The 144179-nt window shown below is 31.4% G+C and overlaps 1 protein-coding gene and 3 pseudogenes across 5 annotated transcripts; 2 read left to right on the forward strand and 2 right to left on the reverse strand.

Moving 5' to 3' along the window:
• Positions 1 to 3793: 3793 nt before the first annotated feature.
• On the forward strand, positions 3794 to 97443 carry CALCRL (calcitonin receptor like receptor). 5 transcript variants are annotated; one of them, XM_039856371.1, is made up of 16 exons: positions 3794 to 4030; positions 21674 to 21741; positions 57322 to 57412; positions 57594 to 57681; positions 58942 to 59034; positions 61244 to 61376; positions 63253 to 63363; positions 63459 to 63571; positions 64992 to 65083; positions 79370 to 79496; positions 82273 to 82426; positions 83659 to 83719; positions 83801 to 83867; positions 88295 to 88513; positions 88675 to 88716; positions 95569 to 97443. In XM_039856371.1, the coding sequence occupies exons 5-16, from the start codon at positions 58981 to 58983 to the stop codon at positions 95794 to 95796; spliced, it is 1401 nt and encodes a 466-aa protein (XP_039712305.1). In that variant the 5' UTR covers positions 3794 to 4030; positions 21674 to 21741; positions 57322 to 57412; positions 57594 to 57681; positions 58942 to 58980; the 3' UTR covers positions 95797 to 97443. The 5 variants fall into 5 exon arrangements, with proteins under 5 accessions (XP_039712305.1, XP_039712306.1, XP_039712304.1 ...); XM_039856372.1 differs by lacking the exon at positions 57594 to 57681 and having other exon boundaries at positions 21653 to 21741; XM_039856370.1 differs by lacking the exon at positions 57594 to 57681.
• Positions 38808 to 55797, reverse strand: LOC120597591 (heterogeneous nuclear ribonucleoprotein A1-like; annotated as a pseudogene).
• LOC120597755 (uncharacterized) lies at positions 74068 to 74186 on the reverse strand (annotated as a pseudogene).
• A 21447-nt stretch (positions 97444 to 118890) lies between the features above and the next one.
• On the forward strand, positions 118891 to 119009 carry LOC120597747 (uncharacterized; annotated as a pseudogene).
• The last annotated feature ends 25170 nt before the right edge of the window (positions 119010 to 144179 follow it).

Consider the following 144179-nt stretch of genomic DNA (forward strand, 5'->3'; position numbering starts at 1 on the left):
TTGAAATTTCAAGCAAAGTATGAGACAATCATTTAATCAAATGCTACTTAGGTCAAAATTCATAAACTCAAAAGTTTATTTCACAATCCAGATTGATATTCATCAAATAAGTATTTCAAAATAAGTATTTCAGAGATGAAAAGGGAATCTTTTTCAACGCCAACTAAAACTAGCCTAGAAATAGGAAGACTATTTTAAACTTTTCTGGGAAAGGAGATTTGAATTTCCCAAAAGAATTATTCACTCATTCTCAATGTTTATGTACCACTTGTGAGTGCAGTATGGATAAGTATGGCTAGAGTGACCATATGTAATTTTTCATCCAAACAAGGACACTTTTGAGCATGGAAATATAAACTGGGACTGCCATAGCAAACTGGGGCATATGATCACTCTAATTAAGGGTTTTTACCCTGAGGAAGTTCGTTTTGTACCCTCATTTAAGTGAGCATTTATAAATTTGTTGTATTTAGAAATTAATTTTTAATTGGTCCATGACATATCATATTTGCCAGTGATAGCTTTTTATAATTCCAGTAACAGGTACTCCCTTTGGGGCAGAGAGGCTGAAACACTCGTGAATATCTATAAGGAAATAATAAGTTCCTTAGAAAAGGCAAATCTATAACTCAATATGAATCATTGAACAAAGTAGGCACATTTTTAGCCAATAGTTTCTGATATGTTGTTTGACTCTTTGGGGGAAACATATTATATAACACTAAAAGAAATACTATAAAGAGGCTAGTAAAATAGATTTATTTACCTATATATGGATCTGATATAATGTTACTCATTTCAAATTTAGTTTTCTGCTCTTTTCAAATTCATATTCATTGCAAATATTTTAAGATATTATGATTTCTCTCAAAGTGATAAATTATGTGCATGATTATAGTGAAAAATCAGCCCTTTTGTTTTAAAAATAGAAAACAGCACATTCACTCTCAACTAGATAGCAGGACACTTCGTATATTTTTTTAACTTCTACCATAACTAGTACAGTATCTAGCTCAAATTATAAACTTGATCACTACATATTACATAATTGAAAGTATTTTCAATCTGTTCTGGAAAAATATTATTATACACATGAAATACATAAGGCTGAATTAATGTATTGATTAATGCCACACTGTCTAAGAATCACCTCATTGATAATTGAAATATTTTTATTTTGTTTTATTGCATTTTTGCAAATATTTGCTTTCATGTTTTATTGTGTACTTGAGGAGTTTGTACTGTCCATCTTTTCACTCATATCAGCGACTCCTGGAAGTCTTCATGCCATTTATTTCATCTAGAGTTTATAAAATGGCAATTCTTAAGGATCTGATTAGTGGAATATGGTTTGCCTGTTATTTATAAATAAAACTTATAGATGATGCTGATAAAAATTATCCAAGAGTCTTCATGGATTATAACCATGTGCCTAATCAATAATTTTAATATAAATACTATAACTTCTCTAAGCTTTCCCAGTTAGTATAGTACTTGATTATGATAAGAAAGAGCATTCATTTACGATTTTAAGAATTTTATGACATAAATTCAAAGCATAGATTTGTTTTTCATTCGCTAGACTTTTCCATTGTTGGGCAAATGAAATCAGTCAATCTTTGGGAAAACATACTAACACTTTTGCAAACTTATTGGAAAAAGTTTTAATTTTTCATAACTTAAATCCAAAAGCTATATATTGATCTTTTTCTAGGGGATCAGGTATCTTTCAGATATTATACCAAGCATGGGAAATGAGAAGATATGAACAGTGATGATTCAGGTATTAAAATCTAGTATTTTAAGATAGGAGCACCAAGACCTAAAATATTTTATCAAAGATTACACTAGAAAGTATCAGAAGCAGGACTGGAATTTCATGTTCTGTGGTCCAATCCCAGTGCTTTCCACTTCTTTTTTAGTGGTTCCCTAAGCAGCGTGCTCTCTCCACAGCAGAATTTAGCAAAGCTTTCACTTGGGACTATCCACACTGGCATTCTGATTAAAGAGGCATTGTTTGTGGAGCCACTCATAATATGCATCATTGACTTTTTTTCTCATGTACTGAAGGAAATAGCTCAAAATAAAGCACATCTCAGCAGCTTCCCAAGGCAAAGCAAAACAAGTCCTAACTGGGAATACAATATTCCATAACATGGCAGTTTAACTCCTTAGTAATTTTCTATCTCCTAGTAACCAAATAGATATAACTCAGTTTCTTACAAGTCTTCTCTATAATTAATAGAGAATAGTATATATCCTATTTTTTATATCTTTGAATTTTTATTGACTTTGATCTGATTGATCTTAAAATCAAAGATTATGTAATAAGTTTCTTCCATGGATCCAGGTAATAAAAATGTCAACAGGAGCATAGTGCTTCAGAAACATGACGTCTCTTTAATTTATGTTGTCTTGTCCCCCTCTGTTAGTCTACAAGGAATGTGAGCATCTCATTTTGTTCTAGAATTACAGTAACTTACCAATTTCTCAGTGACACTGATCCTAATTTACTAAAAATGAATTATCACAATATCTTAATTATTTCTAAAGGTTACATAACTTGTTGATTCAAAGTCTTAGAGATATTAGTAATTTTATATATTATATGATCCATCTCTTTTAGTTTACAGATGAGACAACTGATGCTCAGATAAATTGACTTTTAATGCTATTTAGTTTTCAGGAATTAAAATCATTATTGTATCGTCACGCATTTACCATATTATCAAAAACTAGTGCATGTCGATTTTAAAACTTTCTTCCTTGATCATTTCCAATGATTTGTTAAACACATAGAAAATAAAATTATGCTTACTGTTGAATTGGACATCTGAAACTTACTGGATTTTGTTAACCAATGTCACCATAATAAAAATAAATAAATAAATAGATAGATAGATAGATAAATAAATAAATAAATAAACCTATGTTTTGGGACAAAACTTCAAAAAATTAATGTATGTTTCATATTTTAAATTGTTATATATACTATGCTAATTAATTACATGCATTTTTGTTAAGGCCATTTTAAGGCATAAATAAGTACAAATTATTTATTAATAGATCATAATTAAGTCAAATATTTACAAACATGTACAAATATTTTAAATTAATGAATATGCTCTCAAAAGGTTATTTACTCTAATATATAGTTATATACAATGAAAAATAATTCTATATGTGTATATGTATACACACGATGGTTTTGTTTATGAGAAATACATACTAATGTCATGAACAATTTTATTATTCCCTGGAAAACTGATCAGAGAATAGCTCTGATTTATTAGAGCTCTAAATTAATTAGTTGAATCACATAATTAATTACGATGGATACGTTTATTAATGTTCTATGTTCATTTATGAAGAAAGACATGTTAAATAAAAAATTTCCTTGGATACTTTGTAAAGTATGATTCAACACACACACACACACACACACACACACACACACACACACACACACACACACACACTAACTCATTTAATTCTTTGAACAGAATATTATATTCAGATTTCCTTCAAATCACAGGCAGCTCTGTTTGGCAAGTTCTAACAGAACTCAGTCAAGGTGAAATCCAGCCAGTTTTTGCTGCTAACAATGTATTCATACAGCATATGATCTGTCTGTTCAGGCTGCTTCTTGCTTTTGTCTCAGAATAAGAATGGAGTGCTGCTTTCCTAGGGTATGCTATTTGAGAAAGAAAGTAACTTAACACTAACTGCAGGCGGGGTCAGAGTGATGTAACAGGAAGCTCTGATGTTTCCCTTCTGCTGCTGAGCACATACAATGTGACAACACTTCCAATCTACTCAGAACAACCCTTTCTCTCCAGCAGAGTGTCACCTCCTGCTTAAGGATCATCAAGCTCTGCTCACTGGACCTCACCCTGCCTACAGGCTCACATTGCAAGGCTTAAACTCTTCCCCACCTTGCCAGGGGGTAAATATCTTCTGCCGGAATCTTAGAAAATCAAATTCCATCCTAAGAATAATTCACCAAGAATTTCCTTAGGAGCTGTGCTGGGTAAGTACATTATTTAAAATAAATGTATTTATTCTGAGTAGTACTTCATGCAGTTTGACCATGTTTCTACTACAGAGTTTAGTGACATTTAAATAATCTTGAAACATATCCTCATTTATTTCATATTAGAGGAACTACAGTATATTACCCCAAAATATATACAAAATCTTTTACTACTAGACAATATTATATACAGTGATAGTCTAGAAAATAAATCTAGCAAGTAATAAAAATCTAAACGGATTAAAAGGCGTACTGCTGAACAAATATCTTAATCAGGAAACAATACCTTTTAAAATTAGCTCTACCATTAGCTAAGCTTGAGTTTTGACAGCTGGAAAACATTTTTCTCCCTGGGAAGGCTCTTTAAACTTCCATATAATCAGTATTCCAAGAAAGAGGTGAAAGAATAACTGCTTATGGGGTCACAGAGTCTCACTTCTGTAGTTGAATGCTATGGAGTACATAAAGAAAAGTAATCACTTTGGATTTATTATATTTGTCTTCTATTTGTCTTTCGCCTCTATTTATTTATCTCTAACTATTGAACTAATGGAATTTTCATTGTCCGTTTTTGCCAGATGTGTTTAAACATCTCTTTTGCTAACTTTGAACTGTTTCCACAGTATAGGATAATGGGGTTGGTTACAAAGGGGAAAAAACAACTAGAGGTGAGAAAATATTGAGATTTCTATATTAACTCTAATTTCAAATCTCTGTGTTACTTCAATTTGTCTGGTATCCCTCTGCATTCTTTTGAGGGGATGATGTGATATTGAGATAACTGTCGATAAAGAAAAGTACAAAGTTTTCCCAAATGAGTGTGTCAGATTATTAAACAGAGAAATTAAAGTGTGTATTTTAAAAGAAAGAATTTTTAGGATAAAACTTACTGAAATGTAGAGATGAAACATCTGTTAATGAATGCTTCTTTCAACAGTACAGACTGTCCTGGACACTAAAAAACGATTGTCTACTTCATAAATTGTTGGTATAGAGCTATCATAACTTTGTTGCTAAGAAAAAGTACATGTCAGATGGGTTCAATTATATTGGTTGACATAATTTGCATATATTTTCTTACCTAAGTGAAATTATACTCTGAAAAATGTCCTTTAGTGGAGAAATCCTGTACTAATCACACATAATCCAGCACATTAACAGTGGATTGACTACAAACTCATTCCAAGTAACGCCTTGATAATTTTCTACTCATTCTTTCCCCAAAATTTCTCCAAGTAATTTCTTCAATTAAGTCTTATTTTTGTGATTCTTTAAAAATACTGTGGCTGATTTCCCACCTCTTTTCTATTATTAATTATATTAAATTCCCAGGCACATGGGTAGAAATGGAAAAAGTGTTTTTAGAATGTGACCTTGTAAATTGCCATTAGATAATTAGAAAAGGAAATGGAAAGAACATATTAAATGCCTAATTAAATGCCTTGGGTTAGTAACAAAAATTAAAATAGCATTATTTTTAATTTAGATTATCTTCTTAGGAGATATTATATTAACATCATGTTTTATAACAAGAAACATCCCAAACTTCTCTAATTTTATTTAATTGCTAATCAAAACCCCAAATTTTCTTGCAAATTTTAATTAAATTTTTATAACTCAATAGTATGGATTATCATCTTTATTTTTTTAATACTATTGAAAAACACTAGCCAATGAATATGAGGGTCATTAGGCAGGAAGTTATTATTTGAGGTAATAATGTCTGATATTAACATTTTAAATGTTTGAAAGTTTGAAATAAAAATCCATACTATTATAATCTGGTGTTTGCTTTTTTTAATGATAAGAGAATGTCAGAACATCAATGTATGCTTTCAGCCATAAAGAATTAATTTTTTTTTAGGTGATATTTCACTGTAGCATCATAAAATCAATGCACAGAGTCTAAGGCTAGTTCTAAATATGTAAAATATTTACATAGAATTGAGAAATTACATGAAAAATGTGAGCTGCAATATTCAATCATCTTTCAGAAATATGTTTGGTTATTGCTACAAGGTCTTTTTCAGAAATATGTCTAGCACATACCAAAATGTTATTATATTAGTTAAAATATGTAAATTTTTAGAATATATTAAAACCACTTACTTTGAAAAAATAGAATAACAAAAATAAAAAGAAATTAAAACTGGGTTTGTAATTTAAAATATTATATTAAAGAATAACCAAGGTATATATACTTTACTCACTGGTGATGAGGTTTAAATGGAGTCAACATCCTAGCCTACTTATGAGAACCTCTACATTCATATGCATTTTACCATTATTTTTTCATGCATAACAGAAGTTTGAATTTCAGTAAAAAATTCAAAATAATATTATGACAAAAAGTTTACCTCATATGCTTTGTTATGTGGAAAAATTCTTTAATAAACATAAAAAAACTCACAAGACATTAATTAATATCATTATTATATATGTCAAACTCAGATCAAATTATAACAATATATTATTTTCAATTTTTATCTACATGGTTAAAATTTGACAGTAACTAAATTTTTAAGGATTGTCTTAGAACTTCATAGAAAAATTAGCAAAATAATTTTTCAAGTATCAAAATATAAATTCACTAGGAAAAACTTATTTCCTACTCTGTATGACTTTGAATGCAATTTGAAAAAATAATTGTATTTTGAGATATAATGATCGCGGTGTCACTTTTCAGAAAACAAATATATTTAAAGAATATTGTTTGAAGTCTTTGGTTTTATTCCTTATCTTTGTTTAGGATTCAGAGAAACTTTTAACTCATAAACATAAACTGTTCATTGTGATGGTGTTAAAGAAAGATGCTGAAAGAGTCAAGTTTGTAGCACCTCTTACTTCTCTACCCAATCAGATTGTCAGAGAACACACTTAAAATGGAAAATCAATACACAGCTATTTAAAACATTTGTTTGTGTCTGGTTTTGAAGTCCATCCGTGAACTCTAAATGTTTGCAATCTCTCAGAGAAGCTCTCTTTTCTACCAAAGTACTTCTACCATGCTGCACCATTAAATAATTTCAAGAAGTCCTCTCATTTAATGTCAGAAAATATTCTGATGCAATTAGGTGGAAAATAAAAACTTATCAGAAATATAAGATCAAGTCTGCATACTAACCAGATATCTCAGTCATTTTTCTATTTAGTCAACATAGACAACCATTCCTGACCGAATGCTTTCATCAATAGGAGTTATGCAACTCAAAATATCTAGATAGTTTCCACACTTTCATTTTAGTTTAACTAATAAGTTGGTTTATAATTTTAAAGATATATAGTCTTAGTTTAAAGTATAAAACTGAAGAAATAATAAGTAAAATATATTTAATTGTAAAATGTGGAATATAAATATTGAGCCAGAGTGATTTGAAAAAAAAAAGCTTATAAAGTAGATATGTGACAATTAAATCAACAAATCCATTTATATAATAGAAAATATATTTTTATACATTCTATTGCAATTCCAATTTAAATGGAAAAGCCCTCAATAAAACTAGATAATTTTGATGTTTAATTAGGATTATAATATTGTTCATGAAATCAGATTAGATCAAATAATCCCTGAATTTTCCCATATTTGAGAAATCTCAAAATCAAATTAATTTATTTTTTTAATTTAACAAGTTATATGAAAAAAGAAATGAATTTAATATTTTAAAACACAAGTCTTACTATTATTAAAAAAATAAAATAGAGTCACTGGTAGCAAACTGAGTTAAATTCCATGTTTATGTTACTAGAATTATCAGACAATAAGTTGCAAATATTTTTCTAGAACATGTTTCTTCCTTTTTTCCTTAAATTATTTTGTTTATTTGAAAGATACAGTATTATGCAAAACTAACCCATCAATATATTATTGTTTTCAAAAGTGGTCACAACAGTGTATTCATTTTTAAAATGTAAAACAAAGTTTATCGTCTTATTCCCTCGTGGTTTTAAATTAAAGTACATTAAGTTTTTTACCTTACTACAATTAAAAGGACAAAGATCTGAAATCAACCCAACATAAATCTAAATAAATAAATAACACCTATAGTATTGAGGCTGTAGCTCTATACCTTATTGAGGTAGTTATATGAAACCCAGTTTTCAGAGAAATCTTATTCCCCTTAACATGAAACATTTTTTTAATTTAAAAAGTTAATATAGCATAAACTTTTATGTAAAACTAGTTATTTCTTTATTAGTTCTAGGTTCACCTGAGCTCAATTGTGTTTCTCATGAAACCATAGTGACCTCTGAGCATGTCATTTGGTATATTAAATAGGAATGATATGGTTAAAAAGCAACTAGATTGCTTATGAGTGCCTCTCTCTTTATTGTTTAGTCACATGGAAGATTATTAGCATATTCATGAGCACACAGGCTTAGTTATATCAATCAAAACTAAGATAAATTGGTCTCATATCCAGGTACTGATTTCATAAATTTTAAAAACGACTATTAATTTGAACCCCTGTCCATTGATTAAACTGAGATCAATTGCTATGCAGATATTTTGTGCATAAACTCAATTTTGCCTCCCTTCAAAGGATAATTTGAAGGGAAAATTAAAACTCTGGTAAATATTAGAGAAAAACAAATAATATCACAGAAAATAAGGAGGATTAAAACTATGAGAAGAGAATGTCATTAATAGAAAACTGATTTTTTTGTGTGTGTGGGGGGGTTTAATTCCATAGTTATTTTCAAATGTGAGGTAAAATAAGGGACTTGCTTTTACTTAGATAATGGAAATCTAATATCAGAGTAATAGGTTTAAATGTTTTATCAATCAATCTACATATCTCTTCTTTAAAAATTTACTTTCAATGAAAATTTGTGGTTTTAAATCTTCTTTAAAAACATGCCAATATACTTTATTAGCCAAGGCAAAAAATATAACTGATAACATTTTTGTTATAGAAATTTAGGTATAATTGTTTGAAGCAATGGAGTACACTTTAGACAGAACTCATATCATATGTAATAAAGACATTGCTACATTTTAAATGTGTTAAATGCAATTTCCTTAAACTCTCAGTAAACAAACTAAAATATCTGGGGACTTGTCAGATTTATTTGGGTATACATATTTATCCTCAGCTTTATCCACTGGGCCTTGACATTATTAGATGAAGGATGCATTATTGGACTTACATATCTTAATACATCTGAGGACAAAAAACTTTTTTTTTTTTTGCCTCAAACAGGAGAGTTTGTCTTCCTTACTCGAGCACTCTCTCCTGAAGTCAGAAGTAGGTGAACCTTCCATACTTACTCATACAAAAGAACCCCTTTTTAAAGGGTGGCTTGCTGCTGCTGAGATTATTTAGCTTATTTCTCTGAAGGTTTGCCATGTGCCATGTACATTATTAATTACTCATGTATAATCTGATTTAAGCTTCCCTAAAGCACTAGGGGATATTATCATTATCTTTGTTTGCAGTTGAGAAACTCCAAACTGAGGCACAGAGATCTTAAGTAACATGCCAAGGTCACATAGCTACCAAGTGACAGAGCCAGGACTTGAATCCTAGCCATCTGGCTCCAGAGCTCATGCTCCTAACCACCCACTTTCCAATTGGTGGCTAGTATCTAGTCATCCCTAGTGTGAATGAATGCTCTTCCCAGATCCTTAGGTTAAAGTACAGAATGTGCCATTGTATCGAAACAATGATAAAGTAAATAATCTCAGGTTCCCAGGTTAGTCCAGGAGTTTATGTGCTCAGCAAGAATTTTTTTTTTTTTTATGTTTTTGTTTCCCATTTCTTTCTTATCAATTGCAAAAAAAAAGAAAAAAGAAAAAAAACTAAAAAGAAAAAAGCAATTAAAAGTATAAACTATATTACCAAAGTGCATCTTAATGGACTTTGGATTCAGGTCATCCACATATGAACCCCAAATTCACCACTTATTAGTTCCCTTTTCTCACCTAGAAAATGGTAGTGATAATCAGAATGCTTATAAGATTTTTTGAGGAATCCACAAAATTATACATGGGAAATACTTGGCACAGCACTTGGCACTTGGTGTTCAGCAAATTTTAGTGCTTATTATAAATCTTTTGTGAACAGGGCTGAGGACACAACTTGCTTCTATGCAGAAGCTCATTCCACAATCAATATACAGACAGACAATTAGAATACATCCTGTTCATAAGACAGGGAGAGTGAGCAAGTGTGGTCTGTAACTAAGTTTTTAGAGTGATCACCCTTTTGCCATCATGTAATATATACTAGATTCTAATAAAACTGGTATTGTTAATCACCATTTCTATAGAACTTGAGCGTCTAAAAACTATTTTCATACTGACGATTTAAAAAGGTATGTTAAACATAAATTATTTTTTTCTTTTTTTACACATGAAATTAATGAAGTTCATGATGTGCCAAAGTCAAACAATTATCATTAACAAAGTTATGATTTTAACTTATGTCTACCGTGACCCTAAATCCTATTTGTTGTACTATTGAATATATTATATATTAGACCCCTTATTACTGATACTGTACAAAGTCGAATGAGAATAATGATCCACCAAATATAAATTCATTTTTTAACACAAGATAATAATAGGCTTATTTATGTTGTTTATTTGAATTTTATAGAACACAGCACATTAAAGAGAAATTTAGATATGTCTAGAAATTTTTAATTTTAACTACTGTAGCAGCTGCAGAACCTCAAAATTAAGGGAACATTAAAAATGATCGAATTAAATTCAATTTGTAGGATACCAAAATTTTGGTGGCTGTTTTTTTTTTGCGAAAATGTCTTTATTACAAGGACATCTTACTACTGCCTAATGGTAGATACTTATATTTTCTTATGTGTTATATTTCAAAAATATCATAAAGAGTACCTGTACAACAAGATGGTAAACATCCATTTAGGTTTTGGTTTAAGATAATTGATTCTAAAATTTTGCTTTTGAACATTTTACGAAGTAGGGCCCACACTTGGAATGTACTGAAAACTATAAACTCTTTCTCCAGAAAAATAAACACTATTTTGCATTTACAGAGTCACATTTGCATATAGCTGCATAAGTTTCATGGGATCTCCCTTTTTAATGGATCCATTAAGAGTGCCTAGTCTCTCATTTATGAACCTGTGCTAATTAATTTGAATAACCATTATTCTTTTAGAACGAGGTTATATGTATTTATTTTTCAGCTACCTCAGATACTTTGATAAGTATCTGAACTCTCAAAAAACAGACATGGACATCAGAAACAAAGGCCTATAAAATTATTTTCATCAACCAGAGGGCAACACTGCAGAGCCCTAGGGAAAAGCTACATAGAAGTAGAATCTGCAGTGGGTCATTTTTGCACTCTTCCCTTTTTGCACCCTTCTCTTCCCACTAAATCCCCTCCCCCACCCTTCCTCACCCTCACCTTCCTCCAAACCACATTCATAGGAGTTCCTTTCTGGCCTCAGGTGGTCAAAGTAGCATATTTTCCATTGTGTAATCCACAAAGGACCTTCCAGAATTGCTCTTCCTTCTACCAAATCAAAATCTGGTGTCGCCGTAGTATATTTTATTTGGGGAAATTTCTGTTCACATGAGAATTTAATCCTGTCAGAGAACAGTTGTATTTTGATTCATATCACTCTGCCATTATTGCTATTAGTGGGTGCTAGGATTAAACAGCATGACCCTCAGTTTAGCAAGTGCTCAAGAGGCGCAAACCCTAACCTGGATGATAAAGGTAAGCAAGACAGGACCCTGCTCTGGACAACATCAGCCCCACCTCAGTGCAGGGTAAGACAGTGCCGATTAAAGTATACTCTTAATCTATACTGCTGGCTGCCACTCGATTTTTCATCTTGTCATGAGATCAAGACTGAGTGCTTTCTCCAAGGTGTCTTCTAAAATTACAAAACCTGATAAATCAGATATTTTTATGTATATTTATTAAATTTGGAAACCTTGAATTGTAGGTAAAACAGGAAAAAAATATGAAATAAAGAACAATCTAGCAGATTCACTTAGGTCACAATTTTATGTGCTTTTGTTAAAATATTCTGAAATACCATCTTTTCAACTGCTTCTACTATAACTTTGACCTGTCATAATTTAATAAAGATTCCCTGGCATCTAAATTCATTGCAAATTTCATTCCTGTGTATCAGAAATTGTTCAATTTTAAGACAAAAATATGTAGTTAAAGAAAGTGATATTCTTAAGAAAAAAGCATTGAAGAATGTTTGGTCTCATTAATTTGAACAGAAGGCCTTCAAATGAGACGTGAGCAAGTATTAAGGTCTAAAACAAACTGATAGGGGCGATATCATTAAATGACTTTCCTAAATATTGTTTAACATTTTCATTAATTGAATTTCTAACAATAGTTAACTTTCTTAATTATAGATTTTCCAAAAGGGTTTCCTGTTCTGTAGTCTATATTATCAGCTCAAAAATTATTAGAAAAGACATAAAGTCTTTTTGATCATAAAATTAATATATGTTCAATTTGATGAACCAGATTCCAGACTACTTCCTTGAAAATAAATATAACAAAATTAACAGTTTTTCTATTTAACTTTTTATGTAACTCAAAATATTTTAAATATCCATCAATTGTGTAATTTTTCAAATTAATCCTGAAAGCTAAGTTTGTTTACCAAGTTCTCAGCTGTCATGACTCCAGTACCATAAAAGTCTGTGCATTTAGGATTTTAAGTTCTCAGCTATCTCAATTCTAGTACCATATGTACAATAAAAGGTTACATGTTCAAAACTTTTAACATTTCATGTAGTTTCTGAAGCTAGAAGCCTAAAAAAGCGGAATATATGCAGTGGATTCTTAACTTAGAAATAGACTCCAGTTCAATGTCTCTTTAGTAGATTTTATTAAGTCTACGATGTAGGTCTTGAAGTAGTATGTGCTTAAAAAAAAGGTTAGATTGTTACACTTAGACAACACTTTGTTCTTAATTACTCAAAATTGTTTAGACTTCAAGGATTGTCCTATATCCTGGTCTATGTATTTCTTCCAGACATAATTCATAATGTTATAATCATGGAAGGAAAACAGTCTGTAAATACAACATATAAACTACAACATATAAACTTTTCTATCTGAAGAGCTATCACCATATATCAGTTTCAATTTGAATGTCTTTGGAATTAAATTAAATTGTAATAAACAACAAAGATCATTGTGTATATTACTTTATTGCCATAAGATTATAATAGAAATTAATGAGGGAATTCTTATTTAAATGAATTAACTGAGTAACTTCCTAAGTTTCTCATGTCTCCTTTTCTCTACTCTTCATCACATATCCATCATTATAGTGCCTAAATATGAAAAAAATCTTTCTTATTTTCTTAAAAAATTCTACAGTTCCTGGATAACAGATTTTAGTGTCTCTTCTTCCTTTTGTTGTCTTCTGCCTCCAGACAAGTTTATTTTTTTTCCTAGTATTTCTGATATCAATCGACATAAATTTAAAGGAAGGAAAGCACATTATTTAAAAGAAGGATTAAAAATTATGTTTTTGTTTGTTTGTTTGTTTGTTTGTTTTAATAAGGATAGAGTGGTCTTTTCCCAGTTATCCATATGCCTAAGTCCCTAACCTTCCTGTAGTCTGTGCTCAGATACAAACTTTTCTATGGTGCTTATCCTAATCATTTTTTCAAAACTTACGCCTATACCATCACAATCCTCTTGCCCATACTCATCTCTTTTAGTTTGTGCTAGCTTTTTCCTATAATACCAATCACCTTGCAACAAACCATCTACTATAATTGACATATCTTTTATGTTATGGTTTATTTTCTGTCCATACCACTAACATGTAAGCTCTACGAGTACAAGCATTTCTGCCTGTTTCTTCTTTTTTTTTTTTACACTAATATATCCTAAGCACCTAGATAAATGCCTGCACATGATAAGTGCTTAAAGTTTGCTTAATAAATGATTAAATGAATGAATATGTCTCTTTATATTAGTATCCATAGAAAACTGCATAGTGACTTCATGTGATTTTCTATGCAGTATATAATACATGCTAGAGCTGAATTTCTGAAGATGTTAGAATCACATTGCCAAAGAGAAAATATTCAGAAACTAATTACCATTTTATTATTCTTAGGTCAACCTAATATTTATCTCTTCACTGTTTTTTTGTAAAGGAAAATAAATTAGTAAAGATGTCTTCTGTAATGTATTTAGTGTTCAGGTTTCACTGAATTCCAAGGAATGACCTTTCAAACTAGGGTAAATGAGAAGGTTGCTCAGTATTTTAACACAAAATGTTGAAGAATTTTCCCAAATGGCCAAACAACGGCTGAAATTGGCAGAATTTCTTGTTGAAACTGGCAGACTTGCCAACTGTTGTCTCCCAACAAAAGCCTTATTCCTACTTATTGCCTTTCTGGACAATAGCACTAAAAAGTCTATAGAAGGAGAAAAAAAAATAAGAAAGTAAATAAATCTTATAAAAAAAACAATATGGTAGAAGACAAATTCTATATGATTGCCAAAAAGTTATACATCTGTTTGATAGTGATGAAGTACATGTTTGGTAATCTATAATTTATCAAGCTTTTTAAAGTGTTGGTTTATAAATATTTAATGATAATTCTAAAAATAATGCCAACTGTGTAGAGCCTTTCACCACTGTATAGTTTGAGAAATTTTCCATACTTAAAGCCAAAGGACTATCTTATAAATTGAAACATATATTTGACATTAAATAAAATCATGAGTTTTTTGAGAGACTCATGATGGATTTTCACAAAATATGTCTTCCAAACTGACACAACTCACAAGTCATAACAATATTTTTCTTTTCTAATTTAGATTCTCAATATGTTTGAGACTCATATGGTTAACTTCATCTACTTTTAAAACAGAGTGTTAATCATTCATTCACCTAGAAATATCATAGTTGATTGACATTTTTTTTTCTTCTGAGCCCAGATATATATATCATTCAGGGAAACAAAATTTTCCATTGAGAAAAAAAAACTAATTCTCAAAATATGTCCATTGTATTTGAGAAAATATGTATATGTATATAAAATGTGTCAAAGTTGTAATTTTACTGTCCTTCAACATATTACGTATTAACATACTGACTCGGTTTTCAGCCATAAGCAACAAACTAGTTGGATTAAACAACTCTCTGTCCTAAATGAAGTATTGTTCAAAACATAAAAGTAAATTATAGACTAGCTTCTTTAACTTTTGGAATTTATTTGATGTGGTCATTATTGAATAGTATACTTATAATAAAGTTATTATTACAAAACTCAAATGATAATAATGCCCTAACAAAAACTGTATTTTATTTTAAGAATTAGTCTACATTCATTTTTTGTATGTTTATATATAACATAGTAACCCCCAATATTCACATTTTCTTTGTCCCAAGTAGCTTAAAATAAAATAAAGCTGAAACTAATAATAATTTTGAAAAGACTAAAGAGTAAAAATATCTAATCTAGATGGGCTTGCAAAAACACTGGAAAAGGCTTTCAAAGTTTACATAATAAAAGCCTTGACAGAATTTTAAATTCAAGTACTTTGCACTAAAAGTGGAGTGCAAAAATGACTAATTTCTCATATGAACAGAGACACTTCGTACTTTCTCAAGCTAGTATTAACACCAACAGTGACAAATGGGTACTCCCAACAGTTCCATTGAGAAAAAGGCAATGCCAAAACATTTGTTTACTCTCATCTAGATTCAGCAGAAGCACCACATATTATTGAGAGCCTTTTCTAGTAGAATGCTACTTGCAGGATGAAAAAGCCTGAAGTCTGAATAATTGCCTGATACTAAATTAAATATTAAAAAATTCCTGTCAACTTAAAAAAATTTCACTAGTTATTATTACAATTGACTCTCCATTGCATAGTGAATTTAAGGGTATAGAATAAAATTCATATCTGTTTTAGTAGTTCTTCAGGTCTTATATATTCTGGATCACCTCGACTATGTTAATTATCTCTATTCCAAGAGATTGATAGTAACATCAGAGACATAACTAGCTGGCTAGCTTACAGCATGAAATATGACCATAAATAAATTTTGTAATTCATGATGTTGCCCACAAACTAATGTTATTGACAATTTTCTGATTAATCCTATTTTACTAATTCCTCTTACTAATTAGGTCCTCACTTTGTTTCTAAAAGAGCAGATATGTTCTCTGTGTTTACATGTATAATATCTTTTAATTGCATGTTTTTAAACATATAATTAAAATTTTTTACACATCCTAAATTTTTCTCCCTTGGGATAAAGCCAGAATACCTCATTTTATTATAGGTCTGGTGGCAGAATCTTGGTAAATGGCAAGGTGAAGGTTTTGGAGATTCCCCCAGAAGTTGATGAAACTAGAAATAAAAGGAACAAGCTTATGGAGTTAAGACCAATCAGGAAAACAGAGAACAGAGAACATTCAGAAAAATTCCCATCTAGGGAACACATATGACTATAAGAAATGTAATTAACTTAGTAATTGTTGCTTACTGAGTGAAAAGACTGATATAAAACCAGAGTGAGGAATGGGATTTGAAAGTAAAAGAAACCAGGAAAAAAAAAAAAAAAGGAGGGGGGTGAACAGAATAAAGAGAGGAAAGGAGAGGAAAGATGAAAGGAGAGGCTACAAAAGATGATAAATGGTCCAACAAGACATATTTTATTGCTAGAAAGGCTAGGAAATAAAAACCTTGTAATGAACTGCAGCAATTAAGATGTGGAGATACTTTGGCTCCAGGGCCATGGACTACAAGTTAGTATGCAAATGCCTTCCAGCTGCTCAGCCTAACATGTAGGATAGGAAAACTTTATCTGTCCTTCTATTTGGGGAATGGGGTTGAGAGCTAAGCCTATGGGTTATTCCTTCTGATAAGAGGTGAAGAGAGTTTATGAAGCAGTTGTGAGAAGCAAACACTATCTCCTGGGTAGTCATCATGCACTAAGGTTTGGACCTAATTCATCAAGATAATAACTTTAGAGTAAAGAGTTCATAGAGTCTGATATACTGGCAAGTCTTTGTCTAGTACAGTTTCTTTAAATGTAGCCCAGAAATTGGGCTACGCTGATCATACCATATTTAAGGCAGCAGAGCTATGTGGTAAAATGCAAATCCCTTTGCTCCTTTTAAATATGCTAAATCAGTCAAAGGCTGCTCAGCATACAGAGGGAGGTGATATTGTAATGATCCCTGTTTACCCTGAAGACAGCTGTTTCTTGATTGAACCCTGGATGTTATGAAAATAAGACAGAATAACATGATTAAGCTCAAATTTACAATAACAAAATAAAAGAGTGAATAGGCATATGTTTAAAACAAGTGATTCTCTTTCTAGTCAAATAATAAGCACATTCACACAGAACTATAAATAAATAACAAAACAAATATTACTTTCTTCTCTAATTCTGGCTTTGAGAATTATTAGTTTTGTGATTTGAGATCACATTTTCCCTGTCTGAATCATCCTAACTTAAATCTTAGGAACCTGGTAAAAAAATAAGATATAACTTTATTGACTCCTATTTCATTGGATTCAGGGGTAAATTTTCTCTCTCTCTCTCTCTCTCTCTCTCTCATACAATAATAATAATACACACACACACACACACAATAATAGAATATCACACACACACACACACACATTGATTCACAGGTTGTTCATCATTGGTGTTCCATAATTTCCTCCATATAACTAGGAAAATAACCTAAGTCAAATAGAATTCACACATCTAAATCATATTTGTAAAATTTTAAGAGTTTATAATTGTACATATGACTATGATTTAACTGTGAAATCTTAAAAGAGATCTAATTTTAATATTCTAACAAAAGTAAGTAAACTTTCAAACTGGATTATTTTGTGTGGTGCAGTTTCATCTCCTACCCAACCATGCTGACCTATCCCAAATATACTGCATTTTGATATTTTGATTTATAAATACATAACAAATATGATTCCAGAATAAGGAATAATATTCTTCATACTGTTCCAAAAAGCTTCGTATACATTTTAAAAATCTAATGCATATAGATAATATATAGCATAAATATACTATTTAAATAAATCAATGACTGTGTACCTAGAACCTTGCTTGTCCATCATGTTCCTCCCTGATTAAGTCACAGATACATCTCCAGAAGTATTGGAAACTTGTACTAATCATTCCCTTGCTTTACTTTATGGCCTTACCATACACATATGTATTTTTAAACAATATATTATTTAGTTTTGCTGTTTTATTTTTATTCTTTTGAGTAAAAATGGAAGATGGAATCATCCTCAATGAAAGTAGACTTGCTTCTTTCATTCAGCCTTATGTTTTGGAGATGCACTCCTGTTAATGTGTGCAGCTGTGGTTCTTTTCACTGTTGCTGCTTTTTATAATGAATGTAGCAAAATGTACTTATCCTTTCTCCTGCTGAGAGACATTTGGATTACTTCCACCCTTTTACTGTTACAACAATGAAGCACAGGGAACATATATTTTTTAAACATCTCCTGGTACACATGTGTCTGAGTTTCTTTATAAAATATACTTGTGAGTGGGACTTCAGGATCTTAGAATTTCAAAGCCCTTGTACCAATTTGTTTCCACCAACATTGTATGAGGTTTCCATTGCACCACATCCTTTCTGATACTTTGTATTAAGACTAAAATTTTTTCTTAATCTGGTGGGCATATGTAGTGACTCATTGTGGTTTTAATTTGCATTGCCCTGGTTGTGAGTCAAGGCAGATTTATGTGTAAAATTAATTAAAATTGCCCTCTGAAACATTTGTTTTTAATTGGATAGCATTGACATGATTTTGTAGAATTATGATTAAGCCATTTTTTGCTTATAATTATTTGAGAGAACTATCTCTTTTTGGTTAGATGGTCCAGGGAAAGGAGAGAATATGTTTTGTTCTCTTTTAGAACTGGGAATGTATGAATAGCATTTCTCATCATGGACAGGAACACAGATTGATAATACTCAGAATTATACCCCCAACTTTCCATTTCCTTTTATTCAAAAATTCCATCAAATACACATTGAAATCTCCTTTAAAAATAAAAAGAGAACAGGGAATGTTGTTAGCATTAAGAAGTGGAGAGCCAGGGGAGGGAGGGAGCAATTGGGGGGATTATTTTATGAACATTATAGATGTCTAACTAATGTACTGTATACTTGAAACTAATTTAAATAAATAAATTTATTAAAAATAAAATAAAATAAAGAGGAAGAAAATTAATAATTACATTCAGGCACATGTTTGCTTTTAAAAATATATATACAGACTATTTTTCAGACCAGTTTTTGGTTCCCAGTAAAACAGAACACAAGAAACAATGATTTCTCATACCCCACTGTCCTCACACCCACCCCACTGTCCCTATGAAGACCGCACTGTACCATGCACACCCCACTGTCCTCATGCATGCACAGGCTTCCTCATTCACCAACACCCCACGCCAGAGCCATACGCTTGTTACAATTGATGAACCTACATTGACACTTCATGATCACTCAAAATTCATAGTTTACATTAGTATTCACCCTCGGTGGTGTACATGCTATGGGTTTGAACAATGACATGTATTATGTGTTTTTTTATAATCTTTCAAATATTTAAAATAATTTATTAAGCTTATAAATCTCTTGAAAGAGATAGTGTCTACTATGGAAAAAATTATTTCTTATACATGAAATTATCATTGTAGGTGTTGAAATTTGGGTCTTTTAGATAATCCCTCATTTTGGAAGTCACTTGATTGTCCTTACCCAGCAGCTGAATTTGACTAATATATATCTTGAAGGTTCTTATTTCTTCCTAATAAATAGACTTAGGTTTGCAGTTTTTCCTTTTTTAGCTTAATTGCTGTGCTTCTCCAAGGCAGCATCACATCAAGGTTTATCTGTATTCTTATTTGTTGTATTTCTTTTCTGTGTTTTTAAGGTTTTGTCGATTTTGATTTCACTGTGTAATGACTTCAGCCAATAGTGCTACTTGAACAAAATTAGCTTTCTTTTGAGTTTTTTTCCCTAAGTATCTCTATCATTTTCATTAGGGCTTTATAATGTTTTTTTGGTATCCTCTTTTCTTGGATATTAATCTATTTTTGATCTGTTAATCTATATGTAGATACTGATATTTTTCAGAAGAAAGTAGAAGATCATAGTGATGTATACATTATTTAATTAACATGTGCAACACATACTAACCAAAATTAACTCTTCAACAATTTTCTGATAGCCAGAATAACTATTGACATGTTTATTTTCTAATTATTCCAAATCATTGAAAGGGTGGAAAGATTTTCTCACAGAATTTTTAGCTGTGATGACAAATAAAATCTCTAGAACCATGTAGGAAAATAAACAACATGTCATGTTATTCCTATTTCTAGCATTTTCTAGCAAGTTAGGAAAATACTCAAAATAAACTTCATCTTTGAACCTTCTGAAGTCCATATGTATGCCAGCAAAGACTGAGACTGACAAGAGATTTTTTCCTTTCCAAAATAGCTTGTAGAAAATCCAGATTCTAAATATAATGCAGAGTGTCTGTTGATGTAAAAATACACATCTCTTTAATATGACCAAATCATGATCCTAATTGTAACATATACTAGACAATTTATAATAATATATAATAAATTATTAAAATACATAAATTTGTAAAATTTTTACAAAGTAATTTTATACAGTAATTAAAAGCATTTTTTTTTATTCACAAAATGTTTGATTGCAGAGATTGCTTTTAACACCACTTTCTTAAGGCTTTTGGGTTTTCACTTAAAGATCCCTGTTAACTTCATAGAACTCCTTGGCAATAATTCAGGAATTATTGTTAGAAGCAGTAGCAAACTGATAATTCATAAGGGTAAATTTAATTAAAAGCATCTCAAACTCTAATATGAGCTAAAGAAGATAAATAATTTGCACATGCAATTTAGACATTTTTGAAGTTCTACAAGTCCAAATATTGTGCAAATGCAAAGCAAGATAAGCTATATCTTGCTTTCAACATTAGCGTGAGTCTGAAAAGATGCATGTAAAACACATTTATAAAGATGAAGTCTTTGGCAGTGGACAAATCTCACTTGTAGTAATGCCTTATACTTAAGGAGTGTTAAATCTCATTATCAACATAAACTAGCCTCTGGTTCCTTCTTTTTGACAAAGTCTTTGTCACTGTTTTACCCTCATTCACTCCACTTTGATCATGTTGGCCCTCTTCCTGTACTTTAAACCATTCATGTCATTTCCTCTTTAAATTCATTTAACCAAGACATCCCTTCTTCCAGGAACTATCCTGCTCTTGAACATTTCAGGGCATCTACCTCTTACTAATGCTAAGATTTTGAACTACAGGGACCCTCCTCCACGTTTGTGCCCCTTACAATCCTCGTTCTTATAAAATAAGATTCTAAGAACAAAGTCCTTGTTTGCTTCCAGGTTAACATAGTGGCAACCTAAATGTTACATCTCCTGTTACATCTCCTCCAAACTTCCCACTAAAATGCAACATTTAAAATACATATGTTTATGATTTTAACAAGAAAAAATGTACACGTCTATAATTATAAATTCTGTAAAATCCCACTATCTACTAATAAATAACATTTTAACCAAATTTACAGGAATGTTCTCTTGTCATCCAGGGTACTACAATGATACACCAACCTCTTGTGCTGCCACCTGTCAAAACTCTGGATGGTCCTACTTTCAGGTATTGCATATATTACAAAAGAATATTCATGACCTAATGAAAGTAACATGTTGAATTTCTAATGAAGTCAAGGATAATATGAACATGTTAACAATAGTGAGAAAGATTTCACAAAATGATATATAACTTTACTTTAAATAACTTCTGAATAAAGAAAAGCTTTGAAAGGCAATCTAACAAAATACTGATAGAGATAGACTTACGGACATCTGTCAAATTTACAAAGTCATTTCCTTGGGATCTTCAGGTATGGATTTAGCAACCATGTTTTATTCCATTGGCCAGAGGACTAGGAGTGTCAAATTAACTTGAATAGGTCCTATCAGATTTAGCAATTTGGTAATATTAGCCACAAACATCACACATATGCGCAGGTATATATACACACATCTGTAATTTCTGTGGCTAATCTTATTATAACTATAACTATATATATGATCCTATATATATGTAAAAGTAAGTTATGTTTAATGTTATAAAATAATAGTGCTCAGTTGTTCATTTGAACTAAATTCCTTTCCTCTGTAGAGTTCTTTGTTTTCTGATTCACATAGTCACCATTATATTTCTATAAATGGTTGTGAACCTTTCCCATAGTTGGAACATTAGAGGATATCATTTATAAATAAGGGAACAGGAAAATGGGGGTTGAGCTCTTTTAAAGATTTAAGTTGCTCTAGATACTATTTTTAGAACTCCGCTGCAAAGCAGCTTCAATTTAAATCCTTGGCATTAATTAAAAGCTTCAGGGGCATTGGTGTTTCCAAAAAACATTGCTTTGCAGTTGGTGGTGTCTTCTTATTTATATTTGGCATTATAGTCCCATGTTAGATATTAATTATGCAATTATTATTATACACCAGAGCCCCCTTTCCTACAAAATTAAAGTAAATTTTCTGTCCTAACTTATTTTTAGACTCCTAAGTGCTTAACAATTCAATCATATATTATCCTAATAAACTATAAGAGCATTAATGAAAGGAAAGGCTACTAAACTGTTTTATCTTAAATTCAAAGCTGAGTGACAGAATTCCTTCTGATTTTTAAATTCCCAAATTATTGTGTTGGGCCCCAAAATAGATCCTCTATAATTATTCTTGTCCCTTAGCATGTCTTTGGGAACTCATCATTGTTGTTCTATCCTTTATGTGTCAGCTTCCTTTGCACATTGCATTTCATATGACTCACTGTTCCTTAGAGCAAGGTTTGAATGCTCTAAATGCCTACTTATATCTGACAGCTGGGTTTCTCTTCCTGAACTTTTTTATGTGAAGTGGTGCCAGATCAATTTTTATAATGCCTCAATTGCTTAATGAGGACATATAGCAAAGAACATAAAAATGGAAGAAAATTAATTTACTAGGCCTCCACTATCTGTTTATATCAGTCATCTCCAAATTAAATTAAATTACACAATATTTTTAAAAAATATTTTCCCAACTTTTAAATTCTAATATAGATTGGATAGTTTGAAGGAGATAAATTGGAAGTGGCTTTAAAATGAAAGATTCAAATTTTAACTGCTTTCTAGACTGTGATTTCTTATTTGTAGAGTATTGATAAGATATTTTTGTGAGAAGTTAATTGCCCATTTTGTAATTTTAAAAATTTTATTTCTAAAAAGTAAAGTTTCAGGTGGACATATATTTAAATTTCAGCAAGAAAGAGATTAAAAAATTATCTCTAGGGAGATTAAAAAATATAACTGAAAACCAGGATTGCAGTTTGCTATCATATTAGTTTTACTGATACGTGGTTATTTTTTTTTTTTATGGTGACATTGGTTAATGAAATCCAGTAAGTTTCAAGTGTACAATTTAACAGTAAAGCATATATATATGCATATGTATGTATATGTATATATAATATATATTTTGCATTGTGTGTTCTCCACCCACAGTTAGATTTCTTTCTGTCACCACATATTTGATCCCTTTTACTCTATCTACCTCTCCCCTCCCCTCTACTCTCTAATAACCATGAGTCTATTGTCCATGTCCATGAGTTTCTGTTTGTTTGTCCTGTTTGTTTGTTAAGCACAAAACTGAGACTAAGGTAAGGGAACTCCTAGCATTAGAGCATCTACCACTGCTGTGGGATATGAGGCATATCACTAAACTCTCCTGAACTCATATCTTCTAAATCTGTAAAATGAGCAGTTTATAGTATAAGACTTCTCAGGTCCATTCCAGTTCTGAGATTCTGAACTGGACTGTAACTACTTTGAATTAAAGATAAGGGCTAAACATAAAATATCACCTGAAGTTCTTTGTAACAAATAATGCGATTTGTAATAGCTTAATTTCTCTAATTTAAAATATTTTTGCATTGTTTTATTTACATAAACATTCAGTAGACTCTGAAACTTGAAAGATGGATAAGAGTTGGGAAAGAAAAATAAACAAGGAGAATATCTCTGGCTAGACTGAATATTGACAATAGAAGGATTTGTTTCCAGTTATCACTAAAGTTTAATAATCTTACTGAAAATTCTTTCTGACTCCAAGACACTAAAAGTATTAACTTGTACATTTTTAGTAATTTTAATAGTTCCATATTCACAATGAAATCATAATTCAACTAATATCGAATCTCAGATATAAATTTTTTCCAAAATTGATGGACAATTGTCAATTTTTTTATTAAATAGTTCATCTTTTCTATCATTGATTTGAAACTTTGCTAAATTGTTATATTTACTAAATTATGTTAATGAAATTATTTTCAGTTCTAGAGTTCATTTATGTTATTTTTTGTTATTTTTCTTCAGTTAAACTTTGGAATTATTCATTACCGTGATTTCATTACACTTATAAATCATTTGGGGGACAATTAAGCATCTTTATACATCTTTAGTTTTGCATCCATTAATACAAATGTGCTTTTATTAAAAATTATTGTCTATAAATATCTATTAGGTATGGGGTAATGTGACTAGATATTGCATGTATCACATGAAAATGAGCTCCTGGTGCTACTTGTAAGCAAATAAATATAAAACTTTGCAAGCAATGGGTTGGAAGATACCAAAAGGTCTTCTCTTGCTATTAAAGATAATTATAAGGATGTTAAGAAAGATCCTTTGTCACTTAGGGTGTATGTGTAATGATTTATATATGTAACTTATGACTATTAATGAGTAGCTTACACTTATTTTTTGACAATGAAGTTTCATTTTTGATAATGAAGAATATTACACATTTGCAAAAACAAGATGTTGTTATTAGCTGTGGGAAAACATAGTATTTTTACAAGATGCATTGACTGGCCTATAAAATAAGCAATCAGTTAATCATGGAGTGTTTATCTTGAAGGGGTTTTTATCATATTTGAAAAGCCTGTTCAGTGAGATAAACCCATACTTAAAATTGAGAATCAGACTCCTCAGGCCAAATCCCTGTGAGTTCATTATACTCCAGATGAATTCTAGAGTATGGTCAATGTGATATAGATTTCCCCTATGTGGAAAAACCCTACATTAAACAAACCAACAAAAAAAAAAGCACTTTCCAAAAAAATCTTGTTTCACTTAGATATTTTATTATTGTTTCATTTGTCTGCTATCTCCCTGGCCCTTCCTTAAGCATGCTTTCAAAGCAAATTAATTCTCTTTTTATGGAATACATCAATTTTGACAAAAGTTTCCCTCTTCCCCAAATATGCCGACCCTAGCATGAATGAGACAAACTGAAATTACCAATCAGGCTATGTCACAATTAATTTATACCTACAAGGGTTATAAATCTGCTTGTTCTTAACTTCCAGACAACCTTTCCTAAACTGCCGATATATGTACCTTTGTGAAATTACCTAATTTCCTGTCTACGTTACTCCATCAGTCATAATATTAATGGCCAGATGCGCAAGCCTTCCCACCTTGTGGCTTATACCAATAGTACATAGAGTCCTGTTAATATATTTAATGATACATTATTTATGTGTTTACTAGTTATTAAAAACAAATGAAGCCATATTTACATTTATTCATTCTTGTTAAAGTGAGCAAATGTCTACCTAAAGTAGTAGAGAAATGAATAGAACCTAGAAAGAAAGAAAGGGTGTGGCATATGCGGAAAGCGTCATTTACTGTATTTTATGGGCAGTTCCCACTGTCGCTAAAAGTTCTTTGCTCACCTGGACTGCTGGAGACATAAGACAAAGTAAAATCCAACACAGATACCTGTTGCTTTTAATATGATGCATCTAAAGCATTCCTGAAGATGAGAAACAGACCATGAATTTAAAGGAAGCTAAAGCTATGATTCAATAAGCCTGGCAAATAGACTTGGCAACAATTAGTTAACTTAAGCAAGACTTTAGACCCACTCTTATTGTGGTAAGCTGTTTTACATGACACCAAAACCTCCAGATGAAAAGTCAACACTTCTGTCAAATGTTTTGTCTATATGACAACAGAGATCACCTTAAGAAAAATTTGAATAAACAATAAACATCAATTTCCATTGTAAAGAATTACTTCATTGGGCATATTCATGCTTTTAAAATTAAATTTGGCTATTGTTAATTAGGCTTAAAGCAGGAGAACACCTATCTATGAAGAAAAAATTATGGCCATTCTGAATTTATTATTTTTTATTTTCTCACATATAAATTCATTTTCTCATTTACTATTTAATTAGTAACAAACTCTTATCTTTAAATCATTTGGGATTCCATTTTATGGAGCATGCTAATCTTAGTTACTTATTTCCTGAAAAAATTTATTATTCCTTATTTCCTCTCAATTTTTCCCAAAGCCTTTGGATATTCGATAAAGGATCCAGAAAACAGTGCTGTGACACGTAAGCTGCCATATCACTGGGAACCATAATACACACATTCAATAAAATCACAAACTATTTTAGAATGAATTTTCCCATCCTAAGAGTAAGTTTTATGAATCATAGCAGACCTTAGAATTTATCCTTACAGCCAGACCATAAAAATATTCATCAACAATAGTCTATTAAGAGAGGTTATGTTTTCTTTGCAAGGGAAAAAATGATATTGAGTGGTTTCATAACATCTCAGATTCTATAAGACATTTGATAGCATGTTTGGCAGAAAATTATATATAAATACATACAAACATAGATACATTCATACACAGATGTATTTTGAAGCACATTTGTTTAACTTAAAATGCATTTTGAGAAAAAAATCTATTCAATAAAAATTAAGAGAATGAAGTACTTTTGTTCACATAGATGTATTAAGTTAAAAAGAATAAGATTATATTTTCTTGTTTCACATTTTGTCGTAGCTTGTTTGGAAAGGACTATGTCTTTGTAGTCAGAGCAATTCTATTACATTCTATTATTACTGTCTATTATTGTCTTTAGCTGTCTTGAAGGTCAAATTTGTCTTTGAAAAATTTTAGTAGTGAACAGGTTAAAGCCAATTTTTTCTCTTATTATCCTTTCTAAATATTGTAATGTGAATTGTAATTTTTATTCTACTACAGCTCTATAACTTGGAAGTCTTTGGTGCCACTCCTTGGCACAAAGCTTTAAAAAGCCTTATATTCAATCTTCTAATATATTAGCTTTATAGCTTTGTAGAACTAGAAGAATTAGTATGGTTTTTTTATACAACCCCACATATTTGAAATAAAAAATGGAGAAGTGACAAATAAAAAGATATTAAAAGAAATAAAATAATAACCTAGTGTCACAACCAAAATTAGTATCTATTTCTTTTTAATATGCTTGCATTGATTATTGTATAAAATGGCCAAAATCACCAATCATGCCTTAGAACATATCTATAAGCAACATTCCAATTTTTTGCATTAATTTAATTTTTCTCCACATTCTCTGTAGATTTTCTTATATATTGAACTTGAAACCTAACAAAACATTCTCTGATATTTAATATTCTCACTATTAAACAGATTTGATAATCTCCAATGCTCACAAAAAGAATATAGTCACAAACTATTAAATCTAAATTTCAAGAAACCATCCCATTTTGGATTCATGTTCAATCCAATGTCCACTGATTGCATCGTTATTTTCTAACTAACAGCACATAATATGCTGATGTATCTTAAATTTCAGGATAGTTCTTACAATAAGATCTCTCATGCAATTTCAGTGCAACCCTTGTTTAAATAAGCAGTATGATTGATAATTCTATTGGGGGAAAAAATGGCCTTATCAGATAACTTTCTGAAAACACTTTCTGTATCCTGACATGTTTGAGGGTGCCATCTCTTTATGTAGCAAGTTGTACCTATTTAGCACCAAGGCCTTAAGAAAATGACTAGTCAGTAAGTTTTATATTGAAAAAGAACTGAAATAAATGTATTTTGTTATACAAGATGAAGCTGGACTCATGGCATCAAGCTGACTTCAAACATTGGTGAAGTAGACAAAAAGACGAAGCACAGACTTTCATTAAATGTAACTCATTTTAGTCTTTGACTCTTAAATCTGCCCAAACCCATATGTAAATACATATTTTATAAAAATACTGATTTTCAATTGAAATCTCTGTAAGAAAGAACACCTGACTATTTGTGGGTATAATTCTGTGATGGTACTTTGTCTTGAGGATGCTGTTGGCTCATTTTACATGATTTTACATATCTAGGGTAAGTTTCCAAAGACAGCATAAGGTAACCCCAGGAATTTAAATTAGGGGAACATTTTAGTCTCTCCTCTACCTCTGACCAGTTGCATGAATGCGGTCAAGACATTTCACTTCTCTGGTCCTGAATGTCCTCACTTATAAAATAAAGGTTTTGTTCCAAGATGATCTTGTTGATACCATGAACAAATGATATTTAAACAAAATAATAAACAGGAAATGCATTAACTGGTTTTCATCAAATAAAAGCTATTATTACCACTATTAATGAACTATTGGTTTCTTCTAATTTTAATTGTTGTAGATGGCATTGAGTTAAGCCTTGGGTTCTGATGTTCATTTCAAATGTTCTGTTTCTACCAGAATTGTATGCAAAAAATATGGGTACTTACTGTGTGTATAATTAATTTCAAGATAAAATACTAAGTGGAAAGTGTTTTCTGTGATCAATTCTCCTAAACTGTCAACTGGTCCCATGTACATGGCTTATCCAAGAGATGCCTCACTATACATCTTCCAAAAATCATTTTGTATACTATTTTGCTAATTCTAAAAAAGATGCTTTTGGAGTCAGAAAGATCTCAAGTCTTATGTGATTACTCATAAAATGAGCAATTTCAAGAAGTTGCATAGTATTATTCAATATGGTCCAATTTTTGTCCTGAAGAATACTTTAAATGCTCTTGATATAAACAAACAAACAAACAAACAAACAAAAAACCAAACTGAATGTAAAAGAACACTGAGGTGTATTTATTTTAATATCTTCTTAGGATCTGGCATGATGGTGGGATCACAGTAAGCAAATGCTCCACAAAAAAAAAAATATGAGCCTTTCAGCGATGGCTTTGCTCTATGGGGGTATGTGTTTCACCTACACTTCAAAATACTACTGATAAATATCTATATAGCCAGTGACTGTTTGGGGGAGTGAAATACATCTGGGTCCAGAGATAGTTCTGGTTAAGGGTATATGTTTAGGAATCAGAGAGTCTCAGGTTGGAATTTTAGCTTGCTTACTTTACATACTGAATATGATTGCATGTTTATACTGCCTAGGACAGTGTTCGGCACACAATAAACACTTAATGAATGGTATCTATTACTATTTAAATGATTTTTTCATTGTAATTTCAGTTCTTATAAATAACACCAAATTAAACTTTGGTTTATAATAATTTACACTATCTATTTTTGATATTTTTGCAATAAATTTCTGAATGCTACCTTGATGAATTCCTGACAATTTCTGCTCTCCTTTTATTCATTAGTGGAAACAGGATGAGAACTTTGTCCAAATACCCCTCCTTTTTCCCATTTCCTATTACCCTCCCACTGACATCTATATGCTTGAAATAATATGTAAAAGAACTCTGAAAGTTGCTGAAGAAGGAAATAGGAGGTGGTTTTGTTTTGTTTATTTTGTTTTGCGGGAATCTAACGTATAATGATGAGGACACAAAGACTCAGAGGGTAACATGATGCTTATATTTTACTGGACTTTTGAACTAGTTTGGACTTCTAAGGAGCTGAAGATGAAGGGGATATTTTCTTGAAAGAATTAGCAAACTCTGGACAGGACAAGTTAAAGGACACTTTCCACCAATTCTGCACAGAATACAGCAAGACCTTAGTACCACAAAGAGTTGAAGACTTTGAGAGGATCAAGAGATAGTGTTTTTGTGATATAATTTTTAGGATAAAGGAGTAAGAAATGGCAAGAGTAAGGTCACTTCCAGTGATTCTAAGGGCAGAGGGCATAGACAAAAGAGGTCAGAGTGCTAGGGAAAGAATACTATGCTTTGATCGTACTAAAGTGACTTCCTGGTGAAGCATCCCTTTGGAGATTTCAAGAGAACTTGGGACTTTATATAAAGAATGCTGGAGTCCTATATACTAAGGTGCAGATAAAATCAGAAATTTGTAAGCTATTGATAATATGATTTGATACCCCGAGGCTTCTGAGCCTAATAAGATTTCAGTCACAGGAATAATTATAGAAGAGTTTATTTAGATAAAATTAAGGTAAATATTTAAATAGTATAGAACCAAGAGTAGGTTTCAAAATATATGAATTTATGAAAATAGGAAGTAAACTGTGGGATTATCTAGCTGATTTAAAGTATCTTTTGCTTTCACATGAGTTGCCTGGCAATAAGAAGGTACATGATATTTCCTAATAAAGTTTTTTCAGGTGGGAAAAAGCGAATATAGTTACTTCCACATGGGAGATCTTGCTGCTAATTTATGTAATCCTAAAAATTAATCTATTCATGGTTTATATAGTTCTACCTAAGAAGAGAAATGTGTAAATTCTTGTCAATCAGCTTTGGCAGATAACCTTTATGGTTATCTAAGGGCTTTGAACCCCTTAATTCAATCCTTTCTTAAAACCTATGCAAAGCATTCAATATTCCGATACGTTATCTATTAAAAATAAATTCCTGGACATGTACTGTTACTCTATGTATAAATAACCCAAGACTAGATATTAGAAATTTTCCTTCTTTCATCTTCTTTCTGAATACTAGCCTTACCTCATACCACTACTCTGATATCCCTTCCATTCACATCTCAAAATTCTCTTTTTCTTTTTACTCAAGGTACCACTCACACACATATACTCCTGAAATTAAGATTTATACTATCTCCCATTGAGTTTAGACTCCCATTTAAGTTGTAATTTTTTTACTTTGGCCTGCCCTCAGCTTTATCGTTGATATAGGCAAATACGTGAACGCTGGCAAAGGCTTCATGCTCTACAGTGATCTTCACCAAACAGACAGTTGCCTCTCCCTTCTTTTCTCTTAAAAAAATTCAAAAGAAGAAATGTGATGAATGACTATTAGTCTATTTGAGCTATACTTTCGACCAGTTTTATTATGATGTTATTTTTGCACTTTGCAAAAACAATAGTTTAATAAGAGATTTTTCCAAGATATACATTATGAATAGTATGTTATAATCTCATGAAAGAATTTTAATCTCTTCCAGAACTAGTTCATTAAATGATCCTTTTAATCAAACCAATTCTTGATACAAAAGTCAAAAATTTCTCTTTTATATTCACTATCTGGGAAAGATATAATCTTTTAAAAACACGAAATATCAACAGATTTGATTAACTTCAACCACTATGTGAAAATGATTTTTAATGTTCTTATTCTGAAAGCTGACTTACAAATGTTAGCATCTATTTCATTTTATAGATTTTGGAGTAATTTCTAATAAGAATACACAGTTTGGTATGATAGTAGCAACTGAAGGTTCAATGATTTGTAGGGTAAACAGTGGCTGAGTTTGTATATAAGCCAGCCTCTGCTTCCAAAAACTAATAATCATAGCATTTTTTAAACTGCTATATTTAATGGTTTAATATTATGTTATTCATTTTCATAATGCCATCAGACAGATATCATAGATCCTTTAGTGGTAAATTTATACCCCTAGTTAAAAAAAAAATCTAAGGAAAGCCTTTTTAATGTATTTAAATTTAACCTCACATGCAGTAAATATTTGCTTTAATTAAAATAAATTGCTCTTTTGCAAATTAAAATGTTTCTTTGTTTTAATTTTTAATAAATGAAATGGCTCATTTATTAATTAGAAAAAGTTTTATAATTTCTACAATACCATTTATAAAATTCTAGGATATTCTCTCCAGGTATGACTTTAGAGTCAAGCTCTGAGACCTGACTCAAATCAGCACTATTAGTTTGCTAGGGATGCCATAAAAAGAAAAAAAAAAACTACTACAGTCTAGGTGGCTTAAACAGCATAACTAAAATTTCTCACAGTTCTGGTGGTTGGGAGTCCATGACCAAGGTGTTAGCGGGTTTGGTTTCTCTTGAGGTCTCTCTTCTTTGCTTGCAAATGTCTACCCTCTCACTGTGTGCACACGTGGACCTTTTTTCTGTGTGTAAGTATTCCTGGTATCTCTTCTTCTTTTCATAAAGACATCAGTACTATTGGATTAGGGCCTCACAGTTATGATCTCATTTAACCTTAATTATCTCTTTAAAGTTTCTTTCTCCAAATATAGTCTTACTGGGGGTTAGAAATTCAACATATGAATTTTGGGGGAAAATAATTTAATCCATAATCCATAACTTCTAAGAAATTATTTCAAAGAAGAAGATGAAGTTAAATAGGTAAGAGTTATTTGAAAAATTTAAAGTTATCACAATTAATAATTGAGTTTGATTTCCTAAGTAAAAAACTAATCATTCATATCTTCCATAAGTCAGTAACTCCCAAATTTAAATTAGTAAGAGCTCCTTACATACCAGCCTTTCAGTGAGAATATCTTAGAAACGATTCATAATCAATATCTTAGAAACGATTCATAATCAAAAACTGTTGTAAGTTGAATGTCAAATTGATGTCAGAAACACCACCAGTGTCCTGTCACAAACACTATTAAATGCCACAGCAGTTTATAAAAACTTTTCTATAGTAGTAAGTATATTTTTTGGATTTCTACTTTTTCTCAGATTCTCCCAAAGAATTTGTTTCTCTTTCTTTTGTGCTTCAACATTTTTCAAGTGTGCCTCTTTTTTTTTTTTTTTTTTATTATTCTACTTTGTTTGCTGACCATGGCCTGAAGACAGATTTGCTAGCCGACAGACACATTTTGAGAACTTGGTTATGCTCATTGTTCTCTAGAGTTTCATTAAAACCTCTTTTCATGTCAAAAGTTCAAAGGCAAGCATGTAGGTATAGCCTTTAGCCCAAATCCCAACATTTAGGAAGCATTTACCTAAGTGTTTATCTAGATTTTTCTAGTGTTGAATTGTCTCATATTTTATAATCTCGTATTCTATCATTTGGAGTTCTCACACTTTGACCAACAGAATGCAGAAAAACCTCTTTTCCAGGAACTTCAGTATATTGCTACTAGGGCTCTTGCTACTTTATTCTTTCTGAGTAGATTTGACTTGTGGGATTAACCCTCAACCACAGAGATCACTGAGACAGCACTAGTGTCTACTCGTAACCAAATCAATCAACAAACAAAATGTATTTCTTGTTTTCTGGGAAATGAAATTCCTGGATGATTTGGGAATAAGATACAAAAAGAATAAACACATTTCTCTGGCTGCCTTAAAACAAAAACAAAAACACCTACATTTACTTATTTCCTGGTGAGCCCAGCTCTCAATCCTCTGACTTTCAGAGAAAATAATGAATTTGGGCTAATGTGTGTATCAACTTTTTCTCTGTCGGGTAAGCACTTGTTGTTTCTGAATCTAGCTCTATATTAATTGAAATGTCTCTGCAGTCCTAGGAAAATCTGTCTTAAATGTTAAGGTTTCCATGGGTTTTTCTTCAACTTCTGTGCAGTCAATGTGTAGTTAGCATAAAGTTGGCAGATAACATACATATAGTATATAGGTTGCCAGTTAGATGCCATTTTTAATCAAGATTTACATATGTACTTTGAGTTTAGGCATTATTTATTATATTATGATAAAAGATTGTGTTTTAAATCTTTTACAGATTTAGCCACTAACAATTATGCCCACTCTTAATGCAAAATGGATTTAAATGTGTCCATTGTGACATGCTGCTGCCATTAATATATGAGCAGTGGGTTTAAAATGTGGTTATCTATTTAGAACTTTATTATTTAAAGTTACTTTTATATTTAAGAATGAATTATTCTTGAATAATGAGAAATTTGAGATCTCATTGCATAAAAATATACTAATTGACTTTCTTGGACAACTACAGTTATATGACTTTCCCATATACACATTCTAAAAAATCATAGTAGAAAAGAGAACTCTCCTCCTATAAATAAAATTTTCACAAAAATAAAATACTTACTGCACTGATATCCCAACATAGATATGGCACTTTTCTCCTGTTAGGTGACAATAAATGATACTCAATATGAAATTTGCATTATAATAACTAACATTTATTGAGTGCTTTCTAATGTTCTTGGCTTACTCCATACTAATTTTTCTTGTAATGCATCAGCCCTAAATACGATATAATTATCCCCATTTTATGTGGATATCAAGATAAGAGGGATAAATAATTTGCCCAAATTACATAGATACAGAAATAGTATCAGTTTAAATCAGAGCTCAAGAAATATAGACTCAACTGGTGACTAACTCCATGAAAAATAATCTTTCTCACTTCTCTCAAGATGTAAATGTGAGCAAAGCCACACTACGTTGCCTTCTCTGGTATTTTATATCTATTGACATGTAGGTCACAGTTTTTTTGTATCAGCTCTAGTGCTGTCAACACACAACTTATAGTTTGAATAAAGAAGAATATTTCAAGGTCAGGCTAATAAAAATTACTTTGGAGAGTTTTTTTTCTTTCTTTCTTTTTTTTTTTTTAATCAGAATTGCTGAAGGAAAGAATAAATTTTATTATTTGCTGGACACTTAGTCTTTCCTAAATCTATTTTTGTCTTTTCAGTATGTGAATAACAATGTCTTAACATTATAGCCCTATAACATTCTCTTGCTTTCCTCATACAGGGGGAGCATATACAATTTATTTAACTGGTAAAAAATATGATATAATATTTTTAGGTAGAGAAGCCATCAGACAGAGATAGCAATTACCTTATAAGATTTAAAATACAACAGCTGACAATAATCACATATAATAATATATGATGTTAAGGAAAACAGGATGAATGTTTGAATATCTTTGAAATTTGAAAATTTGAGATGTAAATATTATGTTACTTCTTTTTGCCCATGTTACTTCTCCTATATGAAATTCTCTCTCTTTCTTCCCCTCTCTTTCCCCCTGTCTCTGACAAATGCTTTGATCACAATAATATCTCCTTTGGTGGTGCAGAGAAAAATCCTGACACTGCACTAAGGTTATTTTCTGAATCAAAACAAATACGTTTAAAAAATGATTCAATGGAGAGAGGAAAATAACCTCTGTTGTAAATACTTTCCCAGGGATTCCAGGGATGTTATCCATCGTTAGTTGGTAAACGGAGTCAATTAAAGACATTCACATGTAAAACATTTCTTTACAAAAGAGTTCACAGTGACTGCTAGTCCTGGGAGAAAACTGAAGGCAGGAAGAAAAAGAGGGGAGAAAGAAAGACTTTAGACATTTAGCCAAGAGTAATTGTAAATATTTATGTGTTCTGAATTAATTTATTGGTGCTCTCTTTAAAATGTAATTGCTACTCAATTTTTTTAAAAAAGCAAATTCTGTATGTCCATGAAACATTTTAATTACAAAACTGTATAGAGCATAGAGGAAGAGAGAAAAGAATAAAAATGTTGAAGATAAACTGCATTTGTAAATCTTATTTTTGTCTTGGTCTAGCTGTTCTTTAGCTATCACTGACATATAATCATTTCATTCCACTATATAGTGATTAAATTACTTATTTACTAAAATTTTGTTGGTAGCTTTTTTGAGATGGGAGAATTTGTATATAAATTACAAAGAAAAAATATGAAAGCCATTCTGAATTATCACCAGAGCAAAAACAACACCATCCACAGTAGTTATTAATTTTTAATTTGTATTGAACAAAGGACTCCAGTGCAAGGTTATAGTGAATTCATTTACTTATTTCTGTGGTAGGCATTTGGATATGTGTATCATCCTTACTTTAAAAGAAAGATACAGAATACATGATACAAAGTTGTTAATATGATATTAGACATCTTTGGGTTTTATTTCTAGATTCTCTATTTTTTAATAATGTTTTAAATAAACTTTAAAACATACTGTCATGCTTAAGAGTGTTGCCCTACTCAGTTATTAAGGCATTGGGAGGAGAAAAGAAACTCACTATAGCTAAAAAACAAAATTAAAAAATGTTTTCTAAATATATAAATAAATATTAAAATAGCATTATATTGCAAATTATATTTTATTGCATGTATATTTTAAATAAATGAGTGAATAATTTTTTTAAATTTGGCCTTCAATATTTAAAATATTTGCATTAATATATATGTTTTGGATATAATAACAATGATCTTTTTCCCTCCAAACAATAGAATTAATGAACAAAAAGGGCCTTAAAAATCTACTCCAATATCCTTATTTTACAAGTTAAAAAAAAAAGCTGAGACCACAAAGATAAATGGTTTTGCTCAAATTATATAGAGCTTGTTTAGTGAGGGAACCAAGACAACATGTAGAGGTGGGAATATTAGAATCCTTAATGCACTATGCACAAGAATCCTACATAATACCTGTTGCTATATCCAGCCTGGAGGTTTCCTCTGTGATCCCCAGGTTTGGTTAAATTAAAACCCTGGGTTTATTCACATTTAATCTGATGCTATTTGAATTTACAAAATGCAACATTTTACCTAAATATATGCTTATTGCTAAAGAAAGCTTTAATATCAAGCAGTATATATTTATATCTCACTGTATCTCAGTCCTTACTTTATGCCCAAAGACTTCTCATTCTTTTGTTTTTAATGTGGGTTATTTTTTCTTTTAGAATAAAAAGCTCAATATCAGCACAGAGTTCCAGGATTAACAGGCAAAAATTGAGTACTAAAGTTTTGAATATGCACTATTTAAGAATTTAAAAATATAGTTCATTTGAAAATGGTTACAACTTTCCAATTTTGGTTGCCATATCATCACCTACCAATTTTTAAAAATTTTCTACGAAAGTATGAGAAAACATTTTCTTTGACTAAAGTGTTTATTTTACAAATGGAAGACAAACCATCTAAACTAAATACTCATTTACTTTTCCTAAACACTCATTAGTGTTGCTGTGATTAGTCCTTGTAAATCATTAAAACAATGTTAATTTTCATAACTATGGACACATATTTTGTAATAGATAATCATTTTATTTATTTATTCATTTCAAAACTTAGTGACACACCAGGCAATACCCTGGGGACCTTAAGATTAGTAAGGCAACGCCCTCGAATGCCCTCAAATAGCACTCACATTTAGTGCAGAAGATAAAAAAAAAAATAGACCTAATTCTAGTGTGATCATGTGCAGTTTAAGGAGCATTAATAAAGAGCATTCAGCCTATCTGTGGTATAGGAATAATGTGGCGGGAACACTAAGGAAATAAGGAGTTCAGAGAAGGGTTCTTGAGGACAGTAGGGCCAATGTTAAGTGCCAAAAAGACAGAAATTAGATCCCTCACAAAGCATAATTAGCATTATTAGACAAAATAGTTCTATTTTTTCCAAAATTCTGCTCTTTCTCACATCTGATGTTTAAATAATGTTGACTCTATCACTCCTTCCCTGAATAGGAAATAAACTGGAAAAACTGGTCCATCTTCCACTTATCTTTCTCTCTCTCACATGTAATCGCACGCGCGCACACAAGCACACTCCGCAAAAGGAGACAAAATTACATATTTTTTCAAACACTTATTAGCCACTTATTTTAACCAACCACAGCACTACAAAGCAATGCTTAGTTAAAAAGACCACAGGTATAAACAATAATTAATGTTAGGTTTCCCAATACTTTTTTTTTGTTTTTCCTCCTCTTTTTGTTTTTGCCAACTGGTATCCTCCATCATACAGAGGCAGAATCCTCCTATGATATTTTTCATGATGAACATATTTAACAGAAAATTAAGGTTTATTTTGTGACTTAAATATTCTATACATCTTCACTAAAGAATTTATTTCCAATTTTTAAAGGTACGTATTTCCTTATAATTTTTATAAAATAGAGAGTTAAATAAAGATGTATTCAATTTTACAGTACAAGAAATTATTTTTGAGCTTAAAATCATTTTATTTTTTGATATTAAATCATTTATTGATTACACATGATAATGAATGATACACAAGCTTCATTTCCATCTATAATTTTATCTGGTACCATAATTCAATTTAGATATATTGCAGAGGACGGGCCAACAATCATTAATTACCAAGTATATTCCATGACTGCTTGGGTGACCCTTGGGTCACAACACAGTAACTGTCAATTCAACTACACCAAGGTTTCTGAAGATAATGGCTTCTGTGCCCAAGCAGGTTGTAAATAAATTTCAAGTGGAACCTGGTATCACACTGAAAGAAATCTAATTTCACACTATTAGGGTAATTAACCAAGATGGCTTTAGAGTAGACTAACTTTACACAGCCCTTTTTTTTTAAAAAAAGACACATTTATTTAGCGTCGTGATCAGACTATTACATTTAGCAATCAACAGCATGGGTACGAAAAAAAAAAATCTACATTAAAACCCATTGTTGGAATGCTTACACTTTCCACAGAACAGAAACTAAAATAACCTGTTATACATAGTCACTAAAACAGTCCTTGAGTCTTTTGCCCATGTACACATGAGTATTGTCTAAAATATGTCTTCCTTGTAGCAGCCAGGCCCTGCCACCACTGTGCTTGGCTGAGTTCACAAATCTGTTGTAACCTGTAGTTTCCCTGACACTTTTCTGTCTCTCCTCTCCTGCTAAGCTTTGTTTCCTGGCAGTAATTAAAGCCACCTGCCACTGCGATAGCTACTGATGCTGCTGGAACAGCCATACCCACCTTGGTTTCATGATTTGGCAAAATGTTAGCCCCCACCACCAGAGCCAAGGGCCAGAGTTTCTGCCTCCAAAATTTCCTTTTATGGGTCCAAAATTTGAATATTGATTGTCATAATTGCCAAAATCATTATAGCTTCCGCCATCTCCAAAATTGCTTCTATCATTACCAAATCCATTATAGACATCCCCACTGCCACCATATCCTCCACCAGCCTCGGCTGCCACCAAAGCCACCTCGACCACTGAAGTTTCTTCCACAACCAAAGTTGTCATTCCCACCAAAACCACCTCCACGACCACCACTGAAGTTTCCAGAACCACTTCAGCCTCTTTGGCTGGATGAAGCACTAGTCATCTCTTGGTTAGATAGGGCTTTCCTTACTTCACAGTTGTGGCCATTCATAATATGATATTTCTGAATGACAATCTTGTCTACAGAGTCGTGATCATCAAAGGTTACAAAAGCAAAGCCTCTCTTTTTGCCATTGCCGTGGTCAGTCATGATTTCAATCACTTCAATTTTCCCATATTGTTAATAACATTTTGGGTGCTGTTCTTCAGTGTCTTCTTTAATACCACCAACAAAAATATTTTTCACAGTTAAGTGGGCAACAGGTCTTTTAGAATCTTCTCTTGAGACAACCCTCGTTGGTTCCACAACTCTCCCTTCCACTTTGTGTGGCCTTGCATTTGTGACTGTATCCGCCTTTTCCACAGTGGTATATATGACAGACCCAAAGCCTCTGGAGCACTTGATGTTTGGGTCTCTCATCACCACAATTCTGTGAGCAGTTCCCCATTGCTCATGGGTCGTTTCAAAGCTCAAACCTCCGATGAAGAGCTTCCGCAGCTGTTAGGGCTCTTTGGAAGACGCAGACCTGAGGACCACTGAAGGGTGACTTTAATGATGCTTACCCTGTGGTGTCTGCTGACAGAAAGCTAACATCATTTTACAGGATAAAGTTCTGTTTGTATTTTCTTTGTCATGTATAAGCATATCAGCTTTTTTTTTTTTCCCTGAGATGATGAGGGAGTGGTCCAGAATCAAGTGTTGTGGTAAAATCCAGCTGTTTGACAGCACCGTATTGGTACTAATTTATATTAAAAGGCAACATTATATTTTAAAACATAAATAATATTTTAATTATATTAATAACATTAACTTGTTTTGTTTTAATTATTTTGTGTTATGTATATATTATATCTGTATGTATTATGTTTTAATTACTTTGAACAACAAAATAAGCCTGACCAATATCTGCTGCAGGGTTTTCTTTCTCCTCAAAACATTTACATTTTATATCCTTTTATCATTTTATCTCTAATTAATAACCCCCTGCTATTTCAGGATAATGCATCTGATATCTTCAGGTCTCACTGGTTTTCTTATTCCAGGAATTGATTAAGCAAGTAAAAACCAACAGTTTTTACTTGCTTACTGGTTTTCTTATTCCAGGAATTGATTAAGCAAGTAAAAACCATCAATCCCTGGAATAAGAAAACCAGTGAGACCTGAACATGTATTTACATATACATACTGACATGTATTTACATATACTGACATGTATTTACATATACATACACACATACTATACATATATATATATACACACACACATATATATACATATATGTGTGTGTATATATATATGTAATCTATATATACATATATATGTAATATATATATACATATGTGTGTGTGTATATATATATGTATAGTATGTGTGTATGTATATGTAAATACATGTCAGTAGTGTTATGCACAGAGCAAAGTAATTTTAATAAAAGAACAAGTGATTTTGGAGACAGTGATCATTGTTACTCCCATCTGAATATGTCAAATCTCATACCTTTGGTGGATGATAAAGTCCTTTTTTTCAGAAAGCTGAGAGAGCTGGCATTGTTAAATATTCATATGTAATTTTACTCAGAATTACAAGTCTTGTCACTGGGACCAAATTAAGCAAACCAAGGCATTCCCTTTGTGCTACAGGGGAGAGAAAGACCACTTTTCTTGAGAACTTATCACTTTCCAGTTTGTGATAGGTGATTATGTAGGTTATTACATTTAACCCCCACAATATATTTAAAATACATGTATCATGCCCATCTGAAAGCTACAGAAACCAAGGTAAATGTTGCAGGTTAGATTTCTGCCTATATTCTCTTAGTAAATATAGCAGCTAGTATCCAAAACTGTTAGTGCAAAAAACTGTTCTCTGCCGTGCACCTTGCTTTTTACTGTTTTCCTGTCCTTTTTTTTCTTTTTCCAATACAAGTCCCCTACTGTTATTTTTTTTTTAATTGTCGTTAGCCACTGCCAATAGCAGCATACTGCTCAGGTAGAAGTATTGATTCCTGCCCCAGAAAGCTATGCATTACTTTTCTTGCCATAGCCTTCACCAAAGTGTCCATCAGGCTATGTTCATCTTTTATTTACTTTCATATTCTTCTTCTTTTTTTCCCCCTGAGATTGCCATTGTTAGTGATGTTCAGAGAGACTTTTGGTGGGAAAACACTTCCCAAAGGAATGACAGACATATACAGTACTACTGCCCCAATTACAGTTTGAGAAACATGTCCCAACAATGCATGGGATTCATTTTGAAGTGACCAATATAGAGCTCAGGATGCTGTGATGCTTTTCTTTTTATCAAAAAAAAAAATCAGAAGCTATTATACTGAAATCATTCCATATTGTTAATTTATTTTCTTTTAAGTTATTAAACTTTAGAAAAAAAAAACAGACATTTTCTGTAGTGACTTTTTTTGCTCTTTATTAGAAAAAATCTACTTTAGTGAACAGCTTTTTTCAGATTTAAATGGTGACTTTTTTGGAAAGTGTCTATTCTTTTGTTTCCTCAGGGTATTTTGCATTTTCATGAAAATGCACTTTCTTAAGATTCAGGGAGAGAGGAGACAGTCAGGTTAGGAAAATGTTTAACTGTTATTGTTAAGGCCTATTATACCATGACTAACGTGACAGGGCATTTTTTCTTTAACATATCCTGGTCTAGTTAAGGCTGATATTCAGAAAAAGTGCTTGGCACAACAATTTAGCAGGAAAGAAAGCTATTTAAAAATTTTTTTGGGAACATGTTTGTGAAACAGGAAAAAACATACAATTGAGTTGATAACAGCTCTCCATGATGGTTAGACTCACTGAAATGGATTTGCCATCTCTTTTCACAGGGAACGTGTTGTTCTTCAAAGCAGTAATTCTCACTCAAGCACAGTTTAATTCAGCAAGGAGCATCTTCCTGTGCAACTTTTTTGCACTGGAAAATCTATTTTTAAATTACAATCCGGAATTACTCATAGGAGTAAATAATTAAAAATAAACTACTTTGGATTGTAGTTTATTTGGATTCACCAAAATTAAAGCAGTTTGTAGAGTACATCATAGGACTGTGTGCCTAGCAAATCTCTCAAAGCATTTATTTCTAGGTTTCCACTTATTATTTCTCCAAAGAATCTCAAGTTTCTCTCAGGCCTACACCATTACCTTCATCACACAAGACTTGCTCATTTCTGTACCCATGCCTTTATGTTTCTAGTTCCTTGTCCCTAGAAAGCTCTATCTCGGTCTTCTATCAACATTCTTACTTATTTTGAATTCCTTAAATGCTAATGTTTTGAATTGTGCTCTAATTCAATTCACTTACACATCTCTTAGAATACTCATTTCCCATTATATATAGTATTTCTAGACAAAATGTCACCATTTAGTATTCTAATTTATGATGGTGGAAATGAACTTTCTATTTTGAGGCATCCTCTTACTGATTTCCAGAACTATCTAGACAAACACGTCTAGAAACTTTCTTTTTCAAAATGTCTGACCTGTATTCAGATGTTTTCCCAACACTTATTTTCTTCTGCTATATTTCATATATTAGTGTTTGGAACCTACCCGGATACTCATATTAAAATTTGAGGAATCTGCTTAGGTTTCTTAACACTCACTAAGTTCTCACATAATCATAGATTAAACCTTTTTAATATCTCTGACTTTTAGATATTCCTCTCCATCTCCATTGATGTTATTCTTAGTTCTAGGTTCCAGCTTTCATGATTTTCTTGTCTCACTTACTTAGACATCACTGCAGTATTTTAATTTGTCTCTCTACAATTGCCCTTGCTGTTACCTTTAAACATTCTACTTTCTAAAATGAAAATCTTATCATATCACTCTACTGCTTAATTCCCCTTGAACTTTTATTCATTTTTTTTTTTTTTTGCAATCAGATTAGTAAATATTTGGAATACATGCCATTTCTTCTCAGGATGGTACCTATGGCAGGCACTACTGATGCATTTACTCTCACCAAATGTAGACTCAACTTTAATACTGCTCAATACAGCAGTTCTGCCTGCCACCACCAGTAAATCAGAGCAGGCATTGTATGTGAAATTCTCCAACCTAGAGCATTAAATCAAAACTCCTCAATATAGTCTAGTTTGTTTCTTTTTCTTTTGCAGGTATCTGTCCAGTATTCCCAACACCATTTACTGAATAGATTGTCTTTACCTCATTGTGTATTCTTGCCTCCTTTGTCATGGACTAATTGACCATATAGGCATGGGGTCATTTCTAGGCTTTCTATGCTGTCTCATTGATCTAGTTGTCTGTTTTTATGCCAATACAATGCTGTTTTGATTACCACAGCATTGTACTATAGTTTGATATCAGGTATTGTAATATCTCCAGCTTTGTTCTTCTTGCTCAAGATTGCTATGGCTATTTGGGGTCTTTTGTGGTTCCTAAATAAATTTTAGAATTATTTGTTCTAGTTCTATGAAAAAATGCTATTGGTATTTTGATAGGGATTGCATTGAATCTATAGATTGCTTTGGGTAATATGGACATTTTAATGATGGTGATTCTTCCTAACTATGAGCATGGTATATGCTTCCATCTACTTGAATTTTCTTCAACTTCTTTCTTCAATATCTTATAATTTTCCCAATACTCGTCTTTTACCTCCTTGGTTAAATTTATTCCTAAGCATTTATCAATCATTTATTTATTTATTTATTTTGATGCAATTGTAAATGAGATTATTTTCTTAAATTTTCTGATACTTTGTTATTGGTGCATTAAAATACAACCAAATTCTGAATATTAACTTTGTATTCTGCTACTTTACTGACTTCATTTATCAATTCTAATAATTTGGAGTTTTTTTGGTGGAATCTTTAGGGTTTTCCATATATAGTATCATGTCATCTGTAAATAATGACAGTTTTACTTTTTTTCTTTTTAATTTGAATGGCTTTTATCTTTTTTTTTGTCTCTGATTGCTGTGGCTAAGACTTCCAATATGATAATGAATAAAAATGACAAAAGGACACATCCTTGTATCTGATCTTAAGGAAAATATTTTTAGCTTTTTCTTGTTGAATATGGTATTAGCTATGTGTTTATCATTTATGACCTTTATTATAGTGAGATATCTTCCGTTTATCACACTTTACTGAGTTTTTATTGTAAATGGATGATGAATTTTGTCAAATGCTTTTTCTGCATCTATTGATATGATCTTATGATTTATATCCTTCATTTTGTTTATGTAGTGTATGTTAATTGATTCATGGCTATTGAACTAGCCTTGCATCCTAGTAATAAATACCACTTGATCATAGTGTATGATCTCTTTAATGTATTGCTGAATTTGGTGTACTAATATTTTGTTGAGGATCTTTGCATCTGTGTTTATCAGAAACATTGGCCTATAATTTTCCTTTTTGTAACATCTTTCTCTGGTGTTGGTATCGGGATAATGTTGGCCTCATTCAATAAGCTTGGGAGCATTTCCTCCTCTTCAATTTTTTAGAACTGTTTGAGATAGGTAGGTGTTAATTCTTCTTTGGATGTTTGGTAAACTTCACCTGTGAAGCCATTTGGTCCAGGACTTTTGTTTGTCATAAATTTTTTGATTACTGATTCGATTTTGTTAGTAGTTATAGGCTTGTTCAGATTTTCTGTTTCTTCTTGACTCAGCCTTGGAAGATTGTATGTTTTAGGAATTTATCCATTTTTTTCTAGATTGTCCAATTTGTTGGCATATAATTGTTCACAGTATTTTCTTATAATCCTTTGTATTTCTATAGTGTCAGCTGTCATTTCTCTTTTATTTGATTTTATTTGACTGCTCTCTCTTTTTTCTTGATGAGTCTGTTAACTGTTCATTAATTTTGTTTATCTTTTCACCTTTTTACACTATTATAAAAGAATAAACTAAAAATGAATTGAAGACTTAAATGTAAGATCTGAAGCCATAAAATTCCTAAAAAAACACAGGCAGTGAACTCTCTGACATTGCTCTTAGTAATAATTTTTTTGATGTATTTCCTTGGGTAAGGAAAACAAAAGAAAAAAATAAACAAATGGGATGACATTAAACTAAAAATTTTGCACAACAAATGATACCATCAATAAAATTAAAAGACATCCTATTGATTGAGAAAAGATATTCACCAATGATACATTTGTTAAAGCGTTAATATCCAAAGTTTATAAAGAACTCCTACAACTTAACACCAGAAAACCCAAACAATCCAATTAAAAAATAGGTAGAAGACTTGAATAGACATTTCTCCAAAGAAGACATGCAGATCGCTAATAGACATATAAAAAGATGTTCAACATCACTAATCATCAGATAAATGCAAATTAAAACCACAATGAGATATCACCTCACACCTGTCAGAATGGCTATCATGAATAAATCAACAAATGGCAAGTGCTGGTGAGGATGTGGAGAAAAGAGAATCCTTGTGCATTAGTGGGATTGCAAATTAGTGCAACCACTACAGAAAACAATATGGAGGTTCCTCAAAAAATTAAAAATAGAACTACCTAAAAATAGACCTGGCAATTCCACTTCTGGGCATTTATCTGAAGAAATCCAAAACATTAATTTAAAAAGTTATATGTACCCCTATGTTCATTGCAGCATCATTTACAATAGCAAAATATGAAAGCAACGTATGTGCCCATCGACGGGCGATTAGATAAATAAGAAGTGATACATAGACACAATGGAATATTACTCGGCCATAAAAAAAAAAAAAGAATGAAATCTTACCATTTGAGACAACATGATGGACCTAGAGGGTATTATGCTAAGTTGTGTAAGTCAGACAGAGAAAGATAAATACCATATGATTTCAGTTATATGTGGAATCTAAAGAACAGAATAAAGGAACACACAAAACAGAAACAGACTTATAGATACAGAGAACAACCTGATAGTTGCCAGATGGGAGAAGGGTTGGGGGCCAGGTGATAAAGGTGAAGAAATTAAGTATTACAAATTGGTAGTTACAAAACAGTTATGGAGATGAAAAGTACACCATAAAGAATATAGTCAGTAATGTTGTAATAATTATGTATGGTACCAAATGTATACTAGACTTATTGGGGGGATGACTTTGTAAATTATATAAAAATTATATGTTGTACACTTGAAACTAATATAAAATAATATTGGATGTCAAGTGTAATTTTCAAAACAGACACCGAAGCATGGAAAAAAAAACTCCTCAATGTAACAAAAGACACCATCTTTAATTTGTTTCCTTCTCTCCCTGGAAAGCCGCATTTCATATGTATCTGTACCTTTCAGTCACCTCGCACTTTCAAATTATTGATTGTTTGATCTCCCTTTACATATCATATTCTCTTTCTTTTTTTTTCCTCATGCATATGTTTATACACACACACTTCTCCCATGAAAGTACATTATTCTATCAGATCAATCGGACACTAAAAAATATTTATTAACTACATATAACGCTTTATTATCCATATCCATACATGTCTTTCTCCCCTTACCATGTTTTGATTATGTCCAAAAGCAGAAATAATAGCATTTGGGATCAATGATATTTAACACAGCTTTTGGAATATAGAAGGTTCTAAATAAATATATTTAAATGAGTACATAAATAAACATTAAAAATATTATGATAAAATTATGTTTAATGGTTGTAAGAAATATTGTAAAGAAATAAATTTTAGTATTACCAACATTCTGCTTCTTTATAAAAATAATGAAAAATAGGGTTAATTTTATGTAAAATGTGTATTGATCCAAGACACACACACTGATTTTTCTTTCCTTCTTTCTTCCCTCCCTTTGTACTTCCCTTCCTTCCTTCCTTTCATCCTTCCTTTCTTCCAGCCTGTCTTCATCACTTTCTTCTCTCCATCCTTCCTTCACTTTTCTTTTACCTAGTAATAACTCCATAGAAGGGAAGTCATTAGGATATAAGATTTTTAACCCTGATTAATTTCTAAGAATGAGCTAAACTTCAATAATTTCTCCTTTTTGCTAATATTTCTATATCATTTTTTGTGGTTATTGCTTATAATAGCACAATTAAAATATGTCACAAATGGAACAAAAATATCTAATTTTTATAAATAAATTGCCTGTTTTCCACTCTATAAAAAATGAAATAGAACACTGTAGAAATGTAAAAAAAAGAAATCACTTTCAGGAATAAAAGAGATCCTATTTAAATCTAAGGGAAATTTTCTAAGTATACTACTGTACCTTTTGCTTCAACTATAGATAATGCTATAGATAATGGTTATTATATTTTTATAAACTAAAATTTATTTCTCAAAGGAAATACGATACTTTTCAGTATGAGTTGAAAAGTAGGTTCAATAGGCAAATTTCAAGGAAAATGTACTTTTTCTTACAAATCAAAACTGTTTCAAACATAAAATAGTTGCTATTTTGTTGTAATTGAGCACAAAATAATGCATTAAATTGAAAGAACAATTCAGAGTTTACATCCATGGCATGCTCCGTAAGCCAGGCAAGCTTTCTAGTTTTGTTTTAAAATGTGGACATTATTTGTCTGTTGACAAAGGTGAGAGAGGAAAAATTAGATGTTCTTTGCATAAATTTTCCCTTAGATACACATGTCCTTTTTTTTTGGCATTTATTTTTTTGAAAACAGATTTATTAAGATATAAATTACCTACCACTTAGATCACAAATTTAAAGTGTACGATTTAATGGTTTTAGTATATTCACAGGATTGTACAATTATTACTACAATCTAATTTTAGAACATTTACATCACCATACAAAAGATCCCTATACCCATTAGCAATAACTCACCCAGCCTTAAGCAATCACTAATATGGTTTCTGTCTCTAAAGATTTTTTTTATTCTGGACAGTTCATATAATGGAATTGTACAATCTGTGTCTTTTGTGACTGCCTTCTTTTACAAGATTTACAAGGTTTATCCATGTTGCACCATGTATTGGTACTACTTTATTTTTTACTGCCAAATATTCCATTGTGTGGATATACCACATATTGTCCGTTGATGAGCAATTGAGTTGTTCCTGCTTTTTGGCTGTTAAAAAATAATGCTGCTATAAACAGTCACACACAGTGTTTGTTGGGATGTATCTTTTCATTTCTGTTAGGTATATACCTAGAAATGGAATTGCTAAGTCATATGGTAACTCTATGTTTAACATTTGGAAGAACTGTTAATCTATTTTCCAAGCAGCTGCAACATTTTTGATTCTCACCAGTAAAGTATAAGGGTTACAATTTCACCATTGCCTTTCCTATATTTATTATTGTGTATCTTTTTTATTATAACTATCCTATTGGGTATGAAGTGCTATTTTATTGTAGTTTTGAATTTCATTTCCTTGTGACTAATGATGTTGAAGATATTTTGTGTGCTTACTGGTTATCTATATATTTTCTTTAGAGAAATGTCTGTATAGATCCTTTGCCTGTTTTTTAATTAGGTTGTTTATCTTTTTATTATCTAGTAGTAAAAGTTTTTATATATTCTAGATATAAGTCCTTTATCCAATACATGATTTGCAAATATTTTCTTCCATTCTGGGTTGCCTCTTCATTTTCTTCATAGTATCATGCTGCACAAAGTTTCTAATTTTGATGTAGTTCTATTTAATCTATTTTTATATGTCACTTGTGCTTTTGGCATCATATCTAAAATTGTCTAACCAAAATATTGTCTAACCAAAGTCACAAAAATTTATTCATATGTTTTCATCTAAGAGTTGCATTTACTTTTTGAGCTGGCTATAAAATCTTGCCACAGGCATGTAATAGTTGTGGATTATCCAAATGCATATACTTCTAATTTTTTTCATTTTTTTTTTAAACAATCATTTCATAAACTTTTGGAGGAGAAAAACGTTTCTGAACTCCTATTGGCTGGACTTGAAATATGCTTTGGGAATGAATAACAATTCTCCACTTTGGTAAAAAGGAAAATAATCTGTAGATATTTAGATAACAAAAGGGAAAAGAGATTAAAGTCATTCTATTTTTCATGTCAGGAAACTGAGGCCTGGCAAAGTGGTTAACCTAAGAATATTCAGGGTCTATAACGTAGGCAGACTACAACATGGAACCTTAGCAATCTTTACACTACACCACCATTTCTCAAAATTTTAGTTAGAAATGTTTTGGTTGCAAGAGACAAAACGCCAAATCAGTCCTGTTTAGGCATAAAATGTAACTTAATGGTTACATTGATGAGCAAGTCCATTATTGTAGCTGATTTCAGATGTGGCCAGATTCAAGAGCTCTAATAATGTCAGAGAATTCTCCACCAATGCTCAGCTCTCAACTGATTGCTTCTGCTTGACTTCATTTTTTAAAAAAACAGTTTTCTGCCATATGGTAGAAAGGAAGCATGGAGATGGCCCAATAATTGTGCCCTACTTGCTTTGCAGAAAGAGATCTTCCCTGATAACTCTTATTGAAATGTTCTAGGGAGAATTATGATGGTGTAATTTAGACCACTTTGCCATGCTTAAGTCAACTCAAATCAGAAGATTGTGCTAGTGTTACCAGGTTTAGTCACTTTCTACCCCAGTGACCAGGAAGGCAGTCTCACTTGAACCAGAGGGAAGAGATTCTCTACTGGAAAGAGTTCATTTTATGAGAACAGAGAAAGTGTGCTGGACTGACAGTATCAAGAATATTCTTGTGCTTCCCAAATGCTGAGATTTGCTAATAGGTGCTGTACAAAATTTTTTTGGAGAAAGATTGAAAGTTCCAAATAAGAAAAATATTATAACTTTGATGATGGACTACCACGTTAAAATTTCAGCAGAATTATATATTTTCTATTTTGTTGTCTGCAGAATAAAACATGTTTCCACATAGAATTTGACTCCTGACTTTGTGGAAAGAAAATAGGTGTAAAGCTCTTATTCCAAAGAGCTGGAAAGATATGCTTTGTTTCTATGCTCTTTGAGCAAGCAGTTCTTCCCATATTAGACCTCCTGGAGAGAGAGTGTAACATCAAGTACAAAGCACTTTTTTTTTTCAGGCTCCCTCCCACTATTTACTAATTGGGCTGAGATTTGGCCACATGCTTTTTTCAAATATAAAGAGGGTGACCAAAATTACCGGAAAATGGCTAATTATGCTTACAATGGGAAAATCATTTCCGTGAGTAAGTACCTCAGAGTAGACAATCAAGTCCCAAATTTAATCATAATATTATCTCTGTTTAATAGTTATTCAGCTACTCAGCCTTGAATGTTCATTAGATAAGTAAGCATAGAGTAAATATATATGTTTTTTGTTCCAATTTGGCATTAGTAAAGGCTATTAAAGTTAACCTAAAATTAAAGTAAAATTTGGGAGGTTTTATAGCTTGATTTTAATTGGATTAACATGTTATAGTTTTTTAAGGTGTGACCGTTTGATTATAACATATACAATTTGCTAGATCTTTAATTTATATAAGCTCAGTATTAGGAAATATGCAATTATACTAACTCCATTAACAGCATATTTGGAAAGAGACTTGTTATTATTCACTTTGCTTGATATTTTCATAACTGACTTAAAGGAAAAGAAAAAACATTCATATCATTTCTTCAGAAGGTAAAACTCCAGAGGTATATAACCACCACCTTGAAATATAGGGTTAATTTCACTTATAAAGCTATTGAAATTGTGGCAAACAACTTAAAACATGTATAAACTTACTTATATTTCTAAAAATTTTAATGTGATATAATAATAATGATAACAATAGCTAACACTTACTGAGTTCTAAAAAGTTTATGTACATTATTTCATTTATTTTCAGAATACCTTTCCAGTTTAGAAACTACTTTGCAAATGAGAAAAGTATTTTTACAAGAGTTGTTTAACTTGCAAATGTAAGGCTGAGCTGGTTTTAAAACTTGGGATGTCTAACTCATACTTGTAACCAGGACAAACACTGTCTCCACTCATAATTTGTAAGATCACACATTGTCCCTGAGTTATGCTAATTATTAAATATCGGTTGGATGCCACTTTATTTATTTTAATATCTCTCTGTAAAAAAGGAAAACTGTATCATTAATCAACGGGACAATATTTATAAATGTTTTCGTAGCATGTGAAATTTAATAGAATTAAACTCGGATGTCTCTTCAAAAATAAATATTTTCTGGAGGTTTTTATGAGAATTTTAATTGACTATTTAAAATTGACTATTAGATGTACTTTTATATACTAGGTCATTCATAAGATTTTGATGAATTAAATGTAATAATCTTTCCTACTATTTCATCAATTACCTTGTTGAGTTTATGCATTGTTGAATCATTTCTTAAGATGTCCTGTAATTTCTGGCATTCTATAATTTTCAAATTTTTACCTAGGTCATTTTTTGTTAAATGCAAAAGAGATAAAAACCCAATGTAGCCAAAATTCAGAAATTGTTGGTTTCCAATCCCAGGAGCATTAGGGTTATTCCAATGATGATAGCAATAAGTTTAGCTTGGCCTAAATGAACTGATCAGATTCCATTCTGAGAAGTCTGGCAAGGGGGCTTATGAAAAAGAAGTATGTTTGCTTTTCTAACTTCAGTTTTCTTCAGTGGAGAAGAAAGAACTAGACTTTTCCCAAATGGCCTTTCAAAAGTAAAAATAGCTCTAAGAAGAGGCAGTATATGAAGGGATGGAATCAAGATATGATTTTTTTGGCCTAGATACCTCTTCCTTGATTTTTGCTGTAACAAAAGAAAAATCATCTTGCCAAATGGTCCACTTTCCACTGTCTTAAAATCAAATGCAATTGGTAGTAGGAAACCTAGGGAAAGTCTACCTGAGCCAGAAAAAAAACAGTGTCAGGAATGATTTGGTTTCAAAGTTATGGATTTCAGTTACTTTGAACAAAACTATTTCTATATACTAACCTTTCTTACATAAAATTTGAACCTCTACTCAAGGCTTAAATTTATTTTACCCTACTCTCTTGTTTTATGAATGAGACACCTAAGAAATTATGTAACTTGTTCAACCTCATTCAATGAGACTATTGACTGAGGCCCAGGTCTTACATCTTGTCTTAAACATTTGTGATATAATCCCCTTTTAGAACCTCGTGAATGTGTCCCATGAACTGCGTTTAAAATAATGAAGTAAGTCTCTCAACTCGGCATAACATTCTGCCCTCCAACTTGATAAATATTTTATTGAAGGCAAGAAACTTAACTTATATTCTCTTCTATGTTCCTACACATCTAGGTGAAAGTAGATGTGTCATAAATAGGGTAACGTAACTAAATGAATTTCTAGATGTAAAATGCATTTTAAAGTTCTTGAAAGTGAGACAGTACATGTGGTTTTTATTTTGGTACCTTACCTGAATGATGAGTTTGAGTTGTCAAGCGATTTACTGATGTGATATATTATATATATAATCATGTGATTTAACACTTAAAACAATCTGGCAAGATGAGTTATGATAAAAATTCTAGGCAATATTGATTGAATCACTATCTATATACCTGTTTTCAGGCCAGGAAATAGGTTTATTGAGATTAAGTGTTGCAAGTACTGGAGTTTAAAGCTATGTTTCTCTGACTCCAGCACACATTTTCTAATAAGTATGTAATAGAAAACATGGAAATTAAAGATCAAATTCAGTGCTCATTTTCTAGTTGGTTAAACTAAGCAGAAAAGAGTTGTGTTGATTTTCTCAAAATCACACACCAATTTAGGAACAGCTAGAAAGAAATTCTGCTAGCTAATGTAATTGCCTTGCATTATAATGAAAATATTCTAAGGTTAAGAGGAAATACTGGCCAGTTGGGAAGGAAAAAGGAACCACTGAAATTTGAAGGGAAAATGTAACTTTTGATCACGTAAGAATTAGAGTTATTTTTATATCACAGCTATAACAAATTGCTGCAAATTTAATAGCTTAAAACAATATAAAAATACACATTGACTATCTCATTGTTCTATAGGTCAGAAGTCCTGTGAGTTTGGCTAGTTTTCAAATCTTACTAAGGCCCAAATCAAAGTGTTGGCAGAGCTGTGTTCCCTTTCAAGGTTCCTGGAGAGAAGCTACTTCCAGACTCATTCATGTTGCTGGCAGAATTCAATTACTGGAGGTTTTAGAGCTGAAGTTTTTATTTCCTTGCTGGCTGTTAGCTTGAGGGCAACCTTTATCTTCCAGGGCTTATCCCTGGGCCCCAATCAAGATGAACTAAATCTAAATTTCTTGGAGTAGAATCCAGGCAACAATCTTTTTTAAAAAAGGTGTCAGGAAATTATATTATGCTTGTGAGGGTGAATAACAGCCCAAAGCACCAGGTTTCCTCAATTTGATTAAATTCATTTTGTAAGTAATTTTCTCAAAACACACTTTCTGTATACCCCCTTTATGTCTCCAATCTGCTAGGGTTTGAAGTCATAAGATGGATATGATGCACATCCTATTCTTATTGTGCTCACAGTTTAGTGACACAAACACACACACAAAAGAATAATTACAACATTATATGATATGTTGTAAAATAGGTATTTGAATAACTTGCTCTGAGAGTTCTGAGACATTAATAGTCCCAAGGAACATTGCAGAATATTTTGCTTGATTTATACTTGATAGTCTTTTTTTTAAATTGTCTGGCCAGTACCTAGAGATAGAGGATAGATAAGTGTGCCCAGGTTTTGGTATGGCCCAGTGAGGATGATGTATTTATGTTGTACTTCTCAAATTTTAACAAGTGAAGAATTTCCTCAGGTCTTTACTAAAAATGCAGATTCTCAAGTTCTTCTCCGAAAGTTTCTGATTCAGAGTGTCCGTGGTGGGACATAGACATTTGAACATGTTCAGCAAGTTCTGGTGGTGATTCTGATGAGGTAATCCATGAACCCATGCTTTGAGGAACACTGGTTCATGCTACATCAGTGATTTGGTACCTGTTCATTCAATGAAAGTTCCAAGCGATATTATAAAAAAAAGATGTATAGTTTGAGTTTCTTACATCAGTAACAGATCTTTAGAAAAGAGAAGTCTATTTATATTTTGTTTTTCTTATTGTTTTATTTGTTGAAAGTGTTAGGGGCATTCTAGACCATGATGGGGGTGGGAAATTAAAACTTGATATTGGCATTTCTGTCTCAAAGATTCTATTGGAAGTAAAGACAGTACTTTGCAAGACTAGGTCCAGTATTAAGACAGATTTGCCAACAAATAAATAGTGAACAGAGAATAAAAGGAAACCAGGATCGTGTACTTTGACATTTTTCATAGTGGCGCAATCTATTCTACACAGTGTAGAATGACAAACGTTTCCATTTGCCAGAAAGGTGTGGAATATTGGGATTGGATAAGAGTATTTATTCTTTGTTTAGATCAGGAGAAATGTAGTTGTTTAATGTACTATAAACAAAGGCAAGAACTAGATAGAGAACAGCCTCACCTTGCTCACACAAAGATTCAAGATACTTTATGGCAAATTAGATATGTATGGGAAATGCTTCTGTTAGCCAACTTCACAGAGACCGGATAAATAAATGGACAAAATAATATGGCTTAGGGTCTGTAAAAATCCAAAATATTTTGGATATGGAGGAGTGGAAGATGAAATTAGCACTGGTATGCATTTATATGGTATATGTTTTTATGTTCTGATAAATTAGTATTTATTAAGTCACATTTATTTATAATTTTTATGTAGGCTAAAACATGGTTTTACACTGAAGTGAGCCACAAAGATCAGTTAAAATTTATGGACTTGGAAATGCAGATCTGTGAAAAATGTCTTGTGGTGAGGATCTATGGCGATTTAAAAAAATGAAGCCGAGATGATGATATAAAGCCCTGAGTGACTAGGAAGCTATATTTCAAAAGATATTTGAGGTTTTAAGACATTCTTTCTCAAAGTTCTTTCCATGATGAAGTAAATCATTTTTTTTTATGTTGGTGATACTTTGGGCAAGAAGCACAAAGACTATTTAGAAATCAGTTATTTTTTATTCCATATGTCTAGTAAAGAACATCATTTGTTTCTAGTAGTAGAATCAGATCTTCCAGTTTCATTTTGAGAAGTGAAAATAAAATAGTGCTTATAGGATTTGTGAGGCTAACAATTAGAAAGGGAAAATACCAGTAACTACTAATACTACTATTATGATTACAAATTCACTTATGAGTTTAAATTAGAGCTTGCTCTGTTTTGAAGTCCTTTTCTTACTAATCAAACCTAAGCACACCTGAAAAAATCCACTGGAAGATTTAGCCATTTAACTTGACCTCCTTTAATTGTATACTTGATCCCTTCTCAAAATTGAATGAGAACCACTATATTTTACAAGGTAACAAGTAACTCAGTTGTCAGTAAAGAATTTAACAAGATCTGAGAGATATTTACAATGATTTGCTTAACAGCTTTGGCCAGTTACTATCAAATGTATTTCAGTAAAAATAAATTTGGAATAAGTTAAATATAGAAGAAAGAATCACTTCCTGAACAAACATATTAGAGGCAGTAGGCAAAAAACCAATGAGCTAAACTGAGGAATACAATTAAACACGTCTCATGATAACAATCATGCCATCACATCTACCAATATGTGACTCAATATGAACTGACCTTCAGATGTATCTGCAATGGCATTATCTACATATCCAGTCATGATACCTCCATTATGGACCTAGAGAACCTTGCTGAAAGGAGTGATTCCTCCATAACTACCACTTACCACATATTTCTGCTGGCAGAGAAATTTGATAGTTTCTTTGTAGAGTAGACGACTCATGTGAATTGGATCACCACATACAATGGACATTGCTAGATCTCACAGAGAGTACAGGTGTCCACCATGTGTCTGAAACACTACCACCCACACTTCCTGCAGCATCCTTGATAACCCAGGGGCCGTAGGCCAGCTTCCTTGATTAGGACTGCTACAAGTTTGCACAGTGCAAACTACAACCTTGTTCCTAGGAACCCACTTTCTAGATCGCTAGGGAATAAGGTGAAGAAGGAAAGCTATAAAAGCGTAATTCTTTGCATTGATAAATATTTTATGAATTGAATAAAGTCCTCTTAAAATATTGGTGCCAGAATGATCTACTGAACACTTAGAGATACTCCACTAAGATACTTTTTGGGATTCTGATTTTGAAGTCTGCTAGATAAGAAGAAAATAACTGCTAATGTTTGGGTGAAAATTTTTTCAATATGTTGGGCTTGGGCTTTGGAGTATCAAATACTCCAAACATGTTTTTGAAGTATTTAATACTGACTCATGTGTAAATCATCAAAACATTATTTCATAAAAACCTGATTTCCAAATAGAATATCTTTGCATTCTTATTTGTATATTTCTGTATTATGTATATCCAATACAGAAAAATGTGAACTACTAATGTTTTAAATGTGGCTTAATCTTTATCACTTCCAAAGTCAATACAGTAAACTACACTTTGTTCATTATCCAAACAACCATAGAACTTAAAAATTGAATAGTTTCAGGACTTTATTTTGTTACGAAAGTAAATATGCTAATATAAGAACTTCTTTTCACTCAATTTTTATTGTCAATACAGATTCAAACACTATCTAAAGCCTTCTAATAGAAGAAATAACAGTTAATAGTTATGGTTAGTGTTCTTGATTGTAAGTTTAAAATCCTAAAGTACTTTATTACTTCATTTTTTCATTCATTTATTCATTCACTTATACAGCATAAATTAATTGCCAGTCACAAAGATTACAGAGATCAATTAGATATGGTTTCTGGCTTTGAGAAACCATACCGGCAAGGGAAATAGACATATGCAGCTAAGACTAGGAACACCACATTCCAATAAATGATTAGACAAAGAAAATTATTCAAAGGAAGATTAAACTATAGCTTATTTTTAAAATCTTGTTATCATATTTTAGTTCTTTGAAATTTACATAGATAAAATATTCAGTTAGATTGTTCAGTATCCCAAGTATTTTTGATAAGCAAAAATTGGTTTCTTCATTTAATGGAAAACAATAAATGTATGTGACAAAACGCAAACATATTGTAAGCAAAAGAGAATTTTAAAAATTGAAATAGCTTAATAAAAATATTTTAATAGTTCTTTTGAAAATATTAATTTATTGTGAAAATGATTTTGGCTCATTAAAATGATATATATTATCATATCGTTCAATATTTCAGGTAATGACCCCAGGATTTAAGAAGTTCTTCAGGACAAAGTTGAATATGACCCAAGAGAAAATGTGATTTGAGTCTGGAGACAATTGTGCATGTAAGTATTGGAAAATCAGATTTTCTTATGGTAAAATGTAATAAAAACTCAAATATCAACTCATCAGTTATTGAATTGCAAAAACTTTAATTCATTTTTCCCTTCTGTTACAACATGAATAATTTTTTAATATCTAAAATTAATACACTGATTCTAATTTTTTGGTTATATTTTTCTTAAGATCAATTAATAATAAAAACCTAGTATAGCAGATAGGAGAGAAGACGTTATTCAGAAGATTTACAATTAAAAAGAAAAGCTACATCCAGGTGAGTCATTGGTGAGGGCAAGCAATGGCATAGATTCTATATCCTAGTAAATGGCATGCTCTCATTGCATACAATAATAAAAACAATAAACAAAATATGTGGAAAAGGTTTTATAATTCTTATTCTAACATTTGCCTTATAATAAAAATCTTGACAAGGTTCCTAACAAAATTAAGTCTAAGTTAGTGGTTCATTGGCAAATATCTATTCATTAGAATTTTTTTATCTCCGTTGAAAAACATATTTTACACATTCAGATAAATATTATATTTTAGGACTATATGAGGATCATTCATATCTCATAAAAATACTGTCAAAGTAGGTTGCTTGTGGACCTTACAGGGAATAGGCAATGTATACTTTATCCCAGCAATGTTTGTCTCTTAGAACATTAAGAAATTAAGGGTTTTATATATATACATATATATATATATATAAAATATATATATATACACATGTATATAAATAAAATCCTTAATTTCTTAATGTTATATATATATATATACACACACACACACACATATATATATGGTACATATAAAAACCTTTTATATATATGGTGGCATTTTAGAGGTCATTTTTCACTAGCTCAGAATTATATCTATCATTAGAAATATTTAACAGAAAATATTTAACAGAAGTATTTTTATTTGGTACTGTCTATCTTATGTAACCTAATTTTAATAATGTAAATGACTTAGGGGGATTTTTTTTTAAATTTTCTGGTTAAAAAACAATTGAATCCTCAATGAAGAATAATCTCTATTAAATTATAAGGCCATTTTAATTAAATATGGATATTAATTCTCAATAAATTGGTCTAAGAGCAATATCCTCCTTAAATTATTGAAGACTCAGAAAATTAATAATGAGATTAATATTTATAAGAAATAAAGTTAAGCTTATAGTAAATATGCTATCAAAATTTGTGCTTTTATGTTCTCGTAAAACTCTTTATTATGATACTTTAATCATTTTATCCCAAGTTTGGTAAAGAAAAAGTAAACAAAATGTTTCTAATTACTAAAAATATATGTGCGAGTTTACCTGTTTGAAATGCTAGTTAAATTAAATTAAAATGTATTTAATTAAACTCTAGTATTTTAAGTCATGGTGCTCTTAGATTTGTAATACTTAAGATTATTAATCAAATCCTTAAAGTAAAATTATTGAGTAGTTTTAAAGAAATTTTTTGTTGAGAACCATGTATATTTATTTCATAAATATTAATAAACCATATTTTTTCATTTTCTATTGCAGTTTGGTTTATATTACGTAGCAAATTTCATTTTGGCATTAATGATGGAGAAAAAGTGTATGCTGTATTTTTTGTTTCTCTTACCTTTTTTTATGGTAAGCATAAACTTTTCAAACATATCTCCCTATGTATCATTATTTCTGTTTTAACTTCCAGTATATCTATAGTTGATAAAGGTGAATCACAACAAGCTAACATGCAGTTATTTGATGCATAAATTAAGTACATTTTTATATCCAATCAACACAACGATAATTTATTTTTTTTCAGTTTATATTTTAAGGTTTTTTATCCCTTAGCAAGTTCTATGGTGGTGCAGTTGGGTAGGGAGATGTCAAAGTGAGGAAGATAAAAATACAAATATGCAAGACATCAGAGGAAAGTAATTATCAGAGTTTAAAAAGAAATAGAATGTCTTTATAGTATAGTCATACACAGTAGATAAAATATTTTCAACCAGACTTGATTCTGAGTTAGAACTATTAAAAATGCAGATTTTTCTCCCATTCTGCCAATTGATTGACTTATATTGATTAAAAAGCAATTCAGAACCATGCACTAAATTTTAAATTAATTTCTTCATTTATTCATTCAAATAAGTATCAAGAGTCCATTTTCTGGCAGACACTGATGCTAAGTTTGAGGCAAGTGTGTACATGAGCATGTATACTCATGCACATCTCTGCATGTCTGTTCAGGGGATGTTGGGCTGGAGGTAGAGACTAAGGATGACTAAAATCAATTACTATACTGAAGGGGACATATGTCTTATACATTTCATTTTTATTTACAGAAATATTTTGCTCATATTTTTCTGTCTTACATTAAAACCGTGACTGTCTCTTTTTATATGTAAGAGAAACTGAGAGAAATAATCTCATCTAATTCTGTGCCAGCAAATAATTTTCCTGTGGTGTTTTCCAAGCAAACCCCACAAAGATTCAAAGAAACTCAAGAAAAATATAGAAAACCTAAACTGGAAAAAAGCAAGGCTACATTCTTGTCAGCATTTGTATTTGAAAACATTCTCAAGTCTAGGAGCGGTTCAAATTCTACACTTCTTAGATGTTATCTTGGGTAAACAGACTAAAATTCAAGAAACAGGACTCCTGTTTCTTCAGCTCACACTCTCTATTGAGTGTGCCAATGAGCTGCACCAGCCAACATTGGTTTCCAGCAGGTAATTCTGTAATAGATTACCAATCCAATGATTGTCAATTAAGAAACTGTGATTATTTCTCAGACAGTGTGTAAATGTAAGTTTTTTATTTAAGAATAAAAAATGATATTGATTTTATGCATTTCTATAAATTTTGTAAGAGCAGGAGAAAAAATATTAATGTTTTTGATGCTGTTAAATTTTATTTATTACTTGTGCAGTGCAACTGCTGCATAAATCTCTATTAGGAAATTCAAACCAATCAAGGAATGAAAGAGTAAATTTTAAATAGTGGTCAGTTGATGGTGAAGCTTGAGTGGTGCCACACAATGAGAGAATATTATTATTTAGATTATACCAAATTTAACTACCCGCTGGAGAACAGAAAACCAAGAATATGGAGACAAAATAAGAGTAGAAAGATAACTACTTATGGAAAATAGCCAATAGAAGTAATGCAAAAATGAAGAAGAAATAAAGTTGTAGACTTATACATGCTTCACATTATAAAATGGGGAAAATGTCATATAAAAGTGGAAGTGAAGCTTAAAGTAGTGCTACTAAATCGGAAGAACATAAATATATACCTTGTATTTGATGTGCATATCAAAACCTTTATTGACATGCACACAATAAAAATTCTATTTACCTACATCACAAATGAACTTGTTATTATTTTATCAAAATCAAATTATAAAAATGGCAACAATTTTGAACATTATCATGTGCCAGATACTCCCCTCCGTTATTGTGATACTACTTTATCCCATTTACAATAAGAAAGCAGAGGCTTATGGGTTCAATATCTTCCCTACATTCACAGAGCAGTTGAAAAAGCAGTGGTAGATTTTGAATATAGCTCAGTCTGCATTCCACAACACATGTGTAGGGCCAGCCTCTATAGAGAGCCAAATGTCGACTGTTTTCCCTACTCTGCCATTGGCAATGTCTTATTGGTTGCTTGAAATTGAACAAGATAGGGGATATTTACTGTGGATACTGGCAAACACTACCAATCAAGGATTTCCCTCTTGAGCCAGGTGACCAGGCAGGACATCACCACACTGACTATTTTCCACTGTGACAGATTGCCTACAATAGACATTTTCACAATTCTGAAGTTTTATTTTTTTCTAATTCCTTAGATTCTTGTCATAGCAGAATTACAAGAGAGCCCTTATAACCCAAATCAGTTGGGCGTTACTAGAAATAAAATCATGACGGCTCAATATGAATGTTACCAGAAAATTATGCAAGACCCCATTCAACAAACAGAAGGTAAATGACTTTAATTTTAAATGCATTTGATTTATTTTTAAAAGAAAACCACCCCATTACATCATTATGAGTTTCTTTGGTCCATTATTAAAAATGAGTTAGTTGCTAATTTTTCTGGTATATGGGCAGTTTTAATTATATATTTTGAAGACTATTTTATGACATAATTTATCTTTTTTATAAAATTCTAATAAAATTTTGTGCAACAGGGATGTTTTTATAACATTTTTATGGTATAAATATTTAAAATATCAAATATATGTCTTGAATTAAATAAGTGACAGTTGATCTTCAGTTTATGTAATTCTATTTTTTTAACAAGCTGCTTGATAGGAGTTTGCATAATAAAATGACAAACACAATTTACTTTTGCATAAACTATACTTTGAATAGTACATTTAGTAGCAGAGCTAGTGAAGTCTAAGTGCTTCTATTTCCATTAAGATTTAGCAAAAACAAAAAAAAAAATAAAAACAAAAATAAGCCCTGCCTTTAATCTGGAAATCCTCAAGACAGGATTATCTTCACAATATAAAATGCAAAATTTACAATAAAACAAAGCTAAATGTAAAGAGTTTAGATATTTCTAAATTTTTAAACTATCAGTACAAACAGATCTTAACATTTTAGGATATTTGATAGTATAATATATAATGTTTATGTAAATAAAATGTTAAAAGTAGATTATTATTTGTAACTGTCAAAATGAACTTGCTTGTGAGAATAGTATTTGTTGAATACTATTAAGATTCAGCTTCTCACTTAATTCCATAAAAATCTGTTATTAGCTTAAAACTATTGAATTAAATCCTTCCAGATCATCTAGATATATGTAAAAGTAGGTTTCAAATATAATTGTTTAACAGCAGGAATAGCTGCATGAGGGTATCATAATAATTTTTTGACAAACTAAATTTAGGATCACTGCATAATAGACTTTCCTATTAGAACTTTGCAATTTTGATTATTTTAGGAAGTCTTGCAATAAAAAATCTATATTTTAATGTAGTGTTTCCCGAGTCTATTTGACCACAGAAACTTTTTAATGGAACACTACTCATTTCTACTCTAATGCTATATAACACAGTTTGAAAAATTCTGGACCTTGCAATTTATTATACTGCCAATGTTGTCACTAATCAGATGGAATCTTCTGGAGCAGTAAATTGAAAAGAATTGTTTGAGAAGTTTTCTAAAATATCGGAAAATTTTTCTCTGATAGGCTACAAAATGTATTTTATTTAGTAATTTATGGAATCAAGCTATTTAAAAAAAATATTTGAATATCACAGGAAAGAAATGAGATTATCTGAGGTTTTTTTTTAAAAAAAAAAAAAGAATTATTTAGATATTTAGGCCAATCCTTATTTAGGTCCATATGGCCCTCGAGGGCCAGATTAATTCTGAGGTTGCTGTGCAAATCTATTAAAATAAACATCAAATGCAACATTCAGCTGAACTTTTCATGTATTTTCTCAGATATTTCTAAATTTAATTTAGGAATTAATTATTCTAATAATTATTTGGTGAAAAATTCAAGTAATTGCTGTACAGTCATGCACTTCATAATGGCATTCTAGTCAATGATGACCTGCATGTATGAAGGTGGCATATCATGGAGCCCAGGAGTATAGTAGGCTATATCATCTAGGTTTGTGTAAGTGCACTCTATGATGCTGGCACAAGACAAAATCACCTAACAATGCATCTCTCAGAAACGTATCTTCATTGTTAAGCAGTGCAGGACTAGATTTTATATGATGTCTTTATTTTCAGTAGACAGTCTTTATCCCATGTCAGTGTGAAACCATTAAGACTTTTTTCTTCATGTATACCTAGAAGGAGTTAGCATCCCTAATTTTTACTCTCCTCTAAGGCATTTACTGCAACAGAACCTGGGATGGCTGGCTGTGCTGGAATGATGTGGCAGCTGGAACAGAATCAATGCAGCATTGTCCTGATTACTTTCAGGACTTTGATCCTTCAGGTAATAGCAGAAATTTATGTATAATCTCCTTTATATCTATTTAATAAACTTAGGGTAACTAAATTACTGTTCTTTTTTTCTTTTTTAATTTTAAGAAAAAGTTACAAAGATCTGTGATCAAAACGGAAACTGGTTTAGACATCCAGATAGCAACAGAACATGGACAAATTACACCCAGTGTAATGTTGACATACAGGAGAAAGTGAAGGTACTTAACAATTATAATTAAAATTTAATTTACACTATTTTAAAAGTTAGTTACCAATACATTATTGGAGAAATTTTAGCTAGTGTTCCATTCTATTATAAAGCCTTTTCATAATATACTTTGAGAAGAACAGTAAGCAAAATATCTTTGTAGAAATAATAATTATTGATTCTGTTACAATAATGAAGTAATTCTGCTAGGTAATACTGTATTTACAAGTCAATGTCTCAGTATTGGAGTTTCAAATTTTCTACAGGAAAAAAAAACACTTTAGAAGTATAAGAAAAAGGAAAATTTTTATTTGTGGTGGACTTTCTAGAGTTATGTTCAGGAATTGTGCTCAAGTATACAAGAGGAAGACCAGCAGAGTTAAAACAGTTTCTATCTGTCCGTCAGCAGAAGGCTTTCATTCTGACTGGCTATTATTAGGTCACCCTCACTTGAAAGTCATGGTTACATTAAGTCAAGGTTAGTCACAGGTTGCCATAACCAAAAAGCTTTAATAGAAAATGCCTATGTATATTTGCATGTGTGTATATATAGAGGCAGTTTGTCACAGTGATTAAAACTGACTCCTGATATCTGACTTTGTGTTTCTGTCCCTTACCAGCTATGTGATCCTAACAAGCCATAAACTCATTGTGTATAAAATCGGGACCCAATAAACCCACCCTCAGGATTTTCATAAGAATTGACTTAATACAAGGAAATTTCTTAGCAAACTAATGACCATATAGTAAGCACTTGATAACTGTCAGCTATCATTATAATTATATTTTTTGGTTATTCAGAGTAGGGTTTGGAAAGAATGATAAAAATAAACATTAAATGGTAAATTACAAATAAATAGAATATAGACAAATAAAAATCATTAAGAAAAAATCAAAATAGGATAAAGTCAGAATATGTTTATACAGATTATAGGCTCTTATAAATTACTATATTGAGATTTGCCTCAGAGCCTCAAATTTGTCAAAGGAAAAAGAGAAACCCAGTGAGAAAGAAAGCCTTATCTGGCATATAAGTAAAGAACAATATGAAAATCATCAAATAGCATTTGATTAAAGGTGCGCAAAGTAAGAGTGAAAATTGTTAATGTCCTCCAAAATATAAAATTCAGGTTTTGTATATTATACAACTTAGGTCAATCAAATTATTCCTTTATATAGTTAATATATGAGTGCTAATTTCTTAAATAATAAAGGCATACAATTTATAAATTTTGATGGTCTTGGATAAATTCGCATAGATATTCTTCATTCCAGATGTATTCAGGCATGTATTGGTTTGCAAGCTAAATGATAAGGCTAATAGATCATGTCTTAAAATATATAATTTATTCTATTGAATTGGATCTTCTACACTTGTAGTATTATAATATCGATATGAACTTTAATTTTTTTATTCATATAAATTATAGACTGCACTGAATTTGTTTTACCTGACTATAATTGGACATGGATTATCTATTGCATCACTGCTTATTTCACTTGGCATATTCTTTTATTTCAAGTAAGTATATAGAAAATATTTTTTAAATTTACCATTGTCTTTGGCAAATGCGGTGTCATGTGTGTGTTTATATTATATGCTGATGAAATATGTGAAATATAGATTTGTAATGTTTAAAATAAATTGAATATTTAAAATAATTTGAAATATGTTAACCATATTTTGACTTTGTAAAATACGTAGAGAGGAGATTGATAATATATCGTAAGTCCAACTTTACGAAATTAGTAGACATGTAAGAATGAAGTCCTGTTTTAAGAAGGGAGCCAAAATCAATATGGAGCCAAAATCTGTATTTGCTTTGGAAACTGTCAAATATTATAGGCCTTCTTAATTTAATTTTTAACTTATTGGTCAATTTTTAGTATCAGTATACATTGTATATTATAAAAATTGGTATTTTGTGTGAATAATAGCAATGGCATTTAATATATATAACAATAATAATCTCAATATATTATAGTTAGGTTAGTTTTGTTGGTTAGAAGTTGTCATCATTAAAATGGTTAAATTATACCCTGAATTTTACTCAAAATTACAATTCCTTTTTTGGGAAGAGAGAAATTTGGCTACTATTTCTTGATTCAATGAATACTTTTTTTTTTAATTGATAGGAAAGTAAATTCCAAAACCTGCATATATTATTTTATGCATTATCACGGTTTTTATAATTTTGATCACCACCAATAATTATATAATGCAATGTGAAGAATGATTAGCTACATTTCCTTGAATCTATATCACCATTGCCTTCCTCCCCTTCTTCTTCCTCTTCATTTCTTCTCCTCTCCCCCTCCATCTTCACCCTCCTCTTCTCCTTCTCCTTCCTACCAAAAATCATCTTTGACCATTATTAACTTCAGAACCAAATGGAGTAGTAGCACATCAAAACAATCCAAACCAAGAAATTTTCAGGCAGTTCAATGTTAGGAACATATGTAACTGGAACACCAGCTTTTGGCCCATATTCCATCAAACATTCAGAGTTCATCAAATAATATACGAACCAAGAAACTTATCTCTTATGGGTTTTAGAGATTTTTAGAGATTGTGGGATTTAGAGATTGTATCAGAATTGCTACTTTTTTGGAAATCTACACCTTCTTAAGAATCTCCAACATTAGTTATTTTGCAGATTCCACATGGATACTTTTTTAATGATGCTTTTTATTTATTATATTATCTAGGGTTATAAAGTGATTTTAAAGTCATTAAAAACTCCACTCTGAATAAAGTTAATTAAACAATTGTGTACATTTTTAAATGCAACATATTTTCATTAGTCAATTCTGTAAAAAAAAGATCAAAATAAGTTGAAAATTTTTATCCTAAAATATGAAAAACATTCCTTAAAGATAAATTTACTATATTATATTTGACAAGTTACAAAAAGTGTACTGCTGAAAACAAACAAGCTGCCAGTTCTCAGTCACTGCCTTTATAATTAGTTATACCCTATCAGTCATTTCTATATATTTTATTAAAACTTCATGTCTTTGCTCTTGAATATACTCAGCTTATACAGGATTTTTGAAGTGAAAATTATCTTTGGAATAGGAAAACCTTTATTATGATTGTTTAATAGATTAAAAATATCTGTTCTAAAAAATGGAAAATTATTTTAGAATTGTCACTTTGGAAAATAATTTAAGTCCTCAGGTCCAGTGATATATTATTTATGCTAGTTAATAAAGTTAAATAATGTTGCTGATGCAAAAAATACTTATTGGTAAAATATGGCAGTAAAACTGGGTTAACATTTAACTTAGTAAATTTTAAGACACAAAATAAAGTTAAAATTATAAATTCTCTCTTAGTATAATAAAATGATCAGTGTAAGAAAGATATAGTTTACTTTTTTCTTTATTCCTGAAAATAAAATTTTTATAATTTAAAGATACAAAGTATCTAAATTTGAAAATATGACTCTTTTGACTCTTAGAACTAAATCGATACAACCAATTGCCCTAAAAATCTATGCAGTACTTTAGAACTCAGATTTTTAGTTCATGAAAATTACGTATCTACCACACATATAAACAAACTCAGAGAACTGATTTGTGTAACTAATATTAGCTAAGATTTTTTTTTTTTTTACCATGAAGACTTTCACAACTACCACTAAATATAAAGTAGACCAGCCTCTATCCTAAAGGCATAAATTAGAAATCATAAGAGTTATTTAAGACTTCTTGCAAATTTCTTGGAAAATGTTATGTTTTAAATATTTCTAATCTCAGGAAAAAAATGCAAACCTTAATTAAAAACAAACTATAATCTTGAGAAACTAGACTTGCACTTAAATTTATAATACTTTTTAAAAATCTAATACTTAAAGCCAGTTACTAATTTTTAAATAAGAACAATATATACACCTGTAATTCTAATATCTTATTGAGCGATTATTTGTATTTTTCTAATTCTATTTCATATGGACGTTTTTACACAGTTTTAATTGTAAAGTACTAATTATTTTAACTATTTTTATAAGTTAGCATTATAAAATGGATACTTTTGTTGTCACTATAGAGTTTTAAAACAACTGTTTAATTGGCTAAATAATATTTTTTTATTAAGTTGACAAAAGTTTATTAAATCATTCCTCTATTTTTGAGCATTAACACTGCTTAAAATGTTTCCTATTAATATAAAACACTGCAGAGGACATTTTCTGACATACTTTTCCCTATATTTCACACTATTGTTTTTAGGTTACATTCCCAGAGACATGGGATATCTTGGTCAAAGGATATATATCTTTTTATGGCTCTTGAAATACATCATCTCAGAAGTATCTCAAAATCAACATATTTGTAACAAATTAAGAACGCCTACCTCATCCTAACAGGAACCAATTTTTCTTCCAGAGTGACCCATCTTTACAAATAATACCACCAGCAATCTAGTTGCATTAGCCAGACATTTAAGAGTAATCTGTGACATCTTCTCAGTTTTCTTCCCTATTATTCTTTCCTCATACCCTGTGGATTTAACTTCTTAATATCCCTCCAATCTATCCAACTTGCTTCATCTTGACTGCTACCACTGCCAGTCTTGTCTAACCCAGCCTTAATAAGTCTACTTTCATCATCTTCATTCAACTTTGAACAATGCAGCCAGAATGTTTTCATAGATTTAGATTAAATTTGATTTTGTCATCCTTTGCTTTAAAGATTTTAAACTTCCTATTGTGATTTATTTAAAAAACAAAACCATCAGCATACCCTATAATTGAATATTCTGCCTATTCTCTCCCACCTCTTAAGTTCCTTAAATGTAGTCATCTTTCAGATCTAAATTTTAGCATCATTTTCTCAGGGATATCTTCCTGAATTCCTTATTGCAGTGTTTCTGAAACAGCAACTAGTTGCAGTAGACATGGAGTTAGACCACCATCTCTGCAGATTTAAAACTAATACAGCTAAGATGCTTCAGATAAAACAATCACTTATTTTGCATGTAATAACCCAAACTATTCGAACATATTAAATTTCTGAAGGACATGAAGCTAAGAAGTATAGCAATTATATCTCATGCCAAAATTAGTAGTCAAAAAGAGAAAAATAGTCTCCTAGAATTCCAAGCCCTATGGCACCAAATTTAAATTTAACAAGGATATAAATACAGTCCTGAACTAATTCCATAAAGTCAAATGTAAAACTAACAAAGTTTCTTCATGAGTCTATGATTAATTGAACAAATGTTTTCTGTGAACTAAGGCAATATAGTAAGACTGCCGAGTGAAAACAATGCTACAAGCTAGTATATACCAATAAATATAAAGTATTAAATTCCAAATCTCTAACCAGGCCAGTATTCACCCTGTCAAGTATGGAGTGACTTCGTAAGAGGAAAAGGGGGGATGTCATAAAAAACGGTATATCAGGATAGTAAAGAAAGTAAAGAAAATAATGTTCGCTGATCAGGGAATCAAGGTACCAAGAATGTTAAGCTAAAGGGGACACAATAGATGACTTCAAGAATCCAAATGACTATAATTGGAAATAAAGTTTGTGTAACATAAATATATGTGTTAGAAAATATATCTGGTTTAATTAAGAAAAATAAAAGACTCTAACAGCTAAACAAAATAGAATGAACTACCAATTGACCAATTGACCTTCCTGTCACTCAAGATTTTCAGACAGAAATTAGATGTCAGCCTATCAGGAATGTGGAAATGGGTGATCCTCATACCAGGTTTACAGCTGGATCTAATGACCTATAATGCTATTGCCAAGCCCAAGTCTATGAATGAGCAGTAATTTAATAAAGACATATATTGAAAGAATTCTTTAAAGTCAAAATGCATAATTTTAATTATCAGTTAAGTTAGCATTTGTGAAAGTATCTTACAAGCTAAAAGCAATCTGCACAGATAAACTATATTTATTACTGATTAAGAATTGAAAGGTAATCTGGTTTAATATTTTTATAACTGCATTTATATTATATTTAAAAGAGCAAATATTCCTCAACCAATACTCACAAGAAAATATAATATTTAATTGCAGGCTTAAAATTTTAAACCAGAATTAATTAATTTTCTCTATGGAAAAATACTTTTTAAAAATTGACATCATACACATAGACATACTAAGTATTTTAGTTTTAAAGATATACTCTACAGATTCATAACTCATTTTAAAATAAAGACTAAAAAATTGATTTCCCCAAATATTGTCCTCAAGTTTCACATAGAAATAGTCCTGTTCCCCCCCCGCCCCCCCAGAACAAAAGCAATTTTGGAAAAAACTAAGAGCACTATATGCGATAAATGCATGTATCTATTTGCTAAATTCCATGCTTTAAAAAAAGATGTGAAGCATGGTACATGGGCAAAACCTTGTTAAAGCAAATGAGCTCTTGACAATATACAGAATTTGGTTCTTGGCCTCTACACAAAAGAAAAACTTAAAGTTTTCAACTAATTACATGGATTGGAGTTTTTAAATAACTTGCCCCAAATCAGATTGTTTGTAGAGCTACAAAGCGCTGTGGAAAGACAAAGGAAATTGAATTGGAAGATTCCTCAGGTGATAATCTCATTAAAACATGTTGAAGAATGGATAGAATTTCAACAGATAGATACTGTAAACCATAATAAATGAAGAGATTATTCAGCCCAACATCTAATTTTACGTATGGTCTATGTGGCTGACTAAGTGATCTAGGGCTTCCTCCTGATCTGTGTTCTCTCTGTTTGGTTTAGTGATTTTATTGGACTTTAATTGTCTTTTTTTTTTTTTTTTTTTGCTTTAAAAATGAAGAATTTGAACAGAAAGAAGCAAAGCTACAAATTAATTTTTTCTCTCCTATTACACATTCTCAGGCTTTAGGTAAAACATGAGAAACCCTCTTCAACTAAGACCCAGGTAGAGCACTAAATACTTCCTTTTATATGTCTAGATGGTCTTCGGTATAGGAGAATGGTTGAGAGTATATTCTCTAAAAAGGCACATCTGCTCTCAGATCCCACCTCTGTCACCTGCTGCAATGCATGGAACTAGTTTTTTCATTTCTTAATTCTCAAGTTCACATCTTTAAAATTCAGATACTACTAGTATCTATATCATAGATTTGATATAAGGGCTGAGATAGTATATCTGCTGCTTTAAATAGTGTCTAGTTTAGAAAACATTGTCTACTAGTGGCATAGTTATCACTCTTCCTAATTAGTCCATTAAATATTTAGCCCTGAGACAGCTTATACTAGTAGACTCTTTAAAAAAAATTAAAGAACATAATTTCTACTTTAGTATGTACCACATTTATAAATTGTTATAATGTTCAAATAGAAAAATAATGAATACAAAAATTATAAACCAAGTTAGTAGTATAATTTTATCAGAAAAACTTGTAGCTAAGTAAATTAGTCAGAAATAATAAAACTGTTTTTATGCCCACAAGATACCATGTAGCTTACTCAGTACTTAAATTATATTAAAGAATTCATAGTCTTCAATTTTAAGACATTTCTAATATGTACTCTCCAGAACTATCTACTAAAATATCAAAAGTTCCTATCTATGAAAAACACTGTCCACGAAAACAGAAAGTAATGAAAAGAATGTCCCAAAGTCGGCTTGATGAGAGCAGAAATCATCTCTGCTTTTTTTTTGTTTTTTTTTGTTTGTTTGTTTTTTTGTTTGTTTTTTACATGTCTCAGGGTTTATCCCAGGACTTTTCACATAGTAAGCACTTACTAAATTTTTGAGGAATGAAGACATGAACTGACTTGGATCCTTTTTCTAGGACTGACTTCCCATGACTTATCGTGACCTTGAACAAGTCCCTTGTGTTTGTTTGTCTGGCTTTTGTTGTCTCCATCATCAGACTTAGACTCCTTAAAATTCTAATCAGCAGAAGCATCTGCGTAAAACAATATCAGAGACTCTGAAGCTACATTGAAGGTCAATCAAGCCCACCTCAGAAAATGCTGAATTGAATGATTAATGAAGTCAAAAGCAATAGAAATCTCGGTTTTCTTCCAACTAATTCCTAGTGGAGCTGATGTTTTACATAAAATCAGTGTGTATAAAAACAATATCAGTAGCTCTTTCTGCTTCTTAATCCAGTTCTCATACTGTGGTCATTCTTGCTTAGTCTTTGGTAAAGGTAACTTTTTTTTTTCCATTTTGTTAATTGAGGATCATTGATCCATCCTAATAAAACCCAAGAACCATACAAAAGTTGATTTAGGGTATGGTTTGTTATTTTTTATTTAGAGAGAGAAAAAAGTCTACTCCTCATCCATGCTTTAAATTAGAAACAGAGAACATGAAACAATATTTACCAACAACACTTCAGTTTTACATTAGAGCCAATTAAAGGGTGGGAGATAGGGAACTGAAAGGGAGAGGAAGAGAAAGAGACAGAACTGGCATCTGCCAAGTCCTGAGAGGCAATGACTCTTGCTCTTAATCATCCTTGGAAAAATAAAGCAAAAACTTTTAGATTAAAAAAAATAACTTTATTGGAATTAGTTATAAATCATGTTTTAATTGTTACTTAAAATCTGAGAGCATAGCAAATCTTGCTCCGACTTTCAACTCAGACAATGGGCTCCATCTTCTTGCACATAAAAGAGCACATATAACATCTGATTTGTATGAGGAATATGGTTTTTTTTAAAACATCTAAATTTGGTGACATTTCAGAAACTAATTCCAAACAATTTTAAAGCCATATTTAGAACTATATAGACAATAATACCACTTCTAGGTAGTCAGAATAAGGTTCTAAGTAAAATTCAGAAAAAAAAAATCTATCCAGTTGGTAGGCCAAACTTTTCTCAATTTAATAATCCTTTAATGCTTTTCAGGACAAGTGACACTAATTTTCATCTTTTTTCTAAGATCATATCTGAATATATTCAATCAATATTGTGAACTTTTATCTCATTTCCAGTTTCTTCACATCTCTCTTGAATTAGAACAATTATAGTTTTCTCCATCTACCTTCTCCTCCCTCCTACCCTTCATTAAGCAATACTTTTTCTCCTAAAATCTATTCATGATTTAATTTTTAAATCCATTTCAAACAAAGCTAGCTATTTAAAGAAATTCTGCATTGAGACATAGAGAACAAAGAGTTTTACTATACAAATCATACTTTGATATACCTCTTTTTGGCAAATCAGAACTTTCACTTAAGTTTTTTAAAATCTGGCAAATTTGCCCTGTCAGAGGTTTGATAATGGCTAAATTTAGAAATAGTTATCTAGGGGTCCCTGAATAACATACCTCTCAGTGTCAAGCTAGGATCAGTCTTGCTTTTTCAAGTCTTGTGATACATTTCATTCATTGTAAGTTTACAGTTCTGTTTATAAGCATTATAGTTCTGAGATATATCCTATTCTGTTGTATGCATCCCAGGCTCCCTCCAACTTAACACTGGATATAATATAATTAACTATAGTTTTTCATATAATGTTTTATTAGACTATACTCATTAGGCTTATTTCTAAATTAATGAATCTTAATTAATATGTTTAAAAATTTATTCCCTTCAAACTGAATGTGTTGAGAGCTGAAAACATTCCTATTCAGTAATACGGGTCTTGGTTGGAAAGCTTTTTAAATATGTCCACTGTAATTATGTAATGAAAGCACTGCATTTCCACATTAGAGTATCAGATTTGAATAATGACAGAGTGGTGCAAGAAGTAATGGATTTACTCTAGCAACAACGAGTTCTGCTATAATGTAATTGCTATTATTGGTTTATGAAGAAGATCACAGGTATGGAAATCTGAAATAAATATCTGAATTAAAGAATTTGGAATGATTTTAAACATAAAGTTGTTATTAAAGCTATAAATATGTTAAAGATCACATATTTCTGTTATTATTTTTGATAAATATGAAACTTCCGTATAAGTTTATTTTATCTATTTTGCTTGAGCAAATTGAAACATAAGTGCTATTTAAGCTTGAAATTTGAACGGATTAAAATCTTGTAATTTAAAATAGAGAACATAAATAATGTAACATTTTTTCTCCCCAATATATAATAATATATATTGCAATCTGGTTTTCCACTCTTATAGACACAGTTTATTTTTCTAGACCTTACTCAAAGATATGACCATATACAAGGAGAAAGTCAAAGTAAACCTTGCAAATTATAATATCTTTTTAGTAATTAGGAAAAAACAAAAATGAAGAATGATTGGATATTATGCTGCTAACAATTGCTGACAGAACATTAAGATGTAACTCAAAAGAGTATGAGCTTTAGAATCAAAAAGTCATTCAGTAAATTTTGTGGAATTTTCCTCTATTCACATTATCTGTCCTTTTTTTCCCCTCAAAAACTTTAAGCTTTAAACTTTTTTTTTTTTTTATACTTTGACTTAGTGATTCCTCTGTGCTTGGAATGCTTTTTCTCCCTTAACTTCTCTTTTTCAGTTCTATTTTGAATCTTCCTCTCACTCTGGCTACAGTCTTTATCTATTTCTCAATCTTTTTTTTTTTTTTAAATGCCTACAGAACCTGGTATTCCTAGGTGTTCTCCCATCCAAGTACTAACTAGGCCCGACCCTGCTTAACTTCCAAGATCAGATGATATCGGGTATGTTCAGGGTGGCATGGCCATAGACTCTATTTCTCAATCTTATTTTAATCTATAAAAAGCATATAACACTATCTGGAATTACATTATATAATTGACATGTCTATTTACTCTCCACTGTCACATGAGTAACTTGAGATCAGGGTCTTGCTCTGTGTTATTCACAACTATTTCTCCAGTGTCTAGAAACAGTGCATTATTTATTACTTATTCATCAATTAATAGTTACAAGCAACTAAATGAATATTATAAGATACAAAAGTCTTATTACTTTCTTAAAAACTTCAACAATCAAATTGAGTAGATGACTTAATAAGATTCTGACCTTGAGAAATCTGCCTCAATTTTATTAAAGGATAACAGTACTTCAAAGGTGTTGTTAAATGAGATAATGAACATAAAGTCTTATCTCTGTGCCTAGGATATTCTAAGGACTCAATAAATAGTGGCTGCTATTATTATGAATTTTATCTGTAAAAGAGTATTTTTGGACTGCAAGAATTCATGCATTCAAAAAGCCTGACTGTTTCTTTTCTTGGTTTCCTGCCTGTTAGGAGATGAGAGATTTGTACTAGGGAAGTTCACACACGAGAGAAAACCAGTTGGCCACCCAAAATGAGCATGTCTGTTCCTTATGCAACCCATACTTTTCTGCTATATTAAATGAGCAGCCCTGAAAGGCAGAAGCAGGGGAGGAAGGAGCATGATGGAACAAGAACAATCATTTCCTCTCCAGAGAGAATTTGATTGTGTATCTTGGTTTAAACACTTGTACTCTTTCTAATCTGGCCAAATGGATCACTAGCAGCCTTCGAAAGAGAACTATTGATATAGGTTATTTCTACTTTGTATCATAAATAACCAGGTGATCCCATCAACTCAAGATTCCATCCAGTAGACAAAAGATAGCTGTACTACTCATGTCAAATCTAATGGGAAACAAAGGCAAGTATTTTATCCATACTATGGCAGAACTTTGAATATGGAACAGCATAATACTTGAGGTCATAATGATAATAGAAGAGGTAATTTGGAGACAACTCTGGGAAGGATGAAATTCCTTGGGAAGTTAATTTAAGTTACTTAATCTATTACCTTTCATAACATGGAAACAGTCTTTCTAATATTAAATTCTTGTGTTTTATAACAAAAGATGACAATTTACTGTTCCATTGCATTACTTAAAACACGGGCAGTTTTTTATCACTGAAGTGAACTCTGATGCTATATTATTATTTGTGAGAATACACTATTAGAGAACTTAATTAAAATCAGCCACATGATAATTATGTTAAAAAAATAATAGTTAACTGAGTGTTTACTATGTGTTAGATATTATACTATGCACTAGATATGATTTATCTCATTTAACCTTACAGCCAAACCTGTGAAGTAATATTGTTCTCCCTATACTATAGGTGAGAAAAGTGAAGATTAGAGTTTTTAAATAACTTACCCAAAGTCATACTGTTTGTAGGTGGCACAGTCCAGATTCACTTTCAAGTCAGGTTTCAAAACCCACTCTGAGCTACATGTACTGATTGATATTAACTTCTATTTGCTTCAAAGTAGAATCGAAAGACATAGTTACATTATGCATGACGTGTAATGGTTCTGTTGACACATTTACATCAACTGCCTCTATAATTCTGCTTGTCAAAATTACATATTGAAATAATGTTCACAAATAATTATATAGAGAGAATATGAAATGGAAACTATCCAGACCCACTAACCACATTTTCTATTCTGTGGTTCTGTTAAGATCGAAAGGGATTATAACATTTAAAGAAAAAAGAGTTCTTTTGTAAAACATCCTTTAAACCTATAAACAATTTAAAAAATATTTTAAGTAAAATAAGCACATTTAAAATTTTAAAGCAGGTAAAATTGATTGTAGGTTAACATTCGAAAAATACTCAAATATTTTTAGGGTTTTATTTCAGTGTGTTTTCCATGTGTTTTGGTTTTCATTTACAAGTTGATTTTATTTGTACTAATGTACTTATATGTGTCAATGAATATGTTTAGAAGAAAATAACGTGCATCACTAGAAAAACCTGAGCCATTTTTACTACTACACGTTGATAGAAAGCATATGTCAAAGAGATCTGTCTGCATTTAAGTTGCACAGAACCTGGAGGGAGAAATGGAAGAAACTAAAGCAATAGCAACAGGCTAATTTTGTAGATAGTAGGACATATTTACACAACACAAAGTTAAATGATTTGCCAATGGTCTACTTTATTACAACAATATGGACAGCTAACCTGAATATCAGGGTTTCCAAAGCAGCAGTATTTGGTTTGAGTTACACAGGGCAAATTACTTAGGTTGACCATGTTATTTTGATAATTTTGCAAAACAATCAAAATATGATTTATGTCTCTGTACTGAAATGATTTTATGTGAGCTCTTAAGTATTTGGTTTTGATAGTCAATATTTCATTTATGATAGGGTTTTATTCTATCATTTCAAAATTTTGCCCATGATATGGCATTATTTATATCTAACTGAGGGAAATGCAGTATATCTTTTAATCATATAGCAGGAGAATTAGAAGTCATATTTTGTGTGTGTGACTGTACTCACAATAATCATATCTTTAGAAGAGAACATATCAGCAGCTCATTTTTAAGTCTTTAACTTTCAAGCCAGACTGAAGTAGAGGAGCAGAGTCATCAGAATAGAGGGAATTCTGAAAGGAATAGAAATATAAACCTTCAAAGAGAAGAGAAGGGAGTTTGAGTGTACACAAGAAAATTAAAAATTATTTTTCTACTAACTACAGGAAGCATTTTATTTTACTTATTTTCAATTTTCACATGTCAGTATTATATCAACAATTATAAATGCTGTTTGTTTTATGTTCTTCAGCTCATCTTGCAGCTCTTCTATCATGAATTACTTTTTTTGAAAGCCTTCTTTAAGGTTTGTTTTCCTACATTCCAGCTTACTCTTTACAAATATTTCTGATTTGCTGTTTAAGCAAATCCTTCCTCTTTTGGTCATAATTTGAAAACTATGAAATTTTATTGAGTATATATATTTAAATATATATGTAAGTATATATATATATACATACGTACACATGCAGATACACAGATATACATACATGTATGTAACTAACAGACCTCAAAATAAATGTGTTCATCAGAAAAGGACAAAGTAGCCCAGTTAAGGAAAACATTTTGTTTTTCCCCCATGATGGTTATTTAAATTCTTTTACTAAAAAAGTACATATTTGCAAGGATAAGCAGTTTTTCCCTAAATGATAGTTATACTCCATAGACACAGGATAAGCTCAAAGCAGGCATTTAAAAATTAAATCATGTGGACAATTTTTTATGTTCATAATGTTCATTATAGATGAGTGATAAATTATAAGAAATAAATAACGCATAATGTAAATGATTTGAAAAGAATCTTCTTTACTAGACCTCATCTCATATTCATTAATTTTCTTCACTCTCAGTGAACACAAAGTACCTGTGTCATTGTTGTGGCATTTTATTGAAAATAGAGCCATTTTTGCCTCAGTGTTGAATTTCCTTAAATAATAACAGGAATCATGGTATTCCTTTGTTTAAAGGCTTTCAAAGATTCCTTCTTTTCTATATAATATCATCTATACTCTGTGGCTTGATCCCTACCTCTCTCTCACTACTCTCATGTACTGCAAAGTCTAGTCAAATTAAAGGCTCTCTAATATAAAAATACTAGTAGTTCTTTGCTGTTACTATTTTGATGGACTCCAGCTGGACTTCATAGACTTGTCAGTATATGACTGTCGTACACGCAGTGATCGATTCAAGAGCCATCTGGTTTATGAAGCCTTTCATAGAAATCTCCCCTGATAGTACCCACTTCTGTGGAAGGCATGTATTAAAATCCATAAGTACTGATTTGTACTGAATTCATTTCCAGATCCTTTAAAACACTAGAACTATATATAGAATCACAGATTTATAGCTGAAAGAAATTTCAGACAATATAGCCTAAACTTTGCATTTTTAAATATAAAAATCCTTGGCATCCCGGCCTAATTACAATATCCTGAGTTCGTAGGCTATTTGGGATAAGGTGATGCAGTGATAAAATTAGGTTAAAATTTCCTTAAAGTTTCCAAAGTAGAAGTCAGTGGTTTGAGTTTTATAGGTGAATTATCTATGGTGACCATATTAATTACATAAAGTTGTAAAAACAAAATAAGCTTTTAAATCTCTGTGATGAAATGATTCCCATGTCTTCTTACATATATGTTTGCTCTGATATTAAGTATCTAGTCTCAAATGGATTGCTTTCTATTATTTTAAAACTTCACCCATAATAAACTTTCGAATAAATGCTTCATGAAGGAGGCAGTACGTAAGTTGGTCTTCAAGCATAAGTAAGGCAGTCGCATATGTACAATCTTGTAGAATGGATGTAGATTCAATATGAAAAGGAGGATTACTTGTTCTTAATGACCCCTTTTCCTGAAATCTCTTTCTGTATGAATTCCATACAGCCAGTTCTTTTATTTTATTTTATACATGAGGACCTTCAGTAAAAGGTGATAATTTTCTTATATCTTACCTCTGGCTAGGCCAATTAGAAAAATTCAGTAAAGCTGAACAAACCTCATTGGTTGCTAAGTCTATAATTTTTAGCAATTCATCTATTCTAAATACAATGTTATCTTTCTGATGGTTGGTCTGCATAATTACCACCACCACACAGACACTATATAAACAGAACAATCAAAAACAGGCTATATAAACAGAACAACCTGTGTGGTATTATGAAAAGAGCATCGTCTGGGAATCTGACAGACAAATCCAAAGTTTTCAGTTAATTAGCTGTATGATTTTTTTAAATCAATTATCTAACTTAACTGAGTCTCAGTTTCTGCATTTTCAGGATGAATTAAAATATTAATCATATTAAGAAATTAACAGAAGTTTATGTAGAGGCCAGGTACATACAAATTTTCTATCCCTACTTATGTCTATCTGTACTAAAGCAATTCATTTATCTCTGTTTTAAGAAATTACAGATTTTCCCTAATTAAGATTTTATCATGAGTATATCTTGGGGAGAAAAAAATAACTCTTCCAAATTTAGAGCAGCTGCTATGAATTGTGACTGTATCTTATTTGAATGATTTTTAATAAAAATGTGGAAACATGTCATGATGTCATCACACTTCATTTTCTCTTGCCTCTTAGGAGTCTAAGTTGCCAAAGGATTACTTTGCACAAAAATCTGTTCTTCTCCTTCGTTTGTAACTCTGTTGTAACAATCATTAATCTCACTGCAGTGGCCAACAACCAGGCCTTGGTGGCCACAAATCCTGTAAGTAAAAAGAGGTGTGCCCTTAGATTCAAAGGGTTAGCAGGAAAGTGTTGGGAGAGGTGAGGGGTCCTGATATATTTACTGTGTGTAATTAAGTACTCATATATGTATATTTTAAGTTCTGACATATAGAGAGTATATACTGCTATACATATACTATAATCTAGAAAGGTAAATATATCTCGACATTCCTCAAGTTATTATGATTGAGTATTAAAAGGAGGAATACTTTGTTTTCTTGCCTCAATTATTTATATATTACACATCTTCACCTCATTTCATGAATAGAGTCTTTCTGCTGGTAGAATATAAGAATCTATGACTACATAACATTTACTCAGCCAAATTAAAAAAAATCAATCAACTAACTAGTTAGTAAAAAGAAACAGAATAAAGAAAAACAAGAGTACATGAAAATGGAAAATTATGTTATATTTTTGTTACCAGGCTGACTTTAAAAAGTTAATAAAACCAGAGAAAAATGAATTATACGTCTCTTATATAATGTTCAGTTTTATTAACATAAAATTTTTTTAAGTGCTCTACCAAGTCCTCATGTCTCGGGAAACATTTATAAATTGTTCCCTTACAATCCTCTTGGAAGCACAAGTTTTAGGATGAAAGGTACATAATAATAAGCACAGAGATTGTCATAACATAAAGCTATATTTTCAAAATATAAGCGAAAATCTACTTATACAAACATATATGTTTTATGCAAGCTATAAGCATATGTAAGCTATATTTTAATTAAAATATCTGCATAAATAACAAACGTAAATTCAAGTTGTTTAAATCATCTGCTTTCATAATGTTTGTGACATCGATACTACAGTTTTGTATATGGACTTATGGAGAAGTGTATATATGTGCATAAATAAAGTGTTTTTTTAGAGATTAAGTTATCCAGTTACTGAAATCAAGGAAGGGAAGGAATTTTCACTCAATGGATCAACAAACGATACTCTCGTATGGGTTTTATGTGTGTGTTTTAGGGTAATTTCCAAAATTCTAAAATTCCCTTCATTGTTTGCACATGTGCATCCAGATTGCTTAATTTTGTATATGTTCCACTCTAAAGTCATTGGGTGAGGAAACACACTGGGGTATAATTAACAATATACAAAAAATTGGCCAATGTCCTGCCATTTTAGTGAATTTCTCTAGAGCAAGGAGAGTCAGCGTCCTCTCATAAAGCTGCAGAACAAGAGATTTTAAATCTTACATTTATGTCCAAGGATATTGTGTTTAACACAAAAATTGCAAAACTGTATATAATTAGTTTTAATTTAGTGGAAAATTTAATAACAATCTTGGAAAATTTGTCTGTTTTTCTCATCAATGCCTGCCATAAAGATACTTTTCTGAAACTTACTTTAACTGATTTTCATCATAAGATTAATTTTTTAAATATAATTAAGAACAAAAAGCCAAATTAAGTATGAATACATAAAAATTATATAGATAAAAATTTAAAGCTGAAGTCATTTCTATATAGTATAGTGAAATAATTCATTTTAATCATTGAGAGGACTTTGCTAATATGTTATGTTTGACATCAAGGCATGTTATTTAAAATTTAATGTCATGCAATCTGAAAATATAGTTAATGAAAAAAATAGGTTTTATAAATGTTCTTCAGTTATAAGGAATTGTGTATCATCATAAAAACAAAATTGGAATTACAGGACTTGTGTTCAGGATGTAAATGATTCATGTTGTATAAAAATTAGCAAATTATTTAACTTCTTTAGTTCAGTTTTTATCTATGAAATACGTGACTAGTAAAAATTCATGCCTCACAGAATTTTAAGGGTGAAATAAAACAACATATATTAAAATATTTTTAGGCTAACTCATATGCAAATTTATTACTATTTTATGATAACCCAATATTTGTTTTCCAGTGTATTTCAATTCCAATTTTCTTTTTAGTGAAAAAAACATTTATTTCAAAAATGATGATAATTGCCACTAAATATTTATTGGGTTCCAGATTGAAAATTGGAGCTAATGAAAATAATTGACCATGTTTTGGGGAGAGTTTTTAATTTATTTCCCTTATTAAGAGAGTAAGCTATATCTCTTACTTCTTTGTGTTTTCTTTACCCTATATTTGAACCTCCTTCTTCCTGTCTCTTTAAGAGTAGAGAAGAGAAAGCGGAGATCTCAGGAAAGGAGGAAGGAAAATCATAACTTTTTTTTTTTTTTACCTACATGAAACCTTCAAATTCCATATGTGGATAAGATAAAGTTTGGGCTCATTAGATTATTATTTAATAAGTATTTACACTGGTCACACATGAAATGTTAGATTTTCTAAGTATTTGGCACATTTAATGAATTGCTTTATAATTAAGATAATTAAGATTTTTTCAACAGAATGAAATAATCAAGGAGTTCATGATGACATAATTAAAATAAATGTAAGTAGATGTAAAGTCATTCATGTGTGAAACTTTTGTACTTAAAATTATATAATAACTAAAACACACTAGAAAAATACACATCTACTAAATGTAGTAAATTTAGACTATACACATTTTCTTGGATGTATACCATTATAAATCTTTGGAGTCAATGGCTAAAAACTTTAGGGGCACCTCTAGAGGAGAATGAAGGCTGGCATTTTACAAATCTGAAACATTAGTGTGTAAGATTTTGTGTTGAGGAGAGAAAATTCCATGTTTCTATATAACTGAGCTAAACTAGATGTTGCTTTACATGTGAATTCATAAAAAACTAAATATTGATTGATTTCTATTTTTCCTCACAGGTTAGTTGTAAAATGTTCCAGTTCATTCATCTTTACCTGATGGGTTGTAACTACTTTTGGATGCTTTGTGAAGGTGTCTACCTACACACACTCATCGTGGTGGCTGTGTTTGTGGAGAAGCAACACTTAATGTGGTATTATTTTCTTGGCTGGGGTAAGTGCCATTACACATAACTGCTGATTCATCTTGTTAAGAAAGCTTTCAGAGGATGCAGTGTTCCTTTGTAATAAAAATTCATTTATTGTTAATCATTTTAAAACAATTTCAGGTGATTAACCTTTGCTTATTGCTATAAATTGAAATATTTAAATAAAATATCACTAATTAGTTGCTTTCAGTGGTCACGGGTCAATTATTAAGACAATGTTCTTTTTCTATTTCATAATCCAACGTGTATTCAGCTAAATGAATTGTAATTAAAAGAATACAACTAGAGTCATGAATTAGGGATCTAGTTTTTGGATTATTCTGAGTTTTCTTTTTCCTCATGTGCAAAATAAGGGCATTAGGTTTAACCAGCTTTGAAGTTCTATTTTAAGAATGTTTCTTTAAAAAAAAACCCATCATCTTATCTAAGAGTAGAGGGATCAGTATTAAATAAGAACATGCAAAAGATTTATTTTTCCAAACAAAATTGTCTGACATGGTATTATTCACAAAGCAAACAGTATACACATCTAGCATATTAAAAAAAAAAAAGGGAATAATGCAAAATATAAAATGCTGAAAATAAATTTAGTAGGACCAGTTTCCAGAAACATGACTGAAATTATACTTTGTATGTCTATCTATCTAGTCAGATAATGTAAATATATACAATTATGTATACATGCATAATCATTAGTGCATTCAGGTTACCTTTATAAAATATTTCTTCATGTTTGAAAGATCTGATTTAGAATGCTCAAAACGTGTAAAATTTCTGATACATAAAACATATCTATCTTCCTTCTCTCTTTCTTTACATAGTCAGTCTCAACTTTTTCCCATATGTAATCATCTACCAAATACTGGCCAATTACATCTTGCAGAAAATATATGAATACTAGATTTTTTCTAAGCCTTGGGGCTTAGGCAGCACATTTATGGACTTAAGACTCTGGAATACACTGATTCAAAATGGCTCATATTAGAAGAAAATGTACACATACACACACATACACACACACACACACACACACACAAACCTGAAAATATAAATAAGCTAACAATTTACCATAGTTAGTGCTTGACTATATGGATAATATTTACTCAATAAACATAGTGACGAGTTATTTTTGCTTGTAGAGTATCTATCTCTGAGGTTCACATTTCATGACATATTTTAGGAGTTTCATATATAGAGAAACTTGCCTATTCATTTTCTTTTTCTTTGATATTTGCAGGATTTCCACTGATTCCTGCTTGTATACATGCCGTAGCCAGAAGCTTATATTACGATGACAAGTAAGATAATATCTCTTTCTGATTTCTATTGGAACTAAGTAAAACAAAAATCTTCGACATAATTTTTGTTTTTCCTCCTAGCTGCTGGATCCGTTCTGATACTCATCTCCTCTACATTATCCACGGCCCAATTTGTGCTGCTTTACTGGTATGTAATTAAAGTTCTCCTGTTTCTATCATTGTTCATATTTCAACTTCATTTCCTGAATCATCTGGCCTATGCTATCCTTCAGGATCTTGTGGACATAGACAATAGACAATGTGCTCACAGTGCTTAATTCTTAAGAGTCTGATGAAGGTGTCGTATTTGAATTGTTGGCAAGAAGAGTGAAGAAACTAATTCACAAGGGATGGTGAGGCACCAGGGACCAATAGTGGGAAATTGTTATCATGGCTACACCTGAAGAGAGGACAGAGCAGAGCTACTGGATTTGAGAGAGTGCTGGGAGGGGTTGTCTAACAGATCTCTGGCCTCAGGTAGACAAACCACAGCTTGGAAGGGAAAAAGAAGGAGAAAGAAATACTCAAACTTCTCTCTCTTCCCATGCTCTGTTTTCTCGGTTCTCTCCATTGGTCAAATGCAGCAAATGTCAGAGGGCAATAAAGTCTGGGTAATGACATAGTTCTCCGAGGTGTCTCAGAGCCTCTTAAGGCACAGAGCAGAAGAGAAAAGGGCCGAAGATGAATCCAATAAGTGGGGATGGCAAACAAGAAAAACAAAGACAGCTATATTGGTAATAAGAGTAATATTCCAATAAAGAAAATACTTTAATTTGGAAAAAGAGCATTGTTTAAACTGTTGTTTTATTACTATAATGATCTATTACTATAGATTATTTTTACTATCATTATAAGTGCACTGCACAATTTTAAGTGTGGTTGCAAGGAAACAGGTCATATTTAATGCTTTCATTACATTATATCAACGGAGAAATGAATTAATCCAAATTAATATGCTTTCTCTCATAGCGTATTAAAGAACAGAGCATATTTACAGTTAGAGATAATTGTAGCTGATATTTGATTATATATAAAAAGACAAAGGTGGTATGTTTCTCAGCCAAGATTCAAAGCTTCCTAACCTTTGTTTTCAGATTTTTTTTTTAGACAAATCTTCTATTATTTTACTATATTTGCTAGCCGTAATTTAGTATATGGTTATGTCTGAATATAGTTCAAGCCAGCTCAAATGTATCATTGTTATGTCATTCTCAAAAAGTATGTCATAACTAAGAGGGTACATTCTGAAGGCTCATTGCCTGGATTTAAAGTCTTCTTCAACCTCTTACTTGCTGTGTGACCTTAGGCAAGTGAATTAATCATTCTGTGCCTCAAGTCTCTAATTTGTAAAACAGAGAATGTATTAATAGTGACTTTTAATTTTTAACAAGGAATTAATAAATAAGTTAATACATAAAAAGTGCTTAGCCTGGCATGTATAAAGCACGTAGTAATTGTCAAATTTCTGGTTTGTGTCTGGCCATACAAGACATCAAAAAATCAACAAATGGAATTTATTATATCTCATGGAAATTTTAATATACCTTAATGTAGTCTCTAGCAAAAATTTCAGAGGCAGAAGTATTTCCTTTTCTTGCTCCCTGCACATACTAGGGACACGTGTGACACATTGCGTTTAAGCTGTACTCTGATATGGCCTAGCTTTGTATTTATTGTTCTCAAAGAGCCAGCATTGAAACTTAGCTTTATCACTGCTGGCTGTGGATCTCAGGGCAAGTTGTTTTGTTTTTTCTTTTTTTGTTTTGTTCTGTTTTGTTTTGTTTTCTGTGACTTTGTTTTCTCATCCGTGCTTATGAAATAATAAGAATATCTCATGCGATGTTGTAAGGATTAAATGAGATATATTCTATTAAATAATTAACACAGGGCCTAGAATATAATAAACTCTCAAAATGCTTTAAAAAGTTTCTTGATTTGTACAATTTTATATCATGATTCTGTTCTGAGGGGAACACAAAGATACATTGTTTGGGCTACGCAGGAGTTTCAAGAACAAATACAGGGCAAAATTGTATTATAAGAGTGGAATGTGATTCAATGCCTATATCAGAGAGTTTCAGGAAGAAGTAAAAGCACATAGCAAATGAAAAATGTAACAGCAACACACATAATTTTTAGGAAAGCCTGTCTATATTAACTTTGGGAGGGAAGAGTAGATGATGCCACCAGGGTAAAATGTCATATAAGAATAAAGCCCAAGTTGCTCCATAAAAGGGAAGTGCAAATCCACATTATTTGCATAAAACTGTTGTTCACCTTCTTGACCTGAAAAAAGATTAGAAGCCTATTTTTCTACCAAGATGAACTGTTCTGCTGTTGTTTAAGCTCCATGGGCCCCCTAACCGGTTCTGGACACTGTCAAGGTCTAGGTAGGGGCTCTAGCAATTGTTTATATGGTCACATGTTTTTGTTCAAATTTTATAAGATATTTAAACTGCAATCAGTTTCTTTCCATTCAGACTTCCTCTGCCCATTTCCTCTTGAATAGGGTGGTGGTACTGGAGAGGCTACAGCTTTTTTGAGATCCTGTTAAGGGGAAGTTCAATCAGTTACATTTAATTTCGGTATAGTGAGATATTTATTTAGGTCACTTCAGTGCATTGTTAAGTGACTGGTGGCTGCTCTAGGACAGGAATGTCTTCCAGGAATCCTCCTCCTGCCACTCTGCTTGTTCACCCCGCTTCCTGTCACGACCCTGGGGTGATATCGAGATAGGAAAATATCCTATGGTGCCTATTAGCTTTGCAAACTTTATGGGTGTTGGTGTAAAACAGGGTTTTTTCTCTTCTTAGTTTTTGTCAAAGATAGATGAGATTCAGATACAGTTCATCTGAAATTTTAAATTCTTGTTCTATTTTTATTTAAAATAAGTGGAAGTATTTGCAGAAAATAAAGTAGGGTGACTTCCTAATTTCACAGTTTAAACCAGACTTACCATTTTGGAGAGGTACTTTGCATTTAGAAATTTTCTCACGATGGGCATCTAAATTGCAACATTCCTACTGATTTTTATAATTTATGATTTTTGCATATGAGGATTATACAATATTCAATTTATAAGCAGATAAAGGGCATTATTACCTTTTTTTTCCCTATGCAATGGCAGTAATTTTCATTTAGTCAAAACTTTAAAACAGCAATGAATGCTTAGGAAGGGAATATAGTGAGATGAGTGGAATAACAGCTGATGTGTTGATTTGTCCTGTTATTCTTACAGCTGTTGAAATGGCTTATTCTGCTTTTGTCTTTAGCAGAGGCATTCCTGTGTCTGTAACCATGTTACTTTTCATAGATGTGCCTCCATCAGGATTGTAGAGAGCTGCATTTTTTTTTTTTTCTTTTGAAGTGTATGTTCCGTTGAATTCTCTAAGAATAGTACTGGAATATTTTTATGCCCACTTATTTCATAACACATTCCTTAAATCAGCAAATGTCTGTTCTTTGTTATTATTAAATGAGATGTTACCAATATTTTTCCAATTTATTAAATTATGCAGATATAAATTACATATTGGTATGTAATTTGAAAATTTTAGTTCATTAAAAAAGCACAGATGCTACAAGTCAGAGTGAGAAAAAAGGGAAAGACAATACTATAACAGCATAAGAGCCCTAAGGTACTCTTCTGGAGTGAATGCCCATATCCCTATGGAAGGCACAAGGAAAAGGCATAGAGAGAACAGACAAGAGCAAAAGATATTGACTTGTATCAAAGAGAGAGACAGAGAGAGTGAGAGAGAGAGAGAGAGAGAGAGTGCTATTTCAGCAGAACTTGTCTATTTTCTGAGTCACTTAGTTATCTACGCTATATTTTTGAAGTTTTATTTCTCCCTTTCAAAGACAATGTTTTTTCTTGGAGAAAGTTGTTAACACACATTAAGTACATAATTACAGAAAGTAATTAACATAACAGAAGGTCCTGTGAGGTGCCACAATTTTTTTTTTATCTTTAGGATAAGGTAGGTTGAATATCAACTAGTTCAAGTGTGTGATTCAGTCTACTCACAATGATAGAGGATTACAGTACTATCTTGGAGGAGTTGTGAAGATTATTGTTATAAAAAGAAACAGAAAAATTAAACTAAAAAGATGAAAAAGCTTATTATGATATAATATATATATTTAGAAAGTACCTTAAATGGACACCGATACAGAGGAGACACTTAAAAATTAGAATTTATTATAAACAAATCTTTCTTTTGTTTGAGCTAAAAATATTTAAAAGCTTTAAATTTTGTACCAAAACTCAAAAAAAAAAAAAATTCATAAGATAATGAACTGAGAAAAGCAGATATTCCTCAACTGAATATGTTCCACAATAATTCCACCACGATTTTATTTTTCAAAAACCTAAGTCCATTAAAATCGATGTATTTGTTGAATTAACAACTCAGTTCCAAAAATACAAATTGTATCTCGGGCAAAATTCTCTTTATTAGAATATATTCTGGTACATTGAAAATATTCTAAGATTTATAAAATCAAAGATTCTTTAATAATGCTTCTTAATAATAATATGAAATAATTTTCACATGCCATTTTCTTTTCTTTTAGATAAATCTTTTTTTCCTGTTAAATATTGTACGTGTTCTCATCACCAAGTTGAAGGTTACTCACCAGGCAGAATCTAATCTCTACATGAAAGCAGTGAGAGCTACATTGATCCTGGTGCCATTACTGGGCATTGAATTTGTGCTGATTCCATGGCGACCTGAAGGAAGGATCGCGGAGGAGGTATACGACTACATCATGCACATTCTTATGCACTATCAGGTATGATATTCCTTCATCCGGAAGCAGTTTGAGTAGTTTGGTATTAAATTTACATATAGCTTTGGTTTTATTTTTGATTATATATGCAGTAAATTGGTTACAAATAATGTATTCTATACCTTTTCCATTTGCAATCACATTGTTCAATTTTTCTTTTACAGGGCCTTTTGGTCTCTACAATTTTCTGCTTCTTTAATGGAGAGGTATGGTGATTGATTTTATTCCTTTTACTATTTTATGTTAGCAATTTTTTTCTTTAAAAAATGAGACAGAATTATGAATTCCTAGAACAACTATTTCAGATAATGTTTCTATCAGAAAAGAGAACCATAGACTCTCTTTTCATAGATGCAACTCTTCTTCCCAAGAGCTCCAGACATCTTGGAGTTTAAGGCTTGCGCAAATCCACCCTCACCTCAAAATCAGTAATTTTTATTCGTCTTTTGACCTGTCTTTTGAACTAATTGATCTACAAACAGTGCTAGGCAATCCTTAACCCCAAAGAACATACATACTTTCTAATATAAAAAAGAATTGGCTCATTTCCATTCCCTCAAAACTTCCCCCCCCACCCCTGCTTTTTTTTGGCCTGGTCCACAGTGTGGTCTTCAGAAAGAAACAGTTTTACAGTGGATTCTAAAGGACTTTCAAAAATTAAACTTTCAGTTGTATAGGAGGAGACACAATGGGTTAGGAAATTTAGGAGAATGCTCTAATTTTAACAAGTCAATGTCATCTTGGATATTTCAAGATTTTTATCCAAGTATTTCCTAATTAAAAGGCTACAGACATTTAAAAAAACTGGTAGTACCATATTTCTTACGTGTACGAATAGTGTTATGCTCAGTGGTTAGAGCTATATGGATTTAGCTCTATATGTTTTTAATCTACTTGACAAATTTTAACCTATTGGACAATTTCAGAAAAATTCAACAAAGTTTAGAAAGCCAGACAGTAACTGAGTGAGAGTGGGATACTTGGAAAATATAAAGCTTATCACAAAGCTTCAGATGGAAAACACATGGAACCAGTTGGCATAACTTTATAGGACTCATTTCTATAAAACAAATCAACATTGGAAATCATGTACATATGAAAAACTCTTAAATATTGCTTTCCTTTGCTTAAGTAATATTTTACTTCTTTCTCTTAGCAGATAATAAAATTTCATGTTTATTTTTTTAATATCAAAATATATTTTAATATTTAAGTATAGTTATTTATTTTACATATTTATTAACAATGATGTGGAGAACAGAAAAACATAGTAGACTATATTTAACATTTTAAAAGGGTAATTCTTTTGCTATGCAGAGGATGAGAGTGACTGTTTTTCTGAAGTCAAAGAGAAGTATAGATAGAGAATGTAATTAGAAAGAATAAATATTTTGATGATAAAACTGAAATAGAAATTGTTATGTACCTCTATAAACTATTATGTGTAAACTGAATTAGACAATTCTATTTACTGCTTACATAAGATTTTACAATTAAATGTAGATGAGAGAGATATGGACAACATGCCAAAGAACATGTGCAAAATGTGAACAATATACTTCTGCACTGGCAGAAACAGATTTGAATTTTATAAAAGGTAAATTGTAAATGTACAAAACATAATCACAAGTAAAATACTTTTTGATGGAGGCAGTATATAAAGGCACTGATGTGGCAATGCATTTAAACCTCAAAGATTCCACATTGTTCCTGGCTGTGATACCTTGGGCAATACTCTGAACCTTCTGGAGTCTGTCTACCTTTGTTAAAGAGAAACAAAAGCAAATTCCTTACACAAATCTTGCAAGAATAAAGTAAGCTATGAATGTAAAGTTTTAAGCACCATGCTTCACCCTCAGTAGGTTATTTAGTACATTTTAGATTCCTTATTAGAGTTGTCAAATCACTCATTTTCAAAAATACATGTGCAAATGAGGACATTAATCATATTGGAATCAACTCTCAAATTGACCCTTTAGTTTAGAAAAAGTGCCCAGGGAATATCTAAACAAATGCCTAACACTCTTGCTGCACTCTATCTGTGTAAGCAAAAGAGACACAGACCTTGATCTTCTGCCATGTCCTAAAATCGAGAAAATTTTGGCAGTAGAAAATTACAATAATACAAAATCTTTGAGCCAAGTTGTCGCCAAATCTTTTAATTCTTCACAGCATCTCCAGTATCTGCCCCCTTTTCTTCATCCCCATTTGTGTATGACTCATTTCTCATTTTAAGAAATATTATAATCCCTTCCTTTATTATCTCTGCTTTTTTTTTTTTATTCTCATAATGTAAAGACACAGCTGTCAATTCATTTTATGTGATTCAACTGTGTTATGTACTTCTTAAAATCATCTGCTCAGACTTAGTTTCCTTCTTGCTTTCCACATTAGGTCAAAATAGCTTGCCTTAGCTTAATATGTTGGTTTTTATTTCACTCTCACATTTTATTTATTTTATTTGTAGACAAAATATTTCTATTTGCATTTCTCACTAGTTAAATAATTATGGCTTAACAAGTGCTCAGGCCACATTCATCTCATTTCTAGTCCATTTGGACATAACGTGCACTATTTGCAATGCAAACTAGAGATTCTAGTCATCAGAAGTGCACTACCCAGTCTTAATGGGTATATTTAACAACACTTGAGGGTATTTTTATAAGGCAAACAAAAGAATTTGTTGAGAATAAGCAAACCCACATTCTGTCATGAAAACTAGGTATAATGTTTATATAAAGATCCACTAAATATTTTTTAATTTATTTTTTATTTTTATTTTTTTAACTTTTTATTTTTAAAATTTTTCCCCTCCCTCTTTCTCCCCTCTCCCCTCCCCTCTGGTAACCACTAGTCCATTTTCCATGTCCATGAGTCTCTGTTTGTTTGTCCTGTTCATTTGTGGCTTTTAGGTTTATAACCCACATATAAGTGATATCAGGTGATTTTCTACTTTTTCTGTCTGGCTTATTTAGCTTAGTATGATTATTTGAAGGTCCATCCATGTTGTCACAAATGGCAGTATTTCATCTCTTCTTATGGCTGAGTAATATTCCATTATATATATGTACCACATCTTTTTTAGCCAATCATCTATCATAGGACACTTCGGTTGCTTCCATGTCCTGGCCACTGTGAATAATGTTGCTGTGTACATCAGTTTGCAAATATATTTTCGGATATGAGTTTTCAAGTCTTTGGGGTAAATATCCAGTAGAGGCATTGCTGGATCATATATGGTAGATCAATTCTTAGCTTTTTGAGGAAACTCCATACTGTTTTCCATAGTGGCTGTACCAATTTGTAGTCCCACCAGCAGTGTATGAGAGTTCCTATTTTTCCACATCCTCTCCAACATTTGTTATTACTTGACATGTTGATTATAGCTATTCTAACAGGTGTGAGATGATATCTTTGTAGTTTTGATTTGCATTTCCCTAATAGCTAGTGATGGTATCTTTGTAGTTTTGATTTGCATTTCCCTAATAGCTAGTGAAGTTGAGCATCTTTTCATATATTTGTTGGCCATTTTTATGTCCTCTAGGGAGAAGTGTCTGTTCAGGTCTTCTGCCAATTTTTTGATTGGATCGTTTGTTTTTTTGTTGTTATTGAGTCGTATGAGTTCTTTGTATATTTTGGATGTTAGGCCCTTATCGGAGGTGTTGCTTGCAAATATATTTTCCCATTCAGATGATTCTCTCTTTACCTTGTTGACGGTTCCTTTTGCTGAGCAGAAGCTTTTTAGTTTGATGTAGTCCCATTTATTTATTTTTGCTTTTACTTCCCTTGCTTTTGAGGTCAAATTCATAAAATCCTCTTAAAGTACAAGGTCCTTGAGTTTAGTTCCTATGTTTTCGTCTATGCATTTTATTGTTTCAGATCTTATATTCAGGTCCTTAATCCATTTTGAGTTAATTTTGGTGTGTGGTGATAGACAACAGTCTAGTTTCATCCTTTTGCAGGTGGCTTTCAAGTTTTCCCACCACCATTTATTGAAGAGGCTTTCCTTTCTCCATTGTATGTTTTTGGCTTTTTTTGTCGAAACTTATTTGCTCATATAAATGTGGGTTTACTTCTGGACTCTCGATTCTGTTCCACTGGTCCATGTGTCTGTTTTGTTGCCAATACCATGCCGTTTTGATCACTGTCTCTTTGTAGTACAATTTGGAGTCGAGCTGAGTGATGCCTCCAGCCTCATTCTTTTTTCTCAGGATGGCTTTGGCAAGTCAGGGTCTTTTGTGCTTCCATACAAATCTGAATGATTTTTTGTTCTATCTCTTTTAAAAATGCCAAAGGGATTTTGATGGGGATTGCATTAAATCTGTATAATGCTTTAGGTAATAAATTCATTTGAACTATGTTGATTCTTCCATTACAAGAACATGGAATATTTTTCCATTTCTTTGTATCTTCTTCGATTTCTTTTAATAGAGTCTTATAGTTTTCATTATATAGGTCCTTCACATGTTTTGTTGGATTTATTCCTAAGTATTTTATTCTTTTTGTTGCAAATGCAAAAGGAATTATTTTTTCCACTTCTTTTTCTGACACTTCGTTATTAAAATATAGGAACGCTATGGATTTTTGAACATTGATTTTCCAGAAACTTTACTGTATTTGCTTATTGTTTCTCTTAATGTTCTTGTGGAGTCTTTAGAGTTTTCTGTATAGAGAATCATGTCATCCACAAATAGTGACAGTTTGACTTCTTTGTTTCCTATTTCGATGCCTTTTATATATTTTTCTTGCCTGTTGAACTTGCTAGGACCTCCAATGTTATATTGAATTAACAATGGCGATTGGACAGCCTTGCCTTTTTCCTGATCTTAGAGGAAAGGTTTTTAGTTTTCACCATTAAGTGTAATGTTGGCTAAGGACTTGTCATATATGGACTTTATTATATTAGGGTATTTTCCTTCTATACCAATTTTGTTAAGTGTTTTGATCATAATCAAAACATTTGTCAAAGGCTTTTTCTGCATCTATTAATATAATTATATGATTCTTATTTTTTAATTTGTTTATGTGGTATATCACATTAATTGATTTGCATATGTTGAACCATCCCTATGCCCCTGATATGAAGTCCACTTGGTCATGGTGTATAATCTTTTTAATATGTTGCTGCATTCGGTTCGCTAGTATCTTATTTAGGATTTTTGCATCTGTGTTTGTGAGAGATATTGGTCTGCAGTTTTCTTTTTTTGTGTTCTCTTTACCAGGTTTTGGTAGTGGGGTGATAATGGCCTTATAAAATGCATTGGGAAGTATTGCCTCTCTTTGATTTTTTGGAAGAGTTTGAGGAGAATAGGTATTAAATCTTCTTTAAATGTTTGGTAGAATTCACTGGTGAAGCCATCTGGTCTTAAACTTTTACTTTTTGGTAGGTTTTTGATGATTGTTTCCATTTCCATACTGCTGATTCATCTATTTAGATTTTCCAGATCTTCTTGATTAAGTCTAGGAAGATTGTATTTTTCTAAGTACTGTTCCATTTCTTCTAGGTTATTAAATTTGGTGTTACGTACTTTTTCATAGTATTCTTGTAGGATCCTTTGTATTTCTGCAATGTCAGTCATAATTTCCCCTCTTTCATCACTGATTTTGTTTATTTGTGTCTTTTCTCTTTTTTCTTTAGTGAGTCTAGCCAAGGGTTTGTCAATTTTATTAACCTTTTCAAAGAACCAGCTCTTCGTTTCATTTATTTTTTCTATTGTTTTTTGTTTTCACTTTCATTTATTTCTGCTCTAATTTTGATGATTTCTTTCCTTCTGCTGACTTTAGGATTCATTTGTGCTTCCTTTTCTAGTTTTTTTAAGATGGAGCATTAGGTTGTTTATTTGGGCTCGTTCTTGATTTTGGAAGTATCCCTGTAATGATATGAACTTTCCTCTTATGACTGCTTTTGCCATGTCCCAAAAGATTTGAAATGTTGTACTATCATTATCATTGACACAAATACCCTACTGTCAGATATGGACAGATCATCCAAACAGAAAATCAATAAGGAAATAACATCCTTAAATGATACATTAGACCAATGGGACATAATTGACATTTACAGAGCCTTTTGTCCCCAAACTACAATAGTGTTTTGGTCTGTTTCTCCCTTTAGTTCTATGAGTAATTGCTTTATCGAGGTTCCATGATTGGGAGTATAGATATTAATAAGTGTTATGTCTTCTAGGTGCATGTTTCCCTTTATCATTATGAAGTGTCCCTCAGTATCTTTCTTTACCTTTTATATTTTGAAGTCTATTTCGTCCGATATTAGTACCACGACTCCTGCTTTTCTCTGAATGTCATTTCTTGAAATATCATTTTCCACCCTTTCACTTTGAGTCAATATTTTTCTTTGGAGCTGAGATGTGTCTCCTGGAGGCAGCATATGGTTGGGTTTTATTTTTTGATCCAATCTGCAACTCTGTGCCTTTTTATTGGTGAGTGCAGTCCATTTACATTTAAGGTGATTATTGAAATATGAGATCTTCTTATAGCCATTTTATCTTTTGCTTTCTGGTAGCTCAGTGTTTCTATTGCTTCCTTGTCCTTGTGTTTTTGTTTTATTTATTTTGGTTGGCTTTTGTGAGTTTTTCCTCTGGTCCTTGTTTTATGTTATATACTTTGGCTCTGAATCTTTGACGTGTGGTTACCATTACGAATATGTAAAGTATAGTTCTATATATACAGTCGTCCATTTTCTTCTACGTGTGCCTTATCTTCTTTCTCATTGCCAGTGGTGGGGTCTGCATTAACTGTTTTACAACAACATATTTGTATGCTTTATTAAAGCTTTGACAATAAGGCATGGAAAGGAAAATATTAATGGAATCTAAAAGTACAGAGTAATTTAATGAATTTCCTAATATAAAGATGGTCCACTCAATTTAACTTTCTAAAATTAAGTAGAAAAAGAAAAATATTATTCACTGATTAACATTAATGCTATTTTTAAAAAGCTTTTCTACATAACTTATTTTATTGTACTATTAAATACAATATCTTCATTTCAAATAATGGATTGCTTTTGTCCTTTCTGTTTCTTTTGATTATCATAGGTTCAAGCAATTCTGAGAAGAAACTGGAATCAATATAAAATCCAATTTGGAAACAGCTTTTCCCACACAGATGCTCTTCGTAGTGCATCTTACACAGTGTCAACAATCAGTGATGGTACAGGTTATAGTCATGACTATTCAAGTGAACAGTTAAATGGAAAAAGTGTCCATGACACTGAAAATATTGTCTTAAAACCAGAAAAGTCACATGATTACATTATACAATAGAGGCAGTATTGCTTAACTATTTTGTGCCACTCCTAACTCAAGTCTTTGGATCCATGGCTTTATAACCAGAAGATTTCAATATTAAATGAATTTCTTGATTGCCACAAAGAAAGCCCTCACATGAATTCAGTAGTGTGTTGATAAATATTTAACCATGAGCTCTATGGGGGGAGGAGGGGAAGGCGCTAATTTGTAATGTTGGCCAGTTTTTACAGTATGAATAGTCCTACCATGGCTGATTTCAAGCTACCAACTTGACATCACTGTGAAATTAGAGAAAGATGACCACAATCAACTCTGTGGCTGCTGTAGGCCAATTCTAGCACATCACTGTAGGGATTCACAAATCAATGAGACTATAAGGGTTCATATACAATTGGGCATGAATATATTCTTCTTGCCTAAAGACCTAGCTAAGGCCTATAGATTTGGAGGGAAAATTAGCTTAATATTTTTTTTTTTTTAAATCTTTATCTCATATCCACTTTTCAAATGGAACAGATAAAGAGTTCATTATTCCTGTTGCCTAACCCTCTTCTTCCCAAGAAAGGCAAATGAACAGAATTGCTGCTGGTTACTCATTTGCTGATAACATCACAGTTATACCCTGTGTCATATCGGTTTTTGAGACTTGATAAATCATTATGTATGACATGTAATCCTACTTTGGTATCATTAGGGAGACATCTTGGTTGATACCACAAAACACCTTATCAGCTACTTTCCTATCTTACTACACATGTGGGAAGGAAACCATGTCCCTGTATCTGTAAATAGAAACTTTGCCTCTTCCATTTCTACTGTGTAGACAATTTAGCAAGAATTTTACATGAAGAAAATAAACAAAAGGTTTCTTATTGCCTTAGCAGTTTGTAAAAAAAAAAAAAAAATTGTTGTGATATGAGCTTGTAAATCCTCTGTTTTTCTACTTCATAGCCTCAAGTCAAATACATACAATCTAGGTAAGATTTTTAAAAACAAATACATAATGTGACAATGTATGCATGTTAATATCTGATACTGTGTCTGGGCTGATTTTATAATAAAATAGAGTCTAGAATTCTATATTTGGTAAATATTTTAAAGACAATCAGATGCCAGCATCAGAAGTTTAAGAACTAACAGAAAAATCCATGTTAAGATATATAATATTTATTAAAAACAAACTCAAAGCCACTGTTTTATTGAACATATTAGCTTTGGTGTTTCATACCTTAAAAATAGGTATATTTGACATAGTTCTCTTTTTATTTTGACGATGGACTTGCATTCTAATCCAGAAAATTTAAGTGATTCCTACTGTAATAAATATCAATCTACTACTCTTATGGTTTTTATCCCATTAAAAATATTAACTTTCTGACTTCTATTATATGAAAAAATGACTTTGGAAATGTTCTAGGCTATTAAAAAGAAAAAAACTATATGAACACAATATATGTCATATACAGTGTTTTTATATTTTAATAGAGTTACTATATATGATAATACAAATCAGTGAAGGATTTGAATATAGCATTGAGGAAGAATTGTCAGAATGTTTATGGAATAATTAAATTAAGATGAAAGAAAGCCTTGATAATAAATTAAAGTGACATTTTAATGGGATTAGTTTCCCTAATGTAATTTTCCAGTGAAATATCTGAACAACAAAAATGCCATCAATTAGTAAAAGTCAATTTTGGGAGGCAAAGTCACTATGTATACATACTTGTACATTTTGTCAATCTATGTAAAATGAATTAAACTATTCACTTAGGATAGTCTGTTTCTTAAGCCATCAAGAGACAGTGAGTTCAGAAGTCATTTGAAATTGTCCAGGAAAATTATCTAACTTAGTAAGAATTAACATATTAAATGGCTTGACAAATACGTTTATAATTTACAAGTTTCCTATATACATGTAAAGGTTTTATCAAATTTGTAGATTTCATAGCAAGCACAGCAAGCTTTTACAAAAAGGAACATAGACTGTTCTGGACTTTCTACTACCTAAATATATCTAAAAAATTTCTTTAAATAAACTCACTTTTTAGCTATTTATTACTCAAAGACACAGATTCAAATCCTTTGCTGATACTATTTACATATTTCACAATTCTTCCACACAAATTGTCAAATCTCAGCCATAATGACAGCAGAAAATGTCAAAATATCAGTTAGCATTATATTAAAATATACTGCAATTTTCGAGTATTTTTTTTTTTTACTGTGCTTTTAGATCAGATTTTTTTTTTTTTTTATGGCCAGGATTTATCTGTTGTATAGTCTTCAAGAGTAGGCAGTTCTTGATTAGTCAGTGTGAGTTTTGTACCTATATTTTTTTAGAGGTAATAGTTTTAAATATTAGACTTCTCTAAAGCTGAAGTGCTAATTAAGATCTCTTTTATATCTTACCCATGAAGAAAAGGTAAAATCAACATTTTTAAAAGCAAACTTCTTTTGTATCTAAAAGCTAATTTGGGGAATTTCTAACTTTTAAAATATAGATGTACTATTTTTCTTCAAGTACTTGTGAAAGTTACATTTTAATTTTTTAAAAATTCTAACCTATCATATTTTATTTTCTAAAGTTATTTTCCAGTAAATTTATTCATAAAATATTCATTCTAGAATTTAGTGTTTGTACATAGAATTAGTGGTAGCTGTAGTACTGTATTTATTGCTTAATAATTTTTTCAAAATAATGTGAACTTATTTTAATTTTCTCTTGATTTTAATCTGATAATAAAATCTGACATTTCTTTTATTTGTAAAACATACCCAAGATATTCTGATCAATTATAACAACTCATGTTATGCCTATTAAATGTGTACCAATCACTATTTTTTGATTGTACAAACATATTAAAGTTATGAGTTAAAGTTGATTTTCACTCATATTTACTGGAGTGCTAAATAATCTAACAATTCTTTGCAGCAATCAGTGGAATACTTCTTAAAATCAATGATTATCTCTCTACAATGTATGAAAATTCCTTCTTAAAATGAAAGAAAAGAATGCCCAGACAGAGGAAAATGTACAGGGATTTGTCTCCTTTCTCGATTATATTCCATTGTGTAGTTTTGTAGTAAATAGCAGAAAGAAAAAGAGGGAAAAAACTATTTAAAATTTTTTAAAAGGGCACAATTGTGATTCACATAAATGCAAAATGAACATAGCAAGGATTTTGTTTAATCTATTCATTAATGAGGAAACCAGTAATATGTTGTTGCTATCATTCAAAGAAGAATTAAAAATGCCACACATACAGATAAGAAATGCTGAAATGAATTCACAGCAGATGAAAAAGAGCTCTATCCAAGGGCAATAATCAATTGTATTTCACTGGATTTAAAGGATTTGTATTTCTATGAAAGGAATTATTTACATTATTATCTGTTTTTACAATTTACGTAGTTTTAGAATATCTCAAAAACAAAACAGAACAACAACAAAAAAAGGTAACCTGGAAGGTTGGAATAGAATTGATACTCTCAATCTTTTCAAATGTTTAACCATTTTAAATCTCACAATTTTAACTCACAGAAATATGTAGAGAAAGAGGAACCATGTGGGGATATGAAGGCCAAATATAAGAAAGAAAATTTGTTAAGTAACTATTTTAAAAACTCTACAAAATAAATATTATCCTTTTCTCCAGACATTTGCATGATGATAGAGTTTGTTTGCAACATGCAACACACCTTTTTTAGTTGGAGTTTTATTTCTCCTATTTTCCCTACTTTACCTGTTGATTTTCATGTAGTTATTAATGATGTATATACAAATATGCTTTTAAATCTTAGAGTTTAAATAGCTCATATATACCACATTCAGAACAAGATAACCATATTCCTGTGAGATCTAGGTTGCATTTATAAGTTTGAAATATCTTATAGGGTATTACCTATTGTGTATTCACTGACTATCAGCTGTAAAGGTATGTTATTTGGTGAAAAATCACTAAGTGTGATATATATTAACAAATCTCATTGAATTCACAATATCAAGCTACTGTTGTTTTTTAAAACGGATTATTAAATAAGTTTAAATGAACAAAGTATATTGAGCATCTACTATTTATAAAGCAAAATACTAGGAACACTGCAGTATAATATGGAGTTCCTCCACAGAGATTTTACAATTTAAATGGTATTTTACAATCTAATACATTTTACCTTACTTTCAAACAGACATTCCTACACTAAAAATTTTTCATTGCATCATCTCTGTTTTGAATCTATGAAAGCTACAATTCTATCTACACAAATAATTTTGCAACATAGCTTGCAGGAGCAGATGAAGAATTAAAAAGAGTTGAATTAAATCTGGTATCATTGATCCCAAGTGCAAAATAAAATTTTCTATATTCCAATTGGAGGCTATAATAAAAAGTCCTAGGCTTTGACCCAGAGACAACTCCTTAGGATTAAAATTCCTCATGCTTCATTCTAAAAGGGCTGTCAGCATTATGCTAAATAGTGTGAAACATTTACCACAGTTTACAGCATGCGAGAAACAAAGAATACAAATGGAACAAATAGGATGACAGGAAGTCATCTCTATCTCTTCTCATCCCCACATGGAGCATGTGCTCTGCATGCATGTGTGTGGTCAGAGCTCTACCGAATTAACAGTGGAACTACTTCTCTGCCCACTTCTGAGGGTTTCACAAACATCACATTTCTGGCTGCACATCCATGCTACACAAAAGCAGGATACACTCAGCAAACAAGCAATTTATTTCAATTCAAACACTAGAGGGATTGTCTTTATTTTTTTTTCTTTCACTTTTATTCTTGTTTTTAAAAGTATTGTGGAATAATAGATAAAAACTTTGCCTAAACCCCAGATCTACTTAGGAATTCACTCTGTCATTCAGCAAGTACATATTGTATAGGAAAAAATCTTATTTTAGATAAGGTTATCAGGAAGTGTTCCCTGATGGGCTGATATTTGAGCAAAGACATGAGAGAGCTATGTGGTTATTGGGAATGGGAGGCATTACTGGCACCATGTCCAGTAAGTATACAGGTTCTATGACAGGATTATGCTAAGAGTTTGAGGAACCTTAAGAGGCACAATGGGAATGGAAAGAGATGGGACCAGAGAGTCACTAGTAACCATAACATCTAGGGTCCTGAAAATCAAGCTGTTGATTTTTAATTTTATTCTAAGGACAGGAGAGTTTGGAAAAAGAGAAGTGAAATAATCTGACATTTGATGTATTTTAAAAAGCTCAGTCTGACTGATGAATGGAGAATAAACTATACAGTGGCAAGGGTGAAAAAAGAATGGAAATAGGGTGGAATCAGGGTGACCATTAAGAGGCTATTGCAGCTGTCTAGGCAAGAGATGTTATTGGCAGCTTAAAATAGAATGTTAGCAGAGGTCGTGGGAAGTCAAAGGATTCTGAATATACACAGAACTGGAGCCAATAGGATATGCTTTATGATTGAACATAAATGTAAGAGTCAAGGATGGTTTCAATTTCAATTTATTTATTCATTCATTCATTCATTCATTCATTCATTTATTTTGTTGTTGTTGTTCTGTTTCTTTGAGTATTGAGGAGAATGGAGTCACATTCACTGTTTACTAAAAGAGGAAGGAATGAGAGAGGGCACATTGGTTGGAGAAATCAAGAGTTCAGTGTTATGATAAAATTCGGATTCTACTAGATATCCAAGTGGAAATGTGGACTAGGCTGCTCAGTCCATGAGTCTGAAGACCAGGAGTAAGGTGTAGGCCTGAGATATTAACAAGGGAACTGTCAACATGTTGAAGGCAATGAAAACTTTAAAACTGTATGAATTTGCTAAGGAAATAAAAGTAAATATAGAAGAAAGGAAATTCAAGGCCTGAGTTCTGTGTTCCTTTTCCCCAATACTAAGTAGATAGGATACAGCAGAGAAGCCAGTAAAGAAGAATAAAGTAGAACCTTCAGTATGGTAGAAGGAACACCAGACTAGAGTGTTGTCTCAGAAGCTAATTTAAAAAAAGCTGTTTCAAATTTGGGCTGTACCCAAAATAAGCTAAAATTGTCACTAATGTTTTTGGTAACATGGGGGTCATTAGTGACATTGACCAAGGCAGTTTCAGTGGAGTTGTTAAGACAAAATCCTGATTAGAGTGGATTCCAGAAAAATCGATTATTTTAATACACTTTTTAAGCAACCATAAAAAAAATAGAAAAAAATGACATAAAACAATATAGCAGAATTAAACCCATTGCATCTGTTATATATAAGCATAGGGCTTAACTTACATATTAACAGATTTTCAAAATGGATCACAAGTAAAACCATCTTTTTGAGGAAGACAAAAGACAAACCTAAACACATGATTCAGAAACTTTAAGAATACAAGAATGGGCAAGGGTAGGATGCCAGGCAAATCTGAACAAATGAAAAAGTAATGGTCCTGATCCTAATATTAGGCAGGGAGAAATATAGTTTCTCTAAAAAGGTATTAAAAGAGAAAAAGAAGGGAACTTTATAGACTAAAGGGTGAAAGTTCTAAAGAAAGCATAACACTTATGAATATCTGTGCAGTTGTGAATATATAGCAGAAATTACAGGAGACCAGGAAACATAAGGATAAGTAGACAAAAAAAAAAAAGCAGTAGGAGACTTTATCTCTCCCAATGATTATAGACAAAAATGTCAGAAAAGAAACGAAAGACATAATTACCATATTTAGAAAAGCAAACCTTTTAACTTATTTTTATGAAGTGAGAATATCATCAGATTCACTGTCTAATATTGTATCAAGAAAAGTACACTATGTTAAGAATATTGATAGATAAAAAACTGAAGTAAAATATTGGCAAACAGAATTCAATACATATTAAAAAGTACTTCATGACCAAGTAAAATATATTCCTGGGGTACAAGAATGAATCAATATTTAAAAAATCAATTAATTTAATATATTATACCAAGAGAATTAAGAAGAAAAAAATCATAAATACAGAGAATAAGCCGACGGTAGCCAGAGGGGGCGGGGGATGGGTAAAAAAGGTGAAAGGAAATAAGAGGTAGAAACTTCCAATTATAAAATAAAGAAGTCATGGGGATATGATGTACAACACAGGGAATATGATTAATAATATCATAATAACTTTGTAGTGTGACAGATGGTTATTAGACCTGTCGTAGTGATCACATCATAGGGTATATAAATGTCAAATCACTATGTTGTATACCTGAAACTAATTATTGTGTGTCAACTATACATAAATTTAAAAAAAATCAAAGTCATCTCCAAAGATAGTGGAGAAGCATAAAATTAGATAAAATTAAATGACATATTTAATTTTCAAAAATAAAAACAAATAAGGAATTTACAGATACCTCAATGACATGATAAAAGATACCTCAGCCCCAAAGTCAGCATTATGTCAGTAGAAAAATATTAGAAGCTTTGTCCCTAGCGTTAGGACCAAGTTGTGAATGCTTAAATATCATCACTGTTCTTTATTATTCAACTAAAATAATAGAGGTATAAAATTTGGAAAGTAGGAGAAAACTCTCAGGATTTTCTGGTGACATCTGGAGTGCTAATCTAAGCATCGGAGAATTCAGAAATGTACACAAATCAATATGTACCTATAAGAACCAGGTAGAAGATACAGTGGGGAAAAAAGGAACAAATTTATAATGGCATCGAGAGAGTATAAAATATATTGGAACAAATTAAATGAGAAATGAATTAAATACATTTAAACACTACAAGTCACATCAGAGGACAAATTCATGGAAAGACACCCCATGTTATTAAATAGGAAGATCGTCACAAAGATGTTAATTTGTCCCTAAATAAATTATAAAGTATATATACTCCAAATATAAATAATAGTAGATATTTATTTTGAAACCAGACTTACTGATTCTAAATTTCATATGAAGAAATAAAGATAGTCACGAAGGCTATAAACAAGGGGCGTGAGAGATAAGCCCTGACAGATGTTATGTAACCCTGAAATTAAAACAGTGGTAATAGCACATGAATAGAAGGACAGAGAGAACAAGGGGAGAGAAAGAATGTATGTAGACTTCTCTTTTGAAATATCTGTTGTAAACAGAGTAGAAATGGTAATCTGAATGAATAAAAATGACATTATCGTCCACAGAATCATTTATTCTTTTCCTTTCTCACTTTTTCATTTTAAAAATGTGCCACCTCTGAAATATCAGGGTAAGAAATGGGCTTATTAGCAACCCCAAATATTTTCATCACATAATTTTAAGTAATTTCTTAAATAATTTTGCTACTTCAATTTGTCCTCTTCTTTTAGCTTGTAGGCAGCTGCCATCTTGCTGTGTGCTCACAAGTCCTCTTCTTTGGGCATGTGGAAGGTGAGCGAGCTATCTTGTATAGGGACACTAAACTTACAGATCAGGGCCCCACTTTTATGATCTCATTTACCCTTAATTTCTTCGTTGGAGGCCTCACTCCAGATACAACTGCACTGGAGGTTAGGGCTTCAACATGTGCCTTTTGGGTGCACAGAAACATTCAATCCACAACACTCCATTATTTCATTAGAAGTTTTCTGTGTACTACCTATCACTTCATAATAATGCAAATGAAACATAATAACAAAACTGATATTTATGTTTCTCCTTTAAATCAGATAGTGCTTCCTTTTCTGAAATAAGAGTTCACCAAAAACGATCTTATTGCTTAGTCTATTCCCAGACAGTTGCTGATGGCTGTCTTGATCTTTCTTCATAGGACATCCAGTTTGTTTACGAACTGCAAAATTTTTCCTCTGCGAAGTTTGTTTTGGCCACTTTAAACTTTTATTTCTTCATTTTCACGTAGTAAATTCATCCAGACTTTTTTCCTTTTGATTCTGTGTTCAGAAAGCTTGACTAGCTGTATCTGTTTCTTGTTTTTACTGTTAACTTACTTATACAAATTTTGTAAAAGGATGCTCTTCATCTCTGAGGATACATGAAAAGCTTTTTAAAAAAGAAAAGAAAAGAAAAGAAAAAACCTGTTTGATTTAGGTCTACAAACCCAGGACACTTTTCCAGACTGTAGTTTACACTCCAGTGTGTGTTCCATAAATTTAGGGTAACCATACATTCCAGTTTGCTCAAGAATCTAGGTTTGTTGCTTGTTGTCCTGGCATCAATTCCAGCTTAGCAATTACAGTACTGGCCTCAGATCCATGGAAAAGGGGCTGTCTTCTTGTTCCAGCACTTTAGACCCTAATTCTGGCCTTGCTCTTCTTGACCTCTTTCCATGTGATGAGGAGTTATCTGAGCCAAGAAAACAAGTCCACCTAGCTTATTTCTCCCCTTCTAACCATATCCGGGGCACACTGGGACCCCAGAGCTTTCACTCCAAATGCCATATGCTCACAGTCAGGAACTACATGAGACCTGGCTGAATTTCCCTTTCTGATGATGGACCATGACTCCTATGCTCAGTCCTAGTCTCAAGGAGTGACCATGAGATGGTTGTTTACACTGGAAGTAGACAGAACTCAGATGTATAAATTGAAATGTGAACTTACCATCCTAATGAGAGGCACCAACAGTGTAAGGAACAGCTGGGGATGGACTAAAAAAGAGCCTTCTAGGGGCCAGCGGCCAGCTCACCTCATAGCAGCATGTTCCTGCACTAAACTCTAAGGATTCTGAGAATTCCGAGAAATCTAAATTTGAAACTAACCTTCTTGGATGTTTTGAATATTTATTTGTAACTATAGAAATAGAAAGTTACTTAATGGTTTTGTGGCTTCCTGTATATACTTGAAATATGTCAAATATATGGGCTTCAATTTGTACTCTTGTTTTGGGCTCCACAGATAGTAGGAAGGAACCTAAGCAATTTTTCTAGATAAACATTTCTTTGTTTGGATAATGAATTATTTGTTCCATTATTCACTTCTACTCTAAAACTTCCCTGATCTCAATTAAAAAGTACATATTGTATGGTTAAGCCTTTCATTTTTTTTTTCCCCAAGATCTATTTCACGCTTTTATTATGCATACTAAACTCCATATTTACCTGCTATTTTCAATCAGTCACATCTTAATAATGCTTAGCAATAACCATAAAAACAGCTCGTTTCACTAATATTATTCTAATAACTCTATCAATCAAATATTATTCCTGCAGGGTCCTGTGAAGCATTAGTTACTCCTGAAAGTAGCTAACAATCTTTATCTTTGACTTGCTAAGTGGAATTGCATTAGGGTTTCTCCAGAAGTCATAAGCCTCTTCCACCGATACATTTTAAAACTAGCTTTCTGTTGTTCTAAAGATCATTTAAAATTCTTTACTTCTTGATATTAATGGAATAATAATTATCTGTTGCATTTCTAAATACTAAATGAAGCATCAGAGTTTGTGGAACAGCTGTTCTTTCTCTGGTGACTATTCTCATGAAAAAGTTCTTGGCTCAAAGGATCCTACCCTTCCCTCTTGCACAGAGCTGTTTAAGTTTTTCTCCTCTGCTTTTGTTCAGTTCTCCAAATGTAGATATTATGCACGATAGAAACTAACAGAAAACACTGCTTTCTCTCCTCTTTCTCCTGTAAAAATGCAGTCAGCTCTGTTCTATATTAGACAAATTTGCCATCTTCCACCTTTCTTAAATTTTCTATCTGTAGCTGCCTGCAGACATTTCTATACTCCTAGAAAAAGCCAAAGGAGAAAACTCAGCATTCTGCATAACCAAATACTTTGGTTGATTCCTCCTACTACTGATATTTTGCAGACACTTACACCCCACTAAGACGTTCATGGGTTCTTCCTGCACTGTAGACTCTGTGACACCGCCAGCCTCTGGCTCCCTGAATAGCTGTAACATCTGCAGAGACTCACTTTCTTTTTCTCTACTCCATCTGCTCAATTGGATATGTTATCTTCTTTCCTGTATTACACTGCTTCCTCTATATTATGAGAGCTTGGCACATAGTAGGCACTCAATAAATATCCGTTTCTCTTCCCTCATCTATTAAAAATATATCAGGAGGGCAAATGTAATCCTCAACTGAGTAATAAAACTGGGCCTTTGAAAATGTATGTCAATGCTCTAATGTTTCTAAATTATGAAGACTAAAAATTATGTCCGGGTTCAATATTAGAAACAGTATCAAACTATTCCTTCCAACAAGAGACAACAGAGAAGAAAATATTTTGTAAGAAAGCCTCCTAGAAGACCTTTTACTGTCCTTTGATAATTACAATGTAGAAGAATCTGTCAAATAAAGAGCTAAAAATAAAAAACATGGTTTTTAAACAATGACTTTCAAAACAAGGAATTGGCAAAAATTCTTACTGTACAATGTCCCATCTGAAAAATAGAGACTTATTTCTTTTCTGACTGTCTATTGTCTCTTCTGCCTCATGATGAAAGCAAATTCATCCTTTTATACTTATTATTTCCTTTTTGACTAGTTTGTCATCAATGTCTGAAACAGAAGGAATCCTTTTTTGTTTTGTTCTTCTCCTTCTGCTGATAGCGCCACTCAGCTATCTCAAATAATGGCCAGGTCAGGTCTCATTGGCTCCCTGCCTCTGCAGCCATGGCCAGCAAGGCCAGAACATGAAACCAGAAATGTGGAACTGAGTGGGAGTTGTGGCCCTGAATTGTGCTCCAAGACTTTGACTCGTTTATGTGATCTTTAAATATTCATTTTCTCAAATGGGGCTTGCAATGACCATATGAAGAGAAGAGTTGAAATCTCACTGTTTCTAAGATCTGAAGAACTGTATGATGTCAATACATAAAGTGACAGGTAAAGATTTGCAAAGCATGCAGAAAAGAATTCTAAAATATGAATATGAAGGTCTTGTATGATTAAGCAGGAAAATATGCAGCACTGTTGGTAATTTCCAGTAAACTATCAGCCATGCTTTAACTGTCACAGGTGTTAGACCACGAGGTGCCCTAGGGGAGAACAATTTATTCTATGGCTTCCAAAACACATTTGATTCACATCCTGTCTCCTATGTTGTTTTACAATGGATAACAGTATCAGATTACAAGATAAGCATTTTTTAGGTGGGCTGAAAATCATCCATCTTGCAAGGCTTCTTTATCCCTAGGGGTGTGTGGATAGAATTCAGGAGATTCATGAATTTAAAAAGGAAGAAAACTCATAAGTTTATTTTCATTAACTGCTGGCTGAAATTCATTATCTCTTTCAATTATGAATAAACCACAATAATATTAGTAATATCTGTCACCAATGTAAATCATATAACACTGTGATTGCTGCAGATATCTGAAAATAACTTTTTTGATCACTAATATTTTATAATTGTGATAATTATTAGACTTCCCCCATGAATCTTGTTAGTTAAATGAGTTAATAGAGAAGCACATGTATTATTGTATCGCAAATTTGTTTTTAATATTTGGATAACTGAATTTCGATATTACCTATTTCCTTAGTAATCTATGTATTTCATTTTGGATATTTAAAAATATTATTCTGACAAAAGATCCATAAGCTTCACCATACTGCCAAAGTTCAAAGATATGTGAAATAGTGAAAAGCCACAGTTTAGAAGAGCAGTGGTTCTCAAAACTGAACGTGCCTCAGAATCCACTAGAGAACTTGTTAAAACACAGATTACTGAGCCCCACTCCCAGAGTTTCTGATTCAGCCAGTCTGGGGAGACCTGAGAATCTGCATTTTGTAAAAGTTCCCAGGTAATTATGATTCAACTTGTCTAGGGACTACACTTTGCACATGACTGCAACAGCATTGCTTAGGCGAATGGACACCTTTAAAAATCAAAGCCTAGAATTGTTTTTAAAGTATTATGTAGATGTTAGCAAGTAATAGTTCAGAAGAACTTTAAGATCATAAACACTAAAAAGAAATGTTCAATAGATTTTTTATATCATAGCATAGCAAATCCACCTTATGAAGGTTTATATCTTAAGCAGCTAGTCTCCTCTCATAATGATAACAATACAAATCAACAGAAACCATTATAAAACCTTATAAAAGCCATTATAACACCATTATAAAAGATGAACACATTTTTACCTTGATTAAGGAAAGAAGTCTGCAAATAGTCAGGAGGCTGTATTCAAGAACCAAAGCAGAGTAAATGTGTTTAGTTTTGACTGAAAACTCAAATTCCCCAAGTATCCCATTCACGTGAAGTCTCGTTTCTGAGTGATAAATGATCCACTAAAATATTAGAGAACTCATTCCATTCCTCTTATTCCTACTCAGGTCACTTTTCAGAAACCTGTCCAAGACAGGACTTTTTAAATTCCAGTTATGTACATTTTGAAATGAACTGATGAATAGTGAAGGGATTTTTATATTTATAATTGATTTGAATGCTGATTTTTGCATTTGATATTGAGAATTAGCCTTTCTCTAAATTAGATTTGGAGCCTTTGGAGTCTCTAATTTCCTCTTAAGTATGCCTATTTCTTCTCAGGCAATAGTATTAAAAAACAAACAAACAAACAAACAAACTTGTATGGTAGTAAACTCTCTTGTTTTACAATCTCTCCTCCTTGTGATTGTGGATGTTTTATTAACATTAGTTCCTGACTTATATTTGTGAATGTTAATGGCTTATATACTTAGCAAGCCTTAGCAGAAAGAAGAGACAAGATGCACCGAACGAAGCTGAAAGGAAAAAAGGTATGACTCTGAAACAACACACGTGGTATTCTCTATGCTATGTGCTAGAAATAGATGCCCAGTTCTGAGTTCTAACATTATTCCATTCTCTTGGACCCAGTATACACAACTTCTTTGCCTATACAACCATTCTAATCAAGCTTAGCTTATATTAAAAGGAGAAGTTATATGAGAATAGAAGTAGAGTGATAAAAAGTATGTGGGACTAGCTTGAATGTGTATTAGGTAAAAAGAAATGTGTATACTCAAATGATAGTCCCAGAATGGTGGGCAGCTGTCAGAGTGGAGTTACATCATTACATATGTGGGAAAATCAGCAATCAAATAGGTTTAGTAAATTAAAATAATTTCTGCCAACTTTGCAGGCACTCAGAATTTGAGGATCCCAAACAAAAAGCCACTCAGATTTCTCAAAGGATAAGGCCTGGGTCTTTTCACTGGTAAACATTATTGATGTTTAAATCTTAATAAATCTAATGAAAATCATTGTTACCCATCGAAGGACTTTATTGTACAGTGTCCCCATGTGAAACTGTAAACTGAGGCTTCCCCAGTAACTGAGCTTGAGAGCAAGTACATACTAAAGGAGTTTCAGAAAATCAATTGCCTTTTTGGATGCCTGGTTACAATTTATGGGGAATGCAAAATATAAGAAAAGAAATTAAGTCAGAAGATGGAAGAAGTGAGAAGTTTTAAAGAAATAGGCTGAGTCATGTAACATTTAGCAGTACAGGAGCTGAGTGAGTAAGGTCAGTAACGCAAATCTTAGTTCTGTCATGTTAGCCAAGTCACTTAACTTGTTTTTTTTTTTGTTGTTTTGCTCCTCAGCAAGAAGGCAAAAGTAACAATATTTAGGACTCTATGTGTATTAAATCAGTTAAGATAATTATAATGTCTAGTGGGATACCAAGAAATAGAGGACGTTTTAATAAACACAATTTTAGGATTAGGCTTGTTAAACAGCTTCAATGTAGTCTGTATTTTGCTAAACACTTTATATTATATTAATAATTATTATTTATGAAAATCTCATGTGCCAAACTTTTTATTAGCTATTTTTCACAGTAATTCATTTTTTCTTGATTCATAACTCTGCAAGGCAGGTATTGTATGTAATTCCTAGTTTACCTACTGAGGAACTGAAGAGAAATTAAGTCATTTGTCTGAGAAGCATATGACTATAAGTGAGAAAAGGAAGGATTACTTCTGGGGCCAGACTTTTATACCGTTTATAATTGGATGTGCAATTTGCTTTTAAAGATTAAAATATACAGGGAACATTTGTGTTTCTAACTGATAAATTTAAAAGTTCACTTATACAATTCTCATTTTATCCAGGAATTTTAGATAATGATGTGTGGCTGATGATAATATATATGGTGGAGATGAATGGAAGACTTTTCCATCAAATTGTTATTTCAAGTAACTAAATATTTAGTAACCTTTTTGATAGAAATCCCCATTTCGTTCACATTTTTGATTCATTAAAAAGAGGTTATGGGCCAGATGGGGATAGATTCCATATAACTAAATTTACCTATGAAATATTATTCATAGGAATAGGATGCACTGTAAAGCCTACATGTAACCATAATGGTTTACTCATAATGGACTATTTTGCCTACAAAATCATTGATAGTATAGAAATCTTATTTCACTGAAATGTACATTGTGATATATATTGTCGATATATATTTATATATATCTCCTAGGCCCTAGCACATAGGAGACCTTTGAAAATGCTTATTGAATAAATGAATTAATGGATTAATATCTTTCACACCTACTGCTCTTATCAAGGGCACTGATATCTTCTTAGCCCACAGGCTCTGAAGAATTTGCTATTTGACAAGTTGACTATTTACAACTTTCCTCTTTAACTTCTAAGACCTCATTGATTTTTTGTTTCCCTACCTACATTTGTGATCTTTTTTTCTCTATTAATTTTATGCACAGTTCTTTTTCTAACCATCTCTTAAATGCAAGTTATTTTTACTGGTTGCTCTTGATTTTCTTCTCCAATCATATTCACTCTCTTGGAGTGATCTCATTCAGTGTCTTGGCTTCAACAACCACATTTATATTGAAGAAACAGAAGGAGAAGGAGGGAAGTAAGAAAGAAAAAGAAGGCTAGAAAGAGAAAAAGAGAGGAAGAGGGGAGGAAAGAAGAGAGGGAGAGAGAAAGAGAAAATAGCTATTGGAATATGGAGTTTATATCCCACAATCATCTCATATTAATATGTCTAACGTAGAACTACTGATTTTGTCTGTTAATCCCGATCTTCCTTAGTATTCTGTATGTAATGAAATTGCCATCTTCTATCTCTGCTTAAGTTCAAATTTTAAGAATTCTCTAGCATACTCTCTTTTCCTGGCTATCTATGTTCCATCGATCTCCACTGCCTATTAATTTGTTCTTATTATGTCTCAGAAATATCGTTATGTCTTCCTCTCCCACTGCCTTAGTTCATTCCCCCCAATTTTTCACTTCCTATTTGGCCTCCTGCTGCTGATCTCTCCTCTCTCTAGACAATTATCCACATGCTGCTCCCAACATTTAATATTTTCTTAATAATTTTTAAAATTTTTCAATTACAGTTGGCATACAATATTATATTAGTTTCAGGTATACAACAGCGATAAAACACATAACTTACAAAGTAATCACCCCAATAAGTCTAATACCCAACTGATACCATACATAGTTATTACAATATTATTGACTACATTTCCCATGCTGTACCTTACATTCCCATGACTATTTTTATAGCTCTCAATTTGTACTTCTTAATCCCCCCACCTATTTCACCTACCATCAATTTGTTCTCTGTATCTGTTTGTTTGTTTGTTTATTTATTTATTTTAGAATCCACATATAAGTGAAATTATATGGTATTTATCTTTCTCTGTCTGACTTATTTCACTGGGCACAATACCCTCTAGGTCCATCCGTGTTGTTGTAGAAGGCAAGATTTCATATTCTTTACTCAGATGAAATTAAATCACTTTATTTTTCATCCTAAGACCTCTGCCTTACTATTACCTACGGTATAAAACTGAAAATCTTTTGCACAGAATGTTGTCTTTTGTAACCAGGCCACAACTTATTTTTCTACCTGTTTTCCCCGCTTTTCTATGGTTTTCGGCCAAGCACACTGACTTGCTTTCTCCTCGTTCCCTGAACACACAACACACTTTCAGAACAATTTGCCTGGAATACCCTACTTCATTTTTTCCTCTTGGCACACTCCCACTCATTATTTAGTGAGAGTTCAAATGCATCTCATGCATGGCCTTTCTTCACTCCCTCAGGCGAATAGTTGTTCTGGATTTTCTTAATGAAGAACTCATGTTCAGACAGTGATTATATCAGTGGTTATATACTATTGTAGTAACTGGTTTTGGTATCTGTCTTCTCTAATATATTGTTTTATTCATCTGTTCCTCCATCCCTAATATAAAAAATGTACAATAATTTGAATTTATGCATGCATAAATAATATTTACATGACAATTTCAAACATCTTTTGAAAATTATTTCACACTCCTTTCAGCTTAATGTGACAGTGGTCAATATAATAATGATTTATACTAGTTCAAAAATTTGGTAAACTCTAATGTAATTTTAATTGTTTAAGATAATTCATTTAAATATTTCATTTTTTTAAATGATGATCACTAATATAATTTTCATGCCACCTGATAGGCATGCATAGATTCATCAGTACGAATGCCACCTGTTACTCTAGATTCGTTTTAGTGTGGCAGGCCTTCATGGCAGGTACGGTGTATCATTTCTCTTGCTATTGCTAAAACCTATGAATTACAATTTATTTATGTATAATTTTTAAAATGTGATTTGGCTTAAAGATTATAAGTATGTTATAATTGTGTTATAAATATCCCTCAAGGAAGAATTTGTTGGCCTCTCTTAGAGAATAAATCTATGACTTCAGTGATGAAGTTTTGTGAAAGGTATTTTAACTATTTGTTCTATTTCCTTGCAAATGTAAAGGGTTGTATTCAGGAGCACCGAAGTTTGCTAGAAACTACTATCATCAACTTTTATTCAGTAGTAATCACAATATCCTGCTTGATTAGTAATCATGTTTTCTTTTTCATTTACTCATTTATTTTACAAGTGTTTATTCAGTTCCTATACTGTGAAAGGCACTGTGCAAGAGATGCAATCAGTGCTGAATTAAAAAACAATCAGTATACTATGTAGAATGAAAAAGAAAGAAGGAAATTCAATAGTCTAAATAACTAATAAATAAGTGGGTTGTGAAAGTTTTAAAGGGTGCGTAGAAGGAGACTGGAAAAATATTATTTATGCACATTGTCCACCTTGAAGAAAGCACAAATTTCACAAATAAACTTGTACTAAAAATGTAGAAAAAGAAAATGGGCTTTCTTTTTTCTTATTCCTTAACACAAAATAATAAGCATTCCATGAGTGTGAATATACATGTAAAACACATCCCAGGACTGTAAAACAGAAGCCCTTAAGCAAAAATAGGTTTCATGTCACCCCAATGAACATGATCGTCATGCCCCTTCCTTCTATCGTTGATATTATCTTTTCTACTAATATGCATTTAGGTATACAAATGAGGGAGAAGAGTGAGATTAAAAAACAAGGGTTCTTAATGTGGGCACCATGAATGGGCTTTAGGACACTAAATTATTTGCAGTGTTTTTTAATGGAGAAAGAGGCAATAACATTCGTTAGATTCTCCAAGGGACCTATAATTACCCAAAGTTTAAAACACAAAAAGTAGGGGAGTAGAGAGAGACATACACAGAGAGACAGAAGAGAGAGAGAGAGAGAGGGCGCTTTGGGGTTGGGGCAGGGGGGAAGGAGTCAAATGATATAGTAACAGTACTCTCAGAGCTCAAATTATTTTTAAAAAAAATAGATCAAAATCAGGGTCCTTCCCAAATATTGTTATCTTGTTCAGTATTTGAAAAAAAGGAGCAATTATAAAAGAGAAATTTTCATTTAAATATTCTAGTGTTGGTTACAACTTGTGGGAAAGTATTTTTAGGCCTACTATCATCAAAATCATCTCAATCAAGACTTTCAGTTTATTCATAGAAACTCTACAGTCAATTCTGCTTTTAAGGATGCCTGAAATTGTAATTTGTATTCTATATTATCATTAGCTTTACTATTCAAGAAAAATTATTTTAAAAAATATATATTCTTTGCTCTTTGGTTTTGATCAATAAAATGTTTTAGAAACAAAATCTATGAGATTAAAAATCAAATTCACCAATGTCATCATGACTTTATTTTTCCAAATGATTAAAAATGTATTAGTCAAATTAAATGCAATGAACATCTACACATACATATTTGAAAGAGTAGTTTTTGAATAGAGCATATGTACCATTCTCAGAGTTTTGAGAATAAATTACAGCTCTTCTTTACTGAAGTCACTTCCTGATAAACAGCCAACATGAAGAAATAAATAAATATAAGGCTGTTTGTGAATTACAGGCTTCTTGGCTAGTCACAATTGGTGTGTTGTTATCTTGGCTTGAAGACAATAATCATAATTACTTTCCTCTAAACAGCTGAATTCAATCCAACTCAGGATGTCATAAGTTTATGTATCTGTTATAGTAAAAATTAAGATTAGGAAAGAAGACAAATGCCACTGGAATGATGTTTTTAAACCTTTCGTTTTCCCCCACTCCCCTTTCTTGTTTCATCAAATTGGAATCACTCCCAATTTTAAAGGAATCACAGATTGTATTGTACTTTCCCAGCCACTGTTTGTCCAGTGAGTTAAACAAACACATATGTAGCCAGAAAACATCTTTCCGTTTTGTCTATGTGGTTTTTATGTGTATTAAAATAATATCATTCTTTGGTTTAAAAACTGTGGTTATTACAGCATTATAAATGTATCTATGTACATTTATACTGGGTAACAGTTTCTAAGATATGTTTAAATGATGTTATAATGATTATGCCTCTAGTTACAATTTACGAAATTTGAACAAATGAAAAATTGCTGGTCTTCATATTGATCAATTTTAAAACAATATTATTACTTTAATAATATAAAGTATTTATATAATTTGTTCTCATTCAAAGTGCTCAATAATTCCAATGAATCTTAAAATTATTCAATTTGTTAGCAGAAATTAAAGGAAAAGGAGGAAGGGGTATGTGCTGAAGTAGAAGAGAAAAGACATATAGATAAGGAGGAATCTGAGGACCTTGAGGTCCTCAGCAATGAACTTGAAAGTTCAAGAATAAGAGAATCTGCAAGTTTAGTGGAAGATTTTTATTTAAAAAAAAAAAAAGGTATTTATTTGAAAGAAAAATTATGTGACTAAAACTTTTACCAGGGATTATATACTTCTAAGACAGATAAAAGGGTAAATATGAAATAAAGTTTTCCTCAGAAGAAGAGCAGGAATATTTTGCAAGATTTTAATTATAAAAACAGTGATAGAAGGAGGAGATGAGGAAGACTGAAATTTCATGCCCAAGGATCTGGAAATATAATTGTTGAAGTCATACAAGAGAAGGGATAGTGAGAGAACATTTAAAGGAAAACAGATGGTCTAAGTTCAAACTTGATAATAGTCACAGTAGAGAAGTTATTAGTGTTAATTTTAAAATTATAATTTTAAAATTATAGTATATTTTGTGTCACCAGTGTTTTCATGTGCTTGTTACCTTGTTTGACTTGATAGGGAAGAGGAATGGGACATGTATGAGCAAGAAGAAAAGCTGAGGTCAACCAAACAATAAGTTATAATATGGTCTATAGGAAATACTTAGAGAACAGTTAATACCATGTGTTTAGTGCTACCCTATGTGCAGGACATGATGCTGTTTTCTAAATCTATTTTTTTATTCTTTGCAATAGAATTTTCAGATGGTTTTATGTCTCCCTTTTGCAAATGAAGAAACTGAGATTCACAGAGCTTTTGTGACTTGCCCAAGGTCACTGATCAGGAAACAGCAGAGCTAGCATTCATCCCAGATGTGACTGGCTAGAAACATTTAATATTTAAAAAATCCTAGATCAATAAAAGCTGAGGGAACTTTCTGAAATAGTAATAAAAATCTAATTTCTCAATCACTTATTTGCTATTCAGCATGTACTCATCTGGTTAAAAAAGTAAATAAGTCAAAAATAATATATACATAACTGTAGTTATAAAAAAATATTGTAACTATATATATTAACAGATATTAACTATTGCGATGATCATTTTGCAATATATACAAATAGCAAATCATTACACTATACATCAAAATCTGATATAATGTAATATTTCAATTAGACTTCAATGAAAATAATCTATAAATTCTATGAACTAAGGAAAGATAAAGTTAGGTGAATTTCTTTTTAGTGTGTTCTACATATCAGGTACTCTTCTAAGTACTTTACAACATAATCGTCACAATTTCCTTGCTATTACAAAAATTCCATTCCCTAACTTGCTCTCACATTACCAAGGGCTCAACAGCAGAAGTAGGATACATGGTCTACATATTTCTATTCCATCAGATGGAGGAGGGAAGTGAAAATAATAGTAGCAGCTAACATTTTTTGTTGTGCTTCTATACACCAAGGCCTTTCTGAACATTTTACATACATTAATTCAGTGAGTCCTCACAAGGGCATTCATTGTAAAGTGAGTACAATATTACAATTCTCATTTTATTAATGAGTGAAAGAAGGTACAGAGTACTTCCAGAAGTTTCTAGAGATAAGGAGACAACAGGAAGATGGTCTGGTCAAGATGGCAGAGTAGGTAAATGCTGTGTTTCCCACCTCTCATGACTACATCAAAATTACAACTCAACTATAGAATAACCATAATGGAAAAATCACCTGGAGTCTAGCTGAGCTGAAGTCCTATAACTAAGGATATACAGAAGGAGCCACTCTTAGACTTATAGGAGGGATGGAGACATGAAATGGGCTGGTCCCATACCCGCTTGTGGTAGTTGAAAATCAGGAGAAATATCTGGACTATAGGAGATGGTGGGGGGAGTGAGGGGTCTCCCTGGAGGAGCAACAGGGCCCCTCCCAGAAACCCTGGGGCCAGCACACCCAGTGGCCAATTTTGGAATGAGTCAGAGCACCTCCTAGGCCATATCTGAGGACGATACACCCAAAAGGCAGATTGGGAAGGTACCAGAGCCCTACTAAAGTAAATCCAACTCCTTGAGGTCAGCCCCTGCACAACAGCTCTTCCACTGTAGTCACTGGACAGTCCTTACAACCAATCAGCCCAGGGGTCAATCCCTTCTATTGTCATTGTCATGCAAACAGCAATCAAGGCTCAATTACAACAGGAGGGCACACGCAACCCATACAAAGGACACACCTGGAGTACCCAGCTCCGGTGATTATGACACTGGGCTCTACAGGACACCTACTATATAAGGTTACTCTACTAAGACTGGGAGACATAGCAGCCCTGCCTAATACATAGCAGCCCTGCCTAATACATAGAATCAAACACAGGAAGGCAGCAAAAATGGAGAGATAAAGAAACATGCCACAAATGAAAGAATAGTATAAAGCTCCAGACAAAGAACTCAACAAAATGGAGACAAACAATCTACCAGATGCAGAGTTCAAACACTGATTATAAGCATGATCAATGCACATAGGGGAAGAGCAGATGAACTTTGTGAGAAATTTAACAAAGAGATAAAAAACATAAAGAAGAACCAGTCAGAAATGAAGAATATAATAACTGAAATGAAGATGATATAGGAGGAATCAACAATAGATTAGATGAAGCGGAGGACTGAATCAGCTATTTTGAAGATGAGGTAGCAGAAAGCACCCAATCAGAACAGCAACAACAAAAAAAGAATCTAAAAATTTGAGGATAGTTTAAGGGGCCTCTGGAATAACATCGAGCACACAAACATCCTCATCACAGGAATAGCAGAAAGAGAAGAAAGGGCACAAAAAATTGAAAACCTATTTGAAGAAATACTGATGGAAAATTTTCCTATCCTGAAGAAAGAAATAGACATACAAGCCCAGGAAACGCAGAGTCACAAACAAGATGAACCCAAAGAGGCCCACACCGAGACACATTGTAATTAAAATGCCAAAGGTTAAAGACAAAGAGAATCTTAAAAGCAGTAGGAGAAAAGCAATTAGTTACCTACAAGGAACCTCTCATAATATTGTTAGCTTTCTCCACAGAAACTTTGCAGGCTAGAAGGCATTGACATGAAATATTCAAAGCAATGAAAAGGACCTACAACCATGATTACTGTACTAAGCAAAGCTATCATTTAGAATCAAAGAACAAATAAAGAGCTTTCCAGACAAGAAAAAGCTAAAGGAGTTCATCAACACCTAACAAGTATTACAAGAAATATTGGTCTTCTTTAAGAAAAAGAAGAAAAAAGAAAAAAATCAAAAATATGAATAATAAAATGACAATAATTACATATCAAGAATTACTTTAGTCTACGGGCATGCCACCCTGAATGTGCCTGATCTCGTCTGATCTCGGAAGCTAAGCAGAGTTGGGCCTCGTTAGTACTTGGATGGGAAACCACCTAGGAATACCAGGTGCTGTAGAAGTTAAAAAAATAGTTAATTTAGATGTAAATGAATTAAATGCTCCAATCAAAAGATAGGGTAGCTAAATGGATAAGAAAACAAGAACCTTACATATGCTGCCTACAAGAGACTCATTTCAGATTAAAAGACACGTAGGCTGAAAGTAAAGCAATGGTGTCAGATGGTGTCACTAGATTTATCAGAGTGATCACTTTATAAGTTATATAAATGTCTAATCACTATGTGGTACATGTGAAACTAACATAATATTATATGCCAACTGTAATTGAAAAATAAAAATTATTATTAAAAAAAAAAGAGTCAACAGAATTTGAATGAAGTTCCTCTGCATCTAGAGCCTGTGCTATTAGTCAATACATTGTACTGACTTTGTACAAGTCAACAAAGGACACTTAGTGCCCTCACCATAGTTCTAGAAGCCTGAAGGTCTTGAGTACAGAAAAATGTTCACTATTTAAAGTAAAATAAAATAAAAACAGGATAAGGAGTCATGTTTCTGGTTGCAATCCAGTCCCTACCAATGTAACATAACATAAAATAACATAACATAGAGACAACTTACATATGTTTATGTTTAGATTTATATTTTATGATTTTTTAATTATACGGGAAGAGATTTGCAAATATCAAAACAAAGAGCAGTTAAATTAAGAACACAGATAACTCCTGCTGATATTTTCATATCTAGCATTGAAATGCCAAGAAAGTCTGTAAGAATGTCTAATTTTAGAATTCAAAGGGTGAATATACCTAAATATTCAGGCAAACGGAAGAGGAAGAGAGGGAGATGCCCTTTTGTTCCCTGATACAGTCTGAAGAATAGTAGTTCTTGAAAATACAAATATCAATGATATTAATACTATCTATAAATAGCCAGGTAAAATCATCCCAGGATTCTTTTTCACATTCTGAAGGCAAAGAGATATTTTATGCTTAACTCACTGCTTCTTTATAAATTGATGCTTCTTCTTTGGGTTTCAATGATATAAAAATTTTGAATCACAATTTTATGTAGATATAACTAAAAACATTAAAAAGTGATATTATTATTTAAAAACAGTTTCTGTTACATATGGATTGACAATTGAAACATGTTTTGTTTTTTATTCATAATTAAAACTTAGGGTCAAAAGAAATATTGGATTAAACGATACTGTACACAATACCATGCAATTCTCTGACTTAGATATAGTGAGAAATTCCTTTGAAGACATTGTGAGATGTTCCTATGCCATTAACTCCGTATTACACTTATCTCATTTTAGCAGTTTCTAAATAGAACCAAATTAACATTTCCTATTCTTTGTACATGATCTACCTATCATCTATCTATCTACCTATCTATATTATCTATCTACCTACCTAATCTATCTATCTATCTATCTATCTATCTATCTATCTATCTATCTACCTACCTACCTACCTACCTACCTATCTCTATCTCCTAAAATCTGCTATGGTTTTATATATCTCACACTATGTCCAACACCAAATTTTGAAACTAATGCCAAAAAGATCTCTCATATTCTCTGCTAAGATTCTAAAAAAATAAAATAATTTTTACCTAATTTAATTTCCAAATTAATTTATACTTTTAAACTTTATAATTAATTATTCTCAAGATACTATTTGAAAACTATAATTTGTAGCCTAAATGAATGATTAAAGCATGTCCTTTGGGTATGTTTCATGCAATTAATAATTCTCTTAAAGATCTTAGAGAAAAAGAACGATTTTTCTAATATAAAAATTTATTGACTGACTCCTCATGAATTAGGGCAAATATTGATTTCTTGAAGCAATTTTCATTTATTTGATTACATATTAATGGTTTGTTTGTTTCTGTTAAAATGTAGGCTCCTTAAGGTCAGGAACATATTCTGCCTTGCTGATTATCTCTCTAGAGCTAGATGATCAATGATCAATTAACATTGCTTGAATAACAGAATTAAAGCAAATAGCAATGATTGGTGATGATGATATGAAATATTTGTTTATTTTAGGTATCTGATATTATTCTAATTTGTCATGTGACCTTTATTATCTACTTATTATTCTCAATTTTACCAATTACTGTAGGCAACTTATAAAGATGTACCAGCCAGGTAACATGTGTATAAACATGAAACTAAAAATATAATGGATTGTGTTATTCCAATGGTAAGATGAAAGTTGAATGTATTTATTCATTGACTCAAATATTTATTGAATACTTCATGTCAGTCAGCTTACCAGGTACTGTGGATACAATATGAATAAGATGGATAGAGACACATAAAGTGTGTATCATCAAGAAGCTTACAATTTGTTTGTGAGGGGGTGGAATATAACTACCAACAAAATAACTGAAATTGTATCGTGTCTTATGAAAAGAGCAATATAAATGGTATCTTACTTAGCCTAAGAAAAGAAGAATAAGGATTAACAAGGCTTCCCTGAGGAAGTAACATTTAGAGTGATCTCTAAGCAGCCAAACAAGCAGGTGAGAGACAGTAGGTAGATTGTTCCAGGAAGAGTGACCAAATTTGGAAATTTGTGTAAATTTGAAATCTACTTTACATATAATATACATTATATCTATATATTACATTAAAATTTTTTCTCTAAATGTTTATGTATAGATACAGTATATTATAGAGAAATAAATCAATTTATCAGTAGTATCTTTCAATTATCCCAGAAAAGCAAAAATGTTTATAAGTATGACTTCAGAGCTCTTTTGACCTAATCATACTATGATGATTTTATAGCCAAAAGATCACCTTATGGTATCATTTTAGAATATCCAGCACACATTTACAAACAGGAAGTCTCCACTCTTTTCAGAAATGAATCTATTTTTCATTTTCATGATGAAAGGACATTAAAACATGGAATTCCCACAAAATTATAGTTAGAGAATCCTCATTAAAGATTGAACAGTTTATCAAAACCAAACTCATAAATTCCAAGGGTAAAATGGCATTTAACAGGGGCTCTGCCATGGGGAAACTGGGTAGATGTTGTTGAAGGGCACAAACTTACAACCAGTAGATAAATAAGCCCTGGAGAGCTAATGTACAGCACAGTGATTATAGACAACATTATGATATAAACAACGTTGGTAAGAGACTAGATATTAATTGTTCCCACCACACAAAAAAATGATAATTATGTGAAGTGATAGATGTGATAGCTAACAGTACAGTGGTAATTGTATTGCAATATGTCAACGTATCAAATCAACCTGTGTATACCTTAAACTTGCAATGTTATATGTCAATTGTAGCTCAATAATTTTTTCTTTTTAAAGAAAGAGCAGTTTGTCACGAATAACCTATTGGACGGCGATGATTAAGATAGACACTGGCCATTTTATGTAAGTGTCTTAACTAAATTGCCAAAAAAGGACAACGGCCTGAGGTGTAATATAAATGGGTTATTTCTTTCCCTTTGAATCTACTCCTCTTTTCATAACCAAATGATTCCAAGCAATCAGAAAGCTAATACTGGCTTGTGGGAAACTTCGTTTTGCTCCCTGTCCAAGAAGAAACGCTTTCAATAAAAAAAATTAAATATTTATAGAACAATATAATAGTTCTACTATTCCGTATTATGACTTAAAGTGAACAAACACATGCTCATTTAATACGAATTAACATAGGTTTTAAATGATTATTAACTCTCACTCTGAAGTATAGAGAAAAGTGAAGGTAAAATTTAAATTATGCATTTTAGGCAACTACATTAAAATATAGGATCATTCTTATCTAAAGAAATGTAAAATCTAAAAGTACACTATGATTCAGTAAATACAGGTAACATATTTCTAACACATGTAAGCATATATCTTTTCAGTTTAAATGAGGTCAACATTTCAACACAAGAAAATACAGAATTAATTTAAATATTTTAATAGCCAAAAATTTAATACAAATTTTTATAAGGACAGTATGATTCTTATAAGACAGAACTGCCCTATCCCCATTCATATGGATTAATTTATAACAAAGTATTGGCTACTTCAAATAGTTTCATATTTTGTTAACATGAAACAAAAACAAAAACCTTACCCTTTATCTAGATTCCTATAGAACAGCAGAAAGGAAATAAAATTAAGGATTAGTATAATTATAAGATATCCTTTCCATTTTATCATTTTAAGATGATCTTGAAAAATTTCTGCAAATCAGTTTTGAAAGAAAGAGTGCATATATTCCGCTAAAATGTGTGAGATAGAGCATTCTTCTCCTTGAGAATACTTTTGCTAGCTTATTTCTTTTATCCTTTATGATACACATAAATAGATACTTTATAATTTTTGTTTTCCTCTTGGCTTAAAGTACTAGGGCAACTTGTAAAGATTTGCAGCTGGCAAATCTTTCCCTAGCTTAATGAATATTCATCGCCATTTACAAAGATAGAATGACAAGTAAAACTCTCAGTTCTTTTAATATATAACAGCATCTGGCCCACTCTTAATGATTGCTTCCTGTTTTGAACACTGAATTACACTAGTAGGGAATTAATGAAAGAAAATTCCCCTGTGAAGGGAGGCAGAAAAAGAGTTTGAAGGATATGGACTGGCACAATTATAAAAATCATTTAATAAGTTTAATCTTAAAAAAAATTTAGTTTCAAATAATATTCTGTTTGCTCTGGAATTGCATGTCACTCAGTAAATACAATTTACTGCCTTAATACTAGTAAGTATTCATCTTAAAATCACTTTAGTGAATTCTGAAGTATACTAAAGGAATGGTCACTTAGGACTTCAGCAGAAAAAACTACTTGAATACTCTTAATTATTGAAAATAAGATGTGCTTCATTGTCAATACCCTCAGATCTTAACATCATAACGTGTTTATTTGCTTTGTTGAGTAGAATCTTTTCCGGATAAATTATAATTACTAGTATGAGATGAGAAGTTTTATTAAAAATTCCATGACATGGATACTATATCTAACATCGTTCAGACTTCTGGTTGAAATATTTTTTAATTCAGAAAAGAAAGCTCCAAAACCCTCTGTTACTGTAAAATTAAGTACAATCTCATTTAAAATAAAACAAAAAAGTAAAACAACAAAAAACAAGTACAACATAAGCAATTTCTCATTTTAGCTCTGCTTTTTTCCCCATAAAGTCTTTTTTCTCTTATATTTGAAAATTGCTAAAAGTAAAAAATCATTACAAAATTGTATGACAAACAATAATAATGAGAAAAATTAAATGTAGAAACATTTCCCAATAGAATGTTGGTTTATTTAAAACATACAAAATGTAGTATATATTAAAAGAGAAAATATGAAATCTTTAAAGTTTATTTAAAATCTGACCAGGTTATTATTATTAAAAGGTATTACATAAATGAAGAAAACTATGTTTAGTTGTTAATAGAAAAGATATTTAACTATTATATCTAAGAACCAATATATTCCTTTTGTCCTTAACATCTCAAGCCATTGACTGATTCTGCTCTGTATAGCACTCTGCTACCTGGTGATTCTTTAGCAATGTTATAAGGCTGCTTGATGTTAAAACACACACGCCCACACACACAGGCATACACACACACACACAAGGTCTTTAAACTTTCCTGAATACTACAACAACAAACTATTTTTATTCAGACACTTTATATTGGAGAAAACTATTTTTAGAATGAATCACATCCTGGTCTTCAAAAACAATAGGATAAAACTGGGTACTAAATACAAGGACAATATTTCCACTGTGAAAAGGAAATGTGTGTGTGTGTGTGTGTGCGTGTGTGCACAACTCTCCAAAAGGCTATCAATGGTTGACTGAATCCTCTATATATTTTGTAATCCACTTCATCACATGAATACTGTGCTTTCAAATTATTCCATATTATTCATTTTTATTTGCTTTTCTGAATTCTTCAATAAATAACATAACACTATTAATGGTTGTATTTTGTTTTTAAAATAAAATTCTTATTACCACATAAAGTGTTATTAGGTTTACTATTGTGTACCTATTTCTCTGTCTGAGCACCACTGAAATTTCTCTGCAAATTTACAGAAATATGCCTTTTACCGAAGGAAAATGGAATTTCTATAAATCAAGTGGTCCAGGGCAGCTTGCAAACAGATGGGAGAGTCCTGCTGCTTTGAACTTTTGCCATGGGAAGTTAGTACACACAGAAAAGCACTCTTCGATGGTCACTTGTGTTTTCTCTAAATGGAGCTGTTGTTGTCCAGATGCATATTCTAAATGACTTTTTGCTTTTTTAAAAAAAATACAAAGAAGTCTTGCCAAATCAGAGCTTAAAAAATAATACACATTTGTAATGAATGGAAGTCTGTTTCTAATATCAACATGGCATCTGTAATATTTACTCATTTTTTCCTAGTAACAGAAAAAAATAAAAATTACTATAAAGATGTGAATTAAAAAACTTGAGAATATTTTTCTTCCCTTGGGTCAACTTTTAAATTTCATTAAAATTTATTTTTCCTTGTTAAAGATATATTTCTGAAACTAAAAACCTGATTTTACTATATGATGCTCTATAGAAAACTTAGGAATCAAGCATAAATATTTTAATTTCAGTAGGAAACATTTTCCCCAATGTTTAGATATGAGAAATTGAAATTATAAGAAATATTTCCAGAATATATCTATATATATATTCTTAATTATCAACTAAATTGTAGAGAAATAATACTTGAACACTTTGTGATTAAACATACATTTATATATGTATTGTTATTAAAATTAAAAATCAGTTTTTAAAAGCAACATGTAAATTTTGATTTTGTCAATGGAAAATCTTAATCACAGTGCCATTGTCCAGATAATTACTAAAAGAATTACAGACTTAGTTAAAATAAAAATATTAGAAAGAAATTTTGTTATGTACTACAATGATTACTTTTTTAGCAATCTCAGAACTTCATGTACAACAACAAAAACAAACCAAAATTTCCTTAGAGCAACTGGTAAATCTGTACTGTACTGTATTATGGTATGCTTTTAAAATACAGTTATTAAATTAGGCATTGGCCCCAGAAGGTTTGTTTTGATACTGAAGTAGTTAAAATAATATTTTTCAGACAAGCCCTTCAGCCATGATATTGGTATATGAACTTGCTGTTAGGTCAGTTAAAATGAACAAAGGATTGGATAAAGTTTGTCTTCAGTAATTAATTTTCATAATTGAGCAACATTGATATTTGATTTTTATATCAATAAGATTTAGACGTGCTGCTTTACTGGATACAATATACACTGGTTAAATTTAAGATAAAAATGTAAACAAATATAATAATAATTAGAAAGCAAAGAATATGACTCAAATATATTTATTCAAATATTTCTGTTGTACCTAGGCCAAGGGGAAAAAATGTTTATGAGTAAAAAGGAAATGATAATAATTTAAGCTGGTACAAGAAATTTTCTCTTCTTCCTATAGGGCCTCAAAAAAAATAAAGAGCGGGAGAGAGACGACAGAGAGGAGGAAAGATGAGTAAGAAAATGTTTGTAATGTGTATTTTTTAGAGTGGCTTCCGATTGTGCTCTTGTGCAAATGTGACTATAATGGCGGAAAATCTTAAATTTCTCTGCACTAGCAGTTTTCTGGCAGGCTTGTAGGGAAGATGAGGTCTCTCAGCACCTACTTCCTTTAAGAACAAAGTCCAATTTGGAGAACCCTTCTGCCATTACAAAAGGAAAAGAATTGGGTTAATCTTAGCAGTAATGATCATCTCAGTTACTAATAGAGAGTGAACTACCATTCAATTGCAAAATTTTATGCTCTATGACAGTGCTAATTTTTTTTTATCTATATTGGGATGAGTACTAATAGCATATTCATTTAACAAAAATTGCTTGGGAGCTAATTATGCTATCCTATCTGTATCCTTGAGCAGTTTAAACTTGGTAGGGTATGGGAAGGCAGAAACAGGAGACATTTCAATCAAAATTTAATACAATATTTTTAATTATATAAAATGTTGTAAGTGCACCAAATAGAAAGAAGGCACTGCAACTACAGATGGCTAAGTTATAAATAAATCATACTCAACTTTATATGCCATGCTACAACTTTGGGCCACTCTGAAGACATGAAAGATTTGAGTTCCAATTAGACAAATCTGGTATCTTTGTTAGATCTCACACTGATTCTGGGCATAATAAAGCATCTTTAATGAGGAAAAATGTTATTCAAGACTTTAGAATCCTTTCCTACGAACCCTTTAAAAAGCTATCACCATGCATGGAGACTCTCAATCTGCCTCCTAATTCTGGACTCCTGCTGCTCTCCTTTTGTTTCTGATACTTGGACTCTGCCTTTGCTTTCTAGGTTGAAGTTTTACTGGCTCTGCCTCTTGTCAATCTGACTTTCTCATGTTCACGTTGGCTGGGTTATCTGAGAGAAGTCCTGACTCTTCCTTCTAGTAGTTCCTACTTTGGATATTAGTTCCCTCAAGTGGTATCTAGTTATTTATACCATGGAGAATTGCTTCAAAGATTAAAACGTGTGATGGAGAGTAAAAATAATACTGCCGTTCTATTTTTTTTTTTTTTAATCTATTATATTGGCTACTCTCCCTGGGTACAAAGATGGTTGATTAGTTTCCTCGGTCTCCTACATTTCGCCATTGCTAAATGCTGCACCCATCCTCCAGAGTTCTTTCAGGCATACTCCTTATCTCATCTTAGGCATTTTGTCAAGTCCAGATTTCTGACCTGGGCTGCACTTTGCTGCCCTCTTCTGACTTACAGTTATCATGGTTTTGATCTGGCAGAAATAAATCAATTTTTGGCTCTCTCTAGAATTAACTCTCTTCAGGAGCTACTATTGCCATCTTTTATCTCCATGCCTATAGTAATAATTGCTATCTCTATTACATTTAAGAAGAGTGAATATATCCAATTATAGGATGACCCATTGTAGTTGTCTACATTTAAATTAATGGTAGAAATAAAATTTATCCAATTTCTGTGATTATTTCAACTGCCAAATTTCAGAAATGATCCATAATTAAATGAAGATTCAAGATAAAAGCATAAATGGGTATATAATAACTATAATATATACATGTAAGTTTCTTATTTGGAAGTTTGCAAAAAAAATCCTACTATGTCATGCACTCAAGAGATATTTATTTTTATTGTGTACCCACTACTATCCTATAGAATGGATAATTTATTCATTCATCCACATCAACAAAAATTTGCTTGCTGCTATACTGCAATAGGAAAGGCACTGACTCAAAGAACATACAGTCTAGCGGAACAGACACATTGGTCATCAAGTACTTAAAGAGCAAAATGAGAAGTCAGAAAATAATTTCTTTCTGGATACTTGCAGTGTATTATTAAAGGAGAACAGGAGATAAAAAAAAAAGAATACAACAACATTGGGACAGAAACAATGCCAAATTCAAAAACATAAAGGCATGTCATTGAAAGAAATTATTTCTTCATGACTATTACATACAAAAAAAATCCCAAGAGACATAGGAAGTAAGACTGAAAAGAAAGACATGAGTCAGATCACTAAGGTACTTGGATTCAATAAGCAGTAACCAAATGATTGTTAGAGGAGTAATGTAATCAAAATAATATTTTGGAATCAAATCTCTAACTACCTCTTGGCTGACCAGCGGACGTGGAGGATGACGGTGTCAATTAAAACAGTGATGCAAAAGGCAGAACAATGGAGACTTATTTAAAAGGTACATTGAGTTTTAAATTAGACAATGGAGAATGCAAAACAAGGTGAGAAACTAGAATTGCATATTTCGACCAGAATGCAATACAATTAGAAATTAATAATAAAATAATAAAAGACTCAGATGTTTTGAAAATATTCTGTAGTGATACATATCTACGCAATTTTTAAAATTTTGAAGACACAAAGAAAATTTCAAATGTTTTCAAATTAGAAAATTTTCCTAAATCTTGTCTAATGCATGATAGTCAGATACTCAAAGTCTTCATACACTGCTCATTGCCCACTGAAATTCAGACTTTATTTTACTTGTACTACTTTTCCTCTCATCTCTTAAGTCAGCCAAAGTGGATTTCATTTTCCCCTAAAAATCACTATGCATGTTAGTCTTTCTCTTCCATCTCTATTAATTGAATTTTCATAATTTTTTTCCTGAACTATTTTAATTTTACTTTTTTATTAATCCTTTAGTTATTCCTGCATATGCTCTATCCCTTCTCAGTATTCTTAAACTAGTTCATTTATCCTCAGGTAAGATTCTTAACACCTTTAAGCTGTATAAACAGTTCTTTTGTCCAAACCCTCTACCCTTAGATTAATATATACTTGAATACATGGTTCATACAAAAGTTTTTTCTTTCACCATTTGAATCTGCTAGCATAAGTCTGTGTCCAAAAAGTTTTCAGGAAATAATAACAAAGTGGAAAAAAAAAAAAAAGGAGAGAGAGAGAGAAGAATAGGAGGCAAAATTACCATTTAATTTTAAAATAATTCTGAACAGTCATTTAATATATGGGATTAATTGAGAAAATAAATGTCTTTGTTGGCTGTAAGTTTTTATTGTTTGATTCATAAGGGCTCATTAGGCAACTATTTTCTGGCAATTAAAATTACATATATTATGTGATTATGGCTGAGTAGAGTAAATGAAATTGAAGGTGAGTTACATAAGAAGAACACCTTGGAAGCAGAAACATAAACCCATATGTGTTTTAGGAAGAGATAATTTATAACATATTTCATGAGAGTTTAATTTGAAAATATGATGTTTCTGCTTTGATAAAATGCAATAGCACCACCTTTGATGAAAGAACACAGAAGCACATTCTCATTTAAGAACAAGAAAGCCCTAGGGGTTCGTCAAGTCAGATTGATGCACCATTCAGTCCCTGTTTTCCTTATTCCCATGATATCTATCTCCTGCATTCTTGAACAGCACTAGTAACAGAAGCTCATTTTGTTAAGATATGTCTCTGGATAGTCTTTGCTGAAGCTATTTTCTCTCTCCCTTTCCCACTATCTCTCCCTCTCTCTCTCTCCTTCAGCTATTCTTTAAGAGTACTATAGTATTTTACTGGTCTTTTTTCCAGAGAGCAATATCCAATTTCTCATTAATTCCTCATGTACACCTCCAAACCTAAGCTTGATAGCAATCAACTGTATAAGTTCAACTGCATTATTTATAAACAAATGCTTTACAGTTTTAAGTCATTAAAATGTTGTTTATGATACCCTTGTGTTACTTTATAACTTAGGGCATATTTCAACAGATGAAAAATATAACATATCCTCTAAGAAATAATACATCTATTTATCTGATTTTTTATCTGACACAGCAAGTCATAAAGGGCTAAACTTTTGCTCAGTAGAAGATACAGCTGCATAATTCTTTTTTTTTAAATGTGATTTAAACAACACACATTTTGAAAAATTAACATCCTTATTTGTTAAAGCTTGGCACTAAGTGTGGAATTTTAAGTTTAATATATAAAGATATATATATACATCTATAAATTATAATTTTATAAATATATAAAAATTATAATAACAGGCATGAGAATGATAAAAACCAAACTCATTTTCTTTTCCAGGAAAAGAAAATAGGAAAAATATTGAGGGACTTTGAACTACATATTTTAATTCTTAAAAAAATTAGACAGAGATCTAAAGCAAATATGGCCAAATATAAAGATAAGATAAAACTGAATGTTATATATAATTAAACAGCTATTTATTAAATAATAACTAAAACCATTAAGTTCTTTACATCTATTATCATAACCTATAAGAAAAGAACCATAGTACTTCATTTTATAGAATAAAAACTGAGTCAGGGATATCAAGAAAGTCTGTCTAAAATTGCACAGCAAATAAAGGTTGACCTGGTTTTGAACCCATGCATTTTGTCTCTTGAAGCCATGTTCTTAACCATCACATTACATAATTTGTTTTATTTTGTTTTATTTCGCTTTTTCATTTACTTTTCTGTGTTTGAAGTAGTTCATATTTTTTAACAAATACAAAAAGAGCAAAATCAGAATAAAGTGGTAGATGAGCTAAAAGAATTCCATGTTTTAATGTTTACACAGAAATTTTAGCAAGTTGTGTTTTGATTTGTGAATATATAGATTAGTAACAGACATTTTTAATGACACTCATTCTCATGACAGTACCTAACATCAAGTTAGATACTGTTTCACAAAAGTGTATCTTTAAGAGAGATGAAAAATAGGACTTTATTTTCATAAGAAATGTCTGAATTCTGACGTTTTGATGCAGCCATCTTTTGGGCTCAGAGCCTTAAGGTATGAGAGACTCTGCGAGTCTCTTTAAAAAAATGGTTTGAGATTTTTCTCAAAAGTCAGTGGAGGAAGGAGTATGAGATTTAGACATTCAAAATCCAGAAAGAATAAGAAGATCTAAAGTTCTGAAATATTTCAATAATGCCTAAATAGAAACGTGTTCAAATACATTTTATTTTTTCCCTTATGGTATGTGATAGATTTAAATACTTGGAACAAGTTACAGAATCAATGGTAGAATACTTCCTATTCTCAGTTTACCTGTTGTTTCTCTGCAAAATTTTCTTTAATCTGGTATTGCACCAATTTCAGTCATTTCAGTAGCTGTAAATGACCAATCTCTGTTTTGTGAGCGTGATTGCCATGCTCTTATTACACTCCCCATTTTCGTGCTGATATCCAGAAAGTGCCTCCAGGAAGAAAACTATCTATTCTGAAGTTTATCTCAATTATTTCCTTTATCTTAGGTTTTGTAGTTTTTCATTTTTTTTTTTGTTCAAAATCTGAAATCAGTTATTTCATATATTTACTTCAGCTTTTGCATTATTTATGGTGAGCTGCCATTTCAATCAGCTATTCAATTATTTTCAGAAGTGGAAGTTGCCGTTATAGGTTTGAAAAGATCAGGAAAGACATGTTCTTGACATTCACCCACTATATGTACATGTATATGTAGCATTTATTAAATTAAAATTCAGAGAATGATTAATAGTTTACAATTTCACAACCACTGTCTAATCTTACTTTTATTAGTTATTTTTTTTTCTTTTATTTTATGGATTAAGATACTTATCCTAAGGTAGTTAAAACACTTGCCCAAGGCCACATACAGGATTGGACTGAAATATTTTAATGCTAATTTCTATGTTCTTTCCAAAATGGTATAATATCTCCTTAGATAAATGATATAAAGAATCAGCCCGGGTATTAAGGAACATCTTTCTGTTCACTCAAAGCTTTGGTAAGCTCAGGTCTCGATATACATACTCATATTTCATCATCAGGCTTTAATTCTGACAGGATAGCTACAGAAGTCATCTGGAAAAAAGAAATTTCCCCACCCATTACTTCTTCCAATTAACTTTAATATGACCCATGTTAACAAATACCAGCTGTCTTGATTCCATATAACATTTAATTCCTATTTGTTTGCCTTAGTTTCTTGAAAGTATTTCAGGAAGAAAAGGGATTTGAATTAATTACTGACATGCTCATATATTGAATTACAATAATTAGTTGCTTTGATTTCTTTGGTGCCACTTGTATTCTTTTACTTACAAAGGGTTAGAAACACCAGCTAAAATAATAATATTACAATGCATAATTGTAACAACTAAAGTTTAAGAAACATTTCATATATATTATTAGAAATATACTGTAGTAAAATAGAGAAGTCATATACCAGAATCATTGAATAATGACAATTTGTTTTCTCTTAGAATTTTATGAACTAGAATAGGAAAATAAATTTTTGTCCCCTTGGTGTGTATTTGTAATGTTTTTTCAAACTGTTTATAACAGTTTCTTTGTCTGTAAAATGAGTGGGTTGAATCCTGAAGTCTTTCTGGTTCTTCATAATTTATAATTCCATGGAGAAATATATTTGTATTAAAGGAAGTGTGTAGGCACCAATGAAGCCCTCATCTGCCCTTTGATCTTTCCTCAGTGAACATTCAGAGTCTGGGATTTCTTTAAGAAAATTTGGATTGAAGTCCCTCTTCTTGGTTAGGTACTCTTTTACCCTTGAGAAAGTTATTAAATATTATGACTACATAAGGGAGAGTATGTATATAATATTAGTTCCCTCATTGGTAAAATGAAAATACTTTTTATGTTTTAAGACAAAGTAAATGTACAAGAGAATACTTTGCAAACTGCAATTATACAAATGCAAGGAAGTAGATATAATAATAATTAAGCTCAAAGAAAGAGAGAAATAAAAGAAAAAGCTTTAGACAGACTACCCAGAGACATGTCTTAGCAAAATGAGCTTCTCTTACTGCTATTCAAAAATATGGCAGATAGAGTCATGGGAATAAGAAAAATAGTGCATACTGACAAGACAGTGTTGTCTAGTAAAGAGATCATATTTAGAAGAGCATTTTTAATTTGATTAATTTTGTGATAGGTGTCATTTTTCAAGATTTGCCCACCTTTTGCATGTATTTATTTTGCAGGTAATTATCTTGCATGCTAAATAATTGAGTAAAATTGAAATATGAATATAATCATATGTGTCTCTCAAATGTTTAATGATGATATTGATTTCTGCAATTCCATTGGGGAGAGAGTATTGTTTTTGGCTTATTATTTAGGTAAGAAAAGTCATTTTTAAGCTTTTTGCATGATCTTTCTTTTTATAACAGCTCTTAGTCCACAGATCAGAAAGTCACCATTATTTCTAATATATCCAAATAGTCTTGTTAATGACAAATTCAAAGACTACTATCTGAGTATTAGTACTACATGGGTATATTTAAAGCTCAAAAGTGTTTTGTAGCTCTGGGTTATAACTAGTATAACCAGGTGATTACAGCTACTGTTTGTAGTAAAGGAGACCTGATGGAGCCTAGTTGCCTGGGGACTCTGATGATAAAGGAAGCTGCATTTCTTCAGGACTTTGTAGCCCTTTGTGAAGTAAAAAAACCTTGCCGCAGAAAGAATTATCTTAAAATATACTGATCTTTTGTACATAAATGTATTTTCAACAATGGCTGCTGTCCACAAAAAGTAAAGAAGTAATCTTTAGCAGAAGTCTAGTTCATGAGGTATGGGTCATTTTATAGTGATGTGAATTGATAAGAGGCAAAAGATCAGATGCTCCAAAATTGGTTTGCTGTAGATGATTTCCCCCCCTTTTTTTTTTCTTGTGTATTTATATATGACTTTAGGAAAGGTATTTTTCTATTAGAAAATGAAGTCTTGCAACTAAAAAAAAAAGATGATAGAAAGAATGGTCATAATGAAAATAAATCAAGACCTAGTCAGTAAAAACTCTGAAAAATAAAAAGATTTTGGAAAGAAGTAATATTACTTCTCATGGGAATTTCCCCAGAGTCTTTAGGTTTAGGATATCCCTATGGAATTCACTATGAAGCTGAGAGAGCCTGTGACTTCTATAAAATTATCTGCTTTATAAAGGAAGACTTTGCCCAGTATAATTTAAGTCCACAAATTATGGCTTTTGGCTAACTGTCATGGACTGACTAGTATCCCAAAGAAGCAGAAACTAAGAAGACTTTAGATTTTTTTTTATTGTTGTTGGGGAGGGGACTGTTTATTTTTGTGTTACATGTTCTCTGTGTATCCTGTTCATTTCTCTTTCCAAATAACTCTGAGACTTAGCTGTAGTCTATCACTGACCAAAGCAAGAAAAGATACAAATATAATGGTCATCGGGCCCTGGTCATTTTTTATTGTTATAATGCAATTGGAGTTTAAATAATACATTGCTAGATTATCTTTGGTGTATTCTAATTTATTTGGGTATGGGGATATTTTTATGAACCTTGTTATTATTAAAATTTTGGAAGAGTGGAACACATAAGAAATGAGATTGAAAGAATCGAATTTGGATGCACTGAAATGGCACACTCATGCCCATTCCAATGAGTGTGGCCCATTGTTGCAAATGCTGTAGAAGGAATTCAGACCACCCAGACATTTGAGTGAAAATCTTTCTGATATGAACAAAATAAGACCATAAGAAAGAAGAGAGCAATGGACTTCAGTTACTTTGGAGCTTTATTCGAAGAAGAGAAGTTTCATTTTGAGGACTTTAAGATCTCTGTTGTGATATTTGGATCTTTTCTTTTTTCTTTTTCATTTTTCCTATTAAGTGATAAGAAGAAGTGATTATAGGCTTTCAGATTGAGACATTTAATGATCTATTTCATCAAATGCTTTAAAAATGGGAGTTATCAGTACTGGTTTAGTTAAAAATAAAGTGATAACTTGTTTTCTAATCACTATTATTCCTTGGGCTTCCCTTGTTTGGAAAGTGATATCAAGAGAGAGGCAACTGGCAAAGCAAGATTAACGCATGTCAAGCACTCAGTCAAATACTATCAAGTAGCATCAAACCACACACATATCAAACAGCTAATAGTGATGGATATTGTTAAGAATTCAAAGAAGATGAAACATGTTAAACCTTCAGGTACAGGTTTTAGTGGAGAAGTGGTACTAAAAGCCAAATTAAAGACATGCATGAGTAGGAAGTAGAAACATGTGACCATAGACTATTAAGAGGCTTAGTTAAGAATAAACATTTACATAAAATGGTATTTTTTTTTAATTTAAGGAGAACAAAAATGTTTTTATAGGATGAGAACCCCCCAAAACACTTTTAGTATTAGAAAAGAGAGCTGGGCAGTGAGAAGCTGGACACTGATAAAGAGAAAACTGATCTAATAAATTGGGATTGAAGAAATTAATGACAAGATTAAACAAAATCAAAATATTAGCTTTTTTTGTATAAGACAGATGCAGAGAAGAAGAAAAAAGACACAGGGGAATAATGTTTAAGAAAATAATAGGCACCTCCTTTAACAAGGAATTATATGCTTAATGAAAAGAGTTTTAATTTATAGATGTGTTACCATGACCAAGGGTTATGAATCAAATTTTTTATATATATTAGATTTATCCTGTCCTTATTAGAGGAAATATTGAAATAGAAAGGCTTAGATCGTCTCTACTGATCAAGTAAGTTTTAAGATGCAAAGCATTAACTCATATCTATTATTACAAATTTTGCTTGGACACTGTTTCTAGCAGAGGAAAAGTAAGACAGGGAAAAATATTCTGAGCCAGGGTTTTCACATTACCCTTCAGTTTAAATAAATTCCAGTATGCTTTGCTATAATAAAAGCAAATTGGTTAAAGATGGTAATAAAGTAGAATTGAGCTTCTCATCTTATAAACAAATATTGCATTATTCTCAGTAGTCGTGTTTTTCAAGTTTTCTGTGCTTTGAAATAGCTTCGTGCAACATTTATTTTCTCCACACATCATGTAAAGCTATATGATTTCATTTATGATTTACACAAATCTAATTTATCTCAAGCAAAAGATACATATACATTAACTTAGAGTTTTGTGGAATACGAATTTATTTCTGCATGGTATTAATTATGAAAGGTTCTCACAATGCAAACTTAGTTGTACTACACCATTAACATCGGTTTGCTAATAACAAAACTGAAACTAAAAGGTTAAAAGTGACTTGAGTTAAGATCATGCACCTAATAAAGTAATATTGGGCACCTGAACTTGCTTTTGTGATTCTAAGCTCAGGATAAATTCTACCCCACTATGTGTTTGTAATCACATGACAAAGAAAAATAGTTGACCCGCTATGCTAATTGTAATCACTGATGCAATTTTATGGTGATAATAAAACTATGTAGGGATGCCTCTTCCTCAAATTGAGAACATTAGAAATTGTGTTTGCTCTTGAAGGATAGGTCCAACTAGTCTCCTGGTTTGATTAAAATCTTATAGGATAATATTTGTCTCACACCATTTTGAATTTTAGTTATCATTATTTACTTGATTTTAAATTATAAATTAAAATGCTAACTAATTAAAATGTTACCTTTGCAACTTAACATACTTTTTATTTTTGAGAATAGAAAACTATTTATTGCTCTTTATTTCTTGGTAAATTTTATATATAATTGTCATAATTTTATCTCGAAAAAAAGAAATTCATTATACTCAATGTTAATTTTTAGATGATATTTATATCTTTTATTCTGGGTACAAAAATTAATAAATATTTTTCTCATAAGCATGTGAAAAGGACAATAGAAATTACTCATAAAATTTTAAGAAATATCTCTAATATGGTAAAATTTCAAGTTCTGCTAATGACTCACTGAGAAAGTGAATTTCTACTTCTGTATTTTTTCCCTCATTTATCAAGAACAAGAATTGGTATTGACATTCATTAGCCAAAATTTTGTACATAACTAGGAACTGATGATGGAGAAATTTACTCATAAAGCATTTCGAAGTTCTCCATTTCATATGTAAAAATATGAAAAACAATGTTATCATTGCCACTAACATTGTAAATGTAAGGTCAGCAATACTTTATGTATAAACGACAATATTTTCTGGAATTAAATCTATTTCAAGTGGAGGCCTTGAAAGTTTAAAATCACAACGTATGCCCTAGTTTCTAACAGCTATTATATATTATATTATATTATATTATATTATATTATATTATATTATATTATATTATATTATGTTATATTTATTATATTATATTAATTATATTTGCAGTTTATGTGACAATAATGTATTTTCAAAAGAGAAATATGAGACCCTTGCAAGTTAATAGTTTCAATAAGGTGAGCTCCTTCTGTAAGGTGTACTTCCCTGTCTAATAAAGGAAAAACATTAGCAATTAAGGAAAGGGGAAGAGTTTAGTAAACATTTTTCTTTTCACAAGAAAATTGCATTTTATCTTTAACTTTTTATCATTCAGACTTAGAATATGAAATTACTAATTTTTAAAGTTGTATATTTTTTTCTCTAGAATAATAGAAAAAAAAACATGTACTGTAATCTTCTGGAATGCCAAGTCTTTGTAAAATGTGTTTTTCTATGTGGCCTTGTGTGACATACCTGGTAACCTGAAGTTTATGCACTATGCTATCAACAGTAACTCTGATAGAAGTTTCTGAAAAACACTTTACTTTTGTCACCTTTTGTTACATAACAAACTATCATTTTCACTGTTGTGTAAATATACATTGTTAGGAACCAGAATGTTACCTTATAAGAAAAATTAAAAAATTATCTTTTATAATACTGAAGATAATTGTCTCAAGTCTCTTTTTCAATTCCTCTGACATTCTATGTTTAGAGATAAAACTAGGATTCAAAACAAATGGATTTCCACAGCTAGTTACCACCTTTTCTTGCAAACCTAATAATTCAGTGGCTTGCTCCTCAGACAGGTAAAACCTGTTAATGATGCACATGAGCTATTTTTCTACGTGAATTGATATATATGTGCAAAAATGAAACAAATTCTCAAGTGAATTTTTTCTAACTTTTTCTACTAAACTACTACCCAGTGTAGAAATATATTTTATATTATGACCCAGAATTTATATCTTGTCTGTCTCTGTCTGTCTGCCTATCTATATATCTGAAACAAAATATTATCATATAATTTCTAGATTTTTTCATGTAAGATGAACTCTAATAGTTTCTATTCTTTTTTATAAAAATGTTAAATGAACATGTGAACCCTAAATTAATTTCAGGATTGATTAATGGATAACATCTCTATCAGAGTTCTATTCTTTCTTGGTACTCATGTAATTGACACTTTGGGACTTAAATATTTTAAATATCATATTCTTTTGCAGTTTCTAAACTTTTGATAGTATGCCATGACTATTGCCATTCTTAACCTAATTTGGAAGTACAAATACTGAAGATTATTATTTTTAATTTCTTTTTATGTATTTCTTTTAGTTTTTATTTATTAAATTTATTGGGGTAACATTGTTTAAAAAAAATTATAGGTTTCAATTGTACAATTCAATAATACATCATCAGCATATTGCATGTGTGTTTACCACCCAAAGTCAAATCTCCTTCCATCACCATATATTTAACCCCCTTTATCCTTATCTACTTCCCCCTCCCTCACTTTTCTTCTCATAACCTCTACACTGTTGGCTGTGTCTGTGAGTTTTTGGTTTTTTTGTTCGTTTGTTGCTTTTAGTTTTATATCCCACATATGAATGAAATCGTAATGGTGCTCGACTTTTTTTGTCTGACTTATTTTGCTTAGCATGATAATCTCAAGATCTGGCCATGTTGTCTTAAATGACACTATTTCATCTTTTCTTCTGGCTAAGATTCCATTGTATAGAAGTGCCACATCTTCTTTAGCCAATCATCTATCAAAGGACACTTCAGTTGTTTCCTTGTCTTGGCCATTGTGAATAATACTGCTATGAACATCAGAGTACATATATCTTTACAAATAAATGTTTTCAAATTTAGGGAGATAGATAACCAGAAGAGGATGGCAGGGTCCTATGGTAATTCTTAGTGTTTTGAGGAGCCTCCATACTGTTTTTCATAGTGACTGTACCACTTTACATTCCTACCAGTAGTGAATGAGGGTTCCTTTTTCCCCACGACCTCTCCAACACTTACTATTACTTGTCCTGTTGATGATAGTCATTCTAATAGGTGTGAAGTAGTATCTCATTGTGGTTTTGATGTGCATTCTCTAATAGCTAGTGAAGTTGAGCATCTTTTCATATGTCTGTTGGCCATTTGTATGTACTCTTGGGAGAAGTGTCTGTTCAATTCCTCTGTACATTTTTTAATTAGATTGTTTGGTTTTTTATTGTTGAGTTGTATGAATTCTTTATATATTTTGGAAATTAGCCCCTTATCAGAGGCATTGTTTGCAAATATCTTCTCCTATTCAGTTGCTTGCCTCTTTACCTTATAGATGGTTTCTTGTGCTGTGCAGAAACTGTTTAGTTTGATACAGACCCATTCATTTCGTTTTGCTTTTGCTTCCCTTGCCTTTGAGGTCAAATTTATAAAATCTCCTCTAAATCCAAGGTCCATGAGTTTACCACCTATGTTTTCTTCTATGCAATTTATTATTTTAGGTCTTATAATTAGGTCTTTATTCGGTTTGAGTTAATTTTGGTGTATGGTGACAGATAGCAGTGTAGTTTTATTCTTTTGCATGTGGCTTTTCAATTTTCCCAGCACCATTTATTGAAGAGGCTTTCTTTTCTCCATTGTATGTTTTTTGCTCCTTTGTTAAAAACTATTTGGCCATATATATGGTTTATTTCTGGGCTCTCAATTCTGTTCCATTGGTCTGTGTGTCTGTCTGCCAATATCACAATGTTTTGATTATTTTGCTTTGTAGTATAATTTGAAGTCAGGCAGTAGGATACCTCTGGTCTTGTTCTTTTTTCTCAGGATTGCTTTAGCTATTTAAGGTGTTTTGTGATTCCATACAAATCTGATGACATTTTGTTCTATTTCTTTAAAAAATGAAGATTGCATTCGATCTTCATATTGCTTTGGGTAATATGGCTATTTTAACTATGTTGTTTCTTCCAATTCATGAACATGGAATATCTTTCATTTCTTTGTGTCTTCAGTTTATTTTGATGTCTTGTAGTTGTCAGTGTATAGGTTCTTCACATCTTTTGTTAAGTTTATTCCTAGGTATTTTGTTTTTATTGTTGCAATTGCAAAAGAAATTGCCTTTTTTTTCCATTTCTTTTTCTGAAATTTTATCGTTAGTATATAGGGACATAATGGATTTTTGTATATTGATTTCTGTATCCTACAACTTTGTTTATTGTTTCTAATAGTTTTTTGGTGCAGTCTTTAGGGTTTTCTATATAACCATATCATCTGCAAAAGGTGACAATTTGACTTCTTCATTCCCAATTTAGTTGCCTTCTATTTTTTTTTTCTCTTGCCTGATTGTTCTAGCTAGTACTTTTAATACTATATTGAGTAAGAGTGGTGAGAGTGGATATCCTTGTCTTGTTTCTGATCTGAAGCTTTTAGTTTTTCACCAGCAAGTATGATATTAGCTGAGGGTTTGTCATATATGGCCTTTATTATGTTGAGGTACTTTCTTTCTACACCCATTTTATTAAGTGTTTTAATCATGAATGGAAGCTGTCTTTTCCTGCATCTATCGATATGATTATATGATTTTTATCCTTTATTTTGTTTACATGGTGTATCAATTTGATACCATCCTTGCACTCCTAGAATGAACCCACTTGATCTTTTTAATGTATTATTATATTCATCTTGCTAGTATTTTGTTTAGGATTTCTGCAACTGTATTCATCAAGGATATTGGTTTGTAGTTTTATTTTTTTGTGTTATCCTTACCAGGCTTTGGTATCAGGGTAATGTTGGCCTCCTAAAAAGAATTAGAAAGTATTACCTCTTCTTCAACTTTTGGGGAAAGTTTGAGAAGGTAGGTATCAAGTCTTTGAATGTTTGGTAGAATTCACTAGTGAAGCTAGCTGGTCCTAGGCTTTTACTTTTAGGGAGGTTTTTGATGATTGTTTCAATTTCTTTACTGTTGATCAGTCTATTTAGATTTTCCAGTTCTTCATGATTCAGTCTAGCAAAGTTGTATATTTCTAAGAACTTGTTCATTTCTTCTAGGTTAGAAAAATCCCCAAATAAACAACCTAACATTATATCTTAAAGAACTAGAAAAAGAAGAACAAATGAAGCCCAAAGTCAGCAAAAGGAAGGAAATAATAAAAATTAGAGCAAAATTAAATGAGATTGAGAACAAAAAGATAACAGAAAAAAATAATGCGACAAAGAGCTGGTTCTTTGAAAAGGTCAATAAAATTGACAAACCCCTGGCTCACTAAGGAAAAAAGAGAGAAGATATAAATAAACAAAATCAGAAATGAAAGAGAAGTTATGATGGATACCACAAAAATACAAAGGACCATATGAGGATATTATGAAAGACTATATGCCACCAAATTCAATAATCTAGGAGATTATTTTTGTCATCAAAATTTCCTATCTTATTTTCATGAATGGTCGATACCAAATACCGTTTACTGTATTTGCTATTTTTTTCCTGGGAAGACCGAAGTGACATAGTACTCTGTTTTATAAACTTCCTCAGAATGCCAAAGTTTTATAAACTTTCTCAGAATGCCAAAGAATTCTCAGATAGCCAGCACAGACAACATGTTTTCTGCAGACACAATATGAGTGAGGATGGTACAGTTGCATTATCCCATCCACTGCCTATCTGTACTCTTTTTTGGTTTCATTACTTACTGGAGAAAAGGAAACAGATTAGGTTCCTTTGTTACCCTGCTATTCTTCAAAATAAATGTTTTAATAAGGTAACAGAATAAATTCAAAAAGTACTCAACTTAATTCTCTTTATTATATATATATATGAAATAGTTATTAAGACCTTATACTATGCAAACAATTAAATGTGAGTATTATGTTTTTTGACTATGTGATAGTCTTAGAAATTAATAATCACAAAGTTCATAGGAGTAGAAATAACTCCATTACATGATATTGTTCAGTCAATAAAATATATGTTAAGGAGTTCTATGGAAAGTATGATTTAAAAATCCATTAGACATCTTTAGAAAACAAATTACCACTTGAAATTAAACTTTGCAATCTAATTTGATTATCAAACATTTCTGTATATAGTTTAATTATGGTACAAAAAATCTATTTAATTTGTGTGTATGTACAATAAAGTTTATCAAAGTATATTACTAAGAACAATATGTACTTAAAATCAGTAAAAATAATCTGAAAACTAATTTTAAATATTTAATCGAATATGGTAAAATTTATGTTCTCCTGTTGAACTGTTAAACTTATGACAATTAAATGGACTATACCTAGAAAAATCTAGCTACATGAATTACATAAAACTGTTTATCTCATTAATTTTACTCTAATTCATCTGAGTATTCTTTTAGGCTCTAAAGGAGGCAACTACAAACAAAAATAGCAAAACATAAAAAGAAAACAGAGTACACTGATTATAGTTTCATTTTTTATTCTATACCAGTTAATGGGACATACTCTCCTTGATCATCTTTTTCTTTTACCTGACTGTTTTTCTTTTACCTGACTATTTTCACCTATTTTAACTAACAATGCTCCTCGACTTATGATAAAATTACATCCTGATAAACCTATCATAAGTTGAAATAAGTTTGCCCTACAGATGGGCAAAATCATCTTGCTGCCAATATCCAGCATCACAAGAGAGTATTATACCACATATCGTTAGCCTAGGAAAAGATCAAAATTCAAAATTCAAAATATGGTTTCGACTAAATATGTATCACTTTTGCGCCATCAAAAAGTTTAAAAAATTGTAAATTGAAACATCACAAGTCAGGGATAGTCTGTATTTTAATTCTGTTCTGATTTGTACATCTAAAGTAGTTAATATAAATGTACAGGTATAACAAAATAGGATTCATTCATGAAGATTTCTACAAATTTGAAGTTAGATAACTTAGCAACTTAAGAAAAATTATAATAGGAGGCCGATTACATGAGATCAATTTTTAACTTAGAATTTTTTGCATATTAAAAACATTTTTTACTAGTTTTTACCCATATCTTAAACTCATCACATGGCAGATTCTTCATTATTAAAAACATACAAACAAAAATGTCCATGCAACTAAGTTGAATGCCACTTCCTACCTGAGAACCTAAAGACAATAATAAACTTTTTCCAGGTTCTTTCCTCTCTTACCTGTGGGTTGAAAAAGCAAAGATGGAGACCTTACAAACCACATGTGTATTTAACCTATGACACTCTTTTTCCCAAAAAGTCTCTTTTTAGGAATGTATCTTTTGGAAATATGAAGAGATATGTACATAGATGTATAAATATAGCAATTATTATAACATTATTCATAAGGAGGAAAATTATAATGGCTCAGTGAGGATCTTCACTCTATGGTAACCTCTTTCCAAATAAGTAACCATTATTTAGTAAAATAGGCAGTTTCTTAAATTGAATGGGAACTATTTATGTAAGCAGCATTTTCAAATGAAACTTGAAAACTGAGATGATTTTAGTTTAGTTTAGTTTTTTCCAAGTCTCATTCACCTCTAAAAGTCTATCTAGAAACTGGCCAAATTGAATTAGAACAGTTTGTTCCAATTTTATTCATTTATTCAACAAACATTTGTTGAGAATTTATTACCTCATGGGCACTGTGATAAACATTGAGGATAAATAAATAAATAAGAGTACTATTCTTTAGAGAAACAAGAATCTTGTGAGATATTGGAATAGAAATGATAAGAAGGGTGGAGATTTTTTTTTTTTTGTCTT

This window comes from Pteropus medius, unplaced genomic scaffold (genome assembly GCF_902729225.1).
Source record: "Pteropus medius unplaced genomic scaffold, Ma_sr-lr_union100, whole genome shotgun sequence".
Lineage (NCBI taxonomy): Eukaryota > Metazoa > Chordata > Mammalia > Chiroptera > Pteropodidae > Pteropus > Pteropus medius.

Coding starts and splice junctions, on each gene's coding strand:
- CALCRL (XM_039856372.1), top strand. CDS start 58,981: ATGATGGAGAAAAAGTGTATGCTGTATTTTTTGTTTCTCTTACCTTTT. Junction 63,572..64,991: donor ACATACAGGAGAAAGTGAAG/GTACTTAACAAT, acceptor TATAAATTATAG/ACTGCACTGAATTTGTTTTA. Junction 82,427..83,658: donor GTATTATTTTCTTGGCTGGG/GTAAGTGCCATT, acceptor TGATATTTGCAG/GATTTCCACTGATTCCTGCT.